General features: G+C 41.3%; 5 protein-coding genes across 6 annotated transcripts in view; 4 read left to right on the top strand and 1 right to left on the bottom strand.

The window, feature by feature from the left end:
• Positions 1 to 30,451: 30,451 nt before the first annotated feature.
• On the bottom strand, positions 30,452 to 36,975 carry LOC129094781 (mitochondrial coenzyme A transporter SLC25A42-like). The gene is made up of 8 exons (XM_054603040.1): positions 36,669 to 36,975; positions 36,156 to 36,291; positions 34,486 to 34,597; positions 34,222 to 34,247; positions 32,894 to 33,060; positions 32,552 to 32,668; positions 32,188 to 32,339; positions 30,452 to 31,559 (listed from the first exon to the last, which is right to left on the bottom strand). The coding sequence occupies exons 2-8, from the start codon at positions 36,240 to 36,242 to the stop codon at positions 31,234 to 31,236; spliced, it is 987 nt and encodes a 328-aa protein (XP_054459015.1). The 5' UTR covers positions 36,243 to 36,291; positions 36,669 to 36,975; the 3' UTR covers positions 30,452 to 31,233.
• A 3,306-nt stretch (positions 36,976 to 40,281) lies between these two features.
• Positions 40,282 to 51,390, top strand: mau2 (MAU2 sister chromatid cohesion factor). 2 transcript variants are annotated; one of them, XM_054602513.1, is made up of 18 exons: positions 40,282 to 40,563; positions 40,827 to 40,910; positions 41,382 to 41,477; positions 41,654 to 41,748; positions 42,824 to 42,851; positions 43,084 to 43,239; positions 43,358 to 43,504; positions 44,673 to 44,763; positions 44,957 to 45,060; positions 45,212 to 45,289; positions 45,913 to 45,978; positions 46,124 to 46,207; positions 46,856 to 46,905; positions 47,067 to 47,144; positions 47,239 to 47,350; positions 48,458 to 48,548; positions 48,731 to 48,858; positions 50,048 to 51,390. In XM_054602513.1, exons 1-18 carry the CDS (start codon positions 40,330 to 40,332, stop codon positions 50,120 to 50,122), a joined length of 1,797 nt encoding a protein of 598 aa, XP_054458488.1. In that variant the 5' UTR covers positions 40,282 to 40,329; the 3' UTR covers positions 50,123 to 51,390. The 2 variants fall into 2 exon arrangements, with proteins under 2 accessions (XP_054458488.1, XP_054458487.1); XM_054602512.1 differs by having other exon boundaries at positions 46,124 to 46,216.
• A 4,129-nt stretch (positions 51,391 to 55,519) lies between these two features.
• Positions 55,520 to 78,507, top strand: gatad2ab (GATA zinc finger domain containing 2Ab). The gene is made up of 11 exons (XM_054602338.1): positions 55,520 to 55,719; positions 70,333 to 70,641; positions 74,119 to 74,242; positions 74,336 to 74,467; positions 74,632 to 74,703; positions 74,919 to 75,035; positions 75,154 to 75,354; positions 76,602 to 76,851; positions 76,942 to 77,336; positions 77,444 to 77,666; positions 78,004 to 78,507. Exons 2-11 carry the CDS (start codon positions 70,346 to 70,348, stop codon positions 78,135 to 78,137), a joined length of 1,944 nt encoding a protein of 647 aa, XP_054458313.1. The 5' UTR covers positions 55,520 to 55,719; positions 70,333 to 70,345; the 3' UTR covers positions 78,138 to 78,507.
• Positions 78,508 to 83,494: 4,987 nt separating this feature from the next.
• Positions 83,495 to 130,690, top strand: yjefn3 (YjeF N-terminal domain containing 3). Its single transcript, XM_054603277.1, has 6 exons — positions 83,495 to 83,744; positions 114,494 to 114,602; positions 123,048 to 123,158; positions 128,380 to 128,493; positions 129,520 to 129,670; positions 129,952 to 130,690. The coding sequence occupies exons 1-6, from the start codon at positions 83,677 to 83,679 to the stop codon at positions 130,146 to 130,148; spliced, it is 750 nt and encodes a 249-aa protein (XP_054459252.1). The 5' UTR covers positions 83,495 to 83,676; the 3' UTR covers positions 130,149 to 130,690.
• A 4,304-nt stretch (positions 130,691 to 134,994) lies between these two features.
• The window catches only part of cilp2 (cartilage intermediate layer protein 2), an 18,667-nt gene continuing 9,482 nt past the window's right edge, over positions 134,995 to 144,179 (top strand). Inside the window, exon 1 of the mRNA XM_054603353.1 lies at positions 134,995 to 135,058. Within this exon, the coding sequence (XP_054459328.1) occupies positions 134,995 to 135,058 (64 nt within the window). The remainder of the gene's footprint in view (positions 135,059 to 144,179) is intronic.

Raw genomic sequence — 144,179 nt, 5'->3', positions numbered from 1 at the left:
GCGTAATGCATGGTGTGATATTAGGAAATATCCAGGTTATTACACATGAGAGTGGAGCTCAGTGCTCTCCTTGAACGAATTCACATCTTTGTGAAAGTTATGTGATAGAGCAACAACTCAAAGAGAAATTATTATTTCCTTTGTATTTTCTTTTTTATTGACATGTGAAGGCAATTTTGGTTCGAAAGCCATGGCTCAATCTTGCACCAGGATTACTTCCTATGAGTGTTTCATTATAAGAATACATTTATGTTGTGCTATATGGTCAAACTGCAGTAGTAGTTCTTGTTTTTTTGGAGACAAGCAAGACCTGTGAGGCTAGATGTAGACTTATTTGCTTGAATTAGGAAGACTATGTGTACATAGGTGGCATCACACAATAATATATATGCAAAGAAACATTTTCTTTTGAATAATAATTTGTGTTTTTCCACAAAAAAAAATTAAACTACCTCATTAAAAAAATATTAAAATCACCTACTCTTGAAAAGGAAAAAATAATCTGCAAATACTGCTAATTTCAAAAGTTTAACATGTTGACACAAGTTGCCTCGGTCATTCAAAAAGTCCATCCTCAAGTCCATTTTCACACATCACATCGGTACATGAAATATCAGATCCTGATTGGCTTCCAAACTAGTTGTGACCTCTCAAAAATCACGTGCATACAAATGTGCACGTTTTTCGAATCAAATTGACGTTGAGCTCACAAAAACTTCCGTCATTCTGTACAGTGAAGGTCAAATTTTAAAGGTCTACATTGGCATCTAATAGTGTTTGTTTCCCGCTGATTCCTTAAATGACTTTTATGGTGAATGAAGATTTCCGTCTGAAAGCAGTAATGTGCTGTTTACAGCTCGCGGGCAAACACAGACAACAGGCACCTTTCTCAACAGGTAAACATTTACTAGGACCCAGACACATGCCTTTGTCATTCATCCTCTCTCTATTTGGACTCCTGCCTTTGTATTTTCTTCCACCCCTGTGCTCTTTCCATCTCTTGCTTTAACAGTTCTCGCTCTGGGTCTCTCTCTCTCTCTCTCTCTCTGGCTGTGTGAAGAGGTGATAGTATTGGGAGACAATGGGAAAGACTCACTTAATTAGCTAGACGAGAAGATGCATTGTGGCAATTACCGAGCACAAAGGGAGGGGAAGGTATGGCTCAGTAATGTGCCGCTGTGTGTATTTGCCTGGCTGTTGTAGCCTGGAGTGCAGGCAGGCCTTTATAGGGGAGAGTGGAAGCAGTAACAATGGAAGACAGGATGTACTCCACACGTGAAGCCATTTCCAATCCTTTTACAGACTGGGACAATAGCTGCTGCTACAGTCTCTTAAAAACTGGAAATGCAGAAACTATATTCCCTCTACAGATGGATAATGGAGCTTAAAATGTACAGGTCTGGTGGCCCTGTGCAAACCAATTTTCCGGATGTACTTGCAAATTATGATTTTTAAGGGTACCCTCTATGGAGCTGGCTTTAAGTATCTTAATACATAATTAATTAGTTATATTCATTAATGCAAATTTTGATTAGTATTATTTTCTCAATTAATTGATTCATTGTTTGGTCTATAAAATGTCAGTAATTAGTAAATCTTGTGTTCACAAATCCCTTTCCTAAATAAGCGATTGTCCAATCACAGCCTAGCAACCGTAACTAGGTACAGCTGGCCTGTCAGGCTTTTGACTCTTCCATCAGCTGAACCGGTGTGATTTGGGCGGTAATATTCATATTTTGTAGGGCAGACTGGAGCAAGAGTGTGAGTAAATTAATAAATATGTTGTTACAAGGTTCATTTCAACTTTTTGGCATTTATACTTTAAAAAGTATACACTTAATTAATCATCTAAAGTTTTGACAACGTATTTCTTGTCATTCATTTATAAATTAATCGACTAGCGTAACTGTTTCAGCTCTAAAAACAACGTTTGTGTTGCCAGGTTGGGAAAAGAATGACATTATACTGCTGCAGCTATAGCTGAAAATACCGTTCATCCACCTTCTGGAAAAGAGCGTTTAGTTCACCTGGCAACCCAAAAGTTGTTGATAGTAGTGGCTTACAAATTATATAAACTATAATTGTGCCTTCTAATAAAAAAAGTGGTTCTGTAAGGCTCATGTTTGACCTCGTTGGGTAACACACAGTGACTAATCTTGTAATTTCCTCTTCCCTTGTCCATTCATCCATCCTCTTCATTTCTATTTCTGATTGCCCTGTTGCTGTGTACCGAACTGGACATGCTACTTTCTATTTCTGAGTAGCTATGAGTGGGCAGCTGCTTGGTGCCACTGCATGTTTTGTGTGTGTCTGTATGTATGTGTGTGTGTGTGTGAGTTGGGTCTGGCAAAGAGCATCCTCCTCTATTGGAGTGGCCTGAGGGGATTTCTTTCATGAAGTCAGATAACATCCAGGCGACCCCCTCTTCCTTTTTTTCTAAGAGTTCTTTAACCTTGATAAATGAAGTAGAGGCGGGGAGGGAGGGAAGGAAAAAAGTTGCGGGTTGTGTTGGGGGGGGGATGAGGGTGTGATGGAGGGAGGAGAGAGAGAGAGGGAGAAGGAGAGAGGGAGAGACACCAACTCCCTGGCCGGCTTGCTCTCAGGATCAATAACGTTCGGAGAGCTGCTGAGCACTCCTGTCTGGCAGCTCTACCATAGGGGATGGAAGGAGCGGAGGGAGGGAAGGAAGGGGGAGGATGGGAGGGAGGGAAAGCAAGAAAAAGGAGTGTTGAGAAACCCTCTCTGCCTCTTTCTTGTCACCCTTTTTTTTGGAGGGAATCGAGGCAGACGGCAAAAGTAGAGATGGAAGGATGAAGGGGTTGAGAGGGGCGTAGATGGAGAGGAGTTTAGAGCAATGCACCTATCCAGCTGAACAGTGCCACCCACCTGCCCAACACACACACACACACACACACACACACACACACACACACACACACACACACACACACACACACACACACACACACACTGAGGTCTCCTTTTACGGAGCCACAAGGTTACAGAGTGTCGATACAAACGCGCACAGTCCTCCGACAAATGGGATTTGGCATGTTCAATCAACAGTGCTGCCAAATCCCTGTTGTTAAGTATTGCAGAGCCATATCGGCCCCCAGCTCCACTACCCGGGCCAGCTAACTGTCCCCTAAATATCCTCTGTTAAAGTCCTCGGTAATAGAATTAACTGCTGCATTCGTCTTTGGATTTGAATAGGTGTGTGTGCCGTGGCATAAATAGGGGGATACATTTTAACATTGTGCAGCACTTGTTATATAGAAAAAAAAGAAAGAAAGGCCTCTTCCACCGGTGCCTCGAGGTCGTAGACACCTGAGCTCTCTTCTTTTCTCGCTCTTCTACTTGATTTCCTTGCTTTGAGTTTAAGTCGCCGGCCTCCCTCCTCTGGCCATCCCTCCCGGTCCTTTCCCTGTCCTCTGTTAGATCTGATCCTTTCATCTTCCCCTCCCCTAATCCTGTGCTGGAGAAACCTTGTGTTCACCCCTCCGCCGCTTCCCATTGCTCTCTTTTTAACTCCATGCCTCTTCTTATTTCAGCGTGTCCCTGTGCTCCTTGCATCGCTTTCTCCCACTCTCACTTCCTTTTTCTTTATCCCCCTTTTTTCTCGCTCTCCTGTCTCCTGCATCAACCCTTCCTCCTCCTCTCTTACTTCCCTCCGTCCTTAATTAAGTTAGTGATCAGTTGACTGCCCCTATCATTGGTAGAGAGCAGGTCGGTCCTCCCATTCCAGGAGGGTGGTACATTGTCTGTGCTGGTTGACCGGTGTAATCCCCCCACCGGGGACAAAGGGCATCACCCTACCTACCTCGGCCACTACTGAGGGGCATTAGCCCCCTGACGAGAGCCATGCCCCAGCCTGCCCGACACCCCAGCATCACACCGCTGGCTCTCTCCTTCTCTGAGAAGGATGTGTAGGAAAGACAGAACATGTGTGAATGCTGTGTGTGTGTGTGTGTGTGTGTGTGTGTGTGTGTGTAGGTTTAGCTTTTAGCAAGAATCCTCCAAAGTTCATCAGAGATTGAGGTTTACATTAACGGGATCCCGCACACACAAAGGCACATCTGTTGTATTAAGACAAGGAAGTCATGCTTTAAACCTCCACAAAACCCCACATACCTCTCTCTTTTAAACACACACACACACACACACACACACACACACACACACACACACACACACACACACACACACACACACACACACACACACACACACACACACACACACACACACACAATCACACACACAATCACACCGGGAACGAGTAGGTAAGGTTGCTATGGGAACGGTTGGTCAGAGTTTACCAGAGGGGAAACAAACAAAGTACTGTTCATGAAAGCAGGTTGTTCCGTGCAGAAGGAGCAGTGATAGTTTGCGTGTGTGTGTGTGTGTGTGTGTGTGTGTGTGTGTGTGTGTGTGTGTGTGTGTGTGTGTGTGTGTGTGTGTGTGTGTGTGTGCGTGCAAATGCGGGTTGTGTGTCATCATGTCTAGCGAGCAAGTGATTAGATACATGCATACAGCGTCCTTTTATACCTCCGTCCTTCTCATCCATATCTGCTGTTTTACAAGCGTTCTGTTGGAGGAAGACGTTCAGTGACTTCAGCATCCAAAGGAATGTGACGAGATGTCAATGGCAACATAGTGTTACCTTTTATATGCAACATGTTAATGAGGAAGACACACTTATTTGACAGAGCTGAGCATACTTGCCATGATTTTGGGGTACTATTTTATTCATTTATATTCATATATAGATTTTGTCTATGTAACATCAAAATATGGTGCCCATCATAATTTCCTGGATCCCATGAAGCAACAAATCCCAAACCCCAAATATTTATTGTTAGGAGTATGACAAGCCGGAGATTTACACATTTGTGGGCAATTAGTGCCACCAGCTGTTCATCTCAAATGAGCCAACTCAAATATTCACATAATCGTAGTGGATAAAAAAAGCACATTAATTTGGTTTCAGCGCGGTTCTCTGGAAACCCAGTTAAAATGTGTGCTACATTTGGATGGAAACCTGACTTATGTCATTTCCCATATGCTTACTGTGCTGGTTCAACTCTCTCGGTTTCTTCTCCCTCACAATTACATCCTGCATCCCCTCTCCGCTCCTCTGGAAAAGTAGGTCTCGTGGTAGTTGGATGTCACCTCATCCGAGTCACAAACAGCAGCAACCTCCACAGTTCTCATTTCTCTGTCATTGCCCTTTCTCCACTCCTCTCCGCTCTGCCTGAGACGTATGAACAAAATGCATGCGGAACTCTGAAGCCGCATTCAAACACGCTGCATGTTTTTTTTTCTCCATAAAAATGTCGCCATGTCTTCCTTACGTCGTCTATGTCCCCACCCCTTTTAATGCCTCCGTATCCCTACGCGGCTGCTTGAGTAATATTTATTGCCCGATCTTTTTTAGTCTCTGTTTCTCCTTTTATTCCCCCCCCCCCCGAAACAAACAAGTCCAATGCCATGGGGCAAAACACCCCCCAACGCCACCACCACCACCACCACCACCTCCGCCGCCCCTCCCCACCTTCTCCGCCCCCTGTTCCCTCTTCCCCTCGCTCCGTCAGCACTGACAGATAGACAAACGTACTGTTCTCTCTTTCTTTGCCTTTCACCTCTCAAACCTCCCTCCATCCATCCTGCCGGACGGGTACAATGCAGGCGCTCTATCCTGCGGCAGGGAGAATGCAGCCCTGAACTAACAATATCACCAAGGCTGCCTGAATGCCGCCGAGTCCCATTGTGCTCTGTCAGAGGGGAGTTAACACCCATGTCTGAGCCCAATGAATAGTATTATTGTGTCTGAGACATGCACCGCACCCCGGTCCCCATCCATGTCCCCCTAACTCAACTCGCCCCCTCTCTCCCAAACTTGGTTCTCTTGTCCCAACAGTGTAACCCCCCCCCCCACCCCCCACTCTCCCACCCCCTTTGCTCTTTCCTTAACAGACAGCTCTAACTCCCAAAGCCTTGCCAGCCCACCGGCTCTAAACCTCCGCACTTTACTTCTCTATTCCCCTGGCAGTCGGCCCGTGGGTTTTAGTCTCTTTTTTTTTTTTCCAGGGCCTGCAGAGGGGTGGAGAGAGGTGGTGGACAGAAGGGCTGTCACAGCTCTGCGGTGGCTGTGGCGAGGCTGTTCTAGAGGCCGTGCGGTTGTTGTGGCGCGGTGCAATGTGCGGTGGTGGGGGTTTGAGTTTGGCCACGGCTCTTTCTCTGTGGAGGAGCACAATGGGACCATGAATCCTCAAAGAAATGCCCCCCCCCCACCACCACCACCACCCAACTGCTATTATCATAAGAAGAGGGCTCCTGAACCCATTTGAATAATTCTAGATGATACAAAAGCTGAGATGTTTTCTTTGACAAAGTTTCTATAGAGCACCACTGGTCTGGCCAAAACATTTCCATTCCTTCACACTCACTATGGCGCAAAGAGAGAGAGAGAGAGAGAGAGAGAGAGAGAGGGGTGAGGGAAGAGTGTTTTGAAATATCGCATCGGTTTTGGATGTTGCTTTTGTTATTTATAAACCATAAGGGCAAATAAATATACAACTCTGTGGACTTGTGAGGCTGAGAGAGAAAAAAGAGGGTGGTTGTTTAAGAGAAACTTTTCCTGAAAATGTTTATAATGTATTCTGTTGACGCAGTGGTGATTTTTATAATGGGCCCCACTCTTGCCACATTTTGCTATCTGCAGCACATCAAAATCTAATAGCTGAGAGTACCTTTGGCAGAGAGTATCTCTCTGTCTGACACACTTAACTCTCAGGCCTCCAATCCCTGCAGTTTCTGCTCTCTAAGGTTAGCAGGTTCACATTACCGGCTGAGAGAGGATGCCAGTTCTCCATGATCAAAGACGGGGATTGACATTCAGAGTGGGTAAAAAATGCTGAAAGTTGAGATTAACTTGTTTTTTTCACCATCTCTGTCTCTGGTTGTTTGTGTTCAGCAGGAAGACGAGGAGGAGGAGGCAGTAGAGAAGAAAAAAACGAGAAGCAGAGTGGGTGGAAGGATGGAAGGAAAGACGGATGGAAGCAGTTCGAGGAGGTGGTTCGAAGCGGGTGAACCCAGAGCAGGTGAACACAGCTGTGGATCGCCATGGGCTCTCTCTGCCCTCCTCCTGTGGCCCCGGCGCTGCATACCGGGGTCCCGGGGAGCCGGCAGGGGCCAGCCAAAGCTGCGGCAGAGTGGGCAGGCTAGGCCAGCCAAGCCAGGAGAGAGGCAGGTGAGGCGGGTGAGCCGAGCTCTCATCCCCGCCGGCTAGGAGCCTCCGCGGCAGAGCGGAGCAACGCGGAGCAGCAGAAATCAATACAGAGGAGAGAGGCTAGCAGAGGTTGCCCAGCACCGCCTGCAGGCCTCGGAGCCCAGGGACCAACAACCACCACTGCTCCCAGCTCCTCTCTCCAGCTCTCTTTCCATCTTCCTCCAACAGTCCCAGCACCATCCAGGGCCAGGGCCCTCACCGCCCCACACGCAGTGTGTGTGTCAGTAGGTGCACATGTGTGTGTAACATAGAGAGAAAAAGGGAGAGGGAAGAGACAGAGAGAAAGAGAGTCTTTGTGTGTGGTTCAGCCGGAGGGTTTTCTTTTTTTTTTTGCTGCGTCCAACACCACTTGATAAAACTTTGTCAGAGAGACACGGAGACAGTGAGGGGAGGGGGGGGAGAAAACGGAAAAAGAATAAGACAGGACGTCGAAGGTCGCTTTCCTTCCAGCTCCCTCCGTCTTATTACTCATTCCACCTCAACTGATTTGATAAAGAGCCATCGGAGACGGTACACAGGACGTTTTTCTCTCAGTCCCACTTCCGAGCATATATATTCCTAACATCTCGAGAGCTCAGGATGAAAGGACAATTTGAACTTTTTCTCTCATCGCCAGTATCAGACACATTTTCTTACCTTCACTACAGCAGCTCCCATCAGAGGATATGGCAGTGCAGTATTGATCTATAAGGTGGAAGAAGGGCTTTCATACCTCTTTCTCTCTCTCTCTCTATGTGTGTGGAAATAGCACCTGAAGTCCACTTACTGCTGTGCAGCAGGGATCCCATGGCAGCACAAGTGAATGGCTGCTAATTGAATGAAAGATGAAAAGGACAGTAGTTGTTGTACCTGCTCAGCCCCCCACCCCCCAAACTCACACACCTTTCTCCGTCACAAAGAAATTCGCTCTTCAGATGTTTTCATAAAAATTGGTGGTGACCAAAGAAAATTGGCAAAATCTTCAGGAATGAAAATACCTGGCTTCAGTTTAGAGGTGAAAGCCTTCAGTAGAACAGACTTTTTTTTCATGCAGTGGGAGAAACAAGACATTATAGGACAGATGAACAGTTTCCCAAGCACCACAGCTTCCAGAGATTACAACAGGATTCCTACCTCCTGGTGAGTACAATGTCTTCATTTAATTGCTTGTTTTATGGCAAATAAAACCAATTATATCCTTCTGTTAGCCCTACTGAACTAATGAAGGAGAATAACAGAAATATTGTCCCCCCCCTCCCCTCAATACATTATTATAATAATATACCATGTATGCGCATAGTTTTTAAAGGGAACACCGACACATTTTGTTGTAGTTGATCTCCACAGTGAGCTCTCAACAGCAGCCCTGGGCTGTGATCACACTGTCACTGGCTGCTGGAGGAGCTCCTTGTTGTTGCCGATACCAGGGAGGGTATTAAAGCACAATTCCCCCTCGCCTGCCAATCTCCTGGCACACAGAGAGAGACTGGCGCCTCTCCACGCCGCTCAGCCTGGCAGCGACCCATGCTTACAAAATGGCCGATTCCTGTCTGCCAGCTGTCTCCTCAGCCAAGATGGCGCTCGGTCGCTTTTTAATGCCCGCTGTTTGCCATCTGCCCTTCTAATTGTTAACGGCTATGCAAATATCCTGTAATTGCATTTGCATGTGCTTGATACTTAGCCCCTCCCCCTCGGTTGTAAATAATAGCGCTAGCGGGAAAAAAAAAAGGAGAAAAAAAAAGGAAAAAAAACGAAGAAGGATACACGACCCTGCGCGGTTGCTGATTGAATACACAGCAGGAACAATTAGCAAATGAATGTTGCCCGTTGTTGCCCTCCTCTTTGCCCTGCCGTAAGCTCACCTTATGCAAATCATCGGTGGCGCGCTCTCGCTTTTGATGCTAGCTGAGAAATGGAGCGGCACCCTGTCTCTCCCTCCGCGACTCATTCAGAGACGCTCATGTGTCTTCTCATTGTGCCATATGTGACATCTGCGGTTGGCTGCATTACCAGGGTGCCCTGCCTCCTCTGACAGGCAAAGCCCACACTGTAAAAGGGGAGCAGGAGCGAGGGAGAGGCATAACATAATGACCTCATTAGCATGCTCAGCACTCCCTGCTATAGGCCCTGGTGCGCTGCTGCGCCGTGGGACCCACCGGTGTACGCCCTTCTCACAGCACTCAGCATGCAACATTGTGTTCTCCCCACACAATGCGGCGCTTCATACAGGCTTTATTACGCCTTGTCAAAGCGCAGGGGGATCAGGGGTATCAGTGCAGAAGCAGCAGGATACGGTCTGTGTACGTGGAACAGGAGATGTATTGGTGCTTTATGGTCTTAATGTGGTGTTAGCTGTGCTGATGGTGCCTCTGTTGCTGCTGTTGTGCATTGACATGTGTGTGTTTATGTTTGTGTGTGTTTCTCTGGTGTATAGTTGTGTGTCGGGGCAATTGTCCGTTTCATTGTGAACTCCCGTGGCATTCGCGGTCGTTTTCACCTGTCAGTGCTAATTATTGGAGAGAGCGATTTGGTGAATCATCTGTGCCCTGGAAATAGGCTATCATCCACTCTAAAGACCTTCTGTACGGTATCTGTTGTCGGTCTGTAGCCTTGAACTTCACAGCAAGGCTTGGAGGACAACATGCACTCTCTCCCTCAGGAAGAGCCCATGACAAAAGGCTAATATTTCAAAATAGTTGCTCATGGTTCAACACGGTCCGTGTTCTGTCCTTGAAAGACGTGTGGGGATTTAGAAATATATGATCTTTTTAAGTAGCGTGGTAACCGCAAGTGTCATTTGCCAATCCACAAAAGGCTGTTATCGTCTTCTCTATCACACTCAGGCAGTTTTAATCAGGCTTCTCTGTCTAATCAGCCCATAGTGACACTGATGAGGCTGAGGTGGAGAGCAGGTTAGTGCAAAGTGCCCACGCTAGCTGTACTCCACTACTGTGTCATTTTGCGGGGGGGGAAATGCCAGTCAAGTAGACTTACAGGAAAGGCTCAAATCTGCTCTCAACAAACAATCCAGACTTTATTAAATTTATCTAATTTATCCTTTTATTTGTTCTTGGCTATTTTTATTCAGCAAATTCCTCCCAGGTTAATATATCTGGTGGAAGTTAGGGTTTGCTTTGCAAGTTTTAAAAAGAGTTAGAAAACCAGGACGACATGAAGAAGATGGAGTGAAAGAAATTAAATAAAAGAGGAGTTAAAAACTATTTATCATATAATCTCGCATGTGGCTGTATGTATGGGCACTATAGAAAGGGTGGGGTTGTCTTGGTGGTGGGAGAGGGATGGAGGACAAACCCAGGGAGGTGGGTGTTAAGTCTTTCTCAGAAGAAAGGGTTGTTTGTCTGGTTCATGATGAATAAACCGGGTGGAGTCGTTTTATTTCTGATTTGCATATTCAGATCAAACGCGGGCACCATATGTTTTATGAAGCACCAGATGAACATAACACCTGACCACGTATGCTAGTCAGCTGCCATAACTGTTCCACACGCGCTAATGCACACATACCGTATGAACACACACGCATGCTAATCCATTCCGCGGCGGTAGGAATGTGTCCGTTCACTCTTCCTCTCAGGGTGAAACAAACGACACGCACCCCGACACCATCTCCTGCAGAAAGCTTTTATGCTAATAACTGCTATAGCCATGTGTGTGCTGCAATTATGCATAATTCAACACAAAGAGTACCGGCAGGGTGGCACAGTAGACCTTGCTTTAGGTGGACGTACTGCATGTGCATGAATATAGTAGTGAGTGTATTTGTATGTCAGGGCACAGTATCCACTCTTTCCATTCTAATAGGCCTCAAGTCCAAAGACCTTAAGCAGCAAAGACACATATAGGACTTTCCACATGCCGCCTATGCGTGAGGATTTACAATCAAATTATTTTCACAAATATTTTTCTTGATTACATGAATGACGGACATACTGTACGTCTAAATTATGAGTAAAAAAAAAAAGAATAGACTGTTGCGCGATTAAAAACATAATTTGGTGAGAGTGGAAATGATCTCCGAAGATGAAAAATGAAGTTCAAAATTTAAATATGGCCTCAACCCTTAGACAGTTTTGTCAAATCAAATATTAAGGCATGTATTTACTAATTCTTTTTGTAAGAGGCTTATGTATGTGGACGCTTCATTTGTGTGTGTGATTGTCGTTCAGTTCAGTCCGCTGCAGCTTTTCTCATTCAGACTGCCCACTGCCTTTTTATTTGCTTAGGTATTGATTGAATGTGTTCCACCCACTGAAGTAATAGTTGCTGAAAGCATTTACAGCCGTCGCTCAATTTCACCCTGGCCCGTTCCACGTCTTTCTTTCTTTGAGAGGAATAAGTGATCGCTTCTTTCCCGAAACACTTAATCAACCAAATGAAATAAAAATAATTGGAATAGCTGCGATGAAATCAACACAATAGGTACTTTGGTCAACTCCCTCATATGAAGATTTTCCTCATATGATGTTTTTTATGTGGAGGTGATTCATTTAGAAAATTGCTGAGCCCAAATGATCAAGATTAGTCATTTTTAATCTATAGTTTTTCACACATACATATGAATATATTGATATATGTTAACAACAATGCTCATTACTTCGTTTTGCAATAAAAGCTTTATATTCTGCCCATTATTTCTGACAAATGAATTGCTTTGACATCAAATCGTTAAACAGATTGCCTCTCTGTAATTAAATTGACCATATTTATTTTAAGCGCAGCACTTTTTCCTGCTTCTCTTAGTAACAGCAACCATTGCGTTTGTCAAGATGCACTTCATAGACCAAAATAAATGAATTCCATTGACACTCAACCAAATTCCTTGTGTGCAGCTACCCTCCTTAGGAAGCAATTCCTGAGTCAAGTGTTGCTGCTGCTGTTTCCTCGGAGCTGCAGCACTGAGCCCCAAGTCTGATTATAGACTCAGGGAAAAACAGTCAGGCATTTATCCAAGTCACTGATTATGTCATTTCAACAGGCTGCAAACACTCCGACGGGCTAGACAGCTCTGAGGGGAGAATTATGAAGCCGTGGTGGAATGGAGGCTGTATGAAAAGGAAATGAAAATGGAGTAGTGCTGTATGTGTGATTAAACTGCCTGCTCGCCTGCAAAAGGCCACGCTGCTGTAGCACAGGCCTGAGATTTGGCCATAATGAAAATGTGAAGGTGGATGGGGTTTGAACCCCCTCAATGACGCGTATGAGCACACACACACACACACTAACACACACCCTTACACATACATTATACGGCGTACGTATGTGCTCAGGCTGAATGGTTTGTATGAGCGAGACTGCAAATGCAATTTGGGGCGTAAAGCAGAGAGGAATATTATTGTGTGGAATCAAAGAAAAGCTTCCCGAATTGAAAATAAAACATTCGGATTAACGTTCAGCAGGTAATTCTTACAAACCAAAGAAAATCCCGGGATTGTTGTTACCCTTAGAAACAGACCATGGTGGCCACATAAATATTAAATTGCACCATTCAGATGCAGAGACAGCATCCCTAAGTCGCCGAGCGTGGGAACGGGCTAGGTGATTAGGGGACGAGGGGGTCTGTGCAGAGGAGGGGGTTGTGGTTAGTTCATGGCTAGACGCTCCAGCTGCACCGACTTCCATTCAGAAACAGGTTAGAAGGGACCTCAAGGGTCAAGGTCAGGGGGTGTGTAGGGGGGGGGGGTATCAGTGCAGCGTAGAGTGATATGTGTGTGTGTGTGTGTGTGTGTGTGTGTGTGTGTGTGTGTGTGTGTGTGTGTGTGTGTGTGTGTGTGTGTGGCATCTGCCGTTCATCCCCGGCTGACTGACTGACGGTCTGTAAGCTGCCGCCGTGTTTGCTTATTTTATAAGCTGCTCCTTATTGCTTTGCTTCAGGGACAACTTGAGCTGAGAAGCAGGGGAACCCAACCCCCCCCCCTCCCCCATCAGTCAGCCGCTGGCCCGTCTCCAGCCGGGCCCAGAGCCAAAATCCAGCCAGAAATCAGTCCTGCAGCCCCGTCGACCCCCTGGTCAAACACCCCCCAGCCAAAAACAGTCAAACCCAGTCAGACACTTTGACAGGCCCCCTGTCTGTCTCAGTCTGCTGCCTCCTGTAATTTAACATGTCGGCTCAAAGGGTTCATCCTATGTGCACGGCACGCCTCCATCACAAATCTATGTCGTTCATTACATGTGAAGGCTCTGGCTTGATCCATATGGAAATAATTTGAAATCATCTCATTTATAAAAATTCTAATCTAAATTCCTCTTCTGATACAGCGTACTCTATCTTAGGCTGAGCAATTTGCTAATTCCATATGTTGCCTTGCCATGTGTCACATTTCCTTGATGGAGCCGCCCGTCGATAGCAATCCTCTTTATTGGTGAAATGCAGCTGGCCACTGTATCATTGCCATTTCATCAAATCATCTGAGAGGAGAGTGCGGCGTGCTTGCGGCACATTACGCCTCTTTGGAATAAACAGTGTAAGCCCTTTAAGAGGAGGGACTGCAGCGCACGAGGAGAGAGGAGAAAGAGGGGGATGTGGAAAAAAGAGAGAGGACGGAGGAAAGAAAAGGGGGAGATAGATGGAGGGGAGCTGAGACTCGAGCTCACCCACCCTGCGGTAGCCTGCCTCCATTCTTCATCGTGGGACTTATGCTTCATTAGACCGTCTGAAAGAAAGACCCGCTTTCCCTCATCACCTCAATAGACCGGTCCCCCTTCTCTTCCATAGCCTGGAGGGTTCTCCCATAACAACCCGCCTCCCTTACCCCCGTGTTTTCCTCCTCATTCCTGCCTCCGTCTACTAATCGTCTCAACTCGCGCTGAAATCAAGCTTAGTAACGGCAGTTTTGTGAGCCCCTCTGGTCTGCCTCCCCCCCCCCCCAACACCCCCACAAACCCCCTCCGCCTCCTATCATCCTCCGATCCCCACCAGCTCCCCTTCTCCGCTCATTCACTCACCTTGGTCAGACACACCACCCACCCACTGCTTAAATCCCTATCAGCATGTCAAGTAAATGTCTGCCCAGCTGGGGACACACATGACACACATACACACACACACACACACACACACACACACACACACACACACACACACACACACACGCATGCATGCTGAAATATAAATGCGCTGCGCACACAATCTTCTGCTTGCTTCTGGGGTTTAGCCTTCCTCCCTGCTGACCCTTTTCACCCGTGTTTTGCTCTCTTCCCCTTCTCGCCGCCTCTCTTTCCCCCCTCTGCCTCTCCTCAGGCACTGATCTGACAGGATGGTTTGGCTAGCTGACTATATCTGCAAGAGGTTTATCACAGGACTTCACCGCGCTCCACTGTTGCCTACCTTTTTCTATATTTTTTTTCAAAATTAAAGTGCCTTTTTCAAAAAGCTGCTACCGTACCTTAGGCCATGCTCACCTTTACATCCTGCCCTATTTGATTAAAAGGTTACCGGAATCCTATCCTCTAAATTTGTTACAGCAAAAACTGGTCAGTTTATCTCCTAATAAAATCTGGAGCCGAAATATCTGTGCTGCGCGTTACGGAATAAGGTCTCATATCGGCAGTATTTTGAAGTCGCTCTACTGCCAAATATCCTTGCAGGGTTTATTTCTCCCAGAGGGAAGCAACAAAAAAAAATCACCCAGAAATTCTTACACTCTTCAAGTTTCCCTTTGATTCTTTTTTTTTTAAAGATAAATGGTAGATATTACATGATATGCTTGTATACTTTTGCAATATCTACCTCAGTTATACCATCATTTTGAACAAAACCAGCATTGTGATTAAGATATTTATTATGTATATCCGATTTGCCTGTTTTTCGAGAAAGAGCTTTTGTGTTAGACCCATGAGTGTTTGCACATTTTTCCGCAATTTGAGTTTATTTTAGCATCTCAGTTAAGCTAAAATGATTTCTTTGTTTGTGTAAATTGTAACAAAGTTATTCTTGATCAAATCCCCTACCAGCCGGAGTCTCAGCTTCATGGGTTGTAAAAAATTATTGGTGTTTATTTTGCTCTCGTAATCCACCGTATTATTCCCCAGCATGAATCACTGGTTCATACACACTGCTGATGTCATTAACATAAAGGGGGACTGGGAACGCTGAGCTCCCAGCAGCTCCCCGGTTTCTCCCCAGAATAAAGTGACCGTTTTCCGTTTCACCCCCCACTCCCCTCTCTCCCCTCTCTCCCCTCTCTCTCTGCACCACATTTCAATCATTACCCTGATTTCTTTTTGGGGGCGTGGGGGGGGGACAATGACGAGCCCGCTGCATTCTCAGCAGTCGCCTGTGTCAACGTAGCACAATCTTTATGTAAATGTGTTCAGATGCATTCCCAGCACCGTCCACCATCATCTCTGCTGGGTTGGTGGTGGAGGCTGCTCCGTCACATTTTCCTCCTTTAGCAGGCTAGCAGGCTAAGAAAACGTGCAGCACGGCCGATGGAGCACACGGCGAGGCGGACCCCTGCCAACGAGCCTGAGAAACCCCTATTAAACCCTATGTTTATGTTGGGGCTGTGATTTACAAATGTGCGTTTTCTTGCCTTTAGGCGTGTGCACCCCCTGTGTCGCTCTGCTTTTTCATCAGGCGCGCAGCAGACGGCAATAGAATTGCGAGGACGGGGTCCTTGCTGCATGTGCGCGGCGTGATGGGAATGGGAGGGGGGAGAGCGAGATGGGGAGGTGTGTGTGTGTGTGTGTGTGTGTGTGTGTGTGTGTGTGTGTGTGTGTGTGTGCATTTTCATCTTAGTGGGTGCTCTTGGAGCCCAGTGCTCTGCTCATATTGAGATATTTTCTGAGCGCGTTGACACAATTATGCACAAACACACACACACACACACACACACACACACACACACACACACACACACACACACACACACGGTTCCTTTGTGTACAGCTGTGCTCCTCAGCTCTGGTTCATCTCTAATGTTCTGAACTCTACTCTCAGCAAGTTCATTGTTATTCATTTCACTGTCATCCGGAGCGCCCTGTGAGACTGACTAAGTCTCCAGCCCAGGTTTTTCCCAGGCAGGACTGTGTTTGTCACACACACACACACACATACATACAGGTCCACACAAACCTATTGTTTCAGCAGCAGGATGCCTGTAGTCCTCTGGGTAAAGATGTTCGCTGACTATCAGAGGACACCGTGAGGCGGTGCAGTTTGTCAATGACCTGGTTCTGCTGCATCCCACTACTGCAAAGTTCAGTTCTCAGGTGATTAGATGCAGTGAGAGCAGGTGCACAGAGTCCTCTGCATAGGCCAGGCGTCTATGGTGGATTTGAAATATTAAAATCAGATTTTTGGTTTAATTTTCATTTCATGTCCCATAAAACTAAATAAGAAAACATCTCTCACTTGAACTTTTTGGTTAAAGTTATTTAAACAACCTCTTCAGCCTCTTTTTTTACCCTCTCATTCTGTTGCCCTTCACAGTCTCCTTTCTTTCTTTCTTTTTTTTTTACTTTCTCCGTCTGGCGCAAGAAAACCAGGGGCTGCAGTTTGCTTAGCTGAGTCCATAAAGAGGCGTTTTAAAAAGCTGTGTTAACAGACCAACAAAGCTTTAAATGTGCCCCCCTCTGTGAGGGGGTGGTTCCCATAGGGATGTAGCGTGGCGCTCCATTGGCAGGCCTCTATCCGGCCTCCCATTCAGCCCAACGCTCAGTCACGGCCACTTATGGTAGGAGGGAAAATCACACAATTCAGCCCAGGCCTGATCCAATGACATGTTTTTTTAATGAGGTGGCTCTATGTCTTTGTTTGGGCAGCGAATTCAAGTCCAGACCTGAGAAGGTCCCGCTGAATAAGATGCAAGGCCAACTTACAAAAAACAAAAAAACAAGGCCTGGCTTCTGTTAAGTCAGTGAATAGCACTCCACTTTGCACTGTTTCTTTCTAGAACTTCAAATTTTGAGAATTTATACAAAGGTTTCATTTCTAATTGGCAATATTTTCAGTGTTTTGTGCCGTTTCATCTGTATAAATATTGGTTAAAAGATGTCAATTAAATGTTCAATTCAATTTATTTATATCATAAATCATAACATATAATAAGTTATCTCGAGATGCCTTTCATATAGAGCAGGTTTAGGCCGTACTCTATCATTTACAGAAGCCCACTGTGGGGGTGAAAGGTGTGAATGTGCTCAAAACTCTTGTTTATTTTTAACAGAATAAAGTGACGGTCAAAAGAAGTGCCATTTCTAGCCCATCCAGTTATTTTATTTCCAGGGTCATTCACAGAGAGCGATTTTTATTTGGCTCTTTCATTTTCACCGTTGCGTGTCTTGTTCAGAACACGCCACACCATACATCACACATATATGTGCAGGTGTCATACGGTGTGTGTGTACATCTGCGGGCGTGCCAGCCGCTCATTGGCTTGTATGTTCAGGAGGTGAGGACTGTCATTAAACTGTCCGCCTGCATCACCAGCCTCAACCATCACCCTGCCTGGCTGTCCATTCTGCTTCTCGCTGGGTCCTGGAACACAACACAACACCACACACACACACACACACACACACACACACACACACACACACACACACACACACACACACACACACACACACACACACACACACACACACACACACACACACACAGCAACTGATTAACTTGGCCATCAGCCAGGATTCACATACACAAAGCATACAGGATGTCTCCTCACACTCCACACAAAACTGATAGATAATTTCGAAAGACTGATATTAAAGCTGATATTTTGATATTAAAGCTCATACTTTGTCCCACAATTTTTTTATTTCATACCAATAGAATCAGTTTTCCGGTATATAATATAGACCCTTACAATTAAGCACGTTCACTTCTGACCCCTTTTGTTGAGAATGTGTCAGATTTTTCCATTTGAAGGATTTTAAGACCCAGTATGTTTTAGGAAAAAGCAACAAAAATTTGAGAAAAGTAAAAATAAATGTATATACAATTATTTTGTAAAAAAAATATATATTTTTTTTCTCACCCAAATTTTTTTTTTCAGCCCTTCACTCAGATTTTAAAGGGACCCTTTATGGGGTCCCAACCCCCAGATTTGGAGCTACTAGTGTAGCTCATTATATGACACCAAATGTTTACCTCTATGGTGCATTAGTAGTTTCATAGCCAAGGTTACCACTTTCAATTGCGGTCTTTGATGGTTTTATTAACTAAATAATAACAGCTAAAAACTATGTTTATTCATCGTATTGAATTTATATAAATAAAGAAAATGCTAAATAAAAAAGATGAATAGAAAAATATTATGCCAATTTCACCAAAGGCCTACATTGGCCTAACACACTGCTCCGTCCCAATGAATCTTCCTGCCTGGATGCTGAAGTGCTCTTCTAGCCTCTCACACTGCCGACCCATCAGCCAGCCTCCTTGTCTCTGATTTAGTCCGACTCTGTTCTTTGCTCACGTTCAAGGCTGTCGTAATGGAGAATTAGTATGCAGAGAAGCAGACGGACGGCTCTGTGGATTTAATAGGTTAGCCAGACTGGAGGAGAAGACTGGAGTAGGGTGGGGTGGGGGGGGGGGGGGGGGGGGGCATCTCTATAGCAGAGAGGGAGTTAAGCATGGCCTGTCCCTCACTCCTCCTCCTCCCCATCCTCCCGCTCCCTTCCCTCTCCCCTTCATCGCCTCGTTCCCCATGCCCTGTCCCAAACCTTAATGGGACGTCAGACGGACAGCCCTGCTTTGAATTGAGCAGGGAGAGCAGCCTCCACCCCCCTTGTTGTCTCTCCCAACAAAAAAAAAAAGAGACTCCCCCATCCCCCCCCCCCCCACACATGCCCCTCTTGCGCTAGCACCCATAGCTGCTCCCCGTTGGTTCTCAGGGCCATTGAGGGGGTCCCAGACATCCTCCACTCTTCAGCACCAACTCTGCATAAATTAGGCCCCGTCTCCCTGGTGTCTCGTCAGCCGGTCGGGGCACCCCTGGCCCCGGGTCCGCCGTCTCCCAATCTGCTGCTCCTTCTCCCCTCATGCTGTCACCTTCTGTCTCCCTCCACCTCCTCACCCCCCCCCCATCTACTGTATCCCATCAATCCTCGTCGTGCTCTGACCAGACGTCCTCCAGCTAGCGGCGCTCCTTTTCTTCACATCTCATTGCCTTTTTTTGTGATTTTTAATTTCTCTCAAAGTCATCATCACTCTCCTGTTTCTTTTTTTTACGTCAATCCTCCACTTCCCCTTCTTCTTTTCCCCTAAATCCCTTGACACACACACACTCCCAGTTTACCTGCTTTATATTCTCCACATTCTCTCCATCCATCTCTACTTTTCTTATCCTTCCAGCACTGTGTTACCCAGATCCACCGAGCACTCTCTTCTCCTCTCCTTCTCAGCCGGGATATTGTTTACATCTGTCTCGCTAATCACTGGCAGAGCCTCTCTAGACCTCACAGATGTTGCAATAATACAGGGGGATTAGCGAGCTTAACACTGGGGCTTATTTGGGGAGTTTTCCCCCGGTGGCCTGGCACCGAAGCCCGTCAGCTCCTCTGAATTTGACCTTTTTTTTTTCTGTTTCACTCTATGCTAAGATCCCGCCGTCTCACTCCTCCTTGATTTGGGTTTTTCATCTTGAATGCTGATGTTGTTTTATCCAGATTGGTGCTCTGGGCTCTCACTTCCTGCAGCCACATCAGTGCTCGGGTTAAATGCAATTAGAGGGCTAAACTGCTTGACATATGACCGGGAGATTTAGCAACAAACAAATGCTCTTTTTGCTAGCTGCTCCTTCTCCTGGTGCAGTTTTAGCCATAAAAACACATGTGCATATTCATACCCGTCACACCCGTCACTTCCTGTAAGTCGCTTTGGATAAAAGCGTCTGCTAAATGACTGTAATGTAATGTGATGTAATTTAAGATTATTCCAGCTGTTATAGTTGCGATACTGGTTCTATTTGTGTTTCCCGGGGCCTCCTTTATCCTCGCAGCATCACTGTGACGATGTAGCTAGCTAGCATTGTGTTAGCTGCTCCCTCTGCTCACCGTGGTGACGCATGAATCTCCCCGGTCTCCTCTGCTCTCCTGTTTACCTCTGATAGATAATTAGATGGCCGTCAACAGACTCAGCATCTCGGCTTGCTTCTCTCTGCGTCATGCAACCGAGTCCTGTTTTATGACCAAGCAGATCTAGGGGTCTGTCTGAGACACTCAAGTCTGTATGTGTGTGTGTGTGTGTGTGTGTGTGTGTGTGTTTGGGGTCAATGTGTTTGTGTCTGGATCCTAATCCCAAAGGTGATATTAGTCTGGTAGGGGGCAGCCCATCCCCCCCCCCTTGTGTTTTAATGTGTGCGTTTGCGCTGCAGGCGTTGGGGTCAGTCAGGAAGCCCAGACAGGCTCTACCTCGACCTTTGACCCATGACTGTCTGCTAGCTCAGGGGTCATGCACACCATTGATACAGACGGCTGATAGACGCACAAACTAACAGACATGCACATGCACAAACGCAAAGCCACCCCCCCCCCCCTCCTCCCCGGTAGCAAACATTAACAGTTTGGTGTGTCTGGGGTCGTGATGACACAAACAGCGTCATCCCAGCAGGCTGTATGCAGAGAGCGCATGTGCATGTGATTTAATAAGCTCCAGATAGTGACTCCTCCTTTCAGACGTACAGACACAACCTGTCTACTCCCTGCATAAAGTTTAATTACATGTTGTTAAAGGACACCCAGAATTATAGATTATATTACTTTACTAATTACACAACGTACGGAGAGAGTTCTTTTCACTAATCACTCTTTATTTATTTGCTCCTGTCTTCACAGATGCAGCCACATAAGAATGCCAGAATGGAGATGATAAAGCAGAGATCAACCGAGGGACCTCCTTCCAACAAAGAACAAACCAATTTATCAGACAGTTAGACGCACGCCGTTAAGAGTCTTATCATCAGTTATAGCGTGCAGTCTTTGTGGACGTGGACAGGTAAGTCGTAAACCGCTTCTAAAAAGGTAAGTTTTAAAAAGGGTGGATCAATTTAACAGCTGTCTGAAGTGTAAAATGGAGCTGCCGAGCAATATTTTCCTAAATTAGTTTCATTAGATATGAATTACTGTATTTGAGACCAATTTAAGGTGGGAGATTGGATGAGACCCCAAGGGATCCGTTCGTTTTCACTCGGTAATTTACCTTTTAGTATTTGACTGGAAAATCGTTCGACAAGAGTTTATCGCTGTTGAATTACTTCCCTCTTTTAACCGCGGGACATTATGTACACATACACATTTATACAATCTTTTTTCATAGTTAATGAACTCATTTATTATAGAATGATTGCAGAATCCACAAAAGTGTTGCCCTGATATGATATATATTTCCAATAAAGTTGAACGATATGTGAAATGAAAATTTGTCTCAGTTGTTTTTTTTCTCGTCCTCTATTTGATTCTTGTTTCTATATTCAAATGTCAGTGATGTTGGTTTTGTTGCTGAAGCTGACAGTCACAGGATGAGTTCGGTTATATTCTATATGTATATAGAGTCGATGTCATGGAGCCTATTTTTTCCACCACCAGTATGTAATTTACTTGAGTAAATGTTGGTTTATATTCTGAGAGGATGGTGCACGTTGGTGAACTTGTGATGTTTGTGAAGTCTTTCTTCTCACACAAGTTTTCTGAAGGGGGGACTTTAATTATCTGACCTACCTGGCCCTTTAAGAAAAACAGGGTTTTCTTCCCCTTTCACAAAAAAGTAATATTCCAAGGTGGTATATTTCTAAAGAAGGGAATGTTAATTGTGTTTTCTACTAAAAATATCTATGTTTTGTTTTATGCCTCTTGAGAGCGAACATTTGATTCATATCCTTTTTCAAAGTGCATTTGACAACCAATTGTCTCTAAATGAGGGGAGACTGATGCCACCTGGGTTAATGAGGCACTCATTTAGAGATCTTCACTGATTGGCCACGGACAGCAGGTGACATGGTATATAAAGTCTTAGAAGACAGCAAACTGATTTGGCTATGTCCCCCCTCCCCCCACTCTCCAGGAAAATAGAGGAAGGCCAACGTTTTGTGTAATAGAAGGTTTTTTCCTCTTTAATTGTCTGCAGAGAACCTAAAATAATAAACCTAAAGAAATGGTTTACATGGATGGACTGACTGAATGGAGTTTTCTGGAAAATCAACGCCTGCATACCTGCACAATACCAACCATCCTCAAATAACAATCATTCAACAAATGTATTAAAAGACTAAAACCAACTACGCATTGACTACTACCAAAAATAATTACCTGTCTATCCAATGTGTGATAGATTATATCACATACCTCTGTGCCATAGGCTTCATTGTTTTAATATTTTTTTTCTTTAAACACATTAATGAGATGTGTCATTGGACTGGGGGACATTTTCCATCATTACACTGAATGTGGGCACTGTGGTTTATTTGAAGTCAATCCCACATCGTGTCCTAGAGCCCTAAAATACTCAAAATTTGTATTATTTCGCCGCTGAAAGTAGTCCCTAACAAATACAGTATTTATTCCTGTTTGAATGACATTTGCTTAAAATAACAGCACCCAGCTGTAGCAATTTTGTCTGCCTTTAAAAAATATATATAAAGAAACCATATATTTGGTAATCCGTCTTCAGTGGGAACCGATGGGCTTTGGGCTCAGAGCCACAGAAGTCAGGGAGTATTAGGAGATGATCTGTGTTGGGTTTTGTAGACGATAACAACAATACTGAAAAATATTGCCAGCCATCGATGCTTCCCGTATCAATCTAAGTCGTGGTATGAGAAGCTACGCTAGCCTGCTCACTCGGATTACTCTGATTATTCCAGCAGTGGCTGAAGGGCTGGAAGGGGAACAGTTAAACCTAGTGGCCTAAATCTGTGGTGTCAATTAGGTGCCTTTGTGTGTGAGCAGCGGGGGTGTTGAAGCGAGTTGCTGGACCTGAAGGAAACTCTGAACAATGATACACATTCATAACCCCCCCCCCACACACACACACACACACACACACACACACACACACACATACAAGGCTCCTATGTTTTGTGGGGATCACACCTCCTTTTGTTTTCCCCCAGCAGCCAGTAGAGGCGATGCCCCAGTGCCCCCTGTGTGCTCCAGTGCTCTGGCTGAAATGGGCTCCCTGCTCCCCTCTGCCCCCACCCCCCTCCCAACAACACTGTCCCCTTCGCTCGCTATGGGTTCCCAAAACCCCTCGGCCTCCCCCTGACTGGTCCTGACCTGAAAAATTAGGGCCAGGCGAGCCTCCACGGCCAGGCCAGCATAAAAGGCTGCTGTGTGTGTGTGTTTTTTTGTGTGTGTGTGTGTGTGTGTGTGTGTGTGTATGCACCATGGCCCTGAAAGAAAGTAGGAGATTATCCCATTCTGTGTGTCCAGTCACCAGTGCAGTATTGACCACGGCGGGCCACCCAGGGAGCGTCCAGCCAGCCGTGAGATGGCCTCATATACATGCTTACTGGCCATGCTAGATTCCCCCACTCTCACCCAGGGAGAAGGCCGGAACCCTGCAGGGTGGACGCTTTCCAGAGACACCGGAGTCCGTACGCGCAGTGACCCCACCCTCTGCACACACAGGGACACACACACACACACACACACATCCATGCACACACACATTTCAGGGTAGCCTCCGTACAGTGAAAGACATTGCCATCAGGTCGTTTTCTGTGTCCTGTGAGGCGAGGCGGAGGTCATTGGGAAGGTGGAAAACCTCTTTAATGGTGGGAATGATACCATAACACCTATAGATAGAGTTACGGATCATGTCACATACAGTCTGTGTACAGCGGAACGACTCTGACGGCGAGGCCTGCTGGTAAAAGACCAGCGTGAAACATTGTTGGCTTGTGTTGGAAGATAAAATTACATGTCTTTCTCTTTTTATTGTTTTTCTTTTTTTGACCTCTTACTCATCTATATTTTTTCCATTTATTTTTTATGTTTAATATGTTTGTATAACATTCTTTTGATCGCTACAAAATGCATTTCAGTCCATAAATGTCCCTGTTTTTTGCTGTTCTACATATGCTTAACTTTTCTGCTTAAAACACAGGAAACACAGGAAATAAAACACATTACTATTTTATATTTTGTGATTTAAACTTCCAGGCTTTTACCTCGCGGAAACATGATTATGAACACAGCCTCTCAGAGTTTATTAAAACTCTTAATGACCTATACACAACACTGGTCTGTAGCAGCTCCCGTTAGTTGTAAAAGCAGCCCATTGTTGGCCTTAACAAAAACCCTCAGGGGTCAACTAATTGTCTTTTAATTGCTCATCTGTTTGTTTGTGGATGAAGAGTCTCTAACATCCTGCAACACAAAGGCCTTTAACAGCAGGACGGAGCTGCACAAAGCTCACTAGCAGTAAAAAAACAAATAAGAGAATTTATGGAGAGGAGTGTGTTTCCTTTTTACTGCACGTAAAGTACAATTAAGGAGTTCTTCTTGTCTCACAAGAGAGCAATGAAGATAATGTAATTTATCCTTTCGTTGTTTCGATTCGCTAAATGTGTTGGAATAAACAGGGTGGAATTAAACAACAGGCTTTCATTCAACATTTGCAATTTATTTAACATGAACAAGGTTAAAATAATGTACGGCGTGTTATTAATGTGATGCGAAGAATAAAACATTCACCAACGATGTGCTGTAATAAATGTCGGCCCTTTTGTTTTTTTTTTTTGAGCATTCATTATTTTACACACACACACACACACACACACACACACACACACACACACACACTCGCTGATTGGTTGAATTTGCTCTCGAGGCAAATCGCATGAATATCACAGGAAGCAGAGGAGATGTAATTAATGAGAAAGAGAAGAAGAAACAAATCAGCTAAGCACAATGAATGCTTTATTTTTTTTACCACAATCAACAAATGTGGTCATTGGTCCTGATGAATTACACTTTAGTCATAATAACTACTACTAGATTTCAGATATTGTGCAGTTATATTTATATTTGTTCAAACACTTTATTGTGCGCAACAATACAATTTAATAAAAATACAAATTGGGTTTATTAAATAGTATCTTAACTGTCCATCATAACACAGAACGAGCACACCAGTGTTTTATTTATGTTTTATAATGAGATCATCTACACAAACAAGAATATACTACAGAATACCATTATGATTCACAAGAACACATTAAACCCACGGTAATATAAAGCATCTATTAACACAGCAGTTGTAATTTACATCTATTTTTCATTTACGTAAAGCTGACTCAGTATGAGCTCATCAAGGCAGTGAGCCTAAATATCTGCAGTGTTACATGCAGGAAATAATATTAACGAGCAAAACGACCGGAGCTGTTTGATAAAACATGAAACACAGTGTGTTTGTCTCCCATGAGCACATTTTTATAAAAAAGCGTTTTATGTGCAGAAAAAAAAAATGTTTTTTTAACATTGCTAAAGATAAACATGTGAAATGAGTTGATGTGTTGTTGTTTCACTTCGTATTAATGGAAACGTATCAAAGGAATTTGAGTTGATAGACTTCAGCTGTGGCCCTCCGATGTGCCGTCCCAGCATGCAACCACACGAAAAAATTAAATTCTTATGTAAGCGTTCTAATTTCAGACTCCAATGACAATGTTCTCACACTCACGTGTCACGAGAGGCTGACTTCAAAATCGTGTTGATGTGGCGTTGGAGCGTAGAGAAGAAGACTGTAGATGAAACCTGAAGGTTCACAGTTTTGATTGTGGTGAATCTAAAAAAGAAGTTATTAAAATGATCGTTGTGTGTTTTAATTTGAGGCTCTGTATGTGTGTGTGTGTGTGTGTGTGTGTGTGTGTGTGTGTGTGTGTGTGTGTGTGTGTGTGTGTGTGTGTGGGGGTTGTCTCCCTGGCTACCCTGAACTTGGTAGCCCCCCCCAGACAACTCATAAAATCTGTAGTCTCAGTCCACGGTGCACACTGAGGAGCAAGGTTAGGGGGTTTAGCAAAAAAAAAAAAAAAAAAAAAGGGGGTTATGGTGGAGTCAGGACATGGGATGGAAGGGAGGGAGGGAGTTTGTAGGGGGGTCAGGGAGTTCGGGGGGGGGGGGTCTGCTGCTTTAAAAAGTCCGAGAACTTGGAGCCTAGTTTGTCATGCTAACTGCAGAGATGCCTTTGAGTGTGGACAGAGGGAGCAGAAGGTTCACAGGACCCCGAACCATTCTCATGCAAAGTCTGTCTCCTCCGTCCATCTCTCCCCCCTCCACTCCCTCCACCCAGCCTTTTACTCTGCCAGGAGAAATACATGCATGTTAATAAACGGGCACACACTCATTCACTGAGGCTGTAGGGTGCCCCCCCCCCCCCCCTCTCTTTTCTTTATGTGTGCTCGGTCTGCAAAACATGTGAAGCTTCACATGGAAGGTGAAGATGAAAATAAACCCTTTTGTTAAAAAAAAAACGATATACTATGACATGAAAATCACTCTACCGCTTTCATGTGCACGAGGCTTTATCTTCCACTAAACACGTCGTGTTTCATTTAACAACTCTCCCTCTTTGAATTCTAATGAAGCATTATTGGAGTTGGCAGCATTGAGACATGAGAGAGAGAAAAAAAGGAAGGACGGAGAATGGAGTCGGACGCATTGCACTTACTATATCATCATAATTAGTTACGAGGGGAGGAATGCAGCAGAGCTCGCATTAACACACATCTTCTCTTCCTTTGACCTTCACACCACCCTGACAGGCACCGGCATTAAAACTGACTCACTTTCACGACTGATTGTGAAAAAGTCATTTTTGCACGGCACATAATTCCAAACCAGCACAAATCCTATTTAAATGTCTATTTTAGCATCTGGACTAAAATATCAGCCTTTCCTAACTCTCACTCCTCTCTCGCTCGTCTCCACCGCTCACCTCTCATGTGTCTCACCTGATCCAGAGATCGGAGTGGGGGTGGGGGTGGGGGGAGAAGAAGCTACATTTAATTTAGTGTTGAATCTGTTCAAATGCCAAGTGGTGAAAATGTCAGCTGCAGTACAAGCACACCCACACCTATACGCATTTACTCTCTTTAAATGCAAACACTCCATGCAAATGAGTGTGTTGCCCCCCTCCGGGCCTCGAAACAGTGAGGATAGGCACATACTGTTTGTGTGTGTGTGTGTGTGTGTGTGTGTGTGTGTGTGTGTGTGTGTGTGTGTGTGTGTGTGTGTGTGTGTGCACCTGGATTTATGTGCTCAGATTTATGCGCCCTATAGTTTCACATCCAGGGATTGAAAGAGTCTCCTTGTGTGTTTGTGTGTGTGTGTGTGTGTGTGTGTGTGTGTGTGTGTGTGTGTGTGTGAATGTGTGTGTTTGTGCCCCCTCATCTGCACTTGGAGCAGCCGTTTTGCAGCCCGCATTTGATTGAGTGAAGGCCAACGCAGCCTGAACACTCCCTCTAATGGAAGAGTGGAGCCCAGCAGCTCAGTAATGCACTGACCCCGGAGCTTTTACAACGCTGCCAGCCGATAAGTGGCAATATGCTGGATCTTATAAAATTAACAAGACTGAGCTATGAGGGAGAGAGCGAGAGCCGCGAGAGGTTGTGCTGCGGGGATGAGGATGACGTCCCTGTAGCACTTGTAAATATCAGCATGCATGCATGGAGGGATTACAGCTCGTCTTCGCTGAGTTTAATAGTCACGGCGAGGTGATTTCTTATTTTATTTTCTTGGTCCTTTTGCTTTTTCTAAGGCGAGTTTACAGGGAAACGTTTACAGGCCTGTTTATGTTTGATAAAATGCCTCTCGCTGTTTTTTCCTTTTCTTTTTTTTTTAACGCTGGTGAATTTATGCAGTGGAGCCAGGTGCTCGAGAAGCTGGGCCTTCAAAGTGAAGGATCCCAGCCAGTGTGGCTTTTTGCAGGGCATCACAGGGACATGAACACGTGTGTGTGTGTGCGTGTATGTGTGTGTGTGTGTGTGTGTGTGTGTATGCATATGTGTACTATGCATTTCCTCCTCAGCCTCCCGTGGTATAAGCTCAAAGTCAAACAGCAGCTATGCCTGCTCGTGCATCTGAACAGAACAGAACGAGCTGTGATAAAACACATGCAGAATCATATTCCATCCGCCGCCTCGCAGCATCCGAGTCTGATTTAGTTGTGAGGGAGAGGCTTTATTCCCAGTGTAACCTCCTCACCTTTCTCACACGGGATCAGGGATGGGTGGGTGTGTGCTGTGAACGTTGTATTCGTGGTTGCATTTTTTTTTTTTTTTCTTTCTGCCCATATATTGTGCATTTGTGTGTGTGAACAGCTATTGTCTGCCAGCGCTGCAGCGGGAGGCTTCAAAGTGAATTATTCATGCGAGATTTGAATACATGCAAATGGTTCGCTCTCCTCCCCTGGCACGGATCCAGGTTACCTATGGCAACGGCGCCTTCAAGAAGCATCTTTACCACCCCTCCTCCTCCTGCTTCTCTCAGGCACCCGCCCTCCGACCATGTTATCCACCCCACTGGCATTGTTTCGATTGTTGCATTACCAGGCTGGGTGGCTGAACACTGTGGGGTGGCAGAATATCCCATAATTCACAGTCAAGGTCATACAGGCAGGAGGAGGATGAGAGATGGAGGGATGGAGGATGGACAGATGGGCAGAGTCGCTCCATCCAGCTGCTCGGAGGTGAAGTTCAGGAGACGACTGGTGAAGAAAAAGGGAAACGATTTCAGGTGGTGATTGAAGCGACGGATCGGGCACGCACTCACCTCCTATCCACATTTAGTCGCAGCTCATGCGCACTAACCAGTGCAGCAAAGAACAGGATGAGCACGGAAAAAAAATATTACCATTGAATGCAGCGTACCATTACTCAAATATCTAAATTATTTGATTTAAAACATTTCTCAGGATGTCGTTAATGAATGAAAATGTTTTAAATAATAAGTTTAAGTGCAGTATTCGGTAAAGTTACATTAAAAAGTACTGCTTTGTAATTTTAAATATTAAGATTTTGGTTGATATGTGTGTGTGTGTGCATCAGTCTTTAATCTATTTGATGGAAGTGTAAAAGATTTATGATTAAAATGTTCAAAAAATGTGTTGCTGAAAATCATTTTAGTTTTGTCTACTTAAAATTGCTTCTTATATCTGGGTATTTTTGTGTGTGTTTTTTCAGACAATAAAAAGGTCCTCATAAATAATACAAAAATGTAATCATTATTCAGAGACTGTGCATGACTTCTTAATTTCCTAGAATTTCTTTAAAATTTAAATTATCATAATTCTCTTTCACTATGACCATTATTTTGACATCTATGTATAAAACATGCATGTAAAAAAACCCACATTACATTAATTATTTAGGTTATGTTTCCGTGTGTAATTACCCTCTGCAGTGTTTTGTGGTATGAATTTAGAAATTTACGTTTTACAAAATGTTTCTTTGTAGCATTGACACATCAAAACCTCCAGTAAGAGAATGTTTTCACAAAACGTTTAAGTGAAATAAAACATTACCGGAAAAATTACAGCGAGAGCATCTCTGTTGGCGAAGGGCAGGTCAAGTTCAGGCCATGAGGTGATCAGAGCCGGACTAACCTCCATGATGGTCCAGGGCCAACGGAGGAGAGGGGCCACTCAATGCTGCCATCTACTGAGAGTGAAGGGACATGTGGCCTCACACACACACACACACAGGTGGGTCAGGTGTGATTCATCAAAATATACAGTTTTTATGCTGTAATTTTACATTATTATGTATTAGATATTGGATATCACGATTATTATTACTTTAAGTGTAACTAAAATGCCAAACACATAACAACCTGTCATTGATATAACGGTTATGTAATAAAGGCCTGATTTTTCTGTAGAAATGCAAAAAAAAAAGGTATTGCAACATTACAAATTGAAGATCTTTGTGCAGTCAGTAAAAGAATATTGTAACCTTTCCTATTCAAATATTAGAGCGGCCTTTAATGTCGCAGATTGCGTGACTAGCTTTGCTTATCACATGACGCCCTCTAGTGGACAAAAGGACTCATTGCTCACATTTGCTGTAGATTTGAAATGTACATCAGCAGTGAAAGTAGAATTGTTCCCATGAAACATATAATTGAAGTTAAGAGCTTTGGCATTTTTAGAACTTTAAATCAATGTAGACAAAGTACAAAAACGACACTTAATAATGTGCACATAAAACAAACTGTTGTATATATATATTTATTTCTGATATATTTGATTTGCGTCCACTTATTAGATAATATTAATACTATACAACTCATCCGAGGACGGACAGTGAAACTGTGCAGTCCTGCTGACATGATCACCCCCCCCTACAATCAATCGTCCAGTCAATCTCAACTCATCCCACAGTGGCACCATAACTAAAAATTAAAACAAAAACATATTGCATAATCAACCTTTCATTTAAAAAAAAATAATAATAATAATTGAAAAAAAAAAATGAAATGACCAAAATGAAAACAAAGCAAAAAACTAATTAAAATTTCCGCCCCAAATTAAAATCAATAAAACTCATTAAAAATAAGTTATCTCTGTTGATATGGGATTCATTTGATAGAACATTGCAGGTATAATAAAGTGCAAGCATTCTCTTATAAACACAACACCAAGAGCTCCATGTCGTCCATCAAAAATGAAACTTTTCTTGATCCCCTGTTGCTTTGTTAATCACCGATTAACAAAGAGTTCAAAACAAAAGTTGTGATTGTGTGAACGACGACTTAAAGACACTTATTTTTCAGCCTCCTCTCGCCAGTTTTCCTCCTTCAGTGAATCCTGTGCGTTAGCTAAAGTGTGAGAAAGAGAAAGCGTTTCTGGTGCACAACAGATCTCCGGTCCCCCTCATCCTCTGACATCCGGTCTGAAGGGAACAGGAACGTGCAGCTGGACGGCCCCTTAGTGCTGCCTTATGAAAGAGTTGACCTCCTCACTCGCGTCGGTCTGTGCTTTATCGTTCGTCCCCCCCGAAGACTCAGTGTGCAAAGTAGCCCATCTGATGCAGTTTGAGAAGAAGGCTTTGCGTGATGTCAAACGTGGTGAGGCTGATCCCCACGGCGACGGGCCCTTTGATCCAGTTCATGCTCAGGCCTTTGTATAGTCCGCGCACGACTCCCTCCTTCTCCACGATCTCACGCATGGTCCCCAGGATGGTGGCGTACGACGAGCCGGTGACGCCGGCCGTCTGCATGCGCCGACGCACCACGTCCAGAGGGTACGACGCCGATTGCCCGATCAGGCCAGCGCAGGCGCCGAAAGCCAAGCGCTCGACGGGGTACGGCTGGGGTCGCTTAGTCTTTTCTGGAGCGAGAGGGGGAAAAAAAACACAGAGGAAGAAAGAGTTCAACATCTGAAAGACACTTTTTTCATTCTTCAAATCTAAAAAGACACTCTACTAAACATATGAATGTAATGAAATGAAGACATTGAAGGAACATTATGTAGAGTTTAGGGGGTTCTGTTAGCAGAAAGCTATGTTTTCATGAGTGTATAATCATCTGAAACTAAGAATCGTTGTGTTTTCGTTAGCTTAGAATGAGCCCTTCTGATCTACAAAGGGAGCTTGTCGTCTTCCACAGAATGTTGCGCCGCCATGTTTCTACAGTAGCCCAGAACGGACAAACCAAACGCCGACTCTAGAGAGGGCCTTCAGCCACTTTAGTTCTCTGACACACTTGGAAAGTGCAAAACCATGGTAACCCCAAACAGTCTGACTTATGTTGTTGTTAAAGTAGTTGTTGTTATGTTGGTGCTGAAAGAGGCCACGCCGTTGACACAGTTTTGCAATCGGAGGCTTGCGTTACCGCAGACTTGGAAAGGGAGGAGAGAGCAGAGAGGTATTCAGTTGGTTGCAACTGCAATCACACTGCTAGATTTCCACTAAATCCACCACACTGTCCCATAAATAGAAATGTAAAATGATCTTTACCTGTGTGCAGCTTCTTTAGGGTCTCATATGTGAAGAATGTGATCCCTGCATACGGGATGACACCCATGATGGTGGGAGTGAAGCCTCTGTAAAGGGTCCTGACCCCCTCCTCTTGGGAGATCCGTACAAAGACGTGCATGATGTTGCAGTACCTGTCCCAAGAAAAAAGCACCAGGCAAGACATCGTTTACCAAACTGTTCCATTTTATCTTTATGAGAGTTATTATAGGACATTTTGTGACATTTTAGTCCATTTTATTGTAGTGGCAGGACAATAACAGGACTAATACACACAAGAGAGGGACCCCTCGGTACACAGTAGTGGTTGTCATGTGACTATAGTAAACGGGGGATGGGTTCTTACATTTCTCTGGCGGTGACGGCCATCCTGGCTCGCACCATGTCCAGAGGATAGGTGAGCATAGCAGCAGTGGTGCCGGCCAGAGAGCCAGCCAGGAAGCGTGGGAAAGGAGGCAGAGCTCTGAGAGAAACAACACAGTAATATGTAGTAAATATTCATAAAATTATGCCGATTAAAAAAACAAGAATTAGAGGCAACAGACATGCTGGAGTCTCTGTGAGGTTAATGCTAACATCAGCATGCTAACATGCTCACAATGATAACATGTTGATAACAGGCATTGTCTGTGTTTTATCTTAAAATATATCAATAAAAAAATCACTTAAAGACATACGCTGTACTCACTTCCCCTGGTAACCGTAGTAACCCCCCAGTAGCTTTTTGTACTGGTCATGGGAGCAGAACTGGATGGCGGCGTAGGGCATGACCCTCATCATGGTGGCAGAGTTCCCCCTCCACAGGCTGAGCAGCCCGTCCTTCATGTAGGAGCAGTAGATGAGCCTGAAGGCCTCCTGGTGGTGATGGACATGTCGGGTTAGGAGCAGAGACGGACGCCCTTCATGTTTTCCACATCTAATAATCTAACGTGATAATCTTGATATGTTCAAGGTGCACCATCATGTTTAGACTTCTAGGATTGAATGTAAATAGAAGTGTGTGATTGTGGCTGTTACATCTTTATAGATGCCAAAAATGACAGTTTTTTTTGTTTTCTTTGTCTAGAATAAGGCTGAACAGTTTTGAAAAAAAGATCTAATTGGGATTATTTTGGCTGTTATATAAATTACTCTATGATTTTCAATATTAGAGGAAAGGATCATTTTTACATCATTATACTTCTCTTTATTGAAAGCCTATATTGGGGTGTGATTTTTGCACGGATCTGTTTTTCTTAAGTCGGTGTAGGCCAGAACATTTCTGCAGCACCACTGTATTTAATTTAAAAGGTATTTTGACACACTTTTGGTCTTTTTTTTAGGAGCTGTTTTTAACATTCTGAACATTAATAAAGCAGCATTTAACTATTGTCTGTGTAAAGATATAGTGGAGTGATGTCTACTTGAGTAGAGAATGAAGTATCTCCCTATGTGTGTGTTGTATCTGAGCTTCTCCTTGCTTTGTTGACATAGCTGGTTCGCTCTTACATGCTTTTAGTGAATATTAGTGCATGTGAGCGCGCCCCACTGACCGGCTAATGGCCGTCGCTCTGTACTGCGCTCATACAACGACTACTGCTGATAACACCCAACCTCTCAGGTAAACACCGTTAGCTCGAGCTAAATTTTTCGCCACTGGTTTGCAGTCGACATGTTGGGAGCCGTCGAGAGGCAATCGAAATGCTCACAATCTGGGATATGGCACCTTTAAAAAAATGTTACCTATCCTGCGTTTTTGAAAATTGCAGTAGGCCCTTCTTATATATACAATCTATGAGTAGGCCATGTTGCAATTTTGCTACAATTTAGATTAATTGTGCAGCCCTAATTTAGAATTATATAAAATAAAGAAATATTCATGAGAATCTGTAAACACCAAATGTTTTTTATTTTTTTTATTTATTTATACTTCTAGTCACATATTAACTTCCAGCATTAATATATTACGCCGTTCAACTTTGTCCCGCCAGTGTAGCTACATGTTAGAATATATCAATGATTGAACCCTGAACTCACCTTAGCTGAGAATCTTCTGGTGGACACTGTGGAGCAACAAGAAAAGCACAGTTAAAGCTCAGAGTTAAAGAACACACTCTCTCTCACGCAGGCTAAACTCCGACTAAGAGGATTAACAACGAGTTAAGAACAGTTACAACAGTCAGGGAAAACAGGAAAACACATGTTGCATTATCCATCACTTACATGTGCAGCAGCCTGTTTCTCTGCTCTAGATTATATAAATGGAAAGAGATCTTTGTGTGTATGGAGTGTTGCTCTTGCCTTGGAAAATAATCTTGGTCCGATCCAGAGGTGCTATGACTGTTTTGGCTATGGCTCCAGCAAACGCCCCACACAGCAGGGAGTCCAGCACCGTCCATCTGGGCCTCAAGTCCTGTTTGGACACATGTTCTCACATTATAAACACAAACTGAAAGCTAAACACTGACCCTTCACATATCTCAACGGCATAACGCTGGCTGGTTGTGGACAGTTTAATCTTTTATCTTATCATTAGGTGGCTGTTTTACCCTCACAAACATTTAACAGGGATGGCGTTTGCTTATCAGCCCAAACACTCCTGCATCTTTCCCCCAGTAAAGTTACTGGCATAGTAAAATGTGCATGTGGTTTAGAGTTGGAGTGACTCACTCTTATGGCAGAATCACATGAGATAACATCAACTGGTGCTTCACTGAGGCTGTTTGTGTGAACTCCTTCTGCTGGAAGGGACAGTTGAACCCAATAAACAATCTGGCCGGCTGATAAGAAGAGCATTTGGCACAGATACCAAACTTAATTCCCAATTTAAAGCACAGGAGGGAAGATGTAGTTTAGGATTCTAGTCATGTATACATTTAATTAGGTTTTGAATATTAAAGCTGACTTTACTTCTGTGTAAATACATTAAGTGAGATGCAAAAATAACTGGGTCAAATTCCTGGTTTGTGCACACGTACGTGGGAAATAAAGATTCTTCTCATTCTGATATAATCAATAAACTCAGCTACCTAGCTAAAGGCCATCTGGGGTCAATTGCTGCACACTTTGTTGGACGTTTTCAAATGTAAATGTTATATCATTTGGTATATTTGTGTCTTTTTATTAAAAAAGAAAATAAGGATAAATATTGTATAGTATATTGACACACACACATCCTGTGATACTACAGTAAACCTCCATCATGATTGTCCTTTTTCAATACTACTTAAAGGGTTTCTTCGTAAACTAAGGACAGATTTAGATTAGCTGGCAGCTCCCTGCTAATTCGAGCAATGCACTGGTTGAACTGTGTGATGTAACCAAAATAAGGTTCCATCACACTGATAGGAGTCTGAGAGTTACACCGTTCGATGTGGCTTTTGGGTTGAAATCATACCACATTAGGATTATGCAACAATTTCCAAAATAGTGCCCTTTAAAAAGGGATTTGTTTTTAGATCTGCAATGATCAATCAATTAGTATTCAACTATTCAATTACTTTCGATAATCACTTTATCGGTTTGTTTGATTTTTTTTTTTTAAAGAAAAAAGGTCAAAATTCTCTGAATCCAGCTTCTTAAATGTGAATATTTTCAGTTTTCTTTCCTCCTCTGTGACAGTAAACTGAATATCTTTGATTTGTGGATGAAACAAAACATCTGAGGTGATCATCTTGGACTCTAAGAAACACTGATATCTTTTAAAACCAAATAATTCACAATTTAAAAAAAAATAATCTTAAAATGTCCTTTTTAAATGCAATAATAAAATCTACTCACCGCCTAAAAGGATAACACTTGAGACTGACAAATAGCTGACATTACTCTCATATCAATAACATCATTCTGACAATATGTCCATGCAGCATATGTAAACAAGGTCAAGAATACTGTTGTTCATAATGTCTTTATCCCAGCTGCTAGAACATGTCACATCATGAGATTGAGTATCAGAAACAATGCTCACTCACTTTATCTTGGCTGGAGGGGGGCAGAGCCAGCTCGGTGGCCTCTGACACTGGCAGGGGGCTCTGATGGTCGCTCACACGGGGGGCCATGTGTGCCCTTCACGGATTACCAAGGCTGTGGGACACTCAGTCACTCATTCTTTAAAAAAAAAAATAAAAATAAATTAAAAAAACTCACTGAGGAGGAGGAATGAAAACAAATATGGAGGAGAGGTTAAAAAAAACAACAAAAACAACAACAATCCTCCATGTCGCACTGCTTCAGCTGTCTTTAACTCGATGCTCTGCAGCTTTAAAGCAAATACACCCTTTACATTGAACAATTCAACAATATTGTCAATTTCCTGAACTTATGCGGATATAAATGCATGCAATGTCAGTGGCCACACCTAAAATAAACAAAAAAGTCATGCACAGAATGAATAAACAGATATATTCAATCATTATTATTATTTATTTATTATTATTATGAATAATAATACATAAATACAGGTTATTATTGATGCATTTGGTTACCTTTGTGTTTAAAAGGAGCCCTCTGTTTACAAATCTGCGCTGTGAATCTCTGTGGCCGCAGATTCTTGCACGCATTTGTTGTTTGCGTGCAGGAGGCTGGTCGCACTTATAACTACAACTTGCAACTCTCGCTGCCTGCTGCGTCTCTTTCTCGTCGGTTGTAGTCGTTTTGTTGTCGGTTGTCGTCGTATCTGAAGGATATTGTTGCAGACAGGTGATGGGTATTTATAGTCGACCGGCCGAGAGGAGTTTCTGCAGCTGCCTGGTTCCGCAACACAAGACTATTTGGGCTTTTCAAGGTCTCAAAAAAAACTGGGACAGTGTTTTGGACTACAATTCCCATGAGCGAGTCTCGTTAATGGGATGAAATCTCGCGAGGTTATCTAAAACATTGGGTTGCCAGTGTTGCTCATATTATTATTATATTCCTTTATTGATCCCCATGGGGGAAATTCGAGTGTTGCAGCAGCTCAACTACACAGACACAGACAATAAATACACATACTATACAACTACACAGACAATAAATACACATACTATACAACTACACAGACAATAAATACACATACTATACAACTACACAGACAATAAATACACATACTATACAACTACACAGACACAGACAATAAATACACATACTATACAACTACACAGACAATAAATACACATACTATACAACTATACAACTATACAACTACACAGACAATAAATACACATACTATACAACTACACAGACAATAAATACACATACTATACAACTACACAGACACAGACAATAAATACACATACTATACAACTACACAGACAATAAATACACATACTATACAACTACACAGACACAGACAATAAATACACATACTATACAACAACAGACAATAAATACACATACTATACAACTACACAGACAATAAATACACATACTATACAACTACACAGACAATAAATACACATACTATACAACTACACAGACACAGACAATAAATACACATACTATACAACTACACAGACACAGACAATAAATACACATACTATACAACTACACAGACAATAAATACACATACTATACAACAAAATATCTTATTTAAACTGTACCTTGTTGCCTTAACAATTTGAAATCAATAACACTTGCAACACAAACAACTAAGTTCACATTATTTCAGTATATTATTGTAAATTTTCACTCAAACCTTATTCTTACTGTTGTATAGGAAAGTGAAAAAATATATATTTCTCAATTAAACATAATAAAGAAAGAGTTAACATTACATGTTATATTAATCGACTAATCAGATATCCCTAGTATATCCCCCAAAATGCAACACAAAACAACTAAGTTCACATTACATGGTTGTATTAATCGACTAATCAGGTATCCCTAGTGACGTAAACAAATAAATGATTATCAATTCCAGAGGTTTGAATTAGTGACTGGACATGAACATTTGAAAAGTTATTTCAGTATATTATTGTAAATTTGCACTCAAACCTTATTCTGACTGATGTATAGGGAAGTGAATAATTGTATATTTTTCAATTAAACATAATAAAGTTAGAGTATGTCCCCCTAAATGGAACACAAAACAACTAAGTTAACATTACATGGTTGTATTAATTGACTAATCAGGTATCCCTAGTGACGTTATTGTGGATTCTTTACTGTTTTTATTGCTTATTTATAATACTTGGTTTTTTTTCCTTTTATCTTGTTTTTCTTTTTCTATGTCTCTTGTTTGCACTATAACCTATGCTGCTGTAATCCTGTAATTTTCCCCGCTGCGGGACTAATAAAGGATTATCTTATCTTATTTTAAACAAATAAAGAATTATCAATTCCAGAGGTTTGAATTAGTGACTGGACATGAACATTTGAAAAGTTATTTCAGTATATTATTGTAAATTTTCACTCAAACCTTATTCTGACTGATGTATAGGGAAGTGAAAAAATATATATTTCTCAATTAAACATAATAAAGTTAGAGTATGTCCCCCAAAATGGAACACAAAACAACTAAGTTAACATTACACGGTTGTATTAATCGACTAATCAGGTATCCCTAGTGACGTAAACAAATAAAGAATTATCAATTCCAGAGGTTTGAATTAGTGACTGGATATGAACATTTGAAAAGTTATTTCAGTATATTATTGTAAATTTGCACTCAAACCTTATTCTGACTGATGTATAGGGAAGTGAATAATTTTATATTTTTCCAATTAAACATAATAAAATAAGAGTATGTCCCCGAAAATGGAAATAATTCAAAGCACCAGTGTATCAAAACATTTTTTTTTTTTTTTTTTATTTTTTTTATTTGTATTGTATAATATGTTTTATTTATTATCTGTTTCTATGTAGTTGAGCTGCTGCAACACCCAAATTTCCCCCATGGGGATCAATAAAGGAATATATAATAATAATCAAAACAAAAGTGATGCAGCCCTTGAGGACATTTAATCACTTGTACCTTGTGTTTTTATATAAATATATACTGTATGTAAACATAAATATAAAAAAACGTATAAACTGTGTATGAACATAAAACACAATTGACTGAAAAGTTTCTGTCACGAGCAAGCACATCATTGCCACACAAGTATATAATAATACCAAACAAAATGAAATGTGAATTCTACAATAATACCTTCTAATCATTCAATTCAATTGTGGTGTTTATTTATATATATACAGTACCAGTCAAAAGTTTGGACACACCTTCTCATTCAACTACTTTGAAGAATCTAAAATATAAAACATATTCTGGTTTGTTGAGCATTTGTTTGTTTACCACATAATTCCATATGTGTTCCTTCATAGTTTGGATGTCTTCAATATTAATCTACAATGTAGGAAAAAAATAAATAAAGAAATAAAGAAAAACCATTTGAATTAGAAGGTGTGTCCAAACTTTTGACTGGTACTGTATATATATATATATTTTTTATATATATAGGAAGGGAGAGTAAAAACAAAAACAGGGACAAGACCACTTTTTAATGAGCTAAATTTAAAGAATAGCCTATATATATATATATATATATATATATATATATATATATATATATATATATATATATATATATATAGTCATACAGTCATACAGAAAAAAAAAAAAAAAAGAAAAAACATTGAATGAGAAGGTGTGTCCAAACTTTTAACTGGTACTGTATATATATATATATATATATATATATTTATATATATATATAAGGGAGAGTAAAAACAAAAATATATATATACAGTCATATATATAAATAAGAAAAAAAGAAATTGAGAAGGTTTTTTAACTGGTACTTTATATATAGGAAGGGAGAGTAAAAACAAAAATAGGGACAAGATAATATTTTAATATATATTATTTTTTTTATATAGGAAGGGAAGTAAAAAAATAAAAAATATATATATATATACAGTCATACAGAAAAAATAAAAACAATAAAGAAAGAAAAACATTGAATGAGAAGGTGTGTCCGAGCTTTTGACTGGTACTGTAGTTGTACAAATAAATTATAAAACCGTGTAACAAATGTTAGTCATCATACACTATTACATTTAAACGATTCAATTAAAAACAAAAACGATGGCTTCGGGGGTTTAGACCCCAAACCTGGCAACCTGGGAGTCTGGCCATAGCGCTGAAAAAACTTGTTGTTGTCGGGGAAAATGGCGTCAAACGTAGAGGCCCCGGAGCGCTGGTACCTCGCCCTTCTCGGCTTTGCGGAGCATTTCAGAACCTCCAGCCCGCCCAAGATCCGACTCTGCGTGCACTGTCTACAGGCGGTGTTTCAGTTCAAGCCGCCGCAGAGGATCGAGGCCCGGACACATCTCCAGCTGGGCTCGGTCCTCTACCACCACACCAAGAACAGCGAGCTGGCCCGCAGCCACCTGGAGAAAGCGGTGAGCGGCGTTCGGTTTCAGGAAAGAGCGGGGATGCGGCGGAGGACGGGGAAGGGTGTAGGCCGCAAGCGGGAGGGGGGTGAAAAAAACGAGCAAGATGATTTATTTTTATTTTTTAAAAAGCTGTTAATTCAGGACGGTTAAATGTTGAAAGAAGTTTAAATGTAGATTTATTAAAGGTTTTTTTTTATATTATGGGATAATTAATAATATGTGTGGGAATCATCACTGCTGACGTTTTGTGTGTGTGTTTTGTGTTTCAGTGGTTCATATCTCAACAAGTCCCTCAGTTTGAAGATGTCAAATTTGAAGCTGCAAGCATTTTGTCAGAACTCTTCTGCCAACAGGTAAATCCCATTTTTTTTAGCTTTCATACATGCATTCATCACTTCTTTGCAGCCACTTTACATTGACATGGTTATATGATGATCCATGCAGGATTGACTGTGCATTTCTTTTTTTTTATAAGATAAAATAAGATAATCCTTTATTAGAAATTTACAGGATTACAGCAGCAAACAAGAGACATAGTAAAAAAAATAAAAATAAAACAAGATCAAAACAAGTATTATAAATAAGCAAATGTGAAATAAAAAAACAAGATCAAAACAAGTATTATAAATAAGCAAATGTGCAATAAAAAAATCAAAACAAGTAATAAATAAGAAATCAATAAAAAAAACAGTAAAGAAATAACTTATATATACAGACAGAAACTATTATAACTATTGTATTGCACAGTGTATTAGTGTCATGTGGTCAAAATGAGTTTTATGATTTGATTATTGCTCTGTTTATCATTTTGAATCACTTTTCAGAATTTGGTGGACTCTGCAAAACCCCTCCTGCGCAAGGCGATCCAGATTTCACAACAAACACCATACTGGCACTGCAGATTGTTGTTCCAGTTGGCGGTATGTATCAGTGCAACAGCATGAACAGGGGTCACATTGTTGCATTCCCAAAGTCATTTTCATGCGCAGGCTCTTGGTTAGTCTGTGTGCTCACACTTGTATTACACATGTTTTTAATTGGATTTTGCAAGTGTCCAAATAGCAAAAGATAGAAATGTTCTTATTGCTTCTTTCAGCAACTTCATACACTGGAGAAAGACTTGGTGTCGGCATGTGACCTGCTGGGGGTCGGAGCCGAGTACGCCCGAGTGGTTGGGTCTGAATATACCAGGTAAATGTCACCCAGTCCTCTCGTTCACAACATATTTATGTCTTTTCTTGGTTTGCATCTGACATTTATTGAACTCGGAAGTCATATTGACATGAAAACCTCTTTTAGTAGTCAGTCCTAGCCCAGACACAGTCAAATAGCAGCATCCAACACATAACAGGACAACAACATCAAATATCAGCAGCATCAATGGAGAAGAAAAAATACAGTATGCAATAACTCAGAGCATTAACAAGCCAGCATTTTGCATATTTTTTGTTAGTAAATTAAATTAGCTGCAGCCAGAAGAGGCCACTTCCCTTTTTCTAAATTTGAAATAATATAAATAGATGTGGGTCTTAAGTTTATAGCTTCAGGGCTGAGTGATACAGCGGGTCAAGTTTAGACAAGATGGATGGTGTTGCAAACCTTTAAATACATTTTATTAACACAATAAAAAAAGGTTGAAACTAAGCCTTTTCTCGATGGCATGAAAAACAGGACTAAAAGAAAACCCATTGTGTGTTTGAATTTCTTTTTGTGATGGTCTGTATGGTGTTGAATGTTTAGACTTTTGTTCATCCAAAGTCCAAAGCATTTGTATTTGTGAAAGGAGGAGACACCATTAGAAGTATTTATGAAAAGGGTTGGAACCTTTGTTCGCACAGGAAATTCCAGTTGATTACTTTTAATTACTTTTAATCTGCAGAGCACAAAAACCAGACCAAGGACAAGTATGAGTAATTTGTCAGTCTCAATCCCTAAACCCTCACTGATTCACTGTCCTCCAGGGTTTGCCATCTTGTTTACCCGTCAAATCCCTTAATACCATTGTAAAGAAAATAATAACGTTCATCTTCGATTCATCTTCATTAAAGTAAAATGTTGCTCTTTGTAAAAGTGTCGTGACAGTTGCACCTTTCTCTTGTAGTGGACACAGTTCAACCAGTTCTGAGTATTTTAACACGCCTCGACACTGGTGCATCCGTGCTACCAAAATAACTGTTGCAGAAAGTGCTTATTGATATATGAAATATTGATTGATTGTGAGAACTGGCTGGAGAAAAAAAGCTTACTTGGTGTTTTTGCTTTTTAGGGCGCTGTTTCTCCTCAGTAAAGGAATGGTGAGTCATCTGCTCTACTTTACGTTTATTATGCTATTTGTACTGTTACACTACGACAGCATAAACAAGGATAGTTCTCTTTCAACACCAAACAAATGCTTTTAACAAACAAATACTATATTTTGTTTATATCAATAACTATACATCAGTACACGTTGTTGTTTTTAACATCAAATTCTATCAGGTTTTGATTGTGGTGATGTTTTTTTTTTTCCTTTCTTTTTATCCGTAGTTGCTGCTAATGGAGAGGAAGCTTGGGGAGGTGCATCCTCTGCTCACACTGTGCGGAACTATTGTAGAAAACTGGCAGGGAAACCCGATCCAGAAGGAGTCCCTGAGGGTCTTCTTCCTGGTCCTACAGGTCACACACTACCTGGATGCTGGACAGGTAGGAAAACCAAGTCTCTGTGAAGTGTGACAGAAGTCTTTTTGTCGTCTGGTTGTTTCAAACTACGTGAAGCTGAGACGGTGTGTGTATATATATCTTTGTGTCCATGTCTCTCAAGGTGAAAAGTGTGAAGCCGTGTCTGAAGCAGCTGCAGCAGTGCATCCAGACCATCTCTACACTCCACGATGATGAGATTCTGCCCAGCAACCCAGCCGACCTCTTCCACTGGCTGCCCAAGGAGCACATGTGTGTCCTCGTCTATTTGGTAATGACACTTCTCTTTCTTTGAATCCTCCAACTTAACACACCGACCTCCACAGTTTTTCTTCTTCTGAACGTTTATGTTGCACTACTCCGAAATGAAGTGGGGCCCATCCTGCATTTTTGGCTAGTATTTGGTAAAGATGCACTGATTGTTTTAGCCACCGTTCAAAAACCAGCCAGTTGTCAGGTGATCGGCCGTGACCGAATTATCGCTTTTGTATATTTTCATTTTTTGTTGCCATTTCAAAATGACACACATATGTGCAGCATTCAAGTTTTCAGTCTCACACGCAGTATAGTCACAGCCACACGTACGCACCATGTTGTCGATGTGGAAGCTCTTCAGTGTGAGTGAAGAAGAGATAGAGGTTACGAACTATATCAACTGCAAGTCAAAATAAAGCGAGGAGGAACGACCTTAAAAACAAGGTTTTGATAACAAGAAGGTCCGGTTATTTAATAGACAATGTTTTGTTATGAACACACCGTTGATTCTGAGTTCTCCATGCAAGAAAAGTTACAAAGACGTTGGTTTATGCTGTCTCTTTATAGTTCTTAGAAAGAGAGAAACAGAGGATCCCACTTCTAAGAAATATGAATCAACCAAGAGAATTGTAATCGGGTTATCTTTAGATTAGTTTTAGTGAGCGTAGTCCATAAGTGACTTTCGATCATGTAGTCAAGTATCAACCAAAAATACAAGAATAGAGTATTCAGAAAATACTTCATGGGCATGTAACTGAAATGTTCGTGTGATCATCAAATGTATTTCCCCATTTACTTTAAAGGTTTTCTATTATATTAGTGCTTTTATCCTCTTAAAGAACGCACACTGTTCTGGTCATTGGGCGGGAGAGGTTGGATGTCTTCTGAGACCTCTGGCTTTGTAAATAAAGCACACTTGCCGCACTTGATCCAGAATGTATTTTGACAGAAGAAGAGGAAACGGAAACACCAGGCTGTCTTGATGAAGTGTTGTCATTTTTCATTTAGGTTGCATTTAAGTTGCATCTGATAACTTGGTAACTAAAAGACAACCAATAACTACGCCTTGATAAGTGACAAAAATGACTGGATAGCTTGATACAACTGCAGCGTTACAACATGCACGTCTTAATTAGTAATTGGTTGACGGTGTTTAATATCTACTCCTTCTTGTCGTTTCACAGGTGACAGTCATGCACTCCATGCAGGCAGGCTACCTGGAGAAAGCTCAGAAGTACACAGACAAGGCTCTTATGCAACTAGAGAAACTAAAAAGTGAGTCACCAAACATGCTACTGTGCTTCTCTAAAAATGGTTTAATATATATATATATATATATATATATATATATATATATATATATATATATATACTATATAAAGAGGAACTGTGCTTTTCAAACTGTAAAAAAAAAGATTTTCCACCACTTGTTTGTGTATGATGTATTATGTTTATTTCCGTGTGTCAGTGTTGGACTGCAGCCCCATCCTCTCTACCTTTCAAGTCATTCTACTGGAGCACATCATCATGTGTAGACTCGTCACGGGCCACAAGGCCACTGCGTTACAAGAGGTACGCTGTTTCTGCTTTGTTCAATATGTTTGTGGTGTGAAAAAACCATCCAGTCCAGCGGGTTGCTTTTGTAGTATGTCACAAGATTAACAAATGCTTGAATGAGCTTGTGGAAGTAAACGTTCTGTTCTGTTCTGTTCTGTCCGTTCAGATCTCACAGGTGTGCCAGCTGTGCCAGCAGTCCCCCAGGTTATTCACCAACCACGCTGCTCAGCTTCACACGCTATTAGTGAGTATTTTCAACCAAAACCTGCTTCCACATTCGTGTGTGTGTGTGTGTGTGTGTGTGTGTGTGTGTGTGTGTGTCTCTGAAAAGACAAAAGTTTCAGATCAATTCTCGTTAAATAATGTTCACTGAAAACAATTGGAGACATCGTCAGTGGTCAAGTTTCTTTTTAATGTCGATTTTTTTAAACATTAAAATAAATGTTTTTGTTATTTTTGAGTCATCCCTCATTTATATTTGAGGAATTCTAGTAAAATAAAAAATACCTCTTCTCATTTAAAATATTGTTACCTTCAAAAATCAAGTTTTAAAAGGAGTTCAATAGATTTTGCAGTAGACGTGTAAATAATGAAAATAAGTAAGGGATGTTGGAATATTGTTTTTTTTATTGTTTTATTATTAGATAGATTTAGATTTATTTTGCGCATGTTAAAACCCTGAAATACAAATTTAACAAAGTGTTAAACTTAGGACAACTTTGAGGACACGGAGGAAGAAGTTTTACATTCCATAAGCTCTCTCTTATTACAGAAGAAACACATATTTCTTTCAATACTACTATATCCCTGTTTCCGTTACAAATGGACATCTGTAATGGTCGATCTGTTCCTCTTCTCATGTCCCAGGGTCTGTACTGTATCTCGGTGAACTGTATGGATAACGCAGAGGCACAGTTTACCACGGCTTTGCGGGTGAGTACATGATGAATACGCTCCACAGTTAATGTCACTTTGTGTGTTTCTTCCTCTCTTTTTACTCGTCCTACTTCTTCTCTCCTCGTCTACTCTGCGGCAGCTGCTCTCTCCTCTTAACTCAAAAGATGTTGTTGGGTTTCAGCTCACCACACACCAGGAACTGTGGACATACATCGTAACCAACTTGGCCAGTGTCTACATAAGGGAAGGGAACCGACACCAGGAGGTTGGTGAAGTAATAACGGGTCACTTCTTTAAATTTGAACAATGCACTGCAATGAAGCACTTCTAAAAAGAAGGTGGTCAGTGTTCATTATGTCAGGTTTTTGATGAAGATATTTTGCCATTACATAGTTTTTCCACATGGGAGTGCTGTTGAGACATTTTTCAAGCAATAGCACAGCAATAGCTCAGCACAATACTTTAAAGAAGTCGGTGCATTAACTCCATTAAAAGGTGTTTGATAGCGAACCCATTGTACTGTGCATCGTGTGCCTGTCCATGTGCTCCATCACGTTCTCACTGTGCGTTCACATGCAGTTAACTTTCTGCCCTGCGTCTACCATTATTTACCATCGCATGTGGTCGATTTTAAAGTGTAATAATGCTCATAACAAGTTAATAATCCGAAGCATAGATACACACACACACACACACAGAAGCATTAAAGTCGATTTTTGAAACGTTGGTCCTGATGATGCAGGATGACAATCGTCACAACTGTCCATTCGATCATGTTTACTCCTTTTCGGTTCATTTGTGTAAAGTCATTTGTGAACAGGAACTGTACCAGAACTTAAATGCAACAATGTAACATGACACTACAGGTGTCAAACTACCCTTTAACGTATTTCCTGTTTTATTTCTTCTTCAGTTGTACAGCCTCCTAGAGAGAATAAACCCAGACCATAACTTCCCAGTAAGGTAAGAGGCATACGGTTTTTACAGTTTGTATTTATACTTATATATATATATATATATATATATATATAACATAACACAGCGCAATACATTTAACACATGCATTTTGTTTCAACTGGTTCAGATTGTTAAATATGCATCCGTTGTCTTTGTTTTGGATTCAGCTCCCATTGCCTCCGGGCTGCAGCCTTCTACATCAGAGGACTCCTGTCCTTCTTTCAAGGACGCTACAACGAGGCCAAGTATGTAGAATCTTAAACAGTTAAAGGCAATCACGACCACAGATCCGCCCTGCATCTGCACATGTTTACATATTTATACCTTGTTGTGTCTCAGACGCTTCCTCAGAGAAACCCTGAAGATGTCTAACGCCGAGGACCTGAACAGACTGACTGCCTGCTCCCTGGTTCTGCTGGGCCACATCTTCTACGTGCTGGGCAACCACAGAGTAAGACTCATGAATACGTGACAGATTGGCCTAATGCTCAAAAGCTGTTTTTTTTTTATCTTTTTGGAACTGAATCAAGATAAGAAAAAAACTGTTTTCATATTCCTATCGGTTCTTGTTCACCCGCATTACTTTCCATGAGCAGCTAGGGCTTCATTTGTGAAACAGTTTATAACTTTTGCAAAAACTTAGAAAATAATATCCTTATACATAGAACCCTATGTAAATAATATATATATATAAGATTTTCCCGAATCAATGGCTAATATACCCCCCTAATTAGCTCCTACACTCAACCTTAGATTGACTTTAATGCAGTGTCTGTTGGTGAATACAGATGAACATAAATCAGCTTGTTCTTTATTCATAGACTTCAGTTATTTTTGTGGCCTGACCATATGAGAAATAAAGAGAGGCAGCAGTGAAGGAAGCCAGCTCAGTTTAGCTGACTCATCTTGAGGCATGTTGTGCTGCAATGTAATAAAACCCTTCCATCTTTGTGCCTTTTTGTAAGGTGACGAAGCAAAAATCATTTCTATGAAGCCATTAGATATAAATCCAAAAATCAACTGACAAGAGAAACGCTGAGATGCTGAAGTTATAGAGCTACTACTTCAATATTTAAAAATATTTTTATAAATGATTTAATTTAAAACAACGGAATTTCACTTTCAAACTTAAACATACTCGACAAAACTAATCTTCTTTTCTACAGTAACTACTTTGAAGCATCAAGTGAATAATTTGTGGGGATTATTATTTTCTCTGCAAAAATTATGAATTAAAACAAACATTTTATACACATGAGTGATCCAAAAATGACCCTTGCCCTGTAGGAGACAATAGCATTCACATAGAAGTCTTTTAATGCTAAAGAGTACAGGCTTATTTGCCTAGCAGCCATTTTGCCATGTCATTGCAGCGAGCCAGCATGCACAGTAACACGGTCCTGGGGCATAGTTAATGTTATCGTTTACACCTGTGTTTACCCTTCAGTGACATGCCAAAATGGCCGCTGTGAAAGGGGCCTATTTATAGATGAGGATCGTCCTCTCGTTGTTTTCACCATTCTTGATTTCTAAAGTAAGTTTCCCTTTTTCTCTTTAGGAAAGCAACAACATGGTTGTACCTGCCATGCAGCTGGCCAGCAAGATCCCCGACATGTCTGTTCAGCTCTGGTCTTCGGCCCTGTTGAAAGGTACATAATGACCTTTTTCCCTTTTATATGTGACATCAGTTTTGTTCTTAGATTTTCTACTTGTTAAACAGGCTTTGCAGAACTTTTAAAACTTGACTCTTCTGTTACATTTAAATCCCAAAGTCTCTTGTTCTTGAGAAAACAAGGCTGTGTTTGAGTGATGAAGCGTGCTGTGCTTGCAGACTTGAACAAGGCCCTCGGGAACACCATGGATGCCCATGAAGCGGCCCAGATGCACCAGAACTTCTCCCAGCAGCTGCTGCAGGACCACATCGCTGCCTGCAGCCTCCCCGAGCATAACCTCATCAGTGTACGTCAAACAGATTAACGTGGATCTAAACGTTCACGTGTCGTTACTCTTCATTACCTCCTCTCGCTTGGGATGGGTATCGTTGGAAAAGTTCAGTTACCGATACCTTGATTTCGATTACGATACCACAAAGATACTTTTTCCTGATGTTGTCGTTGTGTGAATGGAAACTTCATAGCCTAATTAGTAAAACAACTATGCTCAGCTCATTTCTCTCCTATGTGTAAAATTGATTATGGAAACGTGATCTTTTCTTGAAATTAGAGTTCATTGTGTTTAAAAGTCTGTCATTGTGAATAACTAGAGGTATTATTTAATTGGAAAAACCGACACGTTTGCAACATAAAAAAAGAATAGCCCAGTTTAACTTTACCTCCCCACCAGATTCTGTTCTTAAATTCAACACTTTATGGTTTCTTTAAATATTTAACAGTTACTTTTCCAAAAAAATGTATCAATTTTGTTACTTTTTGACAACCACACTGACCGCTCTTCACATCGGCATAATTAGAACCACCGCAAAGCACTTATGTTAGAAGTCGCGTCCCTATTAAATCTGGTTCCTGAGAAGCAAACGTAGCACTTAAAAGGCTGGAGTCTGGCACAGTGCTCCCTCAACATAAAATGCACAATGGCTACATTAAATTACTTCCAGCAAACTTCCAGAGACCAACAAAGGCAAAACAGGATCATAGTCTCTGGTGTTGCTCAGCTTAAAACACAAAAACCCAGAATCCCTCTGCACGTTAGCTAGTCGATCACTATCAAGCCTGTTTGTAACATAACTCACAACGTTATCTACCGTCTGTCCTCTGCTGGGCTCTGTGTGTTTGTGGAGAGGCTCCCCTGCACTCTGAGACACGAGAGCAGACTCATTAATGATTGTGTGACATTTTTGCAGCGTCATGCAAACATAAGAGAAACTCTGGCAATACCCTGAAAGGCTTTTTCAAATGTTTCTCATGTTGCATTCTAGGTGAAAGCAGGTCTTGTTTCCTCCGCTTCCAAGGCATAATACAATTCCTGTAAAGCACAGAGTTTTTCGCTACCTAGTAGGACCGTCACCATTCCGTTGGTGCATGAAGGAGCTGTGTTTTCCGATACCCAGCCCTACGTTTCCCTTCTATCTATTTTCTGCATCTTCGTTTCCCCGTACTGATATTTCTTTATCTTTCTGTGTGTCTTTCAGTGGACTGATGGCCCTCCTCCTGTCCAGATCCAAGCCCAGAACGGCCCGACCACCAGCCTTGCAAGCCTGCTATGAGGGGAAAAAAAAAAAGAAAAACCCCGTCTGTCTCACAATATGGCTGAAGCTGGTACATTATCACAAGCGACAGATCGATGCCTAACAACCTGCTATCAGACCACTGTAGCTGAGATTTGAGAGGATTTTTAACAGGTCACAAGAGTTCAGGCCTTCACTTTATTAGTTTCTCGAGATTGCTTCCTGATTGTCTATCACTTCTTTAATTGTTGTAAAGAAATTACAACGACTGTTGTGCATGTATTTCACACTTTCCGATGGCATGGATGCAGGGCGGGTTCGGACTCTTTATTGGGAGTTGGTGAACGACACATAGCGACGTATAAAAGGGCTTCTTTGCCTCGGATATGGAGAACCCTTCTCTACGGTTGCCAGGTTCCTCTGGAAAAAAAGGAGGGGCTAGATAGAGGGGCGAGCAGTAAAGAAATGTAGAAGAAATTAATTTATTCATGTTGATATTTTTGTATCTGTTGGTAAATATTTTACATCTTGCCTTTTTTTGTATGGATCCTCTTTATTTTTTTGTTTTTTTTTTTTCATGCATGGAAGTTACTGACGTGGACTCCCCTGTACTATAGTTTGGGTTGCTAACAATAAATTCTTGGTTGATCATTTTTTTTGCACAAAATCCATATTCGAAAGAAGAGAGACATCTTGTAATATATTTTCACACATTAATCAGTTGAAAAAGTTTCACCGTACAAATTGTCAGCGTACATAGCATTGGAGCGGTGCCTCTGTGGACCGAAATATTTCTCTGTTGGGGGTCTGTTGATGAGCGATGTTTCAATGCTTTGTGAGTTTTATATCATTTTGGTGGCTGTGAGGTTTTACCACAAACCCTTTTAAAAGCAACACAACTGATGTATTTTTCCATAATATATAAATTCCCTGTCAATGTATTCATTTTTACAATTCCGGTTTAGACTTTTGGAGCTCACGGTAATCTTCAGATATTCAAAACAAAAGCAAATTTATTTTATTTTGTTATATTTTAATTTGTCTTGATAGTTCTACTAAATGCTTTCTTTACAGTATGTTTGTATAGATTTGCCACTCGTTGAACCTTTATTGTACAGTGACATTTTATAAAGGCAATTTAGTAAAGTGTGATATGTATTTTTAGCTATCCTGAGTAGAAATCTCAATGCTTGGTATTTGAGGCACTCTGTACGGACACAGTTTAAGCTTGAGTACTAGCCATATTCTATCCAATGCATATGTTTTTAATGCTTACATTGTTTTCAATAATTTTCCAATAAAATATGATTAAAAAGAATTGAGTAATTTACTGTTTTGAATCTCAAGGTTGTCAACATTATGCCTTGTTTTTTTAAGAGTCTAAATGCATGTCAGCGAATTATGTTGACGGACATCAGGCAAAACAATAGAGAAACTGAGTGAATACTGGAAGCTGTTGTACAGTAAAGTGAGTTAGTGGTGATCAAGTTTACTATGTGACCTGTAGGTGGTGCTAGAGCTTTCAAATGTGTTGACATCCATGCAATTGTCCTGTTAATGTCTTTTATTCTAGAAAAAAATATGCACAAATCTTAATTTCAGGGCTAAATGGTTTAGTATATTTCACTTTATGAACTTTAACTACAAGCAGAACCTAGCGTTTATGGAAGAAAATAAATATGCTATGTAAACGAGGTACGTGAAGGTACCACCACAACAATTACATACTTTATAATTATCAGTGCTTTTCAAAAAAAAGTATTTAACGTGATTGAGTTGTATTTAAAAAGCTAGCTCACAGTGCAGTTCTCGTGTTGTCGTCATTGTGTATGGGATGCCTGATTCACTCAGATCTCTCTGTATTGAAAACTAATATTCAAAAAAACTAATATGAAGAAGTGGAAATTAAGAAGAAATGTTGTGATTTGAAATGTGATCACTCAAGAGTAGGTTAAACACAGATACAAAGCAGGACCTGGGCTTTGTAAAGACTAGGAAACAGGTGATAAGTTATTCTAGTCGACAAGAACCTTTGGGCCCGCGTGCATCCCTGCACCTGTTCAATCAGAAATGAGGAGGACTTCTGCTCAAATGAGGACTTTGCCCCAAAGAGCAGCTTGAGGAAGAAACCTGAGAACACTTCCACTGTTTTATAGCTAAAAAAAACTCACTGATCTTCTTCACCATCATTTCCCTGCCTCAAGCTTTTACAAGGCATGTGGTACACTGCTATTTAAAGGTGATTATTAGCCATGCCGTCTGAACAGGTCTGGAATTAGCCAGGAAACATATGGGGGCTCTCAGCTAGTGATGATAACCACAGGAATTTCCACACCAGCACCTGCAGGGGCCACCAGGAAGAAGTTCTGCATGGTGAGCTAATCTAGAGATGTCACATGATAGCCTTGTGTCTCTGAGTGTACTTCAGGGGCAATCTGACCAGGTACGACCAGAGGACAACAGTGTATCTTAGAGAGGGATAGAGGCTCTCGGTCTAGTCTGGCACTGGACTCTCACTAACAAAAGGAGTATTTAGTGTCCATTGATCCTTAAGCTGCTGCAGGGTCCTCTGGGGTCGCAGAGAGATCCTGAAGGGTCGGCATGGAGACGGATCCACGGAAATGTCTGCTTTGCAACCAGTAGCTCTGTTCTGCCTCAACTGCCATCCCATGTAATGAGGAGCAATTTAATTGTTAAATAACCAGCATAGAAAAAGTAAAACCACACAATCCTGTTTCATAAGTACATTCAAATAATACAGATTATACTTTATATTAAGTATGATTGAGCAGAACTCCTGTTGTATTGTTACTGAAACCCTGGTTCACTTATATATTTAGGTTCACCATAATAGTACTAAAGGTTTATGAATTAATATCCCTTTGTTGAAGAAAACCTCACTTGTTTTAATATGTTGTGTGACAAAATTAAAGATGAACCAGTTTGATGCTTTTATTTACCGTTTTGCAGTAAATGGCATCCATTGGTACGCAACAGCAATTAAAAGGTAGCGTCTTAAAGGTTCCTTTATGCATATTTGCAGGTACACACACAGAGATACGTACACATAAGAATACCTCAAGACATATAAAGTACTGTATGCAAAAAGTACACACATGCCAAGACACTCATATTATATAACATGATACCATTGTCAAACTTCCAAGCATAATGCAAAATGTCAGTTAACAGGTGTTTCTGAAACAAATGAGGATCATATTGATTTATAAACCACTTAAATACAGGAACTCACTTTGGTGTTACTGACTATGTGGTCAGTAATAGAAAGTAAAACATCTACCATGTTATAAGGGTCAAATTGGTATGACTTTTTAATGTTTGCAAATGTGTCTGTATCATGAGTTGCAGTGTCCAAGTAAATACTGTAAGAAGTTTAAGTGGGATTAGCTAAATAAACTTAGCTACCATTCTTCAGCATAAAGTGTTTATTCTTTGAATTGTTGGTTTTTCTTTATTTTTTTTTTTATTTTTTTTTCTACATTGTAGATTAATATTGAAGACATCCAAACTATGAAGGAACACATATGGAATTATGTGGTAAACAAACAAATGCTCAACAAACCAGAATGTTTTATATTTTAGATTCTTCAAAGTAGTTGAATGAGAAGGTGAGTCCAAACTTTTGACTGGTACTGTATATATATAAATATAAATATATATATAGATATATATAAATATATATGTTTATATCTATATATATATAGATATAGATATATATATAAAGGCTATTCTTTAAATTTAGCTCATTAAAAAGTTGTCTTGTCCCTGTTTTGTTTTTACTCTCCCTTCCTATATATAAAAAAATATATATATATATAGTACCAATCAAAAGTTTGGACACACCTTCTAATTCAATGGTTTTTCTTTATTTAAAAAAAAAAAAATTCTACATTGTAGATTAATATTGATATAAATATATATATAGGCTACTCTTTAAATTTAGCTCATTAAAAAGTTGTCTTGTCCCTGATTTTGTTTTTACTCTCCCTTCCTATATATAAAGAAAATTATATATATACAGTACCAAACAAGTCATTGAATGAGAAGGTGTGTCCAAACTTTTGACTGGTACTGCACATATATATATAAATAAAATATATATATATAAGTACCAAACAAGTCGTTGAATGAGAAGGTGTTTTTGACTCCAAATATATAAAAAATATATATATATATATAGTACCAAACAAGTCATTGAATGAAAGTTGTCTTGTCCAAATTTTGTGTTTACCAAACTTCCTATATATATAAAAAATATATATATATATACCAATCAAAAGTTTGGATATTCATATATATATACATTGTAGATTAATATTGGTATAAATATATATATATATATACATATATATAAATATATATATAGGCTACTCTTTAAATTCAACTCATTAAATAGTTGTTTTTACTCTCCCTTCCTATATATAAAAATAATATATATATATACAGTACCAAACAAGTCGTTGAATGAGAAGGTGTGTCCAAACTTTTGACTGGTACTGCACATATATATATATATATATATATATATATATATATATATATATATATATAGGCTACTCTTTAAATTTAGCTCATTAAAAAGTTGTCTTGTCCCCGTTTTTGTTTTTACTCTCCCTTCCTATATATAAAAAAATATATATATATACAGTACCAAACAAGTCGTTGAATGAGAAGGTGTGTCCAAACTTTTGACTGGTACTGCACATATATATATATAAAATATATATATATATAAATATATATATAGGCTACTCTTTAAATTCAACTCATTAAATAGTTGGTATTACTCTCCCTTCCTATGTATAAAAATATATATATATATACAGTACCAGTCAAAAGTTTGGACACACCTTCTAATTCAATGTTTTTTTTTCTTTCTTTCTTTACACATATGGAATTATGTGGTAAAGAAACTAATGCTCAACAAACCAGAATATGTTTTATATTTTAGATTCTTCAAAGTAGTTGAATGAGAAGGTGTGTCCAAACTTTTGACTGATACTGCACATATATATATATATATATATATATATATATATATATATATATATATATATATATATATATATATATATATATATATATATATATATATATACAGTACCAAACAAGTCGTTGAATGAGAAGGTGTGTCCAAACTTTTGACTGGTACTGCACACATATATATATATATATATATATATATATATATATATATATATATATACAGTACCAAACAAGTAGTTGAATGAGAAGGTGTCCAAACTTTTTGACTGGTACTGCACATATATATATATATATATATATATATATATATATATATATATATATATATATATATAGGCTACTCTCTAAATTCAGCTCATTAAATAGTTATTTTTACTCTCCCTTCCTATATTTCCATCTACTTCCAGCATTTCCCCTTTCTGTCTCATCAGAACTTTTTTTCCGAGCCGTGTGTGAACGCAGCATGACGCCGCCCGCGGTGCGTCGCTACGTTCTGCTCCGGAGCGGCCGCGGACAGAGGAGAGGGGATCCCCGGGATTCTTTTTTTCACACCGCTCAACACTAAACACCAAACATCGGGAAAATCCACGAAAAGGGGGGAAAACTCGGTCAAGCTCCTCCTAGACTTCGTAAGTCAACATTTCACGGTATCAAACCAACGAATGCAATAGTGTAAAAATATTAATTAAATCAATTAAAATGACCACGAGAGATGAGTGAAGTTTCTCTTTCGGCGTTAGCATTAGCATTAGCATTAGCTCGGCTACACGCTAAAAAAAAAAAAAAAAAAAAAAAAAAGTCAACAAACTTCCCCCCCGGCAAACTTATATTTTAAGGGGATGCACCATTATTTTAACATGATGTAATTAGTACTTATATTAGCTCTTAATACAGCTACAAACCCCAGTGATTAAAACAGTGGTGTTTGTAATGAACGCGTGATTTATTTGTGGATACATTCAGGGAGTTAGCATTAGCTTTAGCGTTAGCTTTAGCGTTAGCTTTAGCGTTAGCATGCTAGCACTAGCGGCTCTGCTGGAGAGATGAGGGTCGGGCTCATTGTCTGTCGTGTGTCGCTATTCTGGAAGCCATCTGAAGCTTAAATCTCCCAGTGTCCCACACTCACATGTACAGGACTGTGTGTGTGTGTGTGTGTGTGTGTGTGTGTGTGTGTGTGTGTGTGTGTGTGTCCCACCCACGTGTTCAGGGAGAAACAAACTTTATTTTTGTTTTGTTTCTTTTATGACCACAATTAGTCCTGTTAGCTCGCCGTAGTTAGCCACACACGGACAGATGGACAAGTTGTTGTTGGCAAGTTAACATTAGCATGGGGCTAGCTTGTTGTTGTTGTTGTTGTTAATGTTGTTAATAGAGAGGGGGGTATTTTTTTTTTGGGGGGGGGGAGTGAGATCAGGGGGCATTATAACAGTTATAATCACCACTTTATTATGATTATTAATCTTTTTGTTTGTTGTTGTGGAGGTGTAATGGTGGACTGTGTGTGTGTGTGTGTGTGTGTGTGTGTGTGTGTGTGTGTGTCCAGTGTCCAGCCATCACACAACCTACACATCTACTGTGCTTTTACACCAGAATACCAATGTTTACAACATGTGTGTGTATGTAAATGAGGTGTCTTGCTCTACACCCACTATACTGTTCATTTCCGGTTGAAGGCATGCATTTAAAGGGCATGCGTGTCATATGATACTTTCATGTTTATTGTGAGATATATATATATATGAATTCAGTTTATTTTATATAGCCCAGAATCACAAATTACAAATGTGCCTCAGAGGGCTTTTACAATCTGTACATTACAGTCATTTAGCAGATGCTTTTATCCAAAGCGACCTACAATAAGTGTATTCAACATAGGTATTCAAGAGAACTGCTAGTTACCAGAAGTCATAAGTGCATCTCCTTTCTTAAACAAGCATCTAAGAGCATAAACCAGAGCACATGTGACATCCTCTGTCCCAGAACCCTCACATTCACAGGAAAAACTCTCCTATAAAAAAACAATCCCTTTAATAGGGAGAAACCTATGGGAGAGAGACAGAGGAGGGATCATTCTCCCAGGACAGAAAGCAATAGATGTCATGTGTACAGAATGAACAGCATAACAGAGATACAACACATTCAATGTATATGACCTATCTGAATTGTAATGACTCATTATGGTGATTCTTTTTTTTATAGTCAGTCTGAGCATCTACAGCAGGCTAGCTATGCACCTGGGATCATGTTGTTGTTGTTGTTGTTGCTTCAAGTCAGTTTTCTATTCACCTGTCTTTGAGGTGTGTTTAGGATGACACACACAGGAGTGTTTATGTCCCTACCTCTGCTGCACAAGTGCCCCCCCTTTTCAGAGCAAGTGGACAGTTGGCACCCTTGGCTGGTGATGGGGGACACATGTCACTTTGCATTTTATGATGGGCCTTGGATTAGCCCGAGGACGGGTGCCTCTTATGAAAAAGCCTCCTGCGAGTGATCCGAGCGGACAGCCATGACTTGAGATCCGCTCTTTATTCTGCTGTATCAAGACTGAAACGTTTGGATAATACATCTGTATTTTCCATCTCCCACTAGGTGTTTTTTTTGCTCGTGTCCCACAGACTCAAAGGCACCTTGCTCGTTGTTGCCATTGTTAAGTTTATTATGCTTGTATTATATATTTATTTATCAAATTCGTAGATCCTTCCTTCTGGAATTTAATCTAGCAGCAAGAGTTTTTGACAGTTTTGCTGAGTTACAATTTGTGCAGCTCTGTCCATATGTTGAGCACCGGTTATAAATGTGAAGTATGTAGTGTGTATATATATATAGTATATAGTAATGTTAGTTTTCGAAATATTTAGATTTATTCACAACGTTGTGTTTTGTTATCACAATTTAAATACAATTTATGAATTTGACAGATAAAATTCTGTCCTATTCTAATAATACTCCACAGTAATTGTAATTGTTTCCATCCAGGTCTGTCTGTGGTGTTGTAATAATCTTATCTGTGTAGCTCACTGTGGGAGACATTTTTAGCACAGCAGTTAAGGTAGCCCAGTCATCATGAAAGTGTGAACAGGAAATGCTGGGGTAACCACAAAGTCTCTCTAAAATCGACCAGCTATTGTCGATGATAGTCGAGAGACCGTAGTTCTTGTTCTTTAGTTTTTAAGATCCTAATAAAGATGTAGTGGTGTCCTCAGGGAAATAGTGATTTAGGATTCTTAGGTTCATTGAAACGGTGGAAATGACTTGTTGTGAATCAAAAAGATGCAAAGGTGAAATATGCTGCTGCAAGCGAAAAATGACCCCTTGTCGAGTAGACGGTGGTTCAGGTTGTACTTTTGCTTTAGTTTTGTGACGGTTGTCTTGTTTACTGAATGCTGCACTGAGCTAATTTCCTAGCACCATATTGAATTACTCACTTTTCCTAAAGGTTTGAAAGTGACAGACATGAGAGAGAGAGAGAGAGAGAGAGCTCTTCAGCTTGTGCTATTCTTGTGGGACAAAAACAAACAGAGGGTTAGAGAGATGCAGTGGCTTTCGGAAGGTTTTACAATATCCTCGTTGACTTCTGTTTGACTCTGGGGACAGACGGTAACCCTTTTATTTTGAAAGCAGAGAGCACAGGATGTTTAAGGAGATCAGACAGGTATGAAGAGGCGTGCCCGTTTACAATCTTCTAACTCTGTCAGTTTCGCCATCTGTTGCATCAAATGCCAGAGGACAGGAGTAGTTTCGTCGGCCACAGTGTCCCACCCAAAAGGCCTCGGGGCGATTCATGGAGCTGGAGGGAAGCACTTCTCCCAGGTTTGGCTGACTGAACGGTTTCTTGTTTATCCTGTTGGACTTCATATTGACTCAAGCATGCGTGTTTACTGTATGACCAACCTGTCTGAGACACTGAGAGGCATGTGTGGAGTGATGAGTTGAATATTTTCATTAATGATTCTAACCATATCAAATTGTAGGTTCACTACAAACCAACATATTTGAGTTAAAACCATCTTCTAGCCTCCACGATACGCCCCCTCGATACTTTTCAACTCGACAGTAGCTTTGCTATTTGTGTGTCAAATGCCTAATGAAATCCCCCCCCCCCTGTTTCAGACTGAACACGCATCAATGTGGAAGACTTCTGGTATTCTTTCTGTAAATATCCACCTGTTGACCAGCTGGCACATATGGCTTACAATGAATTGGCCCTTGAATAAATAGTAAGCAGTGGTATTTGAGATTGCCCCGCATACTTAGCTCTACCTTGCCTGTAGAGGCACAGTTTTCATGAGGAGTGGGATAAAAACATTTTTTAAACAACGTGTAGTGTATGAGAAGACTACACAGAGAAAAAAAGTGACAGGTGAAAAAAGAGAATGCGCTAAATTCTCAGTTTTCATTTCACAGTGGTTAATAGAGTAGAAAAGGCATCGGACAAAAACAGAACTCAGCATGTACAAAAATCACCAGGCCAGCTGCCACAAGTATTTTTTGGCAGGTATTGGGCGCTCTCTCTCCCTCCCAGCACAAGAAGCTGGTTTACAATGTTTTCCCATCCTGACATATTTAATCAACACTTAAATGCATAAAAGATATGCGTAGCTGTATGGCATATTCATTCAACACATAGGCTACAGTAACATGCATTACCAGGGGCTAACCTAAGCCACTAAACAGCCACATACTTGTCTCTGTCTGACTGGGCACTTCTCCAGCTATATATTTTTTAAATTCTGATTCCACTATAATTATTGTGTCACAGCCCACATGAACAGTATTGCCCAAAAATACATCTGATCTGATGTAAAACAAACTAATTTGCATGTTGTTGAATATACATTTCTTTATTTTTTTATTTGCCTGTAACAATTGCTTCCACCGTGTTGCCAGTGCTGACATGGCAACTCTCAGTGCAGCAAACAAGCAGATGGACAACTTGTATACATGCAGCATCAAGGCATCTCTCCAAGAGGGGACAAACGGCCCTGCCCGACTCGGTGCCACGCGGCTGTTTTGTGTGGATCGTGTGCACGTGTATCCGTGCACTGTCATGCCTGACCTCAAAGTCATCAAAACAAGGGTTAACTACACTGACTTACCCCAGGTTATGATTAGCAAAGTAATCGGTTTCTTGAGTAGAAAGTGTTCAGCAGTAGACACAGATCGTGTTTGTAAAATCACAGCTATAGACCCTTTTTTACAGTTTGTAAGCAATGATGACGTTCCTCGGCGTACGCACTCAGTTTGTCATGGAAGTACGCTGGAGTGCAATAGCTTGTCAAGCTACGCAATTGCCACCAAAGATCGTGAATGCACGCTAAACAAATTGGCTTTCCAGATCTGTGTCTGCTCCGTGCACGTCTTTGTAAAATCAGTCAATCAGTTTTTAAATGCATATTCGTATAAAAGTTACTACGAACAACCACGGACCCATTTGGCTGAGAGTCACCACTCGTTGAACATAACAGTTTGATGCTGGTGAAAGTTTTAAATTCAACGTTTAAAGCTTGCTAAGTCTTGTGGATGGCTGTGCAAAAAAAATGCTGGTTTCGTTTCCCAACTTGTACGCACATGTTTTCGATGACGTCATCTGTAAAATGGTGTATTGTTGTGCGTTAGACCGGGCCAGGGCGAAGAATCGGGTGAAGTTTATAGTGTCAGGCGAGATGAACAACGGTAAAAAAAAAATGTCCTGGAATAGTAGTCTTTGAGCCAAGGTGCTGTGAGGTGTTCAACAAACTTTATTGATTGTTGTCCGCCACGTTACTCTACGTAGGAAAAGTCATTCCCACTGCCCCAAATCAGTTGAGTCCATAGTCGGTTTCATATCATGCAGCCTTTGGAGGAAATGACTTCGGTTACAAATTGGGTTTGATTTCTTTTTTTTTTTTGGTGTCCATATTTTAGACCAGCAGGAGGATGATGGCTGGTATCATTTGTTTTACGCTTCTAAGAAATGCTTTGGACCTTCAGTTACTGTTTCTTGTTGCACCTGAAGCAGTTCAAATAAGTGGAAGTTTGGGGCTTGAAAGTGAAACTTGAGATCTGAAATGTCACTGTAAAAAAAGTTTGTGGTTTCTTCCTTGATAAAGAACAGCAAACCAAAGAATATTCAGATTAAACAGATATGTGGAGTTAGCACTGTGCAGGACTTTAAAAAATAAATGCAGCAACCGATTTTCTGGTAACTTGGGAGGCAAATTGTAATAGTATCCTCTGATTCATTTGGCATGCAGTTAACACGCCAATCATAATTTTGTTTGAATGGAACCTCTTCTCCTGGCATGTGCTCCTGCTGGTCTTTTATAAGTGACTTATTTTCTTTTTAAATGTGCGGTGAATAGAATGAATACCGAATGTGAAGAGTTGTTCTTTTGGATTTCAATAAGTGAAGAAGAACTTTAAAATGCAGGAATTGTGTTCAAGAACATATTAATGTAATTACACAGACATGACATCATCGTTACGTGTGGTAACAAGTACATCAGACACTCAACAACCACACCCAATGAGGGTTTTGGGTTTGACCTTAAAAAAAAGGTTCAACTTGTGCCAAAGATTCTCTTTTATTCCTGGTTAAATAGCATTATTGTTTCTTCAATGAATGTGGGTGAATCCTCCAATAGACGTAGGACATGGATCATAGTTTTTAACAGGTGCAAGCATTAGTGATGCTGGTTTAAAAAAAAAAAAGGCTTGCTAGTTTGAACAGTTATCACTATTTGGCATTGATTATCATGGCGGCGCTTCTTAATAAGGGCGACGGGATCCCAGTCATGATCAAGATGATTTGAAATGAAAGACTAGAAACTGGTACAGGTGACTGTATGAAGGATGAAAAGTGCTTGTTTTTCTGGGAGGGGCTTAGGACAGAGACAGGTGAGCTGCAGGGGACAAACTTAATTTTCAATTTTTTTTACTTTATTTTTCCGTTTGCATAAAAATGCCTACTCTGGCATACCATAGGAATTACAATATGCTGAAAGATTATTATGGAATTTTTGGGCAATAGTGCCAAAAATAGACCTGTCTACCTGAGCTTTAATTTGCAGCAAGTAAATATTAAATTACTACTAGTCTGTGCTCCTGAAATGTTTGTGTTTTTTTGATGAATTTCACATATCTGAAGTCTAAACAGAAGGTTTTTTTCTCTGCATTTGAACAATTACTGAAGAGGATCTCCTGAAAGTAATGATTTCCAACTTAAATCAAGTATATGTGGAATGCGGCCCACATTACCCAGTTGTGTTCTTCTATGATCCTATGGCTCCTAGTTGTCCTGTCTGGTAAACAGTATCCTTGCACCCTTATAAGCTCTTTTTTTCTTTTTTTTTTTCTCTCTTCCTACTCTGTTCACTTCCTGTTACCATCCATTTCTGAGAATTGTAATCTGATAGCAGTGTGCCAGTGTCCTGGCCCTCCAGTGTGCCTGTGGGTACGGGCTTCTGGTTTTATGGGATTATGGAGTAACCATTTGGAAGCAATTTGGTTGAAATTGGAGATTATCCCTGTCTAGGGTTTTTTGAAAACATTTTGCCCTTCCTTTTTATTATAGCTAGTAAACATCTGTGGTCGACAATGAATCCAGTGATTTGAGGCTGGAAACTACTAGGGACGGTTGACTTGGGATTTTAAGGTGCTTAAGAACGTCATAATCTAGACATACTTTATGTCATTTGATGGTCAGGAAATTATAATCCGTTCAATTACTGGAAATACCACCAAAGGATTGTATGCAGTGCACACGTTTGTCTATGCAGGCTTGCCAAACTCCTGCAGAGATGTCGGAACGATGTGTCCTTTTTTTATTTGTGCGTTATTTCTAAGGCCATGCAACATCCTTTCTGAATGCCATGTGACCCAAACAGCTGTTTATGTCTTTTACTTGCACACACGAAACAGAAACATTCTGAGTTAACTGGAACTGGCTTTGGCAGCGCTCCAGTTAAAGACTGTAAGCTGCCGATCAGCTGTCACAGCCCCGTAGCATGCTAGTCAGTTGGCCCAGTTGGTACTGGACCACGTTGGGAATATTTGGGGTTAATTTACGACGTCATGTGTCAATTTGGGGAACGAGACACAAAAAGCCTGGACGGCATGTTCTTGTCCGCACAGTTCTCCTCTCACTGCAGATTCAGACCGGGCCAAAGTAAAAACTAACTATAAGAGTGATTACCACTGCTTATATGCTACCGTAGATGATATGGAGTTACAATGTGCATTTTACTAAGTTGTGTTCTGTCTGCAAACTGCAGTTCAGGAATTATCATCGGCCTTTAAAATTACAGACATTTATGATATATATTTGTTATTGACAGTACACCAGGATCCGAGTGCCTGGCTGTTACTGTTACAGTAAGAATTATGGCCAATAAACCATTGTTGAACGTTAACATTTTCAAAATAAATGGGGGGAAAAAGTTTTCGGTTACAAATTTTGCTTTCCCCGTTGCACCTGAAACCGAACCGTGACCCCGACTCGAGGGACAAACCGAACCGTGAATTTTGTGCAACGCTCCACCTCTAGTTGGTTCTCGATGTTACAACGGTACGTTAACAAGTAGATCTGTGTTTTCTAAAAAACACAACCATAGCCACACACTTTTAATGTGGCTGTATGGTCACGCATTCCTGAGTGCTCGCGTACAAAAGCCTCGTTTGCACTTCCTGGACTGCTGTTGTCGTTGTCACGTTGCTGAGGGAGAATCCAGGTGGAGACATGCGCACACATACATACACTCTGTGTGGCTCGGGCTCTGGCTCTGGCTCTCTCTCGCTCACTCACACACACACACACACACACACACACACACACACACACACACACACACACACACACACACACACACACACACACACACACACACACACACACACACACAGAGAGGCAGCCTGGCAGATTCAGGGTTAAAGGCTTCCATTTTGTTAGGTAACACCCTAATGGTCTGATCTGTCAGTGGCGTTAAAATGGCAGGGGCTTAACCCTTGGCGTTCGGGACACAACCAGTAGGAGCACACACACACACACACACACACACACACACACACACACACACACACACACACACACACACACACTGGCCGAGCCTACAACAGAACAACTGAGGAGGAGGAGGAAGAGTGTTTGAGGCAGGGAGGGGTAAAGGGAAGGACGAAGGAGCGAGCAAGTGAGCGAGAGAGAAGACAAGGAAGAGTATTTTTCACTTGGGTACAGTTAGATTATGGCTCAGCTAACGACATGCGCTCGGCACCCTTCAACCCTCCCCCAACTATGGCACCACCTCAGCTGGGTCCCTGCCCCCACTCCTAGTTTTTGGTGAGCGCAGATTAGCATAGGTAGTCAGATTTTATTTATCTTCTAATTAGACGATATCCCAGAGGGGGAAAAAAAGCTTTGCTCTGTGATAGCCTGAAATGATTTTGTAATTGAAAAACATGTTTTATAAGTAGGATACGACGTAATCAAAGCAGTAGAAGTAACCTTTTTATGGCGATGAGTGGTAAATAATCACACCGAATTAAAAAAAACAAAAAACATTGCCTTTTCTTATATGCTAGTAGACAAATTGGCAGTTAGAGCTAATTCAATATTACAACGGGCCAGTTTCCCTTAGCCACACAAGAAAAAAAGGCGTTGTCGCTCTGCTCTCTTTTATTGGGCAATAATAATCCATACTTGTATTGCTTTTTTATTGGACAACATAATTGTTGTTTCCCCTGTCAGTGAACCCCAAGGACGCAGTTGAATGCAGTTTTTTTTTCTTCAAAATGGCTGTTAATGTGTTGGCTGGCTGGGTCCGGTCCCAGTGGGGAGATCATTACAGGGTTGGAGATGAGAGGCTAGCGTTCTACCTCGAGGGGATGAGCCTCCGCCATTGATCTGCTCTCTATGAACTACCGGACACAATGCAATAAAACCTGTAGTGTCAGAAGAGGTCACAAGATTTCCATTTTCTTTCAGGCAAGTGCATCTTATCCTTCTGCGCTACACACTTTGGGGTTGGGAGATTTCTCTGCGTACACCTTTATTTTAAAAAGACCTAATGTTAACATATACAGCCTCGAAATGTATTAAGTGTATTGATTTTGACGCAGGCCTGCTTTGAGGCGGTTACTGTGTAGGAAATGAAACGGCTTGGTACAAACCTGAAGTATTTCATTTGAATGGGCAGTAGAAACCCCCCTCCATCTTTTTTGTTTTGATGTAAAGTCTGCTTTGCCCTTAGGCCTTATTGTTCTGAAGAAAAGGAGAGGGACATGCATGTACTCCTCCTCCAAAGTCTCCTGAGAGGAACAGACAGAGATCACTAATCACTCGCTGCCTTCTCCTACTCCCTCTTTCTCATCCTCTCGCCATTTTGGTTGCTTTTGTAATGTGGTAATTGCATTTGTATGTCGACGGGATGAATCTTGATTAGGTGGCAACCACTTTTTAACATAAAAAAAAAAATAGGGACAGCAAACACCAAAACGTGCACCCCAAATAGATATTTTGTTTTTAAACATTTGTTGCATTAGTGATTATTTAACAACCGGAACCAGACAATGCTGGACGTCCTGTAATATTTACTCATCAATATCAAAAACAAATGTGAAAATGTATCCTGATGAACCCAAACAAAGTGTGCCGCCATCTTTGAGCTGGATGGAAAAAGCATGCACAACATTCACATGACATCACATTTTCATTATTAAGATGACATTCAACTGCATAGCCTCTTATTTACTCCAAACATAAGGTGACTAAAAAATGGCAACCATATTTTCAGTTTCAGCAACCAAAAACTGATTTCCTGGTTTCCTGCCTGGCAACCCCGGTTAAAAGTTATTGTTGAACGCCCATCCGTGGAGAATATTTGTTCAATGCGTCACCAACATTATGCAGATTCTTTTGCTGATGCATCCACTCAAGAGTTCAGCCTTTTTGAACTCGAGGTGCTTGAATATCCTCCCTAAAACTGGAAGCAGATAAGATGTGACGCACATACAAAAATCAACAGGAAATGATTACCGTGTCTGTCGGGAGAAAATCATTTATGAACCTAATGCCAAAGTGAGTTGGCATTTTTATTTTTTTTATTCCTGTTATCTGACCCCTGGCCTCAGGTGCTTGGGCCATGCGTATCGTGTAAATCAAAGAACCGTAATGTGACGAGGCTGGCAGGTTTGATGGTATGAAATGGATACCGGAGTGGAACTCTGATCAACTGTTGTGGACATTAACAGGCAGCACTGCTACTCTGAGTGCTTGAGTGCCGGGCAGCAAGGTTTGGGTTAGCTGTAGCTCCCGGTGGACTTCCTGACGGACAAGTCTGACTTGTTTGTGAGATTGTATTGTCGGTTTCTTACGGTTTTACATGCAGGATGGATGGATGGATGGAACTGGCAGGAATGCAACTAGCACTGATTAAGGATCTTTTTTTCTCAGCTGATTGCCTGGCCATAGAATACAAATTCCTGATGTTTTAATTTCAATCAAATTTGGTTTATGTAAGCTTGAACTGTAACTTCACCCCCAGGTCTGAGCCTAAATCCACCCACTGCATTAAAAAGCTTGGATGCGAAACCACAACCACTTCCTTTTGACACACAATGACGGCTATAGTAGCTCGTATTAAAGCAATATGGCCCTGCGGCACTGAATCGGATGGATTTACAGTTTAACAGACCAGAGAGTCTCAGATAACCTGGAGGTTTGTGAAGGACCTCCTGTCACACAACAAGGCCTTCAGGGCTCTTTTTATAGAAATCAAGGCGCTGAATAAAAAATAAAAAAAATTCTCTAAAGGCCCAGTGAGATGAAGTGTGATGCAACAATAAGAAGAACTGGTACACACACACACACACACACACACACACACACACACACACACACACACACACACACACACACACACACATCTCCCTGGGTCAGACTCAAGTGTGCACATAGCGCTCATAATCACAACCTATACATGCACAACAATTTCGTTTGGTTTCCACCCGCGTTGCTTAGCAGCAGTGCATTCAGCACATGAATCGTCAGGGGCCGTGATTCCATCCATCTCTTCTGGGACAAAAGGAAAGCCACGTGTCTCCAGACCTGAAACTAGCAACCGCAGCCGTCCTAGTAACGTGCAGATCTGATCGCCGTCCCGAAGGGGTTACAGCCGTTTAGTGCCCGACACGGTTCACTGCCACACCGTTAGCAGCGCAGCCTCTTTTTTTCCCCCCACAATCTTACAGGGTGAAGTGTGGTTTCTAGAGCAGTGTGTGTGTGTATACGGGTATGCAGACGTAACCACCCGCCGTCATCTCTATCGGATAGATAGCCTTTGTGTCCAGGGATGGTACAGCAGGGCACATCTGTCCTTGTTGTGACCCAGAGGAGAGAGAGCGTTTTATGCTCCATGCGCTCATAAGCAAACACAGACCTGAATGTTGTGTGGTGTCTTTATTTTGGATGTTTTTAGAATTGGCATCTCTTAGCTCAACATCTTGCAATTTGTCAGGGAGGCCTGTGTCTTATCTCAAGAACTTGACTGAATTCACAGATGTGTACTGTTGGAACAAACCGCTACCTTAGTGCAGACAGCAAGTTGCAGAAATTGCTGAAAAGCAGTTTCATTTTCCCATCTTGCTTTGCAGTTGTCTCTCGATGCTTTGCTCTACAGACGACGGTGGTGAGAGTTGTTGTATACACTAGATCCTTATGACCTTTCTTTTGGCTTTTTAATTTATAGATTGGCTTTTATGTGATGTCGTCGTTTTATTGGTTCATTTTCATTTGGTCTTGGTATTTTATCTTATATTTGTTTACTATACTTTACCATTATCACTTGATTTTATTTTTTATTTATTTTATTTATTTTATTTATTTTATTTATTTTATTTATTTTATTTATTTTATTTATTTTTTTATTTATTTTGTTTATTTTGTTTGTTTATTTGATTGTCACTTGTTATTTCATTTTGTTTCTTATGCACTGTCTTGCTGGCTGGTCTGTCAAAGCACTTTGTAAACCTTGTTTTTAAAAGGTGCTATATAAATAAAGTTATTATTATTATTATTATAAGCCTTAAAAGATGGCAGAAAAAAAAAACTCTAGATACATTTTTTTTTAAGAAGGCTAAATATCATTTAAGGTGGGTGTCAAGATTGTTATGCCCGTCAGCGGCTGCTGACTCCTGATTGCAACAGAAGTTAGTCATGCCAGTCGTACGTCCGCCCCCATGTTCTCTGGAAGACATTTTGGAATGTCCGACAATGACGGCGTCCTCTTCTCCTCCTCCTTTCCTCTCGGAATGGGATGTGCCTACGGCCTCCCCCGTCTCCCTCCCTCCCTTCTGCCACTCTGTCTCTCCAGGGGTTAAACCTGGAGCCTTCTCTCAATCGGAGACCAGTCTGAACCAGTTTGTCGGTTGAAGCGCTTTATGTTTCTCATGGAATCCTGGGATAAGGTCATGTGGCGCTGTGATGATGTCACGTGGGACGAAGAAGACCTTGAGTCAGCTCTCTGAATCATGATGCACAACGTGGTGTATGTGTACATTTGCCTTTTTTTTTTTCGGGCCGGATCATCACCCAGGCTACAATATGAGATTTTTATTTTTTGTGCGCTCATCTTAATGCGAAAATGTTTCTACGCATCACATTTTTATAACCGTTATAAAATGGTTATTCAGGAGAGTCAGCCTGTCCCATATTGAGTGCCTGTCCTACATCGGTTGGCTTTGTGCGAGTGCTATTTTTTTCTGCTGTGTAATAGGTTTTACCCAGAAATCCAAGTGGGTCTCTCTATCCTCTGCTGTTACTGTACTGAGTGAGATTTGGGTCAGCATCTGGGGCGCTGGTAGTGGCATGTCCACGTACATGAATCCAAAAACAATACTGTTTTAAGGAGGATTATTTCCCGAGGTTACTTGAAATAGATGGACTGACTAGACGGGATTGTTTTGTAAATCCAGTGGATGTCTGGGTGAAACAAACACATTTTGGACGTCTCTTTCTTCAAGAAGTACTACCCTGAGCCTTCCACTTAGCACTTATTGTATTCGTATTAGTTTGTTGCACTTATTGTATTCGTATTAGTTTGTTTCTGTACTTTTGCTCTGGTTTATGCTCTTAGACGCTTGTTTAAGAAAGGAGATGCACTTATGACTTCTGGTGACTAGTAGTTCTCTTGAATACCTATGTTGAATACACTTATTGTAAGTCGCTTTGCTGTAATGTAATGTCTTTATTTTCATTCTTTAACGGTGGCGCTGCTTCTACTTCACATTTCATATAATCACACAACCGTGAAGGTTCGGTTACGCAACCTTAGTCCCTCGGTTTAATATGATGGCAATGGGTGGAATAAAATGTGATCCGAAAGTACTTGAAATGGGAAGACCGTTATATTCACATTAAATATTAGGTGTTGATCTGTCTGTCCATTTTAAACCCTTTTAAATGGCATCTTCACCGGTGTGATGTCGTAGATGTCTTTTTAGCTTCCTCAGTCACTCTGTAGCTTTGTAGCAGTTTCTCTATTGCTCAATGGACGCTCCACATTGTGTACAGCAGACACAGTAGGTCCTTATCTTACCTCAGCCAGATTAACCTCTGGCAGAGTCTCAATGGCGGAAACTCTGACAGAGTGTGGAAGGAAGACACACAGCTGACAACCTCCCAGCTAAACTGAGTGATGCGGTGCAGACTTATTGGGAAAGTGGCTGCATGTGTTCACGACTATTCACATCGGGGCTGCTAACACAAATTAGCATTACCTGCTCTACTGATGTCTAGATGAAGAGACCGTGGAAGATGGGTGTTTTCTTCGTGAAGTGAAAGTTAAAACTGTATCTAATTTATTGCCTTCTTGACCTTTTTGTAATAGCACAACATTTACATATCACTATACGGTTGTTATGGAAACACACTTCATTGGTAAAAGGCAAGAGGCGGATCTACGAGAGGATATGACACCCGACACTCGTTAAAACCTGCACAGAAGTGTAAAGCATAAAAAATTAATATTCAGTTTCAGAGTCGCCCTGGTGAAAACAACACTTTTTGCACACGTTACTATAACATCGACTATAATGAAGCTGTGTTTTCCTACAGTAATGGTGAACCTAAATCTATATCTATCTGCCATCCAAACCGGTGCCCTGCTGTCTAGTTTGAATCCATGCATAGCCCCAACTTGTTTGTTTCCAGTCTTCATAATCGTGTTTACACAGTCTGTAACTGTATCCAACCGTCCTCCCTCTCTCTCCAGGGTGAGAGCAGCCATGTCAGAGGAGGCCGTGCGTCAAACGCGCAGCCAGAAGCGGGCTCTGGAGAAGGACCATGGCGCTCCCCCGGAGCCCCTGGAGGACATGGACAGCAAACGGGTAAAGCTGGAGAAAGGCGACGGAGACGCGGCTCCCATGGACGTTGAAGGATCCGGAGCCGAGGGCGCCAAGCTGAAGAGCGAGCACGCCGCAAAGGTGACCGCAAGCATCCTGAAAGCCGGGGAGGTGAAGGCCACCATCAAGGTGGAGGTGCAGACCGGAGACGAACCCGTCGACATGAGCAAATCCAAAAGGTGAGAGGAGGGAAGAGATCACAGGGTTTGACTGAGTCACCGAGATGTTTTGGTGCTTTTGAACTCTTCACATCAGCAGTGATTCACAGTGAGCTTGTTGCTCTTAAGGAACATAATCGTTGCTCAGTTTACGTTCTACTGTCACAGGAATTAGTCTGTGAACAACACTGAAAGGAATGCTGTAACCTTAAAGCGTTGCATCTATTCCTGTACGCTGGGCTGCAGAGTCTGAGGCCCACAATACACACAATAAAAACCCTTTGTAAGTATTTCCAGCTGGTAAAAATACACAATCATTTCCTCACTGAATGGTGTATATCCGTAAGGGGTATAAGATGCAAAGAGTGGTTTGCTGCTGTTCTTCTGTTTGGTTATGCTTAACTGATGTTCCATCATACGGGTTAAAAGGGGATGTGAGTGGCGAGCAGGACAAAATTAAGTCTGTTTGAAAACTTCTTAAGGATTATTTATGTGCTGCACGCCTTAGATTTCACGCTTGCACGCACACTGCACGGTTGGGTCGTAGAGACGCGTCTACGGGAGTTTCGGGTTTCTCTCTCAACTTTGCACCAGCAAGTGGTCTTGACAGGAGCCGTACAGGAAGTCGCTGTGTGGTCGTCGGCAGCCTGACCCCATTTTGAAAAAAAGTTTGAGGCCCCCGGGCTCCATTTTACTTCCACAGCGGCACCTGAACTCTGCCACACGCTTCACACAAAATGAAGGCTACGTGTCACAAACTGGTTCCAACTGGCCGTTGCCATGGTTTCCACATTGGAAGGAGCAGTTGGAGGAAGGAGGGGGGGAGGTGAGAGGTGGGATAGTCACATGACCACGCAGAGAAATGCCTGATGTCACGTGACGTGTTTGGTAGGGCCGATAGATGCACACTCTGATGTGATTGCAGTCAAAGTGGAAACAGAGAGGGTGATTCAGCTCCGGGTGTGTCGGCCCCCTTTGTGCTGTCACCTTTGACCCCGGTTCAACCCTCAGCATGTGTTTGAGTGCTTACTCACTGCAGAGGTGATTCACTTATTGTTGTTTGCAGAAGACTCGGTTTTTTGAGCGCACATTTTGTAAAACCGTCAACACAATCTAAGGCAAAGCCAATTTGCATAATTGGGTTTGAATAGGTTCATGTGTAAAAAGAGTCACTTAGCAGAAGCCTTACTTCCTTTCCTTCTATGGTAGTTTGCATGCTTTGTATACATTGAAATAAATACGTCAAGGTTTGAATACTCTTTTGCAGGCCTGTTGGCTTATTTATAGCCCGGCTATTTCATTGAAGAGGCTTACGTAGTTTAAAAATATCTCCCAAGTGTGGCGTTGCATTTTGAAACGGAGAATACCACTGCACCTCCATAACGACTGATTCAGCAGATCCTACAGCGGGGTCAGTGGGAAGCTGGTGATTGGGGAAGGCCGAGGCCTGCAGAAATTCTGGACGTTACGTAACCGAGCCGCTGTGTGTTGTGATGCTTGTGTAAGCCGTTCTATAGAGGCCACCATCACAAGCTAGTCCCTGTCGTTTTTCCGGCAGAGGAGGCCAAGCCAGTCGAAGCACTGGGACGCCTCCCGAGTTTTTGTGCTGGTGAAAGATGACAAAGCTCTTCATTCCTCTCTGATGCTGCTCGTGTCTGACTAAGTTTCTCATGTCATATGGAAGGAATGTAAACAGGAGGACCGGGGAGGCAAACAAATTGCTGCCTGTTCAGGCTTCAGCGCTTTCTGAATTTGAATGAAGTGAGAGATGTTCAGATACCATGTTTTTTTTATGGTATCGGGAACATGTCTTTTTGTTTAGCCACGCTGGATTTTGATGCCGAGGTTAACTGGCTCTCCTCCTGCCGATTTCAACATGGATTTGATGTTCACAATGTAGCTTCTTCTGGGGAAAAATAGGATTCACTAGAGTGTCAACCACAAGTGTATAGTACTTGTTTGCACATATGCAGTGCGGATCAGGTAGCGAGGGACACGAGTTGTTCCTGCGTAGTGTAAACGACATGATAAATGATATGATAACGTGATAATACAACTCTAAAAGGAACGTATCAAGGATGTACGTTCCAGGAAGTGGCAGTGTTGGTGGGTTTGGTTGTGTTCTAAGCAGCTGGGCGAATTTAAAAAGACAGTAACGGTTTGTTGCTGTTTGTGTTGCGATTGCTCACGCTGCTAAACATGGTTAAGGGCATATAGTTGACCTTTTTTTTTTTTTTTTTTTTTTTTTTAACCAAACGTGCAATCTGTGTTGAGGCGAGCTGTTGTGAGGAAGGAGAGGCTCGCAGAGAAATGTGTCAGGAGCGTGCAAAAAGTGCCAAAGAACCGAGTCGGTGAGTTGGAGTATAAAAGATGAACAAGTAAGCAAGGATGGGGGAGGGGTGTGTGTGTGTGTGTGAAGTAGTGACTGACTGAGTGAGTGACTGAGTGAGAGAGAGAGAGAGTGTACACAATAGGTTGGCTCCTGGCCATGTATTCCCCTCCCCCCCCCCCCTCACTGTCACCCTCTCCAGTGTCTCCGGCGAACCTCCGCTCTGCTCAGCTTGTGACTCTGGTTGTCGGCAGCTGGGAGGGAGGGCCGAGCCGAGGCCCAGGCTGTGCCGATCGGGCTAGGCCACAGGCCTCACCGCGGAGGTAGGGGAGGGGTGAGGCCCTGTCTGGGTGGTAAACCGGGCCTAAGCTCACAAGCCCCGAAGCCTCACGCTCGACAGCGCCCAAAACAATTATATAACTTGACTGCATGTTTGCATGCATAACTTCACATTATGGCCCAAACCTCTACTTCTTCAATTCTGTCATATATCACCCACTCTACCTTACCTCATCCTCCACTCAGTTCTCCTGACCACTCACATTTCTATTTTTCTTACACACCGACCCAAACGACCTGACGGGATCCCCGACCGTGATGGAGGTAGATTTATTCCTCCGCCACGGCCCACGAGCTGTAAAATTACAACCACCCTTTACCTCTAATCTCCACACCTCCCCAGATTGATGCACACATAGCTCGCCACTAGTCGCCCTTTGTTCTCCTGAGTCCTCAGGAAAAGCCACGTAACATTTTATCAAAAAGCTTTAAGCATTTTTCGTCCTGTAAAAACAAAAATGCATTTAAGTTGCCCCTTGTTTGCGTGTTGTTGGTGACTGACTTTGCCGTGTCTGTTGGAGGCCAGAGAGAGCCGGATGTTTGTTTGTTGGCGTTACCTTTGGCTGGAGATAATGGGCTGTAGCGATCTTCCCCCGCCGCCATTACTCCATTATTGATCTCTTGGTTCTTGTCTTCTTGTGTGTCCCAGTACACATTTGCACCACACCAGGGACGATGGAGTCGTTATTATATACTGCCATCTACTGGATGTGAGACAAAACCACAAGTTGGTTGCAGTTCATGGTAACTGCAGTATTTCCGGACTGAAATAGAAAAAGCAATGTTAAATGATGAAACACATCCTCAATGTAGTTGTTTTCTCCCCTCAGTGACGTTAAGAGTGACCGGCAGCCACAGTCGCCAGATGACGTGATTGTGTTGTCGGACAATGAGCCATCCAGTCCTCTCATGAATGGCCACTGCTTCACCAAGACTGACACCGATAAACTTATGGTGAGAAAACAGCGTTTAGACTCTGCATTCGACACAGTATTATTGTACGTGTATGGTCTGCTAAGTCTGCTATTTTTATCTGGTGTCTTTTAGAAGAGTTCTCCTGAGGAGAGGGAGCGCATCATCAAACAGCTGAAGGAGGAATTGAGACTCCAAGAGGCCAAACTGGTGCTGCTCAAGAAGCTACGACAGAGCCAGATCCAGAAGGAGAGCAATGTGCAGAAGGTAAAAAAAACAAACAGAAGATGAGAGTTTGTCTTTTACATATTGTAGGACTTGATGGATGCATCAGCAGGTTTTATGAACAAATGACTGCTATTAATAAAGCAAGACATTTTTTCAAATACATGTAACTTTTTGTACTAATGCCTTGTCTTGTTTCTGTCTAGTCGAGCGGCTCTGTAGCCACTCCCCCTCCTCTGGTGAGAGGTAGCATCACATCAAGCAAAGGACCCCTCCAGGTAGTTACCACATTTTGATAGATCCTCCTGCCACAGCTTGTATCGAAAAGCCTGGCGTGATACACGATACAATTCCACCTTGTACCTCGTACAAAGTGGAATGCCGAGCAACACAAGTGCAGGGTTGTTCTTTCAGAGGCTTTCGCATCAATCAAAATCAAAAGCTCGATGTTAAAAAGAAGCTTTTTTTTTTTTTTTTTGTGTTGCGTTTACAGGTGACAGGTCGAAGCTCAGGCACGGTGATCCCTCCCCCGTTGGTGCGGGGCGGGCAACACATGCCGTCCAAACACAACTCTCAGATTGTGATGCCGCCGCTGGTCAGAGGGGCACAGGTCAGTGTGAGGGGCTCTGAAAACGCCCACATTTGAAGTGTACTCATCTGAAAAAGTTTAGGTGTGAAGAGCTCTTTGTTAACCTCCTACTTTGCCTCTGTGTCTGTCCTCCCATCAGCCTATCGCAGTGACTCCCCAGCAGATAGCCAGTCTACGGCAGCAGCAGCATCAGCACAGCGGTTCAGGACCCCCGCCGCTCCTGCTGGCTCCCAGGGCTTCTGTGCCCAATGTCCAGATCCAGGGCCAGAGGATCATTCAGCAGGGACTCATCCGGGTGGCTAACGTGGCCAACAGTAATATCATGGTCAACATCCCTCAGGTGAAGATGCAAACCTACAAACATAACGCACTCATCTGGAGAAAGGTTTGCATAATAAACAATAGGAACATGTTCCTTTTCACTCTATTGCTAGGCTGTTAGCTCTCATGCATATGGTTAGCCATAACAGTGAGATCATCATAGGGTTGGGAAATATGGAAATTCCCCTCCTGACTATTTTGTTCTAAGAAAAATGATAGACAAAATGATCATCGAAAAACGCTCTGAAGACAGAGACGCACATAGATATGAATATCCAGGACTGGAAGTGCATATGTGGCAAAGTGTCTTTTTACACTGACTGCCAGTGTTTTGGTAAATGCTGTCCAAAGGAAAAAAAAAAAAGTTTAATGAAATCTTAAGTAAAGAGGTAAAAATAAAAACACCAAAGTATGGTTTTACATGTTCTACTACCTTGTCATTTGCAGGTTCCTTCATCATTTCAAGTGTTGATTGGAAAAATAAATGTTTAGTTCTCTGTCTGATTGTGAGTTTTAAGATGAGAGCAGAGATTTGTGTCTTTTTTTATTGCACAGTTTACTAATCACTTGGTCATTGTTCTCTGTCTTTCCTTTGTCGTTTGGTTTAAACCCAAATAAGTGCGTTTGCATCATTTTTGCTAACGAGAGCGGACAACTTTCCCGCTGGAGTTAGGGTTACCTAGGTCTCTACCAAACAGTTTGAAGCTTCCTTCATAACGTTGACATTCATTATTATAACCTACTGCGACATTGTTTGCAAAAGACTTCTCATCATCTCTCTAACACACAGACAGCAAGAAACACAGGGCTTTGTCCTCGTCTCTATAATTATCTTAGTCAAAAAGTAAAAATGTAATGAAAAAGGGTTCAATCTTGATTGTTGCTGTTTAAAAAAAACTACATATTCACTTTAGTCAAAACCTGTTTACTCTCCCACAAACACCTGTGTTAACGGGGCTGCCTAGCAGAATTCTAACAGCACCATAAATTACATTTATTAAACCACAATAACCCAAAATTAGCTAGTATGTTTTGATACACAACAACAATGCGGTGAAGCAAAGAGAAAGCAAGAGAAAAAGAGCGAGACTGAAAGTAGCGCAAATTCATAAAAGCTTTTGCATAAATGAATATCAATCTGTGAGAGAGGACCGTTACCGTGGTCGACCAATATCCTGTTGAATGTGGATCCGAGCCTGGATCCTCATGTGAAGCCTCTGCCTCAGGAGTCGTTGCTGAAGTGGTTTCTGTTGTGTTTGTGTCCAGGCCTCTCCAACCAGCCTCAAAGGCTCTTCATTGTCGCCCAACTCCAACATCAATGATTCCCCCGCCAGCCGGCAGGCGGCTGCCAAGCTGGCTCTACGCAAGCAGCTGGAGAAGACGCTGCTGGAGATCCCTCCACCTAAACCTCCCGCTCCGGAGTTCAACTTCCTGCCTTCAGCAGCCAATAATGAATTCATCTACTTGTTGGGGCTGGAGGAGGTGGTGCAAAAGCTTCTGGAGATGCACGGCAGGGGTGTGTAGATCTTTGTACTTTACAATAGTAGATATGGTGTAATATTCATGTTTACGTCGTGTCTAAAGAAGCTCTCTGTTTTCCTAACAGGTAATCTGGGCCCAGCTGCTGCCATTGCCAGCTCCATTCCCAAAGAGCCATACACCTGCGCCCAGTGTAAGACAGACTTTACCTCCCGCTGGAGAAAGGAGAAGGCCGGGACCATCCTCTGTGACCAATGCATGTCGTCCAATCAGAAGAAGGCCCTGAAGGCCGAGCACACCAACCGGCTGAAGGCGGCCTTTGTGAAGGCGCTCCAACAGGAGCAGGAGATCGAGCAGCGTATCCTCCAGCAGGCGGCGGCCTCTTCGTCTTCCTCCACCGTCTCTAAATCCACCTCCTCTTCCTCAATGTCCAAGAGTGAGGTGCTGGTGTCCCAGCAGTACAAGCACGTCAGGGCTGCCATGCAGCACAGATCTGTGTCTGCACACCACTCCGTTAAGCAGGTCAGCGTTTGCCTTTCGGTTGTGTTGTCGATGGACCAACGCTGGGTTGAAAAGTTTAGAAGCATTTGCATGTTAATTAACCCAACGCACTTTGTCTCTCCGCACAGAGTCATATGTCACACAACATCCAGTCGATGAGCGCTCGCAGCATGGCCCACTCGTTCACCTCCTCCTCTCAGCTGCAGAGCGCGATGGCGGCGGCGGCGCTGGGCAGCAGGGCGGGAAAGCACGCCGCGGCACGCCCGCTGCAGCAGGGGGGGAAGGTCAGCGCCGGCAGCAGCAACCAGGGCAACGTGGCCGCCTGGAGGAAGCAGACCGGAGGAAACCCAGGTAGAGATCAGAGCGAGGACGCTCTCGCTTTCTGCTCCTCTTTGGGGAAATCCTCGCTTGTAAGGAGGAGGATCCCTCTCTGGCACTGTCGCTCTCTTTCCTACAATCTTTGCTCTTTAATTGTAGAATTAATGCATCGTTGACATTTTCTTTTCTATCCTCAAATAGAATTTAAATAAGTCATTCAAAACATCAAAATATTTCTTGCTCAATGCCAACTCCTTCTTCCTTTTTTTCCCATCTTCCTTCTCAATTCATCTTATATTTCATCATAGAATAAATGTCAAACAGCTGGACCTCCACTTCATTGACCCCCGATGTGTTTTTTTCCTGACAGGTGTGACCATGGCCTACGTGAACCCCAGCCTGTCTGCCCATAAGACCACCTCTGCTGTCGAGCGCCAGCGAGAGTACCTGCTGGACATGATTCCCTCCCGTTCGATCTCCCAAGCAGCCAACACATGGAAATAATGCAATCTTACCCCTCCCCCCACCCCCACCCCCCACCCCACTACTGACATCATAACTATTACCCCCTCTTAATATCAATAACAGCCATTCTCATGATCACTCTAATCCTTTCTACGGACTCTGGCTCTGGGAGAATCAGCCTAGTTTTTTTGGGGGGTTTTTGTTTTTGTTCCTTCAGCTCTTCCTCAGATATTTCTGCCCCCCGAGTCCTTCAAGTGGAGTTGTGCTGCGACAGCTCGAGATTCTGAGATTCAGAAGAAGGAATATAAATCCGGGTACCTTTTTTGTGAGGGTTGGGGTTTACACGGGATTGTACAATTTTACGAACTTCTCCGGCGATGTGGCCTCTCCCTCCCTCCCTCCCTCCCTCCCTCCCTCCCTGTGAACTGGTTGAACTGGTGTTCCACCAACAATAACCCCCGAGCTCCCCTGCCTCTGGATTAGGCTGGGGAAAAACAAGATGAATAATCGCCATTACACACATTGAAATCTTCGCCTTACGTCCTTCCCCTCTCCAGTCTGAGCCGGTCAGACTCAGTCGCCGTGTGGCGGCCGGAACCGAACTTAACTGAAGACCTCGCCCACGGGGGATTGTGGTTGAGCTTTCGAGGACCATCCACGAAATAATAACTGCTTCAGCTTTGCAAAAACGAATAAAATGGAGAGAGAAAAAAAAAGAAAAGGACTTAAAATGATCTCTATCTGCACACAGACTTCCTCTTCTCTCTAACCCGCGGCGTGTACAGTAGAGGAGTCCATGTGTGTTGGATCATTTTGTATGGCTGAATGTTAGGATTTTTTTGTCTTTTCATCTGTAAGTCATATACTGTGTTTGGAATATTGTGCTCCCTGATTACTTTGGAAGTGGCCTCTTGTCGAGGTCTGAATTTACAGGCTAATGTTACTGTTGAGGTGGTTTTACATCTGCTGGGTTCCATGTCGTGGCCTACTTTTAAATACTTTGTTTTTTCTAAGATGAAGAGGAAGAGTAAAGATTAAGGTTTCACTAACTCATGTAAAGACACACAGGAGCGTATGTTTGGAGGACTATTCGTATTGAATATTGTAAAAATAAAAAAAAAAAAAAAAAAAAAAAAATAAAGAAGAGAAAAAAAAAAGAAAAGTACAAAAAAAAAAACTTCCAAAGAACTAGTGGAGCCCAAATGGAATCCCTTCTGCTAGAAGGTGTCTAGTTTATTTGAACCCTCTCTGGATATGAATATCTGGTGTGGGGGGGGGGGGGGGGGGGGGTGTAAGGAATGTCATATTTTTGACATTGTTTTTTTTTTTTTTTTTTGCTTTTAGTCATAGATTGTGGTGCATTATTTTTCTTCTATAGACAAACTGTCTCTGGGTTTATTTATAGGGTCATGTTAGTAAAGATATACGCTTACGCCCCTAAGTTTGAATGGATCTCCACTTTAAACTCTCTCTCTCTCTCTCTCTCTCTCTTGTGCGTCCAGTGGCTCCCACTCACCTTACGATTGGTCTTTAGAGAAGCTGGACAGCTTTCAGAATGTAGTTATGCAAAAAAACAACAACAACAACCCTATAGCAAACAAATGACATGGAACTTCTTAGTCTTTAACATTAAGGTGTGTATGGTTTATGTCAGGTCCTTTTTGAATAGATCTATGCCTTTCACATGAGCATTTTTTTAATCAGGTTGCAGCAGCACAGGATAAGCTAGTGAAGTACAATATGTCCTCCATTAAACCGGGGAATCCTAGTTGCTCATGGAGTTATTTTATTAACAACGTGCTGTCTTTGATTTCTGTCTCTGGGGTGGTCCAGATTTTTAACCCTACACCTCGGCAATGACTTGCCTCAGACGTTTCTGATGGAAAGTGTGTTGACGTGTTGATTTTAAGCAGTTAAAAACGGGTGAAATGTTTGTGCATAGCTCAAATTCTGGATACAAGCAATGTGTTCAAAAAAATTTGACAAAAGATTCTGACCATCCCAGCAGTTCTCTCCCCCTCAATAATCCTGTATCTTTCCATTTTTAAGAAGTCGTTTTCACATTGAAACAACGGTGATGATGATTTTCTCGTCACTTTGTAATCACAAAAACCTGGAGTCTTGCTGCCCTGTTGCCTCACTTTTTTGAATTCATAATTCATCCGTGTTGTGATAATCTAATGGATCCGTTTTCCTGTATCCAGCGCGCACTCTTTTTTCGCTCTCTCATTATTATCAGGATCCATACTTTTAAAGAAGGTGCGCTGCATTCTGTAACAAGGGCATCAGCTTTAGACGTTCGTCCCCTCTGTGCTGGGGCTTCATCACTGTACGTTTGGGGGTTTCATTTAGGACGGGTGCAACAATGCAGTCTGTGCATTGCTGATAGAAATACAAGCATAAAAAGTTTAATTTAAAATTGCTCAAGTTTTTTTTTTTTTCTTTTTTTTTTTTTTTTTGTATTTCTGTCTCAAAGTAGCGTCGGAAATCTTCCAGGTTGTCTGTACATTCCCGACAGGCGAACAAAAGCCGCCCCCCCCACTACCCCCCCCTCCACCCTGCGTCTTGTGGATGCATAATAAGCGATCTGGAACGAGCCCCCTTCATTTCTGTGCCCTGCTAAGTGTAACCCTGTGCTGTCCTGACTACTGCCTGCTGCTGTTTTTAACAATATCACCATTCCGTTTTGTTTTGGGGGTCGGGGCTCTGCGTGGAAAAAAAAAATAAATAAAAAAAAAAAGAACAATGCAGTGTGGCCCCCGAAAGGAAAAGAAAAACAATGTATGAGAAGTGTTTGTTTGTTTTGTTGTTTTATTTGGATTTTTTTTTTCTGCTCTATCAAATAATAATAAAACTAATTTTAACCCCTCTTTCATGGTCGGGTTGCCTGTTCATTCATAATGTTTTAAAGGGGTACTGTGTAATTTGTACACATGCTCCAGACAGCATTTCATCTATACTACTGGGTCTTTACAATATACATTCATAGGCATAAGTTATAAAAATGAAAAAGCCAACTGCTACGTTACAGCAGGGCAATAATACGCAAAATCCAACCAAACTGCTGACACTGCGATCTGGTCAAAGTAACACTGCTATCCTATGACCTTCATGTGTGACGTTGGCATATATATTGTGCTGTTTTACCGCTTACCAGATGCTGTTGGGCCCATGTGTGTTTTTATTGTTTGTCTACTGAATTAAATCCAAAGTATTTTCCCGTTCTTCCTCCCAGCCACCAGGAAACTACTACGCCAGGAGGAGAGAACGCAACAGCTCCAGGAGATGAAACTTCAGGAATCGGAGCTTTAGCAACTCAAATTCTCAAGGTACAAGTGATTAACAAAACAGGAAAATCAGTCAATTTTGTCAAGCAAAAAAACAATGCTTATAAATGGGGGCAGGGGTTGCAAAGAACATTGTTTGACTTTTTCTGACATATTCTTTTTAGGCAAAACTGTTAATCAATGAAAAAAACAATCTTGATTTTCTGCCCTAAAGCTAGTTGTTCTCTGTTTTTGAAGACAATGGAGGAGAATATATAAAATAAATATGGAGTTAGGCTGAAATCTGACTTGGTGTTGACACACATGTAGCAGCAAGATAGAAGTCTGTAAAGCTTTTGGTGTTTAATATGAAAACGTCAGTGATGGTAGCTATTGCATGGCCCTTTGTACTGGACTACGTGACACATTTTATAATTGCTTTTGTTTCTTCCTCCTTCCAATCATCTGCATAGCATGAGTGATTGCACATAGAAAGTGGGATCCTTTCTAGCAGTTGCATCATCAGCAGTCTGTCAAGCCAAAAAAAGAACACTGGAAGAGAAACAGAGACTGTTTTTAGCACCCACGCTGATTTACTACTGTTTAACTATCTGACGATAAAATCACAAGCTGTCAAAACTGTTTCAAAATCCTAATTCTTTCCCCCCGAGGCACTAGATTTGCATAAAGGAACTCAATCATTCATCCATAACCCCTTAAAACCACTCTGCCTCGCTTCTGTGCAAAAACATCAAGGTTGAATGATTTGTTCACATATTCAAGTGTATTTTAAAATAACACTCACTCACCCAAATGCACATCAGGCCAGTCATAGTCAGCTGACCTTCAGAATGCATTGAATATCTGCTCTGGAGGATGTCTAAACAGGAAGTATGGACTGTTTAGACATGGAGTATGTATCTGGCATGGAGGAACAATTACAATGACCATGAAATCCCCTAATATGGTAATGGTAATGTGCGTATTTGTTTTACACAGACTTCAAAATGATTTGTTTTCAGCCTCAAAGTAATGACTCTCGCTCTTTAAACTGCAATAGCAATGTATGACCCCTAGGTGGCTGAGTACGCCAACTTTTCAATGAACCTGTTTGTCTTCGATAGCTTCTAACAGGAATTGAATCTTCCTTACAGGTTTATTTGTGTAATGTGGTAGAAAAATAATGACTCTGACTCTATATAACGTAGGTCCTGGGACTTTACTTTGTAAGTCGAGCTGTAGTAAAGAGATTTAATGGCATCTGGAGGGAGGGAGGAGAGAGAAAAAAGAAAAGAGCAAGACTTTTATAGAAGAAAGTGAGCTATTGTTTGCCACCACGACCCACTTAACAGCTCCATTCCTTGGCAGCCCACAGTCTCTCCTTGTGATACTACTGTACATATGCTTCTTCAGTGTGAATGTATTTGTGTACATATAGTATACATTTACACTTTAATAATATAGACACTGTTTGAAGTGGGGTTTTTTTTTTTTCTCTTTTCCTGTTTTCCCCTGCTGCCCCCAAATCCATACGATCAGCCTGAACGCATCAAAGCCCCCTTTGAGGTCACAGTGGTTCTGCTCAGACCACCCACCACCCATCATTTGTGCTGGACCCTTAAAGGTGCAGCTGTGAACCCACTCAGGGTCCTACAATGTTATTATCTCAGCCTTTTCTGTGCTAAGGTGTCTCCTCACTCTCGCTGTAGATTCTACATCAATGGATCATTTTTGATCACCAAGGTGTGTGTGTGTGTGTGTGTGTGTGTGTGGTGTGGGTGGTTGCACCCTGGATGACTGATCAGCTATGATGGAGGCAGCCTGAGCCAATCCGCCGGCGAGCTCCATGCCTCCTGATTCTTAATTGGCTGGCTTTCTCTCCCCCCCCCAAGAACGCAGCTGATACACAGAGCCAGCTGGTTTTATTAGAGAATGAGCCGGAGCCACAGTGGGAGAGAGACAGAGATATACAGGCATCATTCAGAGAGAGAGAGAGAGAGAGAGAGTGTGTGTAGCAGCCAGTAATTACCTTCCAGCATCTGAACCAATCAGGAGCCACAGAGGGAGGAAACCCATTTACATTCTCAGTCTATTCCCAGGCAAAGAGGGGTGGACAGTGTGTGTGTGTGTGTGTGTGTGTGTGTGTGTGTGTGTGTATGTGTGTGTGTGTGTGTGTGCTTATTGAATCAGAGTGAGGGAGAAGGAACGGAAGTGTCTCTTTTTCCTTTTGGAGCAGGCACAGCTCAATCCTTTCTCTCACGTTTGCCGAGTCGTGCCGGGTGGGAGACAAAACGACAACAACAAAATAACCGATGGACAAGATGAACCACAGCTCAGCCGAGGCGGAGGCTGAGACCATAGAACCACTGCGTTACCTCAGGTAGGCTCCTCTCTCTGTTGCATGTCTCCTCCTGGTCTCCTTCCTCTCTGTTCCTCACATTTCTGTTTGGTCTGACATTCACACCAAATCAAAGGGAAGCTCTCAAATAGATGCACTGTGCAAGAGAGAGAGAGAGAGAGAGAGAGAGTGCAAGATAACGGAGGGGAAAGAATTAGAGAGGAACATTCAGATCATCCTGTAAGCCCCCCCGAGAGAAAGGTCTTCACACGAGACTCACAGAGTGCATTCATCTGGCATTCTGTTTGAATCAGAGCGAGCTTTTTAAAAAGCAAAATCAGAGCAGAGGGAGTGATAAGAGGTATCAATTATTCAAGTCGACTTGCTTGGATGATGATGATGATGATGATGATGATGATAGTAATGATGATGATAGAAACTCCAACTGTTCTTGAGTTTCCTTCGCTGCTCTTTTTTTTTCCTTCTCCCCTGAAGCCTCAAATTGAATCAAACAAACACGAGCGCTCATTGAATAAGGAGGGATGTGTTTGACTCGGCGTTATCAGGCCACATATTACGGACCAAGCCAATCATCTAATGATTCAGTATCTTTTTTTGGCGGATGAGACGTGTAATCAGTTTGTTATGCAATCCGGGTTTAGAGTGGCGTTGCGCCGCTGGCTCTTTGTGTGGGAACACTCTGACTCTCAAGAGTGACGAGAAGATACAGAGAGCTGCTCCTAATGAGCTTGTTTCATGATGTTTACGGGGTAGTTTTCCCAACCTGTTACGCAGAGGATCACACACACATATATATCTATATATACACACACAAACTGCACATGCACATATTGATTTATCAGTTTTGATCCACTAAAGATTCAAAAGTCTGTTGTCCCTCTGGCATGCACCCTTAGTACACAGCCTTAAGTCTTGTGACACCAAAAATATGCAGGTCAACTACCAAAATAGAGATGTTGTCTTTTTATTTCAGCGATTAAGAACAAGTTTTATGTGGGCATGTTGCTTATTTAAGGCAGAGCAAGCTCCATAATTGAGTGGTTTCCTTGCAGTAGTAGAATTTGTTGGTGTGGTCGATGGAAATGACCCATACTCTTCTGTTAAAATCAACTGAAAATGATCACCTGAAATATAGGAAATCGGTCTAAACGTAGTTGAGAAAATGGTTAGCAGTGATGTAAATCATATGCAAGTTGTAGCCAATGGACTCAAATAAACTGAGATGACTTTACTTCAATAGCAACAGCTTCTACTGTACAATTCTTTGAAGAAGTAATTTGCAAAAACCAAATGCCAGAAAATGTCCACTGATCATACATTTATTAAATCTTAATGTCGTACGGATTTCATTTTTGGCAGCAGGCTCTTAGACTTAAAAAGACTGAAACAGATCCTAGCGTGTTGATTTTTTTGTCAAAAGATTGTAAAACTGAAGTCACTGTCTTGTCACCATTCTTCTTTCATTGTAACAGTCAGTACCGGTGCATGTGAAGGCTCGGTGCCGGAGGATGAGGAGGTCCTGCTCCCCTTTACCGGGGTGAATTGGGTGACAAGGCACCTTTTTAAAACAGCAAGATGATAGTAACTACAAATGCTCTTGAAATGATAGTGTGTAACTGTTTATATAAATAAAAAAAAAAGCAGTTCTGGCACAGTTCATGCAGTCAATAATTAATGAGGAAAAATGAATGAATGTTTTCTTTTTTCTTTTATTTGATCGCAATAATCTTAAAAGACATGATTCTCATAACTGTATTGTGCATTTAAAATGAAATAGTTCATCAATTATAATGCTTTTGTTTGTGTCTCTTTCTCACAAACACAAAGTAAAGGAAGCCTCCCCCAAAGAAAAGCTTGCATCCCTGTTGTGTAGGGCTCTTCACACAGGCTGTAGAATGCATTTGTAACAAGCCCTTAAAAGACAAGAAATAGTGTCCTTTGTGTAATGGCAAGCTTGTGTGAATGCCTGAAGGATTTGTGGCCTTCCTGTTTTTTTGTCTCCGGTTAATCGACTATAGATGAGGTGTTTTTTTTGTCACTCGACAGAATAAACCTCTCCGCTGCCTTTCTTTCCTTTAGAGCACTTCAAATCGGATGATGCTCTTCATATAGCGCAGATGATTTCTTCCTCTTCTGTTGAGCATTTATTTATACAAATGACCCTGCAAGCCTGTGATTGATTTTACAATATGCCGAGTACACATGCTGCCTAAAGACATTTTTATACAGTATACTGTGCTCATGTATCTCCAGTAACGCTCACTGTCATTGTAATTGATTGTACTGCACTGTTTCACTGTCTCCATGTTATTACCCAGTCAATCACTGCATGCACCTGCACATTAAATCTATTCTGGGAGCTCTTTTTTTTTTTTTACTCTTCTTGATAAGGTATGTAATTATGCTCTCTGCCCTAGCTGCATTTACACCCTTCTCCGAGTGTGTTTCGACATCTGAGGACTAGAGGCTGGCGGATTAACCGGCACCCAAGAGGCTTTTTCCCGGTCCTCAGTCCTCTCAGATCTCTGCAGCTTGATTGGTGCTGGCTGGTAGTCAATTAAGGCAGTCAATTAAAGCCCCCCGTATTCTACCGCAGGGCTACCTGATTATGCAGCTATCATCATCAGGGTCTACAGATCTACATGTTATCAGCTCGGTAAACATGTGTGAACTTGCACGTCCCCTCATGATTTTCATTTATTCACGTTTTAAATGAAGCTCCATGGTTGTAACCAATCAATAGCCGACAGACATGCAGCTGTTATGGCAACCTGTTGAGGCAAAAGATCGTGTGAACAAAGCAGATTAGATAAGATAATTACTGTCTAGAACTGTAAGCTCTACGATTTATGTAAAAAAAAATAAAAAAAATAGCCCGGAGAGACGTTGTGATAAAGCTGCTCAATGATCTGATGTAACTTTCTGGTGGCAATCTGCAGAAACCTATCAAGTTAATGCATGAAAACCCTGATACATGACAATCCTGCTGTTTTAGTGTGATGGCGGTTGTGACTGCAGAAAAAAAAAGGAAAGATACTAATTCATTCCAAGCAGGGCTCATTCTGCACACCGCTGTTTCTGCAGAGCAACACATTAAACAAACTACACATAATGCACCCAGTAATTCTTAAAAATGTGAATTTAATCCAGATCTGAAAATGAATTTCACCACAACCTTTGCAAACAGGTATAAGTCGACCTACGTCAAAGTGCAGTTATTCTGGAGCCTTTCAGTCGATGAAACACAATGAGGCGGTGGATAACCTGTAAATAAAATGTTCGCTTTGGTTCTGATATGCTGATGAATTGACATTGGATCTAGAACAGTCCCTGATTTCTACCTAAATTCAGATTGTAAAAGCGTACAAGGCAATTGCTGGGCTTGTGTACATGATTTATTTGGGCTTATAAAATGCTCTTAGCTCTAATTCTAACAGGGCAGTGCTCCCTTTTTTCTCTACCTCTCCAGTTATTCTGTTTTATCTTCTCTTTACTGTCAAATAACAGCAAATAACATCCTCCAACCAGCAGGGGAGAACTGAAAATACATTTGTACAAAAAGCCTCTTTTCATAGCGACTTTTCAATTTAAAAACTGCACTCAGTGGCAGTTTTCTACAAGGACTGACTCAACGGCCATCTGCCAGCACAGGTTGTCACATTGGTTTAAATCAATTAAATGTATTTATGTCAACGATGCTCTGGTGAGTGAGACGCTTTCTGTCCTCATGGATCTTTCTCGTTTGACTTCTCCCCTCATCCTCCTCATCCTCCTCCTCTTCCATCTCCTCTCTGCTCTGACAGTGATGAATGTTCTGTCTCACCTTTGCCCTTTTGTCCACCAAACCCCGACTCAGAGAAATGTTCTGAGATATTCTCGTCCGTCTTTTACATTTGCTTGTCTGCCTACCTTTCTATCGGAGTCAATCTGTCAAGCTGTCTAGATGTACCTGCGTTTCCATCGTGCCTCTCCTACCTTGGCAACGACACATATTGGGTTTATCGTTGTTCTTTTTGGCTCGCCTCCCTCCTTTCTGCTCCCTGCCACCAATTCCCATTGGTAGCTCCGTTTGCCTGCGTAACAGCTCTGGAATTTATTTATAGGCCAAATGTAATGATTGGGGCAGCGAGGTGGATGTGCAGAGAGAGAGAGAATGGATGGGAGGAGATGATTCGCTACCAGCGCAGTGTTTGGACCTAATTTGCCGCTTCCATCAGAGTCAGATTAGCTGTACGAGTTCTCCATTTACCATGTTTGAAATAGGGGCAGGAGGTCTGATGGTTGGTTTCAGATGAATTATAAGAACGACAGTAAATCTGCTGTTTCTGATAGGTTCTTCATAAGTAGCACAAGTAGTATTGTATGGCTGCTACGTGTGAGCTAACACAATTAAAGAAGCAACCAGATTGCTCCAAATGCATTCACACAAAATGATTTAGTTACTGTGAGAATCTAGCTTCAGGTTGGGGTTAGGTTATGGCACTTTTATGGTTTATAGCAACCGCAAATTCTCTGGTTATAACAAGGCTATGAGTCTAGCCATGTTAGCAGCTCTGTGAGGCTAAATGCTAATGTTAACACGCTCAAACCGACCACATGCTGATGTCTGACAAATAGAGAAAGTTTACCAAATTCACCATCTTAGCTTAGCGTGATAGCATGCCGACGTTCGCTAATTAGCACTTAACACAAACTACAGCTGAGGCAGATATTAATGGCATTAGTTTGCAGATGTTTGTTGCTAACATATTTCCGTTCTGGAGCAAAGTATTCGACCAACCCACCAACATTGCCATCCTAAGAGTCACATAAGTGGCCATGCTAATGGCTCTGTGAAAGTGCGTTAACATCTGCATGCTGTTGCTAGTGTGTACAATAAATCTATATTTACATCAATTATTATTACAAGGAGCTAATGTGTAATGAGCACATATGGGAAATGCAAAATGAGACAAAAGCTATGGCTTGGTGTTTATAGTTTGTCACATTAATGAATTATTATAATAATTATCTTGTTGTTTTTTGTTTAATATATTAAGATGATTATACGGATAAACATTAAGTTCATTATTTAGGTTAGGACAGAATATGTTTACTTCTGCCCTCTCCTTTTTTAAAGATATAATATATATTTATTTGAGCTCTCTTTCACCTGACAGCGTGTGCTTTAAATTGTCTAGCCACGCCAAAGCAGAAATCCCTGTTCATTCAGGTTTAATTAGTCTTTAAATTGGCATTTGTTAATGAAGAACACAAGAGAGACATTTGAGGAAGGCTGAGCCAAGACTGTGACATTATGTCCACATTGTGGATCATTTACAGGATTTAAATTCTTATTAAGGGACACAGGGGAGTAAAAAAAAACCAATACATCTCCCCAAGGTGCCTCAATTTAAACGTTTACAATGACAGATTCAGGAAACAAAATCTATAAACTAGCTTTGCTTTAGCACATGTTGACTTGAGGAGAGATTAGAGCAGAATGAAAAGGTCAAACCCCACTGTAGATTGAAAAAAACTGGGGCGAGTTGGGTTTGCTTATCTTCGTTCTAGGTTTTCTTTGACAAACCTTATACAATAAGTCCGTTGAAAAGCAGCATTTGCTCATGGAGTGTGTGTGTGTGTGTGTGTGTGTGTGTGTGTGTGTGTGTGTGTGTGTGTGTGTGTGTGTGTGTGTGTGTGTGTGTGTGTGTGTGTGTGTGTGTGTGTGTGTGTGTGTGTGTGTGTGTGTGTGTGTGTGTGCGCATGAACATACATTAAGGTGAATAGAGACTGTGATAAAGAGATGGAGAGAAACCACTTCTGACTCTGTCTTCGGAGAGGTAATTGCTAATCATTTGTGCTTTAAATTGGCAAGATAGGGTCAGAATATATCAATTATTTAACCACTTTTATGTCGCCTGTACACGGCCTGCATGCGTTTTTTTAAAGGTTACTTTCTCACACTGAAATAAGAGGCTGTTCAATACGTCTTTTCCTTGAAAAACTCACCTTGAAAAACATCCCTGTCGTCATTATCTAGACTCTGCTCACAGAATCATCCATCTAATAGAAACAGAGCTCATTATTATTACACATTTACTAACATTACTAAGCACAAACTCTAATTAAGACAGACAGAATGACACACTTCAGTCACAAACAACATATTATTTCCTGTTTGAATGTGAGTGAGGGTGCGTGTGAGAGTTTATGTGTGTGAGATTGATTTGACAGGACTGAAGTGAGCCTCTTTGGTGGCAGCTCAAGCATAGCATCTCTCATATAAATGCCCCAGGTCCCCCGTATGCCTCAATTAATTAACGTTAATTAAACTATTATGCTGCTTAAATTGGTTCATAGATGATATTTTATTTTTGCTCATATTAGAGGTGATACACTTTCTCTTCTGTAATCCATTTGATTAATAGTGACACAACACCTGAACCTATTAAAAACAATGCATTTATACAAAAATGTGTTCGTCAGAAAGTGCTAGTTACAAACATCCATATCACTTTTAAGAACTACTTTGCGCTTCCATTTCACCTACGGTACTTAGAGGATTGTGATGGAAGTTTTCAGATGTATTAGGTTAGTATAACTTCAAACAGCTAAAGAGGTTAAATTAATAAATAGTCTCCCGCTTACGTAAAGCGAGTTGGGGTCTCTTATTTTGACAAAGAAGCCTCATCCCCAAGCTGCCTGTTTAGATACAGTTACTCTATGGGGCTTTTATTTTGAAGGGGAAGGGTAAAGGGGGAGAGAGATAGAACTAGACTGTCTGATGTCCAAAGGGAGGTTATTCAATAAGAAGAGGGTATGATAGGCCTCACCCTGAACTTCCTGTTAAGATACAGTCACTCTATTGGACTTTTATTTTGAAGGGGTGGGGAATGGGTAGGGGGAGAGAGAGTTTACCATAAGAAGGGGTAATGATCCTGATGATGATGTAATCCTGCACTAATTAGCTCATCTCTTTCACCTGTGTCTTCCTAGCAGCAATCAACGGTTGCCGTGGTGACTTATAGGTCAGATAGGTCATTGCATAAGACCACCAGTTGAACACATTGTCTGACATTTTTGTGTGTGTAGTGTTGAATTATGTGAGCATGTGAGCAGGTTAGAAAAGAGATATGGTTTGCTGTTTTTTTGTTTTGTTGTCAGTTAACATGAGTGCTTATGGTTGGAGATTTTTCTCACTTTTATTCCCATATGGCCAAATGTGTAAGTATGTTTGCCTCCACAGTGACATTGTATGAAAGCATGCATTATTGTTTTTCAAGCCGAATGTGAAACCGAAATGTGAGAATAAATTGTATGCTGTATTTTGTGTTTTTTTTTCTCGGTGTAAAGCCGATAGAGAAGCTTGGTCAAGTTTAGCCGTGTTAGTAAAGTGAGGTGAACGTGCCGCCATTTTGGTTAGCGGTTCAGATTGAATTAATAATGAACGTGTATTCAGGTGCGTTTCTTCCTCATGTACTTAATTATATTATTAAAGATGTAAGACTGTTGTGTATGTATATTGCACTGTTGTATAACAGGTTCAGATTTTAGCGTGAGGACGCTTTGGGGTTTGAACACCTGAAGCTGGAGAGCCGACAAACCAAGTTGAGGACATGAATCATACACCTGGACTGTGGTAGGACTAAACCTTCAGAATTTTACTGCAAAACACAGTGGAATTCATTTATAATAATAATAATAATAATAATACTTTAATTTTATATAGCGCTTTTCTAGATACCCAAAGACGCTTTACATAGGGCGAAGACAAACAAAACAAAAAAAAAGAACACAAAGGAGCAAACAAAACAAACAAACAGAACATTTAAAAAAAAGAAAACTGGAGAAGCTGTGCGGAATGAGTCATGTAGTGGAGGGTAGGGAGGGAAAGGGAGCAGGGGACATTTGGACTTATAATGAACTTGACTGTGCTACATACGAGATCAAATCACATTTGATTACTCCATGGACCCTTAGAGAAAGGGTCCATGGAGTAATCAATTGTAATCATTCATTTTGAGTCCAGAAGAATCATTCAGCATTTGTAAATGTGAGCTTTAGGCCATATGTGGGATGAATGTGTGTGTTTGTTTATATGAAATGATGATATTTATACATGCTTGAATGTGTGTAGACAGAATGCATTGATATTTGTTTGTGAGCATTGGTTGGAAATTTAGAAAGCTGACAGGCATGAGAGGGCATAGCAAAAAGAGAGAGGGGATTATAGGAGTGTGTATGTGTGAATAGTTTAGGCAGTGGGGGTTTAAAATAAATAAATAGGTATTGTGAATGCTGAAACAGTGGTTCTGTTCCCTTTACAACAATAAAGGTCAGATTTCAACATGGACTTGTCATTTCTTGACATTCAGACCTCATCACAGTCTCTAACACAGGCAACAGCTAAAGGGCGAAGGGATTTGTTGTAAATAAAGAAAAAAATCTTAAACAGATGATTATTTGTGAAGCTCTCTGAGAAAGCCATTAGTGCCCTAAATCCAGCATGAGCTCCAGTCTTGTTTTCTATTAGGGCAATAGATAAATAGATAAATTGATTATTATAATTGTTTATTAGATTTCTCCTCAAGCCCTGGCTGAGCTGTGTGCTTATGTGCCCAGGCCTTTGTTTTTGAGTGTCTTAGCATGCAGTAGTAATCCATCAAATCTTGTCAAGAGATAGAATAGTTAATCAGAAAGATTGACATTCCCGTAGTTTCAATCATCGGATATCTCCGCGGCAGCCATCTCCTTCCTTGAGTCCTTGAAATAAACCGTGAGTAGACTTTATAGTACGAGTTAAAGAGCATTTTCGTCTCCATCCATCTTGTGCTCATGTTTGCCACCAATCCGTCATGCCAGTTTCCCCTACCGGTCAATAACTTATTTGACATTCCAGTCATTTCTAGTCATACTAGCTCTCAGTGCACCCCGCTGGTTCTAGCCACCTGTGTCCCAGCCAAATCATGCACCCATGTCTCATTCCCCTGTTACCCTTCCAGTATATCTGCCTGCCTGGGAGACACTTGATAGGCCACTGTGACCTGCAAGGCAAGTGCTTGTCTGTTTTTAGTGGAGAAGAAGGTAGACAGCAAAGATAAGTGGAACCACGGCTGGGAAATAGATCAATATGGTCATATGAGACTCTTAGATTTTAGATATCCTAGTATGAAAGTTTTGTCTTTTCCTTGTTTTAAAGGCTGCTTTACAGCAAGAGATGTCATTTTCTAAACTCACCAGACTGTTTATTTGCTTTTACCCACTTAAGTAACGTCACATCATCAGACGCGACCCTTGGCGTGGGTTCTGTGCGGCAGGTTTTTGCCAGTCTTTGCCCAGCCAACATTTTCTAAGTACGCCGATGGGCAGATAAAATGGAGAATGTTGGTTCATTGCGAGGAGAAACCCGAACAGTATAAAAGATCCAAATGTTTCCTAGCCATGTCAGCTCCTTGCAGTATGTATAACCAAGGCTTTAGTCATTATATCCACATTACTGATGATTATTTGTCAAAAATCTGATTGTGTAAATATTTTGTGACAGCCAACCGTACAATACCATCACAATAAAGCTATTTAAGTATTTGGTCAGAAATATTGTGATATTTGTTTTCTAAATCTTAAGTGGAACACAGTTGTCCTCGGAAAAGTAGTAAAACGTTGTACAGCAGATGAAAAAAACACATTAAAGGTCCACTTAGTTTTGGCAAACTATGATCTAAGCAATGCAGACGTTGTCAAATGTTATAACTGTGTTTTTGAGAGGAACAAGCTAAAGGCTCGCAGCAATCTTTCCTCCAAAATATGACATTACATTCATTATGATTTATCATGCAAACATAACTGGAAGTCAGTGTCCTAGTTTGGGTCATGGAGCCTTGCTGTTGGCCAGAGGGGGGTGGGTAGCCTGCTCTCCCCTCTCCTCTCAACCCCTCGTGGGCGACTAGCTGACCAGCGGTCAGAGCTATTCTGAGGAATGTGAGTAGAAAGGAAAGTGTTCTCATGGTGACAGAATGGGAACGATGCCCACTAGAAACTCGCCTAATGTCATCTCCACTGGAAAATCAATGTGGGCAGACGGAGAAAGGTGCAGACTGACCAAAAAATAGAGGGAGGAAGAAAAGAGAGTGGGGGGGAATAAAAGGGAGTGGGCGAGGAAAGAAATCTGATAATAAGATCCAGAGGGGGGGGGGGGGGTCTTTGCACTCACTTTTCTCTCAGCTATTACCACTTGTCACTCACGACAGCTTTGTGCCAGTTGCCATAGATACCAACCCCAGCTACACCCCAGCAAGTGATGGTACCGGCTGGTGATGTTATTGTCGCCTTGTTTATGTGTACTAGAACCGTCGCAGTTCGTTCCCTTTTATGTACATGAATCAGCAAAGAGGCACTGGATTTTTGATCATGGGAAAAGGAACGGGTGTAGTTGTTTAGTGGGTTGCATTGTGCTTTTGTGTGTGTTTTTTACTTTAACTGATACAGATAGACAAGGAATTGTTTTGCCGATTTATTTTCATCTACTTTGGGGGTTTTGCGAGCTAAATAGCTGTCCATTTTAAAGAATTGTCATTGCTTTTGTTTGTTGATGATACGTCACCAGTCTCCGCTGTTTCCTTGATATTGTGTCAGTCCCGCTTATTTATTCGTGATTGTGTTTTTGTTGATGGCCTTTAATAAACAGCAATTTTACGCCTGATTAGACACCGGCTTATGCTCCTCCCTTAACCCTAGACTAGATCTGGATGTAACAGTTTGTCTAGGATGTTTGCAGGGATGCAGGACTTAATGTAATCTGCAGGTTTTATGGAACAGATTTTCAAACGATGCTCAATTTGTGAGTGAGCGTGTGTTTGTGTTTGTGATAAAGTTATAATTTCCATATTCTTTCTATTCCGCACTTCCTGTAGTGCACGTTTGGTAATGAAATTGAATTGGCTGAAAGAGAGGGAGACACTGACTAAACTGACTTTGAAAGCATTAAGCAGATTTTTTTTTTTTTGTCTGTAAATGCATTTGTGTCTCTCCTTTGGTATTGTGTTGCCAACTGTTTATTCGTGTGTGTGTGTGTGTGTGTGTGTTGTCAGCATTTTGAGATTGTGCTCCACGGTTTTGCAGCCAGGAAGGCTTTTCCAAATTTCAATAATTAGGTTTGCTGTCTCGCTCTGCTGAGTCCTGATTGTGGTTCTGTTTTGTTTCCGATCGGAGGAACGCTGTCGCTGAATTCTGATTATATAAATGTCTGGTCTTTTATTTTGCTCTCTGTTGTTGTTGTTGTTTGCCGCGTATGAATTAAAGTTGGCTTTTGAAAGTCAAGATAATACTCAGTGAAGACAAAAATGTAAACATTTCATTAGCTTCATGGTAGTTTTGCTTACCTGTTGATTATCAAACATGGATACGATGAATGTTGATGTTTCTGAAACAAATAAAGTTAAATAATTATGTTTCATATCAGCATGTGTCACGCTTGCAGAAACACACAACGTGGTCTACGTGGTAAAGGTTGTAAAACGATTGGTTAGGATTAAGCAGCAAAACTACTTTTAAGGCTAAGTGTGTTCTTCGTTACCTAACGACTAATGATGCCTCTCATCCCCGGTTCCCCATGCTAAGATCTGTTCTTCAGTACGGTACTCGTAATGAGACGATCGGAAGGGGGGGTGCAGGGGAATTCTTGCATCTTGGATGCTTTGATGGCCAGCGTCCCCAGTCACTTGTTAACCAGCGGATTAATGGTGATGCTGAGAAAGGCATGCAGTTAAAAAGACTGAAACCTGGAGAGCCAAGTGTTTACGCAGACAGAGCCAATCAAACCCCTCGAGAAGAGGGAAATGAAAGAAGCGCAGGCACTGAAAGAAAAACAGGAGATATGGGTTTTATGATTATATGAAATCCTGTCGTATGTAATGGATTTTCTGAGCTCACATCTATATAGGACTGGGGGGGGTTAAAACATGAGTTTTAACCATATTTTTTAATTCACTGTAAATAGTTATTATAAAGCCCAAAGGGCGGCCATATTTAGAACCATAGACAAACAGAGTGGGTGGCATCAAAATTGTCAACGCTGTAGATCATTTCTCAAGAGGCTTTTTATGTAAGACAGCCAAGACACCATTATTGTTGGGCTTTACAAAAACGTATAAGAGAGGTGAGAATGTGACAGAAAAGGAAAAACAGCGTTAACACATCAAGTAAGTTTTCCATCCATATTTGGCGCCAATTTTAATCAAATTTTCTGAAATCAGTTTTTTGGAACTTTACGGTGTTTCCACTTATTTGTGTCCAAATTGAAATTGTGCATACCAATAGTTCTGTGTGCAGGCAGGCAGAGCCCAGTGAAATTTGCATGTACTTCATGCCAAATCCAGACAAGCTCTGGAGATTCTCATGGCACTGTCTGTATATGGTTCTTCGTCAAGTCAGGTTTTTGAAGAGGATACTGTTTGGAGTCTTGGCCTTTTAATCAGAGAACTGGGGTGAAAAAATGGGACTTTCTTCCAACTGGCTCTAGTGGCTTGAAGAGAGCAAAGCCAATAATGCATCCCTGCTGTGACACCATCATGGCAAGAGGCTGTAACTTTGGGTGAAAAGGCAGCACTCTAGCACACTTCCAAATTGGTTGTGACGGGGCAAACGGCCACTCTGTCCCAAGTCTAATAGACCGCCCTCAGTGTCACAAGCACACGCTGTTTCGATCCCACAAAAAAAACAAAAAACAGTTGTGATGGAGGGGTAAACTAGACAAACAGGATACACCAAAGAAAATCTGAAAAGCAAACCATCAGTTTGTGACGCCAAGCCTCCGATCACACCTACCAACAGGGAAGTAAGGCCGTTTACTTCTTCTGATTGCAGTAGCGTTCAGTAAAATCATGCCTTGGACCCCTGGGTAGAGGCAAAGTCCCCCACAGTAAACATCATACATTCTACCTGTCGAAAGAGAGGGGATTGGTCAGAGCAAAAAACCCACAAAGGCCAAACTCTAGCCATGTAATCTGTCTCCGGTTAGAGTTATGGCTTCATTCTTTAGCTTCAGTCCGACCGTGATCCCTGCACAGCTTGCACACACTCAAACAGGCTACATATTGTGTACATTACCACTTATGCATGAATTTCTACCCACTCCAACACTGATTTGCACGCCTGCAGACTTCCAGCTGTGTTTTGTGCCGAGATTCAGTAGCTGTTGCACTTATAGATGTGGTCTATTTTGCTCACTTATGATTCTTCAGCTCTTTACTTACTTAGTAAAGAGCTTACTTACTTTACTTACTTACTTTTTTTTTGACCATTTAATCGTTTCAAGCTAAATCTCGTTGGCTCCTGTTCTGTTTCTTCTTGCCTTTTGTTTTGTCCGGGGGATTGGCACAAAATCTGGCAGAAACTGTAACAACCCATCTGGGTTAATCAGCTGTTCCAAATGTAGGATGCTTTGATGTCGACTTACTTTTCTATTTTATTTCAAATGGCGTGTTTGGTGAATAAACACCACAAAGCCTGAGCAAACCATGTCTGTAGTCCGTTGCCACACCTTATTCTCATTCAGCCGGTGGATTAAGGCAGAATTATCTTTTGTGCTTTGATGATGATTTATCAACAAAATGTAATTTTTTGGTCTGGTAGATTTCATATGCAACTGCTTCTTATCTCAAACTCTCGTATCACATTTCACTCAAAGAAATAGCTAGCAAGTGTGTATGAATGAATATATAAGTATGGATATGAGTGGGATGAGAGAGAGAAAACAGAAGAAAAAAAAAAGCCGTAACAGTTAAATTAAGTTCCTCTGTCAGTTTAATTTTCCTCCACAGCACATTGAAGGACGAAGTAATGAGATTAGCAAGCGTTGGGGAGATTTAATAATGATCAACTGTTTGGTTATGCATCCTAATATAACAAATACTGCTGTTCTTATTATAACTGAAAGATTCAGGGGCTTTAGACTGTGCATAATTGCCTTGACCAGTTGTGACCGTTGGCAGGAGATGAAGGTTTTGCTGGTGGAGCTGTGCTATATTTAGCTTATTTAAGTCCTATAATGTAATTGAGGTATGAAAAGGTTACTGCATTGTGAGTTTTATTAATGATAAAATAACTTAACAGCAGTAAAACCTAATTCATGACTTAATATCTGTAATGCTAGTGACATGAATGACAATCTATGAATAAAAACTAATGCCTAAACGTGTGTCTAATAGCTGCCAGTTGGCTGTATGGATACGATGAGTGTGTGTGTGCGTGTGTGTGTGTGTGTGTGTGTGTGTGTGTGTGCGGAGGCAGTGACAGAAGCAGGCTTTGCGTGACGGCCCATCCTCCACATCACACCTCTGTGGTGGGCCTCTCACACATCAGCACCTCCTCCTCCTTCCTGCTGCTGTTGCTCTTTCACCTCCTAATCATTTTAGAGAGGAGGTGAGGAAGATTAACTGTACGCACACACACACACACACACACACACACACACACACACACATAAGTGCCTTCCAGGCTCCCCGCGCTACACAGCTTGTGTGACATTCTGTTCTTAATGTATAGGAAAGGCCACGTGTGCATCCATTACAGCTATAAGCTTGTCACTGCAGAAGCCGTTGGTAGCCGGAGGTGCCAGCTGCACACATGGACCTTTTAAGAGACAGTAAGGGACGACGCCTAGGGCCAAGTCTGGAGCCTGGAGAAAGTTTTGAGCAGCAGTTGGAATTTAGTATCCATATCTGAAGTCATGAGGCTGTAAGACGCCAAACAAGAGCGCGTGTCAATAACATTATGCAACAGGGGCCGGCTAATTGCTTCTGGAAAACGGCACTGAACTGCAAGAGCTCTTTCATGTTTGGGTGATTTACTCACATCAGTCTCTCATTTCTAGATGTGGAGTTTAATTTCGGACATGTTATAAACCAAATGTGTTTTGTCCACTGCTCTGCTCTCATTAGAGGAAACCCGACGGAGCGTTCCTCTCTCGTTCCTCTCTCGTTCCTCCATCTTATTTTGAACTCTCTCATCCTCATTGTTTTGTTTTTTTATCCAAAGCGTCTCTGAAGAATACTCAGATGCCGTCAACTTTGGCCTCTTGGCTCCTCTCACACATTTCTGCCCGCCACCTGCCACCCAAGCAGCGTAAACACACCCACACACGCGCCCACGCACACACACCGATATGCGCGCCTGCATACACACATGCCAACGTAGCTGCGAAAGGTCGGCCGAATGCCAGTTTCGATGCGATGGCTCTCCGGTCCCTCTCATGGTTCCCCCTACCGCTGTGCTCATCAATAATACACAGCCTGCGAGGTGCGAGGATGTTGTTGTGTCAGAAACAAAACCTTGCTTTGTGTAAAGGCCTCTGGACACACATGAGGGTGGGAGACGCTGAGAGACGGCGGCGGTGGTGGTGGTGGTGTTGGTTGGAGGCTGTACTTTCTCATTAGTATGCTGTCGGCTGTTTGTGTGCTTCATGTGTTCTGTATCTAATTGCCTTTCAGTTGACCCACCTGCCTTTTCCTAATGAAACAGTCCCCATAGTTTGCCGAGTGGAAGAGAAATTAGTCATGAGACGGTATCACACATTCACATATGGCCAATACACACACACACATACACACACACACACTGACACAGACACACTCACAGGATGATTAGGTAGAAAGAGAGCAATTTAATTTATGCGAAAGGGAGTTCAAAGAAAGCTTTGGAGAGTTCTCAGCAGAAGCATGATTTCTTTTCTTTCTTTGTCCTCCCATGTCTTTGCTTGAGTAGTCTCCTGTCTCTCCTTTTTGTTGGCAATGCTACAAAATAGAGCCATAAAAAATGCAACAGGATGCAGATTAGTCTTTTGTCTCCAAAGGAGCGGAGCCGAGCCGAGGCCCGGTGCACTCCTGTTGTAATGGGGACACTTAAAGAAAAAAATAAATAATTAAATGACGTTTTTTATCTTCAGCACCAACCGTGCTGGACTCAAAACTGTCCATCCTTCTCTCTAAAGCCACTTTTTGAGATGTTGTTGATGTGTGCTTCTCGAGAAAAAACTACACAGAGGTAGAATAGAACAGAATAAAATAAAATACAGTCAACAATCCGCAAACACTGAAAAATTGTCAGAAAGACATTTTTGGCAGCTATTTGGCAGCTGAACCTGCTCCACTAAGAGGGAGACTGGCAGGGGAGATGTTGCAGAGAGGGAGGGATGCAATAGATGCAACAGACATCCTGTAAGTTCATATATCTCAACCTCAACCCTAGCTCTCTTTTTCAGCCTCAGTACAGTAGATGCAGTAGATGTAAACACTGAATTTGGAACCTGCAGTCCTGAACATAATTACTATTACTGGTTATGAGTCACTACGTCCACTGAATCTGGTCTACTAATGATTTCTTCCTTGCTCCTAATGCTACTGTTCTGCTTTAAATTGAGCTGAGTTCTATGTCTGATATGGTCAATCACAATATTGTTTTTCTTCCCTGCATGGCTCTCAAGATGTTTAGTTCAGACTTTCTCTAAGTATAGAAGTGCTTTGGCTTTTGCTGTCAGACTCAGAGTCAAACTCTCCAACAATCTAAGTGAAGAAATCTAATTTGCCACCTCAGAGAATTATTCTGAACCTCTCATTTGTCTAGAGGAAACTTGTGTTTCTGCGACAGCTGGTAATTGCTTTTGATTAGTCTCTGGCTGTTCTTAAACGTGCAATATCTGTTTTGTTTTTTTGGATACTTGGAGCCAACACATTCGGCACGGAGCACAATTAGCATTCATTTGAGATCTAGTCTCTGGCCACCTGGCTTAAAGTTGGTCCAACATTCACTTTTCTGTAACTCCACAACTCCTGAGGGAAATAACTGTCTCTTTAGCTGCTAAATGCTCCATTGTGTTCACCAGCTAGTCACTTATTTCCCATAAGACAGCAGTTTGGTGCTGGGAAGGCAGCATGCAGCATGTTTAGTGGAGCTTTTTTGCTCAAAGCTTCCAAGTGCTGCCAAAACAGACGAAAGATACAAAACTACGATAGAGCTGAGGGTTTATCACTGCAAGCAGCTCCTTTCATATAACAATAGTCATGTGATTCCTTATTAATATAAATCATATTGATTATGTTAATATGTTTGTGATAAAACAGTGGTGTCATAATATTATTTGAATATATTGTGTATTCTCATTATTACGAGGGTATGTTGACACTGGAGTCTGGTGATAACTTACATTGATTTGGTGGACAACGTTCTGCTGGTCGTTGGCCTACGTTCAGAATGCAGGCAAGTCCAAATTGTTTCTCTTTTACTTGCAAGGGAACAGATAACATTTTGGTGTCCAGACATCACTTATCAACCTATCTGCATGGGTTGCTGTAGTAACGACGGCGTCACTAACTGCGCAGCTACGAGGCTTCAGGTCCATCATTTCTCCCTCAGAACAATTGGGCTGTCAAGTCGCTGTGCAGAACATCTGTGTGTGTGTGTGTGTGTGTGTGTGTGTGTGTGTGTGTGTGTGTGTGTGTGTGTGTGTGTGTGTGTGTGTGTGTGTGTGTGTGTGTGTGTGTGTGTGTGTGTGTGTGTGTGTGTGTGTGTGTGTGAGGCTATATTAAAACGATTATTAGGATTCCCATTAATTACAGCAAAACAGACTTAACTTGAGACAATGCAAGAATGAAGCACATGATTGAAACACACACACAGCCATGTCTGACCACAGTCTTTTTACAAATTCAATGCATGATGTAGGCTGTTTTTATCATTGTAGGGTCAGGATAGTCTCACCGGGGAGACGGGTGGTGGAATCGGTAACCTCCATCGATGATGTCGGGCGTGGGCTCGGCCTTTCAGAGACGGGTGTAACAGGCATCGCTGCAAAAATGATCTATAGTTTCTTCGTCGTTTCTTTCTGAATTACCGATGTGTTTTTAAGAAAACTACACACACACACACAGAGACAAACCTTTGTGTGTGTATGTCGCCTTGCAACTAGTCTCTCATTTCCAGACTTATCTCCACACTGGAGCGCTGAAGACATTGCAAGTGATGCAAAAGACACCTTGAAATCCCGTTTGAGCGGCCATTTTATGTGTTTTTTTTGCTGTCCAAACATTCTAAAATCAATCATAACCTCTTTATGTCACTCTGAACAAGGCCCAAGTGCAGTTTTGCACAAACCTCACGTGATAGCCTGACAACATAACCTGTATGACTCAAAGGTTTCATCATCCTTAGATGCAGGAAACTGTGAATCACCAGAATACATCCCTTCTAACTGCTGAATGTTTTGGGTACTCTCTCTGTAGCTCTCTCTTGTGCAGTTACTGATAATAATTAATAACAATTAATTGCAAGGGCTTCCATTAAAAACAATGATAAAATCTTTTAAATGTTCTTCCTTGTTGAAGACGGGGTTTATCACATTGTGCAGTTTTCACATTGTGCATTGCTGCAGGGTTTTTGCTCCGACACAAGCTGCCACGAGAAAAAAAGGTATTTTTTCTAGCAGCTGTAAATCTGACTGAGATCTCTATCTCCTACTGACTTGCGTAAAAAGAAGGATGTTCGCTCCTGCTTTCCTCTTTGTCTATTTATGTGTGAGATATATTATATATATAGTCTATTATTTCTCTCTGAAGCTTTAAAGCCTACCCGTCTCAATACTTTGCCCAAGACAAGATTATATATATATTTTTCATTGACAAACATATCTTTGAGTTATCTCTTTTGTAGCTGTAGCAATATGTATGTAAATGCTCGTAGTTATACATTTGTATTCTGCGTCCTTGTTTTGTTACTTCCTTTTCCCCACCACCACATGTCTGATATATTTCCCCCCACTCGGTTACACTGTGTCCTGTAACTAACCGACCGTGACATCCGGGTCCAAATGGGTGTAAAAGCTGCAGGCATGGGGCATCATGGGATTATAGGCCAACCTGAAGTTCAGCAAAAACATCCCGCTGTTCACTTCCAGCCGGTCTCTCTGGCGCTATCAATTGTCCCGTCAACATTCGCCACGTAATGATAGATCACTGACGCTAATTCAACGTTATCTCATGTTGCCACAGTAAAGCATAGTGGTCTGAGTTTACAGGCCAGGAGAGAAGACATTTAATCAGCCACATACAGCAGAGAGGGCTGTGGGGAGGATTGTCGTCTTCATGGCAGGGTTTTATTTGTCTGACTTGTTCCTTTTGTATCTCAGCATTGCCGGTGGCAGCGGTTCTAATTATGCCGTGTCGCTTTCTCCTCCTCCTGTTTCTCTTGTCTGGTGCCTCTCCTCGTTCCCATTTATCCTTCACTTATTTTCGTTATGTTGCCATAATAGTGTAGACAGTGCGCTACAGGGCGAAAAAGAGGGTTTGTTTCTATAATATCAATCTTTACTGCATCTCTCTGTGTTCCACACATTTTTAGACCCGTTGTTCCAGCATTGTTGTGAATGCTTTGAGCACCCAGGTTTGGCTATGAATATGCCAAACCTTTTTCTGCTAACATTAAGACGATGCTAAGACTGTCCTCAGGTTTTTTTTGTTTTTGTTGGAACAGCCAGTACTTATGATAAATTCTGCATTTTGATTCTGATTCCCCCACACCATGATGACACACAGCTACACAACTCCAGCTGTAAGACTAACCATGGCTCTATGTGTTTAAGATATTATTGTATATACTTCCCTGTTTACTCGGCAGCTAAATGACCGATCCAGCTCAACGTTACTGTTATCTAGACGATTTTGGAGGGTTGACGATTGATTGCTTTTACAAAATTTTTTTTTTACTGAATAATCATCAGAAATGTGGATATAATGACTCAGTCAGTTACTGTATGGATATAAAGGGGCCTACTTAATTCTCATTTCTTTCTAGCATGCTCTTTATGAGACTCTGAGGCGTTGTTGCCATGGCAGCGGTACTGTCCATAAGGGGCACACTGGGGGGAAAAAATGAGGTCACCTTTCGGTTGAACCATCATCTGCCGGCTGCAAAGAACGACATAGGACTTTTATATTGATTTGAAAAGCAGACATCATGAGCAGTCGCTGAAGACAGATGTTGACATTTGTTGGTGCTGTGTGTGAATGCAGGAAGTCTCAGTCTATAATGTGGATCCTTGTGGATATACAGTAAAGACAGATTCAAATAAATTCAAAGCCAGGCCAAATCTCTCTCCAGAGATGAGCAGGCCCATCCTAAAGCACATAGCAACTGATACAGTGTTGTTATTAAACCACAGGTCACTTAGTAACACGGATAGGTCATCGGTCTGACATTTTCGTGGCCAGAGGCCTTAGATATTGCATTAGCCATTCTGCTCTGCCTCCAGTACCTGGAGGACAAGACCCTGGCTCAGTGCAAACGAATCGGATGTGACAACACATGCCTCGCATTTAGTGATGCCGAAAGCCTCTGGCCTCAAACTGAAGGATCTGGGTTTAAAACAGAAGCCGAGGTTACAAAAGGATTTTCTGGATAACTGGGTGATAGGATCAAGACCACTGGGAGGGGTATTTCCTGTTCATCTGCGTGCAGTTGATACTTGTTCACCAGGGATCAGTAGACGTGACTCATGGATGGACATTTTTAGCTCACAAGGACAAAAAACACTCACAGGAAATATAACGCAGAGATGAGCACACCAACACCTGTGGCTTTGGGTAAATGTGATCAATGTTCATGTTTTCAACTGCTGCATGGTGGTGGCTGCTGGTAGAAATGAGTTATGAGAACAAAACGCAGGAGCCATTGATTAGGATTATCTAAAGAATGTCTGCCTCGGTGTACCGGATATGAGGAACATGAGCAGACGGCTAAACTGATTAAGCCTGATTTGAGAGAATGATGAGAGTGTTATGGATGTGAGTGTCTCTCTCTCTCTCTCTCTCTCTCTCTCTCCCACACATACACACACTCGCACACAACACATGCACGCTACTAACAGCCAGTTCTAAATTATTGCCAAAGGAGACTTGAAACAAAGTGAATCATGCCATCCTGATTTGATAAGAATTGAGCAGCATGAAGGGGCTCACGCTGGGCAGTAGAATGGGACCATATGGAGGCTCATGGCCAGCTCCTATCCGCCAGCTGAGGCTGTTTATGAGACACTCCCATCACTGCGGCACCTGATCCTCCTGCCCATCATCCTAATTAAGCAGGGGGGAAACATAAAATGTGTCTTAGAGCTTCCAGCAATTTACAAATGTGAGCTTGAATGCAGTCGGACACTGTGAACACCTCGTTATGAGTCCTGCTCACTCGCAAATAGGGTTAAAATAGGAGATGCCAAGGCCTCGTGTCGTGTCGTATGATTGCTGTACAACACGTGAAGTAAAATCTTGCCCAAAGGCTCACTAGCTGGCGCTCGATCACAGAACATGGGGACGATTGATTCGTTTCACTGAGGCGTCCACAGGGTGGTTGTCATAGGAGCTGCTGACTTTATGGGTGAGAATTACAATCTGCAGTTATTGGAATGATATGTTATAAAAGACCATAAACAAATGCTTTCTATTTGAAAACAACCTATTGTATATCTGCTGCCATCTATTCCAGACAAAATCGTTCTGTCAGGTTGAGCGTACCCAAAGAGCACCTGAGGGAACACCACCCCTTTTTATTTCTAGCACCGTCTGCTGTAACCCTCCAACATCTCCATATAAACTGTGCATGTGTCATGCCTCATAGCTTAAGACCGTGTTTCAGCTTTCATCCAGTAGCCTTGGTTTTTTGTTGTACTGTAGGACAAAATATTTGAGGTATGTTTGTGTGAAATTGGAATTCCTGTTTTGTTTTCCTTGATTAAAATAGTGAGCACTCATGTCATTCGATACATTTCTTTTCCTCTGATGTGTCACTCTCTGCTTGTAATCATTTTAAATGTTATTTCGATTTGTACCCAACAAATATACGTCTCTGTTCTCTAAACTCTATTTAGATTTGAACCATCCTGCATTACTCTCTTGCTCCCCAGCCTTCGACTTTTCCCCTTTACATCGTCTCTTAGCTGGATGCTGCAGGACTTCCTGGAGGCTCACTCCGGGCGGCGTGACTGATGATGAAAGGTGTCCTGAGATGACACGTGTAAAATGAGTTGCACACGTACACGCGTACACCTGGGAAAGCCTCCTGATACTCCTGTTTGAATCGTAGGGGAGCCGTCAATCGGCAACATAGTACGAGCTGAAAGGCTTTGTAGGATGTAAGCATGGTTGTCTATCAGCATGATGCCAAATTTATGACCAAAACCTTTTAGCTGGAACACGGCCGAGTGTCCATAATGAGATTATCTCCAGGGTACTGATGAAAGTGAAGCTTATTATTATGTCCACAGCCCCACCTGGTTGCTTGTATCGTGGTATAAAGCTACATTCACATTCTGCAGTTTTCTTCTAAACACGTTAAAGTTAAAAAAAAGAAAAGAAGCAAAACACATACAACATATAAAGCCAACCATGGTGAGTCATCTCCCATGTGCTCCCTCAGCCTCTGTTTTCTCTTTCTCCGAGTGCCATCACCCCTCCATCTGCCTTCACTCTGGTTCAGTGAAGTGCAAACCTTCATCAGAGCCGCTGTGATGGAAGGAGACGGAGGGTGGCGTAATAGGAGGGCGAAAGGAGAGATGGGGGATAGAAAATGGAAAAGGGTAAAGTGAGGCGAACGATAAGGTGAGATCAGAAAAGTTGGCGATCAAAGCACGGAGCGGTGGAGAGAAAGCATTAGTGAGGTAAATGAAAGGCGACGGAGGGAATAGCAGAGGGAATATTTCTCTCGGCTGCATTTCTGCACCACAGAATGTGACGCAGGTCAAATAGCTTGGCTGAGTTATGGTCAAATGGGAAATACTGGTTTTTTTTTTTATACGTGTTTATTTGTGACCTACTTTTCATTTAAACGTTTTGGGTTTGTTTTCACACCGTTTACACTTAACGTCAAAAGCCTATAATACATTTCTCACAGATAAAAAATACAGAAAAACAAATGAAATGACAGATCATTCATCCAGCCCACCACTCCTCTTGTTGTTGCTTTTCATACAGTTATCCATACATCAACAGTCACAGTCTATCTTGTTCTTTACACATCAGATTTGACATAATAGGCACTGTATGACTAACAGCTGTTGCCTTGTTCTTAACAGCATGACAAGACACAATCACCATTTCTAAAAATAAAACATTGTGAAAAGAGGACGCCCACTGTTTTGACATAAGACTATGTGGGGGATTCCATTTTGCATTGAAAATTTTCTTTGCTGCCGTCAAGCTAGAAAAAGGACCTTCTTTTCATATGTTGACAGATTAGAGAGTGAATCATCAATCAGCTATACAATTCTTGATAAACAAGATATGTTAACCTCAATAACTAGTCTGATAATGTTTGGATCTCACATGAAACCAGAAACGTGCATATACAGTTTGTGCGAGTACATTTGTGGTTACAACGGGAACATATTGTACTTAAATACATCTTGAACTGACAGCTATGAGTTGATAAATATCAATTCATAGAAAAGTTTGGTCTCATTTTGTAACCGCAGCATCTCCAGATTAAATTCCGTGTCCGGTATGTTGTTATCCACAAAAGAATAGCATGATACCAGAAGACCAAGACCCCTTTTCTGTTGTCTTTTGCCGCCATCGAGTGAGATTCTCTTCTTTGTTTGGGAGTGGAGACAGACCTGGTTGAGATCTGCATTCACCTGAGTGCACTTTTCTAGTTTTATACTGTAATAGTTGGCAAGTGGGTCCTCCATATCTTCACATGGCAGTGTGTAATTGTAAATTTAAAAAAAACTGCTTAGCACTGAGACATTTGTTTCCTTGGATTTAATGTTGAAGTTTTTCTACAGATGTCTCTCTCTGTCTCTTCATCCACAATGCAGAACACATCAATCTCTGTTCACTGAGGGATGTATTCCAGAGGGAGGCCTACAGTACTCACTAATGACTTTCTACTAGAGCAGCAATCGGAGCAAAACACAAAAGCTTTCACTGCACTGTATTTAGGCTGAATCATCACTCTGGTCTATTAAACGTGATAAACAGCAACTAAATAGATGTTAATGAATATCTAAATGTCACAGATTAGTACTGCAGAGAGGACAGAAACTGACATAAAACATGTCAACATATCAACATGTTATTTGATGTGGCACTTTAATTATGATTAAAAGGCCTGAAGTATCATGGGTTGAGTATTAGATGGAGCGGGGGTTGGAGAGATAATGGGAGAGAGGACAGGCAGAGAGTGGGCTAGAGAAAAGAGCTGTGGACCTAATGAACACTGTTTTCATTTTCTCTGTCCTCTTCAAGGCAGGAATTCCACTAATTATTACCTGCTCTTGAATAGACCAGCACTGTTCCCATCACGCACATGGCCTGCTACTAGTGGGGACAGATTGAGGCCAGTTCATGCTCTCCACGTCCTCGTGTCCCCAGAGGGTCCGCTCTGATCTCTGTGACCTAATGTCTTCATCCGGTCATGTCCACAGCCTAAACTTTGTGACTTTGTGGACTGAACGCATATCATCCACGGCAGCTGTGCACGCTCCAGTGTCCCACATTTATATAATGCGTCTTTAAAGGAATACAAAGACAGTGAAATTGTGTTGAAGTCCAGGCGAAGAACTTTAGGATGCAGAACCAACTGTGTGGATCAGGAAATGTGCATGTGTGAAACATCCGTGTGAGCAGTAGACACTGCTATTGGTTAAGATAGTTGTTAGCAATGTGGAATTTCTTAAAGTATTAAATAATGTACGTATTTGTCCTCTTTTTTTCCCACTTTATTTTTAATGTTTTAAACAAAAAAAATGAGCAAATAAGTGAATCAACATCCACATTTGGTCAAATTTAACAACCTAGTTTTTTTTTTTTGGAGTGTTGATCCAGCATAAAAACATATATCCTTGACAAAGACAGAAAGAAAATAAATAAATAAAACATATTGGGGAGAAATTTTAAATTACAAAGGATGCTTACTTAGCTAATTATGCACAATCTACCCCAATACATATTACTGTTGTTATACAGCACCAGTCAAAAGTTTGGACACACCTTCTCATTCAACTACTTTGAAGAATCTAAAATATAAAACATATTCTGGTTTGTTGAGCATTTGTTTGTTTACCACATAATTCCATATGTGTTCCTTCATAGTTTGGATGTCTTCAATATTAATCTACAATGTAGAAAAAAATAAAAAAAAAAAAGAAAAACCATTGAATGAGAAGGTGTGTCCAAACTTTTGACTGGTACTGTATATCCTCTTAATCTTATTTGTTTAGAGTATTTGGTATTTTAAACAAAACAGACATATTCTGTTTGTTAATATATGACTTTACTCCGTAATATAGAACTCCTATGATCATATGATATCATAGAAGTGTGCAACGGGAGCTTGAAAAAGATGTCGACTGCGATATTTCACTCTCAGTTATTTTTATCACACTCCTTTATCACACCAGCAGATCAAGCTGCAAAGGTGGAAATGAGGAAAATTGAGAGGGAGGGGGCGGAAAATCTGGCTTCCAATGTTGGTGAAGAATTCATCTTCTCATATGATACAAGGATGCTTCACAGCTGCAGACTATATACAGAAACACATTGTTCCTGAGCGGTAGAGGGTAAATTTAGCCTGTTTGTGTGCTACTTTACTTTACATTTGCATTGTATTGTTTTTATGACCCCTATCTATTATTTACATTATTGTTATTATTTTATATATCATACCCTTCATCGCTTTGCTACTGCAGAGTCCTCATTTCCCTACAGGCACCATTAAAGTTTCATTTTATCTTATCTCATGTAACATAAACAGACTCATTAAGCAAGTTATGATCACAGTTGAGCGGCGCTACAATGAAGGTAACACACTGCAGGAGCGCATCACACCTAGCATGGGGGAAATCAACCCTCTCCTCTGGGGGAGAGGCCGCCGCCGGCTGCTGCTCGGCTCTGGCCGCAGGTGCAACACAAGCTAATACTCATAAGACCTTGTTTTCTTCTTTAGTTGCCCTGTACACACTTGCACACACACACATATTATTTTTTTTTAATCAGGGGCAGAGTTGTATCTGCGCACCTGCTTTCCTTTTTAGAAGCAATTTGGTGTTTAAGCTTTCAGCAAGGTCCTTGCACATTTAAATGCAAAATAATGACTGGCGGTTACACATGGTTACATTTTTCATAGTGTGCTTCAGTAGCTTTTGGTGAATACATGTTATATTGAGAATAATGATAGGAGCTGGTGATTGGAAATAAAACAACACACAGTATGTGGCATGAAACAGCCATCTGTCTTCAGTCTGTCCTGGACGCTGTGTGCTGCTCTCTTGTGGTAGAGCCTCTTGGCTAACACTAGCAGCTGAGGCTGAACACCCACAACCACTTTGCTTTGTCCGTAATGTTAAGGATCAATAGTAAGTGCCTGTTCAGCAGCAGTGTATTTACTGGAACAGTAGCAGTCCCGGACAAAGAGTTCTCCACCAACCCACAACAGCACAGCACATTTTGGAGATGTTAAACACAAATTAGATTTCCCTTCTCTGTTTTAAAGGCAACATAAGAAAAATAACAAAAACATCCTGTCCCCATGCAAAATCAATTTGACTCAATTAAAACCGTAAGGAGCCCCGGTGCTGCCGGGTGCAGGGAACACAGAGCGAACCCTGTGGACCGAGCTGAACTTTCCAAAGATCAACTTGTCACAGTGACTCAGGAAACATCCCTGAGGTGAGCCGTGGGTGACAGCTGCTGCTGCTCCACTGGCTCAGGTAAATGCCAGATACCCCACTTGGATATGCACTGGCTCGCTAACACGCAAATGCATGTGCACACACAAACACACACACACTCACACACACACTGCTGTGTTTTAAAGGAACCTAAAAGGAACACAAGCATTCTTAGTCACACTGTCACAACAGAGAATGGAGATAGGGAATGAATTTATGTGTGCACTTTATTTTCTTAACAGATTCATACACAGGCACTATCTCTTACACACACACACACACACACACACACACACACACACACACACACACACACACACACACACACACACACACACACACACACACACACACACACACACACACTCAGGGACACAGGGTAACCCATAGATTCAGATGCAGCCCTTCACTGAAATTATTCAGCGTAAACAGAACAGAACAGAAATACAAAGTTTCTTCCTGGAAGTTGGAGCGTCATTATTACAACATAAAAGACTAAAATTCTTCCATTACAATCCTATTCATCTGTGTGCAAATGTCTAATATTGTTGCATATACATTATTGCATATATATCTGTCCGTGTCTGGCTTTGTCAACACATCATGTAACAAGAAAAAGCACAATGTAACCTAAAGAAAATCACATGCACACACACAAACACACACACGTGCACTCATGCAAAGAGCTCCTGATCTCTTTAAAGGACTTGAGTGACCCTGTTAAATTAGTGCCGATTAGAAGCAAAATATTGATGTTGTGCATCGATCCCTCCCTCGTTTGCTCTCGTTGGACTGGAATAGTCTGATAAGTGATTATTAAAAGGGTAGAAACAATTATACAATCATTCCTAACACCTATTTCAGCTGCTGCAGTATTCCCTCTGCTGTAGAGTTGTTTCACATCTTTCTGAGAGGTTTTAAAATAGAAAAGTCATTTTTTCATCATCCAGGTTTTCTTATTTAGCTGCAGTACTAAAGGGGGACCACCAGGTGTCTGTAGAGTAAAAGGGATGTACTCAAAGAAACAGATTGATTTCCACTCAACCCGTTCTTCTGCCCACTGCTGTGCTGTTTCAACATTGCATTAGTCACACACACACACACACACACACACACACACACACACACACTCACACTCACACTCACAACACACACACACACACTCACACACACATACACCTCCATGCTAAAAGCGGCATCAGCAGGCTCCAGTACAGCAGCATTAGTCACACTGTCACCATGCAGAGAGCAGCCAGACAGGCAAAGGGACAATCAGTTCTGAACCAACATTACATTACATTACATTACATTACAGTCATTGAGCAGACGCTTTTATCCAAAGCGACTTACAGGAAGTGTATTCAGCATAGGTATTCAAGAGAACTACTAGTCACCAGAAGTCATAAGTGCATCTCCTTTCTTAAACAAGCATCTAAAAGCATAAACCAGAGCAAAAGTATAGTGCAGAGGCAAATTACTACGAAAACAATAATTGCAATAAACGAATACGAATACAATAAGTGCAACAAACTAATACGAATACAATAATTGCAACAAACTAATATGAATACAATAAGTGCTACAAACTAATACGAATAGGATAAGTGCAACAAACTAATATGAATACAATAAGTGCAGCGAACTGATACGAATACAATAAGTGCTACGAGGAAGGCTAGGGTATTACTTCATGAAGAGGTGAGTTTTCAGCCTGCGCCGAAAGATGGGCAGCGACTCTGCTGTCCTGACGTCAGTGGGGAGTTCATTCCACCACTGAGGGGCCAGGACAGAAAAAAGCTGTGACCGGGTGGATCGCCACAGGGACCTCTGAGCGACGGGGCAACCAATCGCCCCGAGGCCATGGCCATGGCCTGGAGATAGGAAGGAGCTGTTCCTTTCACTGCCCTGTAGGCTAGCACCAGAGTCTTAAACTGGATGCGAGCTCTTACAGGGAGCCAGTGTAGAGAACGGAGAAGGGAAGTTGTGTGGGAGAACTTGGGCCGATTGAACACCAGATGTGCTGCAGCTTTCTGGACGAGCTCCAGAGGTCTGATGGCCGACGCCGGGGCTCCGGCAAGTAGTGAGTTGCAGTAGTCCAGGCGGGAGATGACCAGAGCCTGGATGAGCACCTGCGCATGGTGGATGGTGGTCAATGGTGATGCCGTGGTGCCGTGGTGCAATGTTTTGTTTTAGATAAGCAGGTATTAATACAAATGTTGGCCTACTGCTGAGTTTTTTCATATGTATTTTTTGATACTGATCTTGATGTTTGTATTTCCTTTCTCATAGAGACATGCTCTCTCCCAGACAGCGTCCTTCAGCTCTGCTCTGATTGGACCAACTTGAGAGTGATTCATTAATGCAGATCACCATCATTTGCGTGATGAATGTGTTTGTGTCTACATACTGATTTGATAACGCCTGATAAGGAGCTCTGTCGGATTAAAACGTTGCACAACTAAAATTACTGGGAGCTTTAAATACAGCGTGCAGATCTTTTATTTATTTATTGTCTTAGTTTGATTTTGTTGATCCAGCACATGTTGAAGTTGTTTCGATGTTTGTACTTTACACCCTGTTTATCTGGGACAAAACACTCCCACGCTTAAGAAGGATGCCCTCGAAGCTTCCCACAAAAAATATTACATCATCCAAAATGATACATTTGCCCTTTAGGAAATAATTAGCTGGGTGTTTACAACACTTTGCCTAAACCTGGACATTAATGAGAGAGAGCTGCATTTAGCTCAGGCCCTGCAGCAGATTCAAATTGGACTCTTGAGTGGGTGTCTGCCCGTAATTCGAGTTGGCCATGTTACATATTAACACCAAAGGGTTGTGGTCAGTGTAAACCACAACCGGTATTCTGAAGAGCCTACACAAATGTCAAAGTGGTGAGAATGAAGTATCATTAATCAGAGTTACAACCCAATAACATTGTGGATAAGTAAATGGTAAAAGTTGACGAGTTGTAATTAAGTTACAGACATCTACAATGAAAATTTCCACTAGTAGCAAATAATTTACATCATAAAAGAACATCTTGACATGTAGAAATTAATTGTCGATATATTTAATTAAAATTGCTATCAATCAGAATTACATAATGCATGTTTTAGCTTAGAATTCTAACTTTTGAAAAAGCAGTTGCTGATACGATGGCTATGACAGCTACTGATTAGATATTTGAAAGTGCTTGCTGTACAGACTTAACCTGGTATGTGTATGCAGCTACTGGAAAGGCCACATTTCAGTTCACCCACATGTTCTGTTTTGAGTTTCATGGCCGCGCTTCCCAGAAGCTGTAAATGTTTCTTATGAGTAGACGTTGACCTATAGAAAGTCATAAAAACCTACATAAGCCACACTTGCTGCTTAAGCAGACATGTGACAACCACTTAAGCATGTAAGCAATTTACGTGTTGTAAATACCTTTTTTTCTGTGCTGTTCATTCAACCACTCAATTATGTATAATTTCTGGGTCCTGTAAAAGACAAATGTTACCTTGTAAATGCCAGCGGTTATGCTATAGTGTTTGCCTGCTGTCAGCACTTCATTTGTACAGTACATTCACACTACAGACACCTTGAATTTAGTGCATTTCTGCTGGTGTGTTAATAACTTAAGTGTGGAGCATTTTAATTAATATTTAAAGAGCACACAAATGACAACTACAGCTATGATCAGGCCCCAAAAAATCAGGCCAGAGCCTAAGGGAACCTGCATAGTTTCTGTCCGAGCCCGACCCGAGCCTGAACCACAGCAGCAGATTTGGGGCTGAGCCTGATTAAAAAGCTGAATTTAATTTTTGAAAGTACAAAAAAAAGTATTATAAGCTGAAGTACAGATTTTTGTGACACGGTCTCCAACATGCACCCTCTCCCACCGAATGTTTAACCAAAAAACTGTCATATCACAGCTTATAAGGTCTGTATTAAAAAAGAAAGGAAAACAACAACAACTTTTGAGGATTTACAGCTACATGACTCTCTCCCTGAACACCTGATGATGATGATGATGATGATGATGATGATAATCTTCTTGCTAACACTATGTTGTGTCTTATTTTGTGTCTGACAGTAAAGGGGAGGCAGCGGCCATTGAGACAGAGCTACTGAGGGACTACAGGTTTGGACAACAGCAGCTGATAGAGATCTGGGGACAGGCGTGCGCCCTCGCCATCACTAAGGTCTGCACCACTTCTTTTTTCCAGAACTTCTTTGTTGTCAACCTGCATGTCTTTGTTTTTTGTCTTTCTTGATTTAAACCATGGATACGTTTAATGACTTCATTTTTGCATTTGGTCAGAGCAAGTGAGGTATGTTGAGTAGCCGTTAATGGAAGTTGTGTGGTAAATTGACGGGTATAACAAGCAGGATGAGTCAAACAAACACAAGACTTTCACCTAGGAGACTTCTGTTCATGTCCTGTGTGAAACCAATCCAAACCTTGATTTTAAATACATGACATGACATTACGTAAAAAAGTCCACTAAGGGCGATTGTTATTTATTTGAGGTTTAACGTTTTTACCTTACGTTGTTACAGTTTTATTTTAACACAAACCATGATCTTTTTTCTAACATTATCAAAGTAGTTTTATTTCCTAAATCTTAGCAAACGTTCCACAACATTAATCATGTGACATTGTGTGTTTTCTGCGAGTGTCTGATATGGAATGTGTTTTTAGATTCTGAAACGTCAGCATTCAGCAGTTAACAGGGTTTGCAGAAACGTACAATGACGAAAAGATTTCTGCCGACAGGGTTGTGCTAAAAAAAAAAACTGGCAATTCAAATTTTTGTTTTGCATAGTTTTTGAATCAAAGAGATTTATCTTCTCTCCAACTCTGCTCTGTCTTGGTATTGAACAACAGGAAAGATTAAATATATTAATAACTCTTTGGATATGTCAAAGGAAGTCATGCAATTTCTTTTTTCTCCATTAAGCTGTCCAACCCACATCCCCTACACGCTCAAGTCAAATTAAATCAAACTGGGGCATCAGCCAACGCAGTGCTGTGCACAATCTGTTTATTTGCCTACACTGTGTATCACGCAGCAAATCCTTTGTAAAGGTCACACAATTTATCCCATTTGTTTTTTAGAAAAGCTGTTGCTCATTCTGTCACGGAGGGCCTCAGTAATCATTACAAAACTCAGCAATATCCCTGTGTGATTGTGTGATACTAGAAGAGGGCAAACAGTCACAGCTGCTGCTACTTACACTTTCCTAATTTGCGTTACATACAAAAATGTCAAATTATTATGTTGAGGAAATGTTCTAACTTTCTGTGACATTAACCTCCAAACATTTGAAGCGGCTCACCTCGGGGCAGGACACCTGAGCTGCCTCTGTGGCAGCAATCCTCAACCACAGTTCTTCTTCTCTGTGGTCTGGACTGTGTCAGTGGAGGGCTGTTGGAAAACATATGTGGTTCCCTTTGACCAGACCACTGGCTTGGTTTAACGCCACACTGGTTTCCTCAGTGGGCTCTTCAACGGGCTATGATAATTAAGAGTCTGAGCTGCATGACACATGAAACCGTGCACTGCTGTCAGAGGAAGCGCTGAGGAGAAAAAGAAGGAAAGAGACCAAAAAAATGCATGATTTACAGGAAAAAGTTAAATGAAAAAAAAAAAGATAAATGCAAAGAAACAATAAGGATGACAGACATGCATGATGAAACTTAGAAAAACAAGCATCACAGCAAGAAAGACAAGAACATTGTTTTTGACAATGCAAATCACACTGTAATATCAGAAATATCATGATGTCCCATTTTGTCCGTGTTTTATTTAAATCTACAATAACTGTTTGGTTTTTTTTGGCCACAAAAAACTGTCTTGGTTGAGATTCAACGTGTGGTGATTCGTGGTTTGCAGAAAACGTACAATGCCAACATTTAATTTGGGCGACTGAGTTGCGCCAAGTGACATAAAAGCGGCTCCAAATAAATTGCAATGTTGTTTTTTGTCTGCTGGATGTTTAAATGAGCAATGGTCTTCTACCATATGCGTCACGTCTACTTTATAAGGTGCTAATAAGTCAATATTGTGTTTCAATAGTCAATATTTGTTTCTTGGCCCCCAGTGGCCAAGAAACAAAGAACTATTAATGCAGGTTTAAATATTGTTGTTTAAGTGTGACATTTGAATCATTATCGCGTCCACGGTTGGTGTTGATTTTATGCTTTTAATATGTTCTGATTTTATAGGAACTCTTGTTAAACACTACAACTGCATATTGTTCAACCACATAAAGCCATTACATTCTTGGGAGGTGAGAAACGCACACCAAACAATTTAAAGAAAGTGAAATGGAAAAGGGGGAAAAAAGTAAAAGCAGAGCCAGGCGGAGTGGCAGCATCATAGAGTCCCCTGGGAGTGTGTGATTAAACCCACCACATCCACTTCCCCTCTATTATCATCAGCCACCGCCGGCCCCACGCCTGGCCCTCCACCAGCGGCCCCAGCAGCATAGCCTTACTAGAAAAACACTGCCTGGATGCCGCGGACCGCCGCTGCCCACAGCACGCTACTGCTAACATGACATCACTGCTATTTAAGGAAAATTACAGCAGAAGGAGATGCAGACAGTCTGATTTTCGCTGGTTTCACTGCTGGCCTACTGCTGTTGGCTTCCAAGTATACCACACAAACAAGCATGTGCTCAGTCACACACACACACACACACACACACACACACACACACACACACACACACACACACACACACACACACACACACACACACACACACACACACACACACACACACACACACACACACACACACACACACACACACACACACACTTACTCCTCCGGTTGCCAGATAGATTATAGGGTCTTTTGTAAGTAAATCCTTTTCTGTTCCAACAGCAGCCCGCAGCCACCAGGTCCAGACTGTCTGTGTGTGTGTTTCTGTGTCAGTCTGAGGCTTTTCAACACCTGAGTGGAGACAGGAGACGTTTTTGTTACCACACACAGCAATAAATTAGTCTATACCTCACAGGAGCCCCTGGACTGTAGTTTGGTCCTCTAATACAAATATTAAAGGCACAGTTTTTCTGCATATGTTCAGTTTATTTGTTTTTCTAGGACCCCGGTCGTGTTTTCTCAGGCCCAGTGTGTGTTTCAGGTTGATTGGAGGTGAATGAACATGTGCATATAACATTTATTTCAAAGAGGGTATCCCCTTGGAGACCTTATTACAATGAAAACAGACATATTTTTTAGCTGTGAGTGTGACTGTGAGGGAGGTTTATGGATAAAAACCTGCACTATCCTATCCCATCTAAAGCTCACATTCTAAAAGTGATTGTAAAAATATTTAGAGTATGCCCTCTTCGCTATAATTCACTTTTATCTTTAGAATTATGGGTATAGGAAAACCTTTCTGTTGCCCTGAAATGTCATATCCACAGCAAACTAAGAAAAAGTCAAACAGAAGAGCAGATTAAAAAAAGAATCAACCAGGCAAGAAAACCTGCTGAGCAGATGCAACAAACCATCTGTCTGCCCTTGTAGAAACCTCCTCCGGATCAAAAACATCATAAATATCTCAATGCTGGAAAACAGTTTATTAGCATAAAACGGGAACATAAAACCTTGTTTTTCTAAAAACAATACTGTGAAAGCATTTCATTTGTTGCCAGGCCGTTTGAATTATTTGAGAATAATATAATATAAAAGAGTGACGTTATTCTGGAATAATGTGTATCAATATTATTAAACTTGCTAATAGTAGAAATAAATGGGAATGTCATCACTACTGACTGAAACTTAAGAGCTTTTTTTGCCATGATGTGTTTTTTTTCCTGGTCCAGACATTTCAATACGCCCACTCCACCGGGTTTGAGTGTTTTGAATCGTAAGATATTGAAACATTTGATTTAATTAAAAAAATGATCCACCCATAAGCGCACCAGGGCGACTAACGGTTAGCCAATCAATACCAGGGGCGGGACTAATGCCATTGACAAGCTCTTCTCTCTGGCATAGCTTCTTTACCTGTGGCTTCTTTTTTTCCTCTCTGCTCTTCTCGAGTCTTCTTCATTTAGTGCCCGTTACTGTAACGTTAAGCTCCGCCTCTTTCCAATACATTCTAAATCTTCAACCCTTACAGAAATGTACAGAAATCCTGCCAGAATAGACACTTTGGACATTACCCCGACATCTCTGATTGTCACTGCGTGTCCTGTGTTTCACGTTTGAGCTGCTGAATAATAGTTTTGAATTTGATATGACCCCTTTAATTAACAAAAACATTTTACATTTATGTCAAGTCTTCTCAATATCACGCAACATCGTAGGCTAGTTCTTTTTTTTTTTTTAGCTTGCTAATTTAACTGGCTCCTCTCCACTCTTAAAACCCCTGCCAGAGTATGTTGTCACGGCAACACATCACCTGTCGACTTATGACATTTGATTCAGGCGGATACGTTGGTCTCTAGGGATTGGATAGCAAAAACAACCCCCCCAACCTCCATGTAAAATCGATTAGAGTGGAAGCAATGTCACACTGAAGCAGAGGATGAGGTCATACTTGTAGTTTTTCAAAAGTATATTGATTAAAATAGCAACTAAATCATCATCTAACCGTAGAATGCCTTGGAATTCCCTCTTTATTCATTGAAAATACAAACAGACAAGTCACTCGAGACTGAAACCTATTAGCAATGCTCTCCATCTCCTCTTTCGCTAATTGCTTTCTCTCCGTCAGTCTTCCATCTGGAGGCTTAATATCGGAGTAAAGGCGTTAGGATAGATATTTCTTAGAGTGAATCAGGTTTTCTGTTCCAAACAAGATTAGACGAGTGCTTCAAAACACATCAGAGCGCTCCCTGCATTGATCCAGCCTGCTCCCTTTATAGCTGCTTACCTTTTCAGCAGTGTGTGGCTCTAATGGTTTCAGCAGCAGCATGAAACGTCTCCAGCATTGATATCACTGATCCTCCAGACGGCTTTTAACAGTCAGAGGGAAAAAAAGGCCATTAAACCTACTGATATGAGTTTTTGTGTGATGCATGGAGGGCAAAAAGAAGACGGAGATGGAGGAACCAAGCTTATTTTAAAGCTTTATTTTTGTTTTTTTGCCACTTGTGGAAAGTGTAACAAGCTGTAAATACAACAATGATGTAATGTCTAATGTGTTAGCAGGCAATTGTCCATTCACTCCCAAAACTTCTGTCTCGTACATAAATAACAACAGTTACATTACAAGGGTACTGATTTAACGTAACAAACGTTGATATACCGGTCAAACAAAAAAGAGGAAGAAAAAATAGTACACTTTTTTGAAGTTTGTTCGTGAAGCTTGTGGCTTGTGTTCTGTACTTGTGTTACGTCTTTTACTTGTGTATTTTACTTAATTTTCATACTTTTTTTAAGCCCAAACAAGTCATTTTGTTTCCTTAACATAACGGCAAGTATTTCACGTTAACGCTGTGACATTAAATGACACGTGAAAAGTTTAAAATGCGTATAATGAAACCCAAAGTGTCCTTAAAAGTGGCTAGCTATTCATGTTTCTTCCGATTAGATCGCATTGGTAAATCTGTTAGGAACTAAAGAGTCGAGTGATAATTCTCAATGGTTTCATCCTGAGAGCCAATAGTCAATTGATCCATTATCGACATAGAAACAAATTGATTGGTGCAGCTGTAAGTCTACTCCTCTATTCCTCTAATTTATAGATGTTTCATTTTAGTGAAATAACACCTATATGTTCCAGTTCACAGTAGGGGACAACACTATCAGAGGTGGGTAGCCTTTAATAGCCGGTTGCATTAATTAAAGTTAGCATTTCTCTCCAGGGAGTGGATCAGAACAGAGTGCTTGACATTATGACACACACACACACACACACACACACACACACACACACACACACACACACACACACACACACACACACACACACACACACACACACACACACACACACATATCCACAGAGGGTGCCACTTTAAATTAACTCAGTGGGATTAACATCAGATTACACAGTGTGAAACTCACTAAGAGCTTCTGTCTCATTAGATATGAGAAAATGAAAGACACTGTCCTGTCTTCCACTTGTAGTCTCTACTCTCTCTCTCCCACTCAATAACTCCCTGCTCCTCTCTCCTAATATTGTTATATAATATATATCCTGTAGCCCTCAGCGACCATAACCCCCCCCCTCCATCCATCTCATTGAGTCTGTGTGATGATTTCTCAGCTGAGCTGTTATGATGGAGGTAATGGCTGCCGTCTCCTCTCCTGGAATCATCGCTCTAGTTAATGCACTCTGAGTCTCGTTATATCCAATTATATAATGTGGCTAATGGCCTATTTCTCCATATGAACTTTCTCCTGCACTGAATACATGAGCGGAAGTGGAAGTAAATGGATTTTGTCAAAGAACTTCGGCCTATTTCAAGCTGATCTATGAACTTTGGAGGTCGAAGATCAACAATGAAGAGAGTCCTAATTTAAATAACGTAACACAAGCTTTTTATAACAAACTGCAAATTATAGTGTTATTATTTAGCAATTCCCTTATTTACTTTGATATATATTGATACACTATAATCATTTAAAATAATTACAGGGTACAATAAAATATTAATGGATGACTGAATGTCTTATAATATAGGAGTAACAACTGGTAAATTATGGTGAAACTACTTTTTTGAGTTACAGGATATATATAAAATAACTACAGAGTGCAGTGATTCTGTTATGAGAAACCACAAAAAAAAAAAGAAAACCAGGAATATATTTCTTTATTATGAGAAGCTCATTATTTTCCTTGCATTTAAAGGCTGTGATCCAAAGCATTAGTGAGGTGAACTGCGGTCTCAGACTATTTATGGCTGTGACAAAAAACGGGCTAATTCATTTTACGAGTTGTGTTCTGACATATTTAATTGGACAGGATTTCCAGCAAGCTGTGTGAACTGTCTCCTTCAGTTCAAGTTCTTTTTCTGTGCAGTGACGCTGTGACCTTCACCATGATGAACAATCATCCTCGTATAATATAATAAGTGCAGAAGCTCTCAGTGAACAACTTCATTGTTTTGAAGAATCTGTGGAAAATGAAGGCAGACACCTTTGGGGCTTTCAGTAATGATCATTACTGAGTGCGCGCACACACTCACACACTCAGCACTTCGGTAGGTGTTGCAGATGGAAAATTAGCCACTCAGGTTGACAGTTCCTCAGGCGAATACCGGGCTCGTTTATGAAGGTGCAGGGTGATTTACAAGGGATTATGCAGCCAGCAGGCGAGGCAGATGCCAGCAGCTCGCTGCAGCAGAGGCCCGAGACGGAAAGTGTATTACATGCACGGAAGCATCCCACGGCAAGGACACTGGTATTTTTTCCAATGCTGCCAGGGTTATTTTAATGAGATTGGACCCTTTTTTCTGGGAGACAGAAGAGACAATGTAGCTGGTGCCGTTTCCACCCTCGTCTGGTACGACTGGAATGCTGCAGTCAGTCACTCTGAGTGTGATGGAGAGACAGAGATCGGATGACCTGAGCTGAATAAGAGGCCTGACTCTGGGGGATAAATACCGAATACCAGAGTTGGTGGACTCCAGGCACATGACTCGTGTCAGTCGGGTCACAAATTTCATTTCTCTTTAGACTCGATTTGGACTCAAACACCAATGACTTGTGACTTTACTGGAACTTGAGCTTTTTGACTTGAAAATACCTTCTTTTTTTTTTTAAGTATGTTATTTAAGAAGTGTTCCACAAACCATTTCAACCATACGAGACTTCATTAGAGAGAAAAATGATTAATTACACATGCATGATGAAATTAATAGTGAAGAGTCTTTGGCGACTCCGTCATGACGTACTTTATTAAAAGGGGGTAGTGTTGCTGTGGTTAGAACAATAATATTTCTCCTGGAGTTTGGACACAGGATTTGGTGAGTTATGGATGTGATGAGTGGAAGGACTGGATATGATGGAGACTGGAGGTTAACGGGTTGGAGGTTGGTTGCAACAGTTCATACTGCAATGACAAGCAGTTTAAAATGTTGACAGCAAAATGTGATTGGCTTAGGGAAACAGTGGCAGTATCTATCTATCTCTACAATCAGCTGATAGAGTAGAAGCCACAGAGACAGAGGGAAATTAAAGAAATGTCATTAAAGAATGACAGTAAAGAGATTCTTCCTGACTGAACTTCCGCTAAGCTTCTTATAATTTCCCATCAATTCCTGAATCAATTAACGTTAACGCTATTCATTTCCAGCAAGTCAAGACTTACTTTCCCAGATCTTTTTTTTTAAGTACAGTCACACATTTTAAAAAGACATTTATGTTATATATTACTATTCTTGTTAAAATGGCATTACAATTGGTGAAGAGTGCATTATCCCTTGTCTCTCAAAGTTCAGGACCTGGAACTTGACTTGTGACTTGAGTGCAAAGGCTTGAGACTTGCAAAATAATGACTTGTTCCCACCTCTGATGAATACTTCTGTCCATCTTCTTTTTCCTCTTGCTTTTGTCTCACTATTGTTCTCTTTCAGTAACCCTGTCTCTTGTATCCCTGTGTGTTGTCGTTTTCCTTTCCCTCAGTAATCAGCTCCTGTTTCTCACAGCCTGCCTCTCCTTCTGTCCCTCCTCCAGGCCTACCCTCTCAACTCTCTAGCAAAGAAGCAGCCAACAGTGCTGGTGATCTGTGGTCCGGATCAAAACGGCTCCATCGGCCTGGTGTGTGCCCGGCACCTCCGCATGTATGTAAGTAAACTAAAGCACAAAGTTTAGCCAGCAATCATGGGTGGATTATGAGACAATGGGCCCCAGAAAGGCCCCACTACCTCTCCTTTAAACAGTAGGAGTAAGTTATAGTTGTGAAGCCTCTTTTTGTTGTTGTTTTGTGTCTCTTTGTAGTTCTTACACATTTCTCTGTGGTTTTCTGTCTCTTTGTGGTCCTTTTGTGTTTCCTTTGTAGTGGTTTTTTGTGACTCTTTATTGTTTTGGTCTTTTTGTAGTTGTTTTGTCTCTCTTTGTAGTCATTTTGAGTCTCTTAATGGTCATTTTGTGTGTCCTTTTTTTTTCTGTTTCATCTTTGTAGTCATAATCAGTCTCTTTGTAATTGCTTTATGTGTCTTTGTGGTTGTTTTGTCCCTTTTCATAGTTGTTTTTGAGTGTCTTTTTGGTATCTTTGCAGCTGTTTTGTATCCATTTCTAGTTGTTTTTGCCTTTTTTTTTCTTTTTGAGTCTCTTTGTGGTCATTTTGTGTCTCTGTAACTGTTTTGTAAATCTTTGTATTTATGATGAGTCTCTTTGTAATTGCTTTGTGAGTCTATGTAGTAATTTTGTGTCTCTTTGTGGTTGTTTTGTCCCTTTTCATAGTTGTTTGTGAGTATCTTTGTGGTATCTTTGCAGCTGTTTTGTATCCCTTTGGAGTTGTTTTTGACTTTTTTGTCTCTTTGTGTCTCATTCTAGTTTTCTTTTACTCTCTGTGGTATATTGTGTAAATTTGTACTTGCTTTGTGTCTCTTTGTGGTTGTTTTGGCCCTTTTCTTAGTTGTTTGTGAGTCTCTTTGGGGTCTCTTTTCAGCTGTTTTAGATCCCTTTGTAGGTCTGTTTGTGGTCATTAAGTGTCTCTGTGTAGTTGATTTTTTGGATTCTTTGTGTTCATTTTGTGCCTCTTCCTGTGTTTTTACAAGTTTCTTTGAGCAACATATTGTAGGTGAAGGCCAGGGGAGACCCTGACACGGTTGGCCTCTGCCCAGTAGACCTATTCAGTAATCCATTAACGCAAACTATAACTATTTTACAGCTATTATATTCAACAACACCACTAATAGTCCATTGTAAAACACAATCTGGTGCTGACTGAGTCATTTAGATGATATCACACTAGCAAAAACAAACTTAAACTTGTGTCAGGACTAACGGGACCCCCTGTACAGGCCCCCTGCGCTTTACACAGTTTGATTTCAGCTCCTGTAAACGGCTCGGAGCAGTTATCCCATTAGCCTTCCCACAAGAGCACTCAGACAGTCATGATATCATGCTATCGTTACTCTCGTTAAAGCCGTCTGCCTCTTACGCTCGGCAGCCACAATATGATGTCATGACCGAGATTTCTGCCCCTTCAGGCCACATCGTAACATCCCCTCTGAACACATTACACATCATGACCTGAAATAAACAGTCTCTTTTTCTCACAGTTCATTTCAGTACTCTGTACTCCCGCCCCCTGTCTATGACTTTATTGGAGGGGAAATATTGGATATGTGTTTTTGAGATCTTTGGTTTAGAGTGGAATGCATCTATACACTTTACCATGTGTGTCTGACACACTTGATTTACTGTGCATTGATAGTTCTGATTAAAACCATGTTAGATGGACTCTGATGGCTCTCTGTGGAGCTTCTCTCTCTTCCTTCTGTTGTTTTTTTCCTTCTTGAGGCCAAGGACAAGAGGTTAGAGGTCAGCTCCAAGGGAGATATATTTCACCCTAACATTCCAGAAATGAAACTTGTACCTAACTTAAAAAAACATAAACAATTAGGCATTCATTCCGTCTTTTAAATATATATTTTTATGCGCTATTTTAAGTCTTTGTTTTCTAATGTTTTCACCGTCTGCTCCTGTCTTTTCCTGTGTTTTTGTCACCTATTGCAAAACATTTTACCGCATCTTGAAATGTGCGGTTTTACTCTTATTATTTTCAAAGTGGCTGCGCTCTACAGGAGGCCGACTGGGACCACACATGTCTGACTCTCTGCTCTAGCTCCAGAAATTCGAGTACTTACTTTGGACTGTGAAAGAGTGTATGTTTTTCATGGCGCGATGTGATCCCTGTCAGCAGGAAGAGACATGCAAGCATACACGTGAGACACACATACACACTGACAGACAGCCTTGAGCCCCTGATGCAGATCTGTAAATGTGATTAGACAGAGCGGAATGAATGATCAGCTGCAGGCAAACGGGCCAACTAGCTTCTCACGTCACTCCAAGACGTCCGTGTTCACAAAGGCTGGTTGTGTCCGAGACGGTCATGCATCTGTGGTTATTTCCACTGCTTAGTATGGGAAGAAAAAAAACAATGTTGCATACCGGAAGACACAGATATGCCTTGATCAAAGCTAAAAGTCTTATTCACATTAGTTCTAGTGTATAGTCATATTAAACATATTAAACAAGAGGACATGATGTTATGCTTGGCTCACTACATCGTGCTCATCACTGCTTGATGTTAATCACACAGTAATTGGCATGAATATTATGCTAATTCTTTGTAACACAACCTTAAAGCAAAAAAAATACAGAGGAAACTGATTATATGGTTTAAAAAGCTTCAGACAGAATCATTCCTATGTAAATAATATTTAAGTAATCCCTTAAAGTAACCATGTAGTCAGCTTACAGTGTTCATTTGGGCTCTTTTCATAAATGTTTGCCATTATACGGTATTTTATGATTATGTCTGTTTCCAAATTCTGCTACCAGTCCAGTATTGATGACTACAGTTTATTTTCAGGCCTGTTAAATATTTATAAATGCACTGAAACCACCACCTAGCTTTGGCTCAGTATCATATTTGCACTACAGATGATATGGTGTATGTAAACATACTGTTTTAGGCTATAGCCTAATTATAATTTGAGTACAGTACTGTACTGTATTATAGTGTATTCAAATTTTACACAGTACAGTTATTTAATAAGGGTTTGAAACGGCTGTACTGAATTTTAAAACGGTCAATAAAATTCAGTAAATTGCTAAGCCGTCAATTTTATTACCATCCAACTGACATTTGTATATTTGTTACACAAATATTATCTGTACATAATATTTAGAGTAGATAGTAGAAGTAGATTTCTGCATGAGAAATAATAAAAAAGAAAAACAATTTGATTATAGTAATCATCCGCTTATAGTGATCAATTTGACCCGGAGAGACATGATCACTATAAGAGGTTTTCACTGTGATTAGGGTTAGACGCTCATCTTTAAAGTCTTCTCACACAGTTTCACCGAAGTTAAAGACTTCATTGTGCTGCTGCAGACCTCATCCATCCATTCCTAATGGGCTGTATATGAAAACAACACAGACACCATCACTCCTCAGGGAGAAGAAGTGTAACCCTGTCAGATGTGAGCAATAACTGGAAAAAAAGAAGGCCTTGTATGTCAGCCTTTGCTTGTTTCTGTCTCACGCCTCATTTCTGCTCATGCTCAGTGACATTTCAGAGCCTTTCCTCAGTTTCACACGGTTAGTTGGTGCTGATGAGGTCAAGGGTATGGCGGGGCCGCTGGATAACCTCAAGGGACACACACACACACACACACACACACACACACACACACACACACACACACACACACACACACACACACACACACACACACACACACACACACCGTGGACTGTCTTTAGCCTGGCTGCTCGCTCTGTGCTCTGTGGAGATCATGATGGAGGTGACGTAAGGTGATGAGTGTCTGTGGCTGTCTGATTGGTTTAGGATCCCCAAGGAAGCAGCAGCAGTCTGTCTGACCTGAAGGATCACTGCCTTTGTCGGGCAGCCTCAGCTCAGCCACATTTAAAACGGTTTCTTTTATTTATTTACTTATTTATACCTTCATGTGCTGTTTTTTTCAGTAAAAAACACAAATGTGAACCTTTTGGTAGGGATGAACCGACCAAGTATTTACATTTGGGAACAGCCCATACAGAGTACTATACAAAAATAATACTTTTACACTAACATCATGTATCGGTTGCGGTTGTATGGGAGTAGTTTTACGTGTATGAGTACACAAGAACCGATATTGGTATCCCGATATTGGTATCCGTGCATCCCTACCTTGTGGTGGAGCTAGAGGAAAAATCAGGGCATCCTGTGTGTTCTGTGGATTATCCAGACTAATGGAAGATTGTTCTGGATGATTCCTAAAGTTGACTTTTTAAATTGTAATACAAGTTAAGTGTAGCACTATTGGAAAGGATGGATATCTCAAAGCCTGGGCGAATAAAACCAAAACCTATCAGCATGGCTTGATACCAGTTACATCTAATGAGGTGTAACTAGCCGTGTTTCCATTGACTTACTTTGATAAGCTTGATAAAAAAATTCTGGAAATCCTGAAACATTACACCATAACATTTAACTCACATGAATGATAAGCCGTTTTTGCTGACAGCTTCCTCCAGGATATTCCCATAATGCTCGAAGGCTTGTCTTCGTCTCTGGACAGCGTGAATCCTGACCAATGCTAGCATACATGAAAGATAAATTAAACTTGCCCATTTTAGAGAAAATCATGAAGTCTACTTGTTCTTCTACTCTGTTTACTGGCAGATTACAGCCTTGCATAGTCTTTAGCGCCAACTTCAGACAAAACTGTGCTGTATCCGAGTTTCAACCCTTCAACCCAGTAGTTGGAAAGGCCCCTAATTCACATTTATTTTTTGCCACTTTTCAAAAGGTTGCTTGAAATTTGCTTGACAAAAAGATTGGGTGAACTGACAACTGACCCTTTTTAAAAATCATTATGTAGATATTTATCACAGACTGTGTTTTTAAGAAAAAAGATGACCTCTTGCATAATCAAACACAAACTACTAACAGTTGTTCCTCGGATTTAGGATTCATCTTTAAGACCATGTAAAGGTCATGGGTCACAGGTGCTTCCTGCTGAGCATCACAGACCTTTCAGACTGCGGGTGTCTGGATTTCTACTCCTCTCAGCTCTCAGTTTATAAGGGGAAGTATTCATTCATGAGCCAGACTGTAGAAAAACCACAACGTCTGACCAGTGGCCATCAGTATTTTCACTAAAGGACAAATGTATCAAACACATTGTCACTGTTGGCCAAAATCACGGTCCATAGTGTTAATATTATGTAATCTTTTCTCTATTTTTGTGTTTCTCTCCTCCTTTTCACCTCCCCCCAACCTCTTCTCTGTTGTTTTTCCTCTGTTGCCTCATCACATAGGAATATGAGCCCACCATCTACCACCCTCAACGCTCCTCTCAGAGTCTACACCAGGACTTCACAGTTCAGTGTGAGAAGATGGATATCCCCTCCCTCTCCTATCTCCCCACAGAGGTCAGCAGCATTTTTACATAACAAAAAAATCTATCATTGAATTTAAGGTATGCACTGATTAATTTATAACAGTGAAAGTTGCTTTGGTTAACAGATTAGTCCAACATTTAAGGAGATGTGCATAAATGCTGTCTTTAACAGTTTAATGAGACCATTGATACCACTCTCAGGTCTTTGTGGTCAGGTTGTTCTCATTCAACTAATTCAATGTAATTCATTAATAACCAACGTAATTGTTAGCCAGTGCATGCAGGACTGCCTCTAAGGAAGTCAGGTGACGTAGTAAAAAGAGCGACAAAGTTGACGCAGGAAAGATGTCGGTGTGGATGGACAGATCAAACAAACACAGGACTTTCACCATGGACACTACTTGTCATATCCTGTGAGAAACTTATTTTGCCTTAATGTTGTTACGTAAGTCACATACTTAACCAACACAACGTGCACAAATTACATAGAAAACTCACTGTTTTTACTTAACAAACGTACTTATTTTATCTCTTTAACAATGTTTTAAAATACCAAACTAAGTGGTTTTGTTGCCTAAACTTAAGTAACTAATTCAACGTGCTTATTTTAACCTAAACTACATTTTTTTGATAAACATAACCAAGTAGTTTTGTCAGTTGTCTTAGACAGATTCTGCACAACAGGGATGTATGCAGGCCCACAAATCGCTCATGTTGCTGGACAATCAACTTTTCATATCATACGATCTGTTGTGGGGGGGGATATGTTCTTGCAGTAAATATGTAACAAACTGAGTAGCTTAGCTTAGCACAAAGACTGGAGATGGGGGGAAACTGTTAGCCTGGTTCCGTTAAAATTGAATACAATCCTCCTACCAGCACTTCTAAAAACACTGCTTTTAAATTGTAGCATTGGATTAGATCATTCGTTTTGGTTTGTGACCCTTTTGAATGAAAATGAAAAACATCTTCTCTTCAGCTCACTTGATTCTCTCTCTTTGCTGTTACTCATCTCGCAACCCCTCAAATTATTCATGCTGAGATCCAATCTGTTCAGGTGCAGCTCATAAACGATGCCTACAACCTAGTGATTGATGCCATGCTGGGCCCAGATGCAGACTGTGCCAACATTAAAGAGCCCTACCCCGGTATCCTGGTCACCCTGAAGCAAGTCAAGATCCCCATCGCCAGTGTGGATGTGCCCTCAGGTGAGCGTTCACACAAACTGTAGATATCAGGCTGCAGGCTCAGAAACACAACGTGATAAATGTGCCTCCAGGCAGCTCCCTAGGAGCCTTGGCCCCCAGGCAGGAGTTTTCCAAGCACACGTGGAGGATAAATCTTATATTACAGTCGGCTCTGTGCGAGCTCATCATACCCCAAATACACCACCTGCTGAGCTGTGAGCACAACAGGCAGAAAATCTTAACAATCCACCCCTCCTTACATTCCTCTCCTCCTCCTCCTTCTTTTTTTCTGTCTTCCTCAGGTTGGGACGTAGAGGAACCGAGTCAGGATGGCATCAACCCAGAAGTTCTCATCTCACTCACCGCACCAAAGAAGTGCGCCATAAGTTTCTCGGGGAAGCATTTCTTGGCCGGACGCTTCCTGCCCTATGACATCCAGAAAAAATACGACCTCAACCTCCCAGAATACCCTGGCACAGACTGTCTCATAGAATTGTAACACATGGGAAACATAGTCAGAGTGACCACTCCTCATTTTGAAAAAATCGTATGGTTGATCCCTTCTCTTGTTTTGTATTTTATAGATTGTAAATGTGATTTAATGTTTTAACAGCTTGGTTCTGTAGATCGGGCTACACCTTTAGCCTAAATGTGCTGTTGAGCTGCAGTAGAAGGATAATATGTAGAAGCTGTGGATTGAGTCAAGTCTTTTTATGGAATGGCATGAGTTCTTGTGTCAGTCTACTTGTAAAAGCTGTAGCATTACACTGTTTTCTGATTACTTTGCAAAAGACAGAAATTTCTTCAGAGAGATTCATTTTCTATGACGCTAACCAATGGAATGTTTTATTTTTTTTGGCCCTTCAAACCTTTTTTTAATGTTCCTGTTCAGATGCTTTTATGTTTAACTTTCTACTGAAATGTGCTGCTGAGATGAGATGTTGTGTATGTTGGCCATTTAGATATTTCTGTTTGTGTATTTTTTGTTTTTTTGGTCAGCCTGCACTTTTTGTTTCAGTTACTTCATCAGCTGTTACAAAAGGCCCAGACAGGTATAGTTGTCCAATAAAAAAGAAAACTCTTAAAGGATTCAGTTTGTTGTGTTTTGTTTTCCTTCACTTAAATCTGCAGTGATCAGTATACTTTATATTAACTTATAGGACTATAAAATGACTATATGTGATGGTTTTCTTGTCCGCAACTCAGCTCTCATCACCCACAGGCAGCTGTTTTCAGCTAGAAAGATTCAATAAAACCAAAGTACTCTACCCGCTTGACAATAAACAGCAGATGGAAAAAGTTAGCAACTAGCTGATGAACATAGTGCAGCATTTAGCGGCTAAAATACCTGTTATTTTTCTGGTGGAGACCAAAACAGAGCTAAAAGGAGAGTTAACATATGACTCACATTAACAAAGTGTAAAAAAAACACAAGTCCAAATGAATGCTAATGCTGCTCTGTGTTTGTTGGATGTGTAAATAAGCAACCGTTTGCTAACATGTTCACAAACACAATCATATGGTGACAGAGTTATGATTTCAGCTTTTTTCACAGCTGCAATGTGGCCCAAAAATTGAATTAAGGTAGCTTTAAAGCAGGAGTCAGCAACCTTTTTAAATGAAGTGCCATTTTTAAATGTTATTGGCAATCAGTGTGCCCTATCAACATTAAGTTTCACGTTAAGTTATGACACATCAAAGTTTAAATTACCAACGGATCTGTTATCTTAGAAAAATAAATTACTATCTCTCCGATAATAAAGGACATTGTAATTATATATGAGAGCACTTTACAGGAAGGCTGACGTCCTTATGAAAACATCCACATCTGAGTTAAAATAATTTAAATACCACCATTTCTCCTTGCAAAGAAGACAGCGATTACTAGCCAATCAGAGGCAGAGTAGGGCGGGTCTTTGCGGAATGTGAGCGGGGACTAAAAACTGTCAAACTTCCATAAATTACAGGTAATATGTGTCCTGTGTTAAATCAAAAGTTGGGTTATTTTTCCTTACAATGTGTTGGTAGGTCACATGACATTACGTCAGTAGCTTAAGTGGTTATTTTAACACAAATCATGATCTTTTTTTCTAAATATATCCCAGTAGTTTTGTTTCCAAAACGTAACCTCAACAACATTACCTGCGTGTTACGACATTATTGTTAAATTAACGACACTAAGCAAAAGGTTGCCCAAGCAGCAAAATATGACAAATAGGGATGAGATCACGTTGCACATGTAGTTAAGTGGAGCTTCTCTGGTGAGCGCATTGCTGTTACTTCTGTTTATTTCCAGTTCACAACTGGATTTGATTTGATAATGAAAGCCATAAACAGGTGTGATCAGTACATAATCAGCTGTAGAGGAAAAGCTGCTCATAATTGAGCTCTGAGAATGACTTAAGAGCGACTGTGCTGTTTATGGGTGAGGTAATGTGTATTTATACAAAGTTTAGGAGCTTCTTCTGAATACTAATGCACTAATGCACACGTGTGAGTGGGCGAAGGAAAAGTCAGGGAAAAGGAATGTCGATCCGTCGGTGCTTCAGTGGTATTAAATCTGTCAGAGAAGGGTTGTAGAAATATGTGTGAGCGCTCAGCGGTTCTGTCTTTCTCGGCTGTTCAATCCCTGTCAGGAAACAACGGCTTGTCACCGCGCTGTCGCCAGGGCCTTTTTCAAGAGAGCCGCTGAGTGATGAGCTTTGGAGTCGGTAGGCGACCCGTAGAATTGAACAATCATATCTGACAGGAGCACTTGTCGTAATATCCAGTGAGAGATGGAGAGTGTAAAATGGAGAAGAAATGCAGTCAAAAGATTTAGTGTAGTGAGGCAGAACGTTTAATATGGTGCTTCCTTTGTACGACACACAAAAGCTCAAATTTGAACAATTTACAGGGGCTTTTCCCAAATGGGTTCCAGCCGCTTTGCTTTGTGATAAATATTAAAGACAAACAAAACATTACATGTTTAAGATTTCACTTTTGCACCTATTTTAAGCATTTTATTTTTTACTATTTTACTATTTAATGTTTATTTATATCAGTACAGTGTGTCCTTATAGAAGGTGTTATTCCTAAATTACCTACAGGAAATCACAAACACAGACATTAAACCAATAAAATATAGATAAAACGTAATTAATGGGTGATCACGAGTTACATGTGTGAGTTTAAAATGATCCAATTTATGATCTGTTTGAAGTTCAGTGGGGAACTTCTACATATTGGCCCCCAAAAAAAGAGGAAAACTTCTGTCCAAAAGAGGCTGATTATGTAGGCGTTTATGGTATAAGTTTATTATCAGCAAATTTAATGACATGATCAAAAAGTACCTCGGTTCTTGACAATTAGTTGTGACAGTGGTGGAAGAATATTAGAATAATACAACAATGTAAAAATACTACAGGACAAGTAAAAATTATGAATTCTAAGTAAAAGTACATAAGTGTTATAAACAAAATGTACTTCAAACTATCAAAATTAAAAGTAGTAACTGCAGTAAAATACCCCGTGTGTGATAAATGTGGCTAGCTTAGATACATCTGAGGGGTCCGGAGATACTTATTGAGAAACGAAAGAAGAACTAAAAGTTCTGCGACATAAATTTATATTTATGTTTTGGACTATTCTCAAGTTTTTTTGTGATTACAGTTATTTAATGAAACTATTTGAGAAGTTAACTGGGCAAATGTCTCTTTTGTGGAACTATTGACAACTTCTTGAAATCTGAATTGTGACAAAGAGCCAAAAAATTATGAAACCACCTGGTTTAATCTTTAATAATGTGTTGAATGTAAAGTCTTAAAATGAAAAACAACTATTAACTTTATCTATCAGATAAATGTAGTGGAAGAAAGATGATAATATCTCCCTCCAAATTGTTGTGGAGTAGAAATATAAAGTAAATGCTCAAGTAAAGTACAAGTCCCTCAAAATTGTACAGTAAGTAGTTAAAGTGTAAAAACTTTGTCAGGGTTTAAACATTTATATCCTGAACGTTATTCCTTTTTTGTCCCACCTAACCTTTGTCAAGATAGAGAGATATTCAGTCTGAGATTTCATGTAAATATATGAAAATATGTGAACCACAACTTCCTACAGAGGTGCCTTTATTTTGAGAAAAAACTAATCCTCTCCAATGTTGTTATGTATGATCTTTTAAAATTTTGAACCTAGAGGAATTTAAAAAAAAAAAAGTAAAATACACCTAATATTTTTAATTACCATGGAGTTTGTATTTTACAAGCGTTAAATTGCACCAATTGACATATTTCTATAGGAGCCCCAGTACTTTGCACCTCATAAGCAGCTCTCGTGTCTGCGTTCTGTGGAGTTTTTCCTGAATGGCATGCCATATGACGACACTTCCACTCTTTGGCAGCACAGCGCCCCCGCAATCAGCGACTGTTAAAAAGTTACAAAACTGAACCAGAAGTCGAACCAGAGGCATAGCAGCATCTGGCACTGTCCTGTGTCTGGTGGAGATAAAAAAAAAAAAAAAGAGTTGGGGGGGTAGGCCATTAGCACTGCTTCCCTTAGTCAACACAGAATAAATAGTTAAAGCTTGTATCATGAATGATTGAAATACCATATGTATCTTTGCAAACCAATATCCTTTATTTTTTTATGTTTAAAAAAGACAATAAAAAAATAATATTATGCATAACAAAGTCCTGTAAGCTGCTCTGTGTTTGCACAGATGCACACACACACCTGCTGTGTGGAAAAAGACCAACTACACTAAAAGTTAAGAGGATTAAACATCAAAGAAATATGAAAATAATGTTGCAATAACAACAATAACAACAGAACTACTGAGCTCTAGCTTTGACAAACAGGAGAACACCCAACACACACACAAACACAAACACACACACACACACACACACACACACACACACACACACACACACACACACACACACACACACACACACACACACACACACACACACTCCCTCCCTCTCTCTGCTAGTCTCTCCCTCCCGCTCTCTCTCCCTCCACCCCCCACTAAAACCCCTCACCTATTTTTGGAAGATGATATGGGGGACCCAGATGTTGCATTTCACTGGCCAATGGTGAGCGGAGAGGGGCTGGATTGGTATGCACTCCCGATGCCCCTTCTTTTAAAAAGCTCCCGTCTCCAACTCAGCAGCTTAAACTCAAAGAGGGGAACGAGCAGCAGCGGCAGCATCACTCACACCTGACACCACTGAAGAGGCTACTCTCAGCTCTGTCTGAAGAATCAACTCTTTTTTTTATTTGATTTAGTTTTTTTTATTATGTCAACTCTGTAGAGGATCAGAGAAAAACAACAATCCCTGTGTGACTGAAGGTGTGGCACCATGTTGGAATTAATTAAGGTGGTGCTCCTTCTGTCTGTCCTGGTTTCAACGGCTCTGGGCCAAGGTAAGAAATCAATTGTTATTATTATTATGTTATTTTTTTTAAAACGCCTTCCAGAAAAAACACTTTTTTATTACAGGAAAATAACTAAATTTAGAGATTCCTGCAAAAAAAACCTACCAATTTCAACATAAATTTGGTTCAGAGTTTCATCCCTGTTGTCATTCTTAGTAAATGACACACTGTACAAACAGAGGGCCGGTGTATGACCGCTCACACATGTACACAACTGACACAACTGTGGAGTTTTCTGAGTTGACGGCATTTCCCCCGAGGATGCCAGAGCAGCAGGACTCTGGCGGTGAGCTCATGTGATAAGGGTGTGTGTTGGCATTATAATGTGTGTGTGTGTGTGTTATTTTATAGACCGCCTCTGTAGTTTCTTAATCTCTCTAGATAAATAAGCAGCATATTTCACCACCAGGCTAATCAAGCGCAGGTGGTGATAGAGGAGGAGGTTAAGAGGAGGAGGAGGTGACGGTGATAGTTCTGCAGGTGACTAAAGGTTACGTTGGCACGCGCTTTGTATTCTCATGGACGATCTGCAGCACAGTCAGCGCCGCTATCAGCGACTAGACGGCGTGAGTATCTCCATGCAGACTCAGAGCTCCGCTGACTTTTACGAGCTCACAAAAAGCCAATTAAAAAGTTCTTTCTCCCTCAATTTAATTCACAGTTTTTACTGTGGCAAGCTGTCAGCTACCATGATGCTCTGCCTCTTCCAGATAATCACAACCACCACTCTTCCTGAATGACACGGCAGGTTTTTTTTCCAGTTTTCACTTTCTGTCCACATCACAGCTGCTCCCTATTAAATTCCCTTTTTTATTTTTTTGGGTTAGAGAAGGGGAGCTCTCCATATCTTGTTGGACTCGGAGGCCTCAGAGTCGTAACTGTCTCGCGAAGGCCTCGTGCCGTTTACTGATGAGTACGCCAAAGACAGTTTGAGGAGAAGGAAGAAAGGTAGATTTATAAACGGTGACACTGAACAGGCGCAGACTGAATGCCGGCCTTTAAACGGATTGTAAAATTATACACTCTGTGGCACGCTCCTTTAAGCGGTACATGCACATCTTGCAGTGAGGTGGAGCGTTTTGTCCTCGCCTCACCCTCGAAAACGCAAGATATAAACCCAGTCACCTTGGAAACGCAAAGAAAAAAAAAAAGCAATAATCGCAAACCAAGCGCCCCAACTCTCCCACCTGCTGGGTTCGTACTAAATGAGAAAATGGAATATAAAAAGGAGGGGTGGGTGGGGGGATAAAGGGTGCAGGTAAAATGACTTTACCGTCCTCTCTTCCCCTCTCAACTTGGCAAGCACATCACTCTTTCCCTTTTTTTTTTTTACTCCCCCCCGTTGCTGCATTCAGTCCACCACTTAAATAATGTCTCCATCCGTCCATTTGTCTTCATCCATTCCACTTTTATTTCTAATCTGCCTCCCTCCGGAATTTCTTCACAAATACTTTCCCCACCTTTCTCCCCCCCCCACTCCATCACCTCTCTCCGTCTATTCCTCCTCCCTCAAACGCTCTCGCCTTGTTCTTTGTCACTCTCTCCACAAACTAAAGAGCTTACAGATTTACGAGCTGTTTTTCCTATTTGAAGGCGGCAGCTGTTGCTGTTGCTGCCCACCGTGGCGTTACCACCTCTTAGCGTAAGCTTCCAGTGCCAAGCCTTTAACCAGAGGACTTCCAATCTCCCCTCTCTTGTTGCACACATGCCAGGCAAAGCTAGGTGGTGTATGCAAGCAGCAGCTGGAGGGCCGTGGTGAGTCAGAGAAAGGGGGCTATAGTTCTCCAGATGCTGACCACTGTCTGCTCCATACAGAGCTGTCTGGCCAGCTGACTTTAAAGACTGGGACACGGATTACAATGGATCAAAGGGGAAAGACGCAAATTCTCATTAATAACAACCTCCGAGGCATTTCACATTTCTTTTTTTATTTCCTTCTATTTATGTGTACATTCAAGTGTGAGTGAGCCAAGATATTATTTATTGCAGGACTAATCAGCCTCTTTTTCATTTGAGCTATTTCCAGCTCCTGGCTCTGTACCTGTGCACAGGTGCAGAGGTACATGCAAGGACTTCCAGACATTTTTTAATGCGGAAATAATTAAAAGCGGCCCAGTTATGTTTTTAATAGCAGCGGGAGAAAATGCTTGAGCGCACAACGCCTTTGTTATACCTTCGGAAATCCTTCAATCACGCGGTTGATTTGCATCATTAGTTAATGTCAGGGACAAAATTGCCGATTTTAATGAGCTACAGATGTTTTTAGGATTCAGACTTGGATTTTTTGGGAAGTTCTTTGTAAAGTACAGAGAGAGATAGAGGCAGAGAGAAAAAACAGACTCTTCTGCAACCGCACACACCTCAGCTGAGGATCTAGCACACACATAAACAGCTTCCATATGACATGGCAAACAGATCGTCACATACACAGGCCCAAACACACACACACACACACACACACACACACACACACACACACACACACACACAAATACATACCCTCACATCACCAAATTCATGCGTGAAATACCGCTGACTTAACCTGGGATGGTGTTTTCAAATCTTCTCCCTTCTTGTACGGATCTGGAATATCATAAACAGGACCCAGACTTTCTATTTAAGCCCTCTCTCTATGCCAACACACATCTGGCACAACCGTGCCGCTCTAATCTGACTGAAACCATTCTGAGTGCAACTTCATGAAGTCCTTTATTTCTCCCCCTCTTCCTCTCCTTAGCAGCTTTTTTATGAGATTCTGGCAAAGTCGGAAAAACTCCCACTCAGAAAGTGCAGCCCGGTCGCCAGGAAAAAAAAAGTTGGCCTTGTACGTTTCTGCAAACCACGGGTACATTGTATGTGGACAATTTTTGCATTCAGTCAGAACAAGTGAGGTAATAAAACGATCATTATTGAAAGTGGTATAATAACGAATGTAACAAGCAAGAAAGTCCAATAAGGCTGGATCAGTCACTGTAACCAAGGAGGTCGCTGTTCGTGTCCAAAGTAAATGTTAACTTTACATTCGTCACTTGACATTGTTATAATTGTTACGTTTACCTTTATCTTTACATAAGAAATTGGCTGTGTTAGTTACATTGTTATGGTTTTACATAACGTCGTACATTACATTGTTACATTACTTTGTTAAGTTTCGTTGTTACAGTTCTTTGTTACGTTACTTTGTTACTTTGTTAGTTTTACGTTGTTACACTTTGTTACTTTGTTACGTTACTTTGTTACTTTACGTTGTTACTTTTTGTTACTTTGTTACTTTGTTACTTTGTTACGTTGTTACGTTACTTACGTTACTTTGTTACGTTACTTTGTTACGTTACTTTGTTACGTTGTTACGTTATTATTTCAACACAAACTCTGATCTTATTCTAACTTTAACCAAGTTATTTTGTTGCCTTAACAAACGTTTTACATTAACAATGTGGCATTGTGCGTTTCTGCATGCGTGATAGGAGGCTGACACATTTGTGGAACTTCTTTTGGTTCAGAAGCGTCGACATTGAACGTATCCATGGTTTGCAGAAACGTACAATGCTGACATTATTTTTATGGCGACTGGTTTGTAAAGTGAAGCAGAGAAAGGCAGTCATTTGCAAAGGTATTTACCTTTGTGTGTGTAGCCTGCTGCCTGGCTGGCTGTTTAAGTACAACGGCTGTATATCAGAATGAGCCACTGTGACGTAAATAGTTAAATCCAAAGATAATCCTCCAAAATAAGAATTGCAGTTGTCACAACAGAGCGGGGAAGAGATCACAATGACTTCAGAGTGGGAAACAGAGTAATCCAGCCATGTTGCTGCCGTAGACGTTCAGGTGTTTGCCATGTGGCTATATGTGGAGCTGAGATGCTAACCAGTCCACAGATGCAGGTCTCCTCTAATATATCAGTGCCACTGTAATGTATCTTGTTACCGTATCCATGGTTTATGAGGGTCACGGTGATGCTAGCTGAGGTTTATAATAACCGTCACGTGGCAGGGTTCATGTCAAAGGTGGAACTGAGAGAGAAAAATGATCTCAATGTGCACTCCACTACATTGGCTGAGAAAAGTCAAAATCGTAAAGAGTTTTGTGTGAGCAAAGACACAAAACCAAACCCACTAAGGTGATACTGTCCTCAATAAAAGAACGACAGCGTCAGTTGTTTCAGCATGTTCTGCAAAACAACAGATGTTTGCATTTAAAGCCCTCTAGTGGCCAAAAGAGCAATGGCAAGAGCAAAGGAGGAAGTAAGGGGATGTTGATTTAGAGCGACAATCTCTGCAGGAGGAGGAGGTCGGGAAGGAGGATCGATGGGTCAACTAACCATCGGACACGTTAGACGGATGTCCGCTTAACGTTTCTAACTGACAGTCAACATTGTTTAGGCCAAGAACGTTCTGTAACCTTAACCACCTGTTTATCCAGCGTGATCTCATCCCTACTCATCACATTTTAATGCTTTTGCAGAAACCCCCAAAGTGAGTAGCCTTACGTCTAATAATGATGCCGATGGGTTTACACTGTACTGTTTTTTTGTATTGTTACTTGAAAGCCCGGTTCGTCTCATATAGGGTGCCAACAGGGTGCCCTGTGCTTCGGTGAAGGTCCCTCAACCGGACTCATTTTCCAACAAGGCCTCCAAATTAAAAGATGTTGTCTATGCCTTCTAGAAGAAAACATGAAAGCTTTTCTCCTGATCTGATGGTTTGGTTGAGTTTAGGAACAATAACAACTAGGTTAGGTTTAGGGGAAAACCTAACCTTTGTGTTTGAATAAGTCCTGTTAAGGTTAGGTGGAGCTTCGCCGTCATGGTAACAGTAATAAACACGAGGTTAAGATTAAGGGAACAGTTGTAGTCATGTTTTCCAAGAAAACTCCCAAGCCGACTTGGGTTAGAAACAGAAAACAAACAGCAGTCCCGTGTTAAAATCCAATTTTTTTGTTGACCTGTTCTAAACCACACCGACCTCGTCCCTTTCCATCTCTAACAACATCACCTGACTTCTTTCTTTGCTCTCTTGTACTGTAACTCCTACAGCTGCAAGAGTAGAGGGCTTTTTTACTTTTAAGTTTGTTGTTTTGGGGCACTTGCTGAGATGATGACAGTGTCTCATTCCAACCCAAATCACGAAGTTTCCTCAAACCTAACCAAATTGTCTTTGCAGCAAAACCCGACCAAACCTTTACTGAAGAACGCTCACATCATAAAATAGATCGATTTGTAACATCTGGCACTGACAGACACTGTGATAACAAATTTTGTTGAGGATTTGTTCAAATTACCTGTCAAAAAGTCAAAAATTGTGAAGAAAGCTGTGTCAGCAAAAGCACAAAACCCAACGCACACAGAGCACATGAACAAGGAGCAACCAGATAAAGTGTACCAGCGGAGCGCTTCAGGGTGGATTATTGAGGAAATCATAAAGTCTAACCTCGCTCCCTCTGGCTTGAATAAACCTTCCCTCTTGATGAGGTGAATTCCATCACATGCCAGCTGTATGAAGCAGTGCCCCAATAAAATCTCCCAGCTTTTAAAATTCATAAAGTGTTAACATACTCCTCAGAGGCACAATAAGCTCAGTGAGTCCGCGAGGGGAATCGGGCCAGTTCACACCGGCCATGCCTGAGGTCACCAACCGAACGTTTGGGTTTCCTCTTTTAACTTTCCAAAAAACGTTTATCACTTCATAAAACTCGAAGGATCATTTCTGCTATTTTGTTTTCCTTGTCGAAACATCTTGAAATGATAATCAGGAGCTGAATAGTTGTGCTGTGAATTCTCTTTGTTTTGGTGTGAGCGAAGGACGAAATGTTGTGTAACCAGAGCAGGAATACAGCGTTGTAATATCTTGGAAATAAATGGATGCCCTTTAGAGTGTGTGGAGGGTAATTCATTAACCGCCCCAATTGGAAGCCAGCATTAATTAAATGAAACAAAAGGGTTGTTTGTGTTCCCTCACCACATAATTTTCCTCAGAAAAGTTTTCAGAAAGAGAAAAACTGGCAGAAAAACCTGTCAAAATGTAATCAAGACGGGCACAGGATCCAGGAGACAAAAGGAGAAGAGTGGAAAAACTATTTGATTTGATTTACTAAACCAAACCTGCGAGCAGAGCCACATCTGCCCAGCAGATCAGTTTGAAAGCATTTGCTTCTGTTTGCCCAGCTATTCCAGTGTATCAGAGAGTCAAAGCCGATATGGAAACCTATCAATGGTTTTTAAAGCCAGGGGGCATAAAAAACAAACTAACAGCTAAGAGGATCAGCTGACTCTTTATGTTACTCCTAAAACTTATGTAATAAATTTTTCTGGGACGGTGGATCTTTGTTCTGTTGAGCTGCTACCCTTCTTTGCAAAATCTATCAAAAGGGGTGAGAAGAAATGTGCTGGCAGGACAATAAAGAGTCGAAGTGAGCCGTAAAAAACCAGTGGGGACTGGGATCAATACTGGCCTCTTTGCTGGGAGTCTCTGCTCATAAACTCAGTGGTGTGTCTCCGAAAATGCAAACTGCTTGCACCTATTACACACACAAACAAACACACACACACACACACACACACAAACACACACACAGACTTCACAAGACTTCACGTTTTGTTTCTGTCACGCACCATGACATTTATTTTCTCTACGTTCGGTCCAAGTGAAACTCAGAGATGAAAATGTCAAGCAAACAACTGACTGTTTTTGAAAACACCAAAAAAGAAAAAACTGTCGGAAAAGGATTTATTAAACTTCACAGCAGGAAGGAAAACATATCATACTGCATGTTTAATAATTCAAAAAGACACATTTACATTGAGGTGCCAGGTCGAATATCTTCCTCTTTCTAATAACAGGAAACATTTGCTTTCATCTTGTTTCCCCACTGTTGTGCTGTTGTGTGCATGAAAAGTGATAATGATGTAAGAATGACTCTGTGATACAGGCATGCTGTATATGTGTGCATAGTATGTGTGTATACATCCTGATCATATATCATTCAAATCAAAAAAGAAATCTGTGTGTGTGTGTGTGTGTGTGTGTGTGTGTGTGTGTGTGTGTGTGTGTGTGTGTGTGTGTGTGTGTGTGTGTGTGTGTGTGTGTGTGTGTGTGTGTGTGTGTGCTGTGAGAGGTGATGGAGCGAGTTGAAGTGAAGCTCTCTGGTTCGGCCGATGGTGAACAGATGACTGCATGGCCTGATCTGTCACAGCTGGAGCTTGATTAGCATCCTCAACAGCAGCTGCTTGTTGATGGATCAAGAGGAGACGGGAGGACTGGAGGAGGACAAGCAGACGGGGGTGGGGGGTCAATTAGCTGATGGATGAAAAGACGTATGATAGAGAGCATGGGGGAGATGATGTATGGAGAGGATATTCCTCAGTTTGGATGAAGAGTGGGAGGTTTGTAGTCAAAGCAGGAGGAGAAGGAGAAAAATCTAGATTGATTAAAACTTGCAAGAGAAGAAAAAAGTGGACCAAGTAATTGCCATTTTTAGTTTAAGTTGTTCATAAAGTCTTTGTTTCAGCGCATGAAAAGGTCAAAAGGCCTGACTTCAATTAAGTGGGAAAAAAACGGAGGGAATAAAAAGGTAAGAGGGAAGGAGAGTAATTAAAAGAGCCTTCATGCCGGGAAGGAAAAGCAAGACGTGATCAGACTGTGTGAGTGTGTGTGTGTGTGTGTGTGTGTGTGTGTGTGTGTGTGTGTGTGTGTGTGTGTGTGTGGTTGCCAGGATTGTGTGTGTACATTCAAACGTTGGGATAAATTGCTGCGAAACATTAAGGCACTATATGCTAAAAAGTTAAATCAATTGATCTGATTAAATTAACTTTGTTACCGTTTTTTTCCATTTTGGTGCTGAAAAAAAACTAACTAAATTTCAATAAAATTTTAACCTAGAAAATGCACTTGACTGGCGGACAGCAGGATAAGAGGAGGTGGACTCTGTGTTTACATCACGATGCTTGCTGCTCAAACACAGTCAGAGTCGTTGAACAATGTCAGCCATATTATCTGCCCAGATGATTTTTTTTGTTGCTGCTGTTTGTCGTGTGTTTGTTGTGTTACAAATGGGCTACAACTGATTCAGGGATGTTGTGCATCCCTGTGTTGCATAATGACAATAAATGATCCTCGAACCTTTAATTATTAGTTGAAAATGGAAACAGGAAGGGGGATGATTCCATGGAAATAGAGACATTGCCACCATTGTGGGGTATGACAGAAAGTCAAGTGAGTAAGAAAGAAAGAAGAAAACTGTAATAAAACTGAAGCGTGGTGCTAACCAGTTATCTGCAGAAGAAAAGATGATAGATTTCCAACAACAGCTTAAATATTGAGACCACAGTAAATAACAGTGGACTACTTCCAGCAGCGGAGGGTTTTATCAGCCTACGGACGACAGTTGCAAATTGAGGCGGACTCAGCAGATTATGTGCAAATGCAAACTGGAGTAACATGAAGTTTACAAAAGTTTACACAACGACAGAGAGGAGGTGAGTGTGTTTTATTTTTTTTTTTTTTTTTATAAATATGTGTTGTTTAATTTAATAACACTGTAGCACTCCATGCTCTGCGAATTTGACTGTATTACCACCTTTTTTATCCGTTCAGAGTCAATACCGGATATGGGCCAACGTGCAAACATCTGAGTCGTCACCATAGCAACCTTCTACTGTTACTGATATGTTTCAAAGCCCAAATTAGTATTAGTATTAGTATTATAAATAACAAGCTCCGCAAAAAATTGTCTGTGGTCAATTTTAACATGTTTGTTTAATTAAAATGACTTAAATGTAAATGAAGATTAAATCTGTCCATTTGTTTCAGGTTCATGGTGTATCTCTGGATATTATGATGAAGGGACTCCTGATTGGACAGAAATGAAATCCTGCATGATGCTGTTCATCTTGAAATCTTCAACATGGCTGTGGTGGTAGAGGAGACGGTTGTTTCTTCATAACCTCTCAAGGCTGAATGTTGGCCAAGATTTATATTAAAATCTCAAACATTTACTTGGAGGAAACCTTTTTCATTTTGCACTGTTGAGCATTGACTAGAGGCGGAAATGGCACTCATGCTTGTTCTTGTTGCATGTAGAAAAAAGATTGCAATGTTTTTATTTTGAATGT

Source organism: Anoplopoma fimbria, chromosome 8 (assembly GCF_027596085.1).
Source record: "Anoplopoma fimbria isolate UVic2021 breed Golden Eagle Sablefish chromosome 8, Afim_UVic_2022, whole genome shotgun sequence".
Taxonomy (NCBI): domain Eukaryota; kingdom Metazoa; phylum Chordata; class Actinopteri; order Perciformes; family Anoplopomatidae; genus Anoplopoma; species Anoplopoma fimbria.
The sequence above is the reverse complement of the archived record's forward strand: the minus strand, read 5'-3'. Positions and strand labels throughout refer to the sequence as shown.

Bases quoted from the DNA above. Each gene is read 5' to 3' on its own strand.
- gatad2ab (XM_054602338.1), top strand. From the start codon at position 70,346: ATGTCAGAGGAGGCCGTGCGTCAAACGCGCAGCCAGAAGCGGGCTCTG. The intron at 74,243-74,335 runs GTGAGAAAACAG...GGTGTCTTTTAG, and splicing joins CTGACACCGATAAACTTATG to AAGAGTTCTCCTGAGGAGAG. The intron at 75,355-76,601 runs GTGAAGATGCAA...GTTTGTGTCCAG, and splicing joins TCATGGTCAACATCCCTCAG to GCCTCTCCAACCAGCCTCAA.
- yjefn3 (XM_054603277.1), top strand. From the start codon at position 83,677: ATGGACAAGATGAACCACAGCTCAGCCGAGGCGGAGGCTGAGACCATA. The intron at 83,745-114,493 runs GTAGGCTCCTCT...TGTGTCTGACAG, and splicing joins GAACCACTGCGTTACCTCAG to TAAAGGGGAGGCAGCGGCCA. The intron at 114,603-123,047 runs GTCTGCACCACT...TCCCTCCTCCAG, and splicing joins GCGCCCTCGCCATCACTAAG to GCCTACCCTCTCAACTCTCT.
- mau2 (XM_054602512.1), top strand. From the start codon at position 40,330: ATGGCGTCAAACGTAGAGGCCCCGGAGCGCTGGTACCTCGCCCTTCTC. The intron at 43,505-44,672 runs GTAATGACACTT...GTCGTTTCACAG, and splicing joins TGTGTGTCCTCGTCTATTTG to GTGACAGTCATGCACTCCAT. The intron at 48,549-48,730 runs GTACATAATGAC...CTGTGCTTGCAG, and splicing joins GTCTTCGGCCCTGTTGAAAG to ACTTGAACAAGGCCCTCGGG.
- LOC129094781 (XM_054603040.1), bottom strand. From the start codon at position 36,242: ATGGCCCCCCGTGTGAGCGACCATCAGAGCCCCCTGCCAGTGTCAGAG. The intron at 34,248-34,485 runs GCAAGAGCAACA...GTTGCTCCACAG, and splicing joins GACCAAGATTATTTTCCAAG to TGTCCACCAGAAGATTCTCA. The intron at 32,669-32,893 runs GTGAGTACAGCG...TGTTTCTCTCAG, and splicing joins TACTACGGTTACCAGGGGAA to AGCTCTGCCTCCTTTCCCAC.